This window comes from Archocentrus centrarchus, chromosome 14 (genome assembly GCF_007364275.1).
Source record: "Archocentrus centrarchus isolate MPI-CPG fArcCen1 chromosome 14, fArcCen1, whole genome shotgun sequence".
NCBI lineage: Eukaryota > Metazoa > Chordata > Actinopteri > Cichliformes > Cichlidae > Archocentrus > Archocentrus centrarchus.
Window position 1 is genome coordinate 31227895 of NC_044359.1, and position 129968 is coordinate 31357862.

General features: G+C 40.4%; 11 protein-coding genes and 1 non-coding gene across 17 annotated transcripts; 7 read left to right on the top strand and 5 right to left on the bottom strand.

Annotated features, from left to right (window-relative positions):
* The first annotated feature begins 3762 nt into the window (after positions 1 to 3762).
* unc119a2 (unc-119 lipid binding chaperone a2) lies at positions 3763 to 24559 on the top strand. The gene is made up of 5 exons (XM_030746705.1): positions 3763 to 4354; positions 19355 to 19468; positions 20302 to 20401; positions 20494 to 20666; positions 22482 to 24559. The coding sequence occupies exons 1-5, from the start codon at positions 4084 to 4086 to the stop codon at positions 22592 to 22594; spliced, it is 771 nt and encodes a 256-aa protein (XP_030602565.1). The 5' UTR covers positions 3763 to 4083; the 3' UTR covers positions 22595 to 24559.
* A 112-nt stretch (positions 24560 to 24671) lies between these two features.
* On the bottom strand, positions 24672 to 39118 carry slc13a2 (solute carrier family 13 member 2). 2 transcript variants are annotated; one of them, XM_030746643.1, is made up of 12 exons: positions 38827 to 39118; positions 36146 to 36274; positions 35225 to 35361; positions 34666 to 34904; positions 34409 to 34580; positions 34167 to 34289; positions 33880 to 33975; positions 33071 to 33168; positions 32791 to 32906; positions 30701 to 30862; positions 30479 to 30616; positions 24672 to 26501 (listed from the first exon to the last, which is right to left on the bottom strand). In XM_030746643.1, exons 1-12 carry the CDS (start codon positions 38935 to 38937, stop codon positions 26370 to 26372), a joined length of 1653 nt encoding a protein of 550 aa, XP_030602503.1. In that variant the 5' UTR covers positions 38938 to 39118; the 3' UTR covers positions 24672 to 26369. The 2 variants fall into 2 exon arrangements, with proteins under 2 accessions (XP_030602503.1, XP_030602502.1); XM_030746642.1 differs by having other exon boundaries at positions 33766 to 33975.
* Positions 39119 to 47894: 8776 nt separating this feature from the next.
* Positions 47895 to 52674, top strand: vtnb (vitronectin b). 3 transcript variants are annotated; one of them, XM_030746674.1, is made up of 8 exons: positions 47895 to 48121; positions 48472 to 48588; positions 48722 to 48967; positions 49562 to 49701; positions 51119 to 51275; positions 51723 to 51881; positions 51971 to 52285; positions 52403 to 52674. In XM_030746674.1, the coding sequence occupies exons 1-8, from the start codon at positions 48058 to 48060 to the stop codon at positions 52528 to 52530; spliced, it is 1326 nt and encodes a 441-aa protein (XP_030602534.1). In that variant the 5' UTR covers positions 47895 to 48057; the 3' UTR covers positions 52531 to 52674. The 3 variants fall into 3 exon arrangements, with proteins under 3 accessions (XP_030602534.1, XP_030602535.1, XP_030602532.1); XM_030746672.1 differs by having other exon boundaries at positions 47898 to 48121; positions 51968 to 52285; XM_030746675.1 differs by lacking the exon at positions 48472 to 48588 and having other exon boundaries at positions 47897 to 48121; positions 51968 to 52285.
* Positions 52675 to 53741: 1067 nt separating this feature from the next.
* On the bottom strand, positions 53742 to 53815 carry trnat-agu (transfer RNA threonine (anticodon AGU)). Its single transcript has one exon. It is a non-coding gene; the product is annotated as a tRNA-Thr (tRNA).
* A 541-nt stretch (positions 53816 to 54356) lies between these two features.
* On the bottom strand, positions 54357 to 55859 carry LOC115792240 (homeobox protein SEBOX-like). 2 transcript variants are annotated; one of them, XM_030746702.1, is made up of 4 exons: positions 55615 to 55859; positions 55246 to 55421; positions 54815 to 55161; positions 54357 to 54679 (listed from the first exon to the last, which is right to left on the bottom strand). In XM_030746702.1, exons 1-4 carry the CDS (start codon positions 55742 to 55744, stop codon positions 54586 to 54588), a joined length of 747 nt encoding a protein of 248 aa, XP_030602562.1. In that variant the 5' UTR covers positions 55745 to 55859; the 3' UTR covers positions 54357 to 54585. The 2 variants fall into 2 exon arrangements, with proteins under 2 accessions (XP_030602562.1, XP_030602561.1); XM_030746701.1 differs by having other exon boundaries at positions 54357 to 55161.
* A 6856-nt stretch (positions 55860 to 62715) lies between these two features.
* On the top strand, positions 62716 to 71527 carry aldh3a2b (aldehyde dehydrogenase 3 family, member A2b). The gene is made up of 11 exons (XM_030746661.1): positions 62716 to 62936; positions 64487 to 64662; positions 65163 to 65394; positions 67123 to 67208; positions 67586 to 67794; positions 68346 to 68463; positions 68667 to 68808; positions 69283 to 69449; positions 69557 to 69656; positions 69802 to 70040; positions 70788 to 71527. Exons 2-11 carry the CDS (start codon positions 64501 to 64503, stop codon positions 70800 to 70802), a joined length of 1470 nt encoding a protein of 489 aa, XP_030602521.1. The 5' UTR covers positions 62716 to 62936; positions 64487 to 64500; the 3' UTR covers positions 70803 to 71527.
* Positions 71528 to 73556: 2029 nt separating this feature from the next.
* LOC115792242 (carbonic anhydrase 4-like) lies at positions 73557 to 78558 on the top strand. The gene is made up of 8 exons (XM_030746704.1): positions 73557 to 73611; positions 76338 to 76385; positions 76856 to 77020; positions 77143 to 77288; positions 77544 to 77636; positions 77739 to 77805; positions 78081 to 78244; positions 78370 to 78558. Exons 1-8 carry the CDS (start codon positions 73557 to 73559, stop codon positions 78556 to 78558), a joined length of 927 nt encoding a protein of 308 aa, XP_030602564.1.
* Positions 78559 to 82173: 3615 nt separating this feature from the next.
* Positions 82174 to 90092, bottom strand: asl (argininosuccinate lyase). Its single transcript, XM_030746668.1, has 16 exons — positions 89892 to 90092; positions 89495 to 89689; positions 88964 to 89047; positions 87281 to 87337; positions 87083 to 87180; positions 86908 to 86985; positions 86739 to 86816; positions 86602 to 86654; positions 86411 to 86473; positions 86188 to 86302; positions 85059 to 85143; positions 84267 to 84326; positions 84078 to 84161; positions 83730 to 83810; positions 82488 to 82594; positions 82174 to 82318 (listed from the first exon to the last, which is right to left on the bottom strand). The coding sequence occupies exons 1-16, from the start codon at positions 89904 to 89906 to the stop codon at positions 82174 to 82176; spliced, it is 1398 nt and encodes a 465-aa protein (XP_030602528.1). The 5' UTR covers positions 89907 to 90092.
* A 146-nt stretch (positions 90093 to 90238) lies between these two features.
* On the bottom strand, positions 90239 to 92701 carry LOC115792218 (uncharacterized). The gene has a single exon (XM_030746667.1). It carries the CDS (start codon positions 92688 to 92690, stop codon positions 91287 to 91289), a length of 1404 nt encoding a protein of 467 aa, XP_030602527.1. The 5' UTR covers positions 92691 to 92701; the 3' UTR covers positions 90239 to 91286.
* An 8361-nt stretch (positions 92702 to 101062) lies between these two features.
* LOC115792197 (protein FAM111A-like) lies at positions 101063 to 105848 on the top strand. The gene is made up of 4 exons (XM_030746639.1): positions 101063 to 101196; positions 102556 to 102636; positions 103343 to 103405; positions 103645 to 105848. Exons 2-4 carry the CDS (start codon positions 102598 to 102600, stop codon positions 105433 to 105435), a joined length of 1893 nt encoding a protein of 630 aa, XP_030602499.1. The 5' UTR covers positions 101063 to 101196; positions 102556 to 102597; the 3' UTR covers positions 105436 to 105848.
* A 2019-nt stretch (positions 105849 to 107867) lies between these two features.
* LOC115792256 (claudin-4-like) lies at positions 107868 to 109081 on the top strand. Its single transcript, XM_030746726.1, has one exon. It carries the CDS (start codon positions 107916 to 107918, stop codon positions 108573 to 108575), a length of 660 nt encoding a protein of 219 aa, XP_030602586.1. The 5' UTR covers positions 107868 to 107915; the 3' UTR covers positions 108576 to 109081.
* A 4174-nt stretch (positions 109082 to 113255) lies between these two features.
* LOC115792223 (transcription factor 7-like 1) lies at positions 113256 to 117362 on the top strand. Of its 2 annotated transcripts, XM_030746676.1 has the most exons (9): positions 113256 to 113391; positions 113953 to 114299; positions 114746 to 114820; positions 115065 to 115126; positions 115209 to 115265; positions 115469 to 115628; positions 115762 to 115869; positions 115986 to 116028; positions 116487 to 117362. In XM_030746676.1, the coding sequence occupies exons 2-9, from the start codon at positions 113997 to 113999 to the stop codon at positions 116999 to 117001; spliced, it is 1323 nt and encodes a 440-aa protein (XP_030602536.1). In that variant the 5' UTR covers positions 113256 to 113391; positions 113953 to 113996; the 3' UTR covers positions 117002 to 117362. The 2 variants fall into 2 exon arrangements, with proteins under 2 accessions (XP_030602536.1, XP_030602537.1); XM_030746677.1 differs by lacking the exon at positions 115209 to 115265.
* Positions 117363 to 129968: the final 12606 nt, after the last annotated feature.

Consider the following 129968-nt stretch of genomic DNA (forward strand, 5'->3'; position numbering starts at 1 on the left):
AGAAAGGCCTATGTGAAAATGCAGTTCAGTGGTGAAATACTTTATGTAGCTGTTTTCATTGATTTTCAAAGTGATGATGCAAGTGTGGAGGATTATGAGAAGTCGTTTTCAGTTGTTATTTACACTCTTTTCTTAATGATACTGTAACACATATGTGATCAAACTTGCCAGCTGATAAAAGTGATTTTCAGACACAATTTGAAACGATAAATAATCTTCTGCACGCCGCAGTAACCTATCAGAAGCCAAGCGATATTTTCTTTGATATCAAACGATATCTCTGAGTCATTTCTTAATTGCCTTAATTGAACCAGTCTAGCTCTGTAATAGACTTGCAGCCTGCCCGGGGTGTACTTCGCCTCTTTCCCCTATAACAGCTGAAATAGGTTCCAGACTCACACTCCCACTTAGCTGAAGAAATTTGGGACACTAAAAGATAATACAATAACTGTACTTATACAATATTTTTCATCTGCTTTCCAACTCAATAAAGGTTTATCTATATATGTATTACTACTGTATGACTCATAGTTGCGTGTGTGAGTATTTCTACACTGTCATTATTATTACAAGTGCAACATGTTGATCAACGTTTCAACATTTTGTTGGTCAAGACTCAGATCAGTTGTTAGTCTTCACCCTGTGCTGGCTACATTGAAAGTGCTCTTCAGCAGTAATCTAACTGACCCTCTTTTGATGATGGACACAAACTGGATCAATGATACGATTGCTGGATTTGAAACAGGAAGGCGTTAGCCTCGCTGGAAAGCTAGAAATCACAGAAAAGGCTGCAGACCTTGAAGGTTGTTTGGGTACACGTGTTTACAAAGACTAAACAAGCTCTCCGGTTAACTGTTTCTACTTTGTGATTTTTGTGTAAGTCGTAAATGTCAGTACTGCTTTCTATTTTTAGAAAATCTGTAAGACTGAATAAATCAACAATAAAGGTTAGCCCAGGGCAGTGGCACCAGTTGAAAGGCCCGATTGGCAGGTGTGGCAGTGCTTTGGCATTGACTGGTAAGTTGGAACTGGAAGCATTGCTTCCAGATGGCTGTGTGCAGTTGGGTATTATAACACACGGAAAATATTGTGCGACTTGATCAAAAGAAGAAGCAGTCAGTCTGTTATTTCTAATACTTTTATTCTTTCCATTAATCAAAGCATACAAATGTTACTTAAACACATCTTCTTTTTTTTTACTCTATATTATTTATTCAAAGTGCCTGAATTAAAAGTTGTTTTTACATTATTTGTTGTTCATTGTGTCATTAAAAAAGAGAATAACACAGAGTGAAAACAGAGCGAGCAGCTGGTAGCGTTCACCCTCCTCTCTCCTCTTGCTGCACTGAACAATAAACATTTAGAAATGGCTTACTGAGGTCAGCACATTGCCCAGACTCTCTGTCTATGTGTGTGTGTGTGTGTGTGTGTGTGTGTGTGTGTGTGTGTGTATGCATTCATGTGGATGTCTATGTAATTTGCCTGATTAAGCCCACAACAGAACAAAAGCACAAGAGAGCGATACATGTGCACTTTTACACATAATATCCCAATAAGATCATTTCCGTGAGCACATTCCTGATCAGGATGGATTTATTGAGGACTGAATGTAAGACAGGACGCGCATGTATGAACATGTGTGCATGTGTTTCTGCTGATGATAGCAGCTGCAGCTCAGACTTGACAAAGAGACAAGCAAACTCAGCAGGCTGATGTGAAGAGCCCGCAGTGTCCATATAGTTGACTCTGTGCATACACACAGATATCAAAACCTCAGCTTCTTCTGTGCGTTCACTAGACTCGAAAACCACCTGCTGTCAGATGCCCTGCAGCACATGCAGCCTCCCTCAAAGATTCACACTTAAACAGCCCCACAAACACCCTGCATACTGAATGCTAACTATAACGAAGGAAGAAAACACCTAGAAATCTGCTTTGATGTCTCTTTAGTAAAAACCTGCACCTATAACATATTTATCTGAGCGGGGTTTTTGTAAATCCTGGATATTTTAAATTGGAAGTAATTTCATTCCACTCAGGTGAATCTTAAAACATAAAAATCTGTATTAGAAAATGGGTGTGCAGTGAATTCTGACTGCCTCTAGGGTGCAACATCTCCACATAAACCCTGAGTTTAAAGGTCTTTTATAATTATTATTAACTTTACACCATTAACAACCCATCACATTTGCATGTGTGAAAAACTGCTGCTCCTCCTCATGAATATGACATCTGTTATACTCTGAAAATGTGCAGGTCTCCGTACTGGCATTTTTATTGTTGGTGTTGTTACTGCCGTTACAGTTGGTTTGGCACTGTTATCATCACACACAGTGCCACTGCAGAGCTGTGATGGATAGTCATGTGTGACTGAGATCTCCAGAGAGTCACGCAGAGGCTTTACATGAATCAGTAGAGAGTGAAAGAGAGACAGAAATAGGATTAAACTTGCCCATTTCCATTCTGGTTTCCGCTCACCTTCTCCAGCTGCTTTTCAAACATCTCATTTAGCTGGTGGGGGGTTGTTTTGTTTTTAGCTGTAAAGTTCTGACAAATTGCAGCCCATTGGAGCCTCATTTGATGCTAAAACGTAATACACTTAATGCAGAGTGAGGTGAATTATTGGGGTCTAACTGCAAGACATGCACAAGTGGAAGAAGTATTTGCGCCATTTCTTAAATAAAACTATAAAAGGCACACTATTAAAACATTCTTGTAGTAGATCTTTGCCTACATAACACAAATGAAGTAGTGGCAAAAGCAGAATGTCATAAGCAGGTGCTTAATTTTCAGTGGCGAAAGGAGGACTAGTCAGCTAATGTACAGTAAAAACTACTGGAAGTAGCTGAGTATTCAGTAAACTCAGAAAAAAAATTAGGGAATCAAAGTGAAGAAAGAAGATGGAAAACTAGTTTAGGTTTTTTTTTTTTTTTCTGAGACCGGAGCTGTCTTCTGTGTTGCACTTATAAGTTCTCCTAGCTATTTGGGATTATGGACCTAATAAGCATAAAAACTAGTAACCAGTTTTTCTTTTTAAAGTGTGTTATCAAACGAGAAATTTTTTGTTTTGTTTTGTCTTTTAGATAATAAAGTAACCATTGTTTAATAAAGTCTAAAACACTTTGTTAAGAAAAGCGCAATATAAGATGCAGAAAAGCCTAAATATAATACCCTCGTATGAGGACAGTTTGTTTCAACTGCTGGTTTAATCTAAAGCGACCAATTTTGAAAGCAAAAATGTGCATCGAAAAGTTCACAGTCGTCGTGTCTCTGCTGCAAATGCAGACAAAGTGGGACAAAGAGCATAAAATGAAATGATTTGTTCTTAATCAGCCTGCTTTGCTGGAGGAAGCTTTTAGTTGATTTCCAGTTGGCATGCAAGCAAAAAAATAAAAATGCATTGTGTTGCACATTTATTAATTTTTATTGTTTATTAATGAATATTTAATATGAGCAAATTAAGTTACTAATTAGCCATTTTCCGCAAAACAGCAGCCAAACACAGGCCTGCTGCTCGGCTAATATTCCTCCTACGTCTTCAGCAGATATTTCAGCTCACGCGCTGCAAATATCGGGGGTGTTTTGTATTAATCAGCTGTTTGTCACGGTGATTGCTGCGCGCACTGCTCGGTTGTAGCGCAGACTGTGCGCAGAAGCACCAGCCCCTTTCTGCGCCACTGAAACTGCCCCCCCCCCCCCCCCCCCCCGCCCCCCCCAACGGTAACAGCCATCTGTCGCCTCTTTTAATTTCAAACCCAGCAGATTTTCCCACAAACGACTGCCTTCACTTGACACAACACAAACAGCGTTTCACTGAGGCGCTGTGGAGGAAAGCGGCAGAATCCACTCCGCTCGCTCTCCGCACATATTGCGCTCAGAGGACGAGAGCCGGGGCCGTTTGTATGCAATCCCGTCTGCGGCGACAGGCTGCAGGATCATAAAGACGAAGAGGATTTGAATTAAGCACCGGATAACAGACAGCAACTCTGCATCCCTTGGTGAGGGAGGGAGAGGAGGGAGGCAACTGTTTTGTAGCTATCTTGGAAGCCCTGGGTTTGGAGAGGGGGGGAGGAGGAGCGGAGAATGAGCTATTCTTGTACCAGCAGAGGCAACAGCCAGGACCCATCAAGCGCCAAGAAGCCTGCCGGTAGTAATCCAGGCAGAGACACCGGAGGTACCGACAGCGGCACAGACAGCACCAGTAACTGCAGCCCCAAGCAAACGGCGGCGATGAAAGTGAAGAAAGGCTGCAACTCGACCGACGTGGGGGTCCCGGTGACCACCGAGGAGCAACTGCTCGCCAGCGCGGTGATCACTCCGGAGGATGTTCTGGGCTTGCAGAAGATCACAGAGAGTAAGTTACCTGCTGTTGCTTGTGTTGGTAGGTGAGTGGGAAAGGGGGACAAAGGTGCGCTTGTATGAGTCATGTATCACGTCATTGCCCCTTATTTATGTAATCTATACAGGCCCTATAGAAAAGCGTTATTGATGAAGCATCACTGGAGCCCCCTCTCCACCGTGCTGTTGGTGTAGATTTTGCCAGCCTGTGTGCAGATGAGCACTCAGTTATCTCTGATGGCATCTTAGTGCTGCGACCTGTGGAGGTGCCAGCCTACCGCTATTATGTGGAGGTTAAGCTGTGGAGGTGGGTGAATGGTGTGTTAGAAAAAATGTGGTGAATACAAACAGCATGTGTGGCGTTTGAAGAAGTGCAGCCAGGATGGAAAGAAAGGCTCGATGAGCATCAATAACGTGCCCAAACACAGATGACCCAGGGCTCACTGTGCGTTTTAATCTCCATTAAATTAAACAGGTCGTCTTTGCTTCAACATTTGACTGGAAGTGAGAGTTTGTCTGCTTCCTTTGGTTCAGTAAACATGTAAATGAAAAAGGAAAAAAAAAAAAGAGCAAAAGGTCCCATGTTGTTCTTCAAGTTGTGAACTGTAAATACACTGTGGTAAGCAAGCACACAATGGACCTAAAGTAGCGTAAATGTATAAATACAGTTGTGATGCATCCTTATTGTTACTGCTGTGATCACCTTGTGCAAGCAGCGTTTTAACTACATTATATCCCATCAACAAACAAACACTGTATGAATGCAACAACTGTGAACTTTGATCTAAATGCGGTACTTGGATACATGTTGGTCACATTCCCCTAGTGTTAAATGTTGGTCTCTTTGGTTACCTTTAAACTCGCAAGCTTTTTCCTATTCGTAATATCCCGATGAGAAATCTACCTCTGACATTAGCCTCTTACTTAATGCATCAGTTTTTTTTTTTTAATTATGTCACACCTCTAAATCTCTGAGAAGCAGCTAGGAAGCTCTTATGTCCACAAGAACACCTACATCTCTCACTAACTCGGGTTTTAGTTAGCTAACAGGTGGCAGCAGGACATTTGACTATTTAAAGGCCACTGAAATACTTAAGTTACACAACACACTTGCATTACAATACCGAGTGTGATAACGTGCAGGTACGCTGTGGGATATTCTCGCTGCTATTTTAAAACGTGCACGGAGCTTTTTATGCTCACTGTTGCTTGTTCAGTTTATCCTTATTTCTGACAGCTTCTGTGAGCAGCCCACCATTTCCACATGTACCTGTGAGATGCCACAAGCAAGCGTACATACAATGAGCGCTTGTCTTTCTGCTCCCCTGGAAACTATTCCTACAGTGAAGAAACCTCCACCTGTCTTCTTTTTCTGTTTTACTTTCCCTTGTTTTATTGTTTGGCATGTGATTAATACAGGAGGATAAAGTTGTAATGATGAACAGGTCTTTGCTCGTCCAATCCAGCATAATCACAGCTTACTGAGCTTTGGGAACATCCTTTGGCTCAGCTCGCTCACAGCCACCGAAAAGTCTAGTAGTTCCTCTAACTGTCCATTAATCGGTCCATTATTAGACACACTGGGGTAATTTCAGCTTTGTTTTGACTTCATCATGAGCACGTGCGAGTGTCTTTGCATTTTTATGTGCAAGCCTGCGAGCCCATAAGTGAGTGTGTGATGTCCTGCTGCGCAGCGACACGTAGGCGAGCACCATAATGACTCTGACTCCCACGCTGGATCCCGTTATGGTCTTGGAAACTCTCACTTTCCTATCTCGCAGCGTCATAGCTGGAGGCAAGAGGAGGCATGTGTGAATCACCACAGCAACGTGGATACACGCTTGAATCACTACAGCAACGTGAAGCATCTCCCCTTGGATACAGCCGGCGGAGCGTGCATCATCTCTGTTCTCCCACACACTTCCTCGTTGCTCTCCTCTCCTCCTCTCCCATGTTAAACAGTGTAGGTGACGGATCGCGCGGACGGAAATGGATATGTGTACACTCGCACTTGCTTGGCCCTGTTTTTGGTGATCAAACCAAGCAGGAGACATCCTGTGCTCCCCTGAGATGTCACAGCCACCGAAGCCCTTCTGTTGTTTTGTGACTTGATTTATTTGTTTTTGCTGCTGCACATTCTTGAGCGACTAAAATTGATTCCCTCTCTACGTGGCATGAGGCACAACTGGTAATACTCAACAATACGCAGCCAGACTTAATAACAGTCTTGAGTTAAACAGTTTTTTTTTTGTTGTTGTTATTGTTATTGAGTGGTGTGAACTCACTAGAGGACACTTCAGTTTGTAGCTTTTTTTTTTGTAGCATAAAGATGTCACTAATCGTTTTGCCCTCCATCTATAATCAAAGCAAGCTGCTGAGATTGATTGGGATTTGCATAGACAGAACAGGCTTTGTACCCAGTTGACTGATTTGATCCCAATGTTCTTAACTGAATCTTAAACTTAATCCGTCGCGTCAGCATGGAGCCTCAGAGCAGCAAGAAAGGCTCCCCTGCCGACACTGTGATTGTGTTTTGTGTCTCGTGGGGTTGCAGCTAACTGCTGTTTCTGTTGTTTTGTTTCAGCGCTGAAACAGAAAAAACATTTTGCAGCAAAAATACTGAAAAACTCTCAAAATATTCAAAACTTCTCATATGAGAGGATTTGCTGCTGTTGTCGCTTAATGCATATTCAATTTGAAAATTGAATATGCTGGACGCGACTCATTCAAAAAGAAATAAACACAGTGAAACTGGACTTCTTGCATTGGCTGCACTTCACAGCAGGCTATTGTAATGTAACGATATTTCTGCTAAAAGTGCAGCAACACTTCAAACACAGCTTATTTCAGTGACTGTGAGGTGAGGCATTGCAACGGGCACACCTGTTGCTCAAAGTGGCCATATATGAAGCATTTTAAGCCTTAGCAAAATCCAAACAGGTCAGTTGTACAAGATCCCACATGTGGTTGTTCTGAAGGGGTGAATAGCTATAGATACCCACACTTTACCCACACCAGATTTTGCTGCTTCAAAACATACAGAACAGTTTATCGCAGTGTCCCAAAGCCCAAAGTAACAAAGAAAAGCAGCAAATTGTTATTCTATAGAAGCAACAACTGCACAACATCACATCAATTTATTAAATGTAGTACATGCCCATGCTACAGTATCATTTTATCAGTATTGTTATTGTCCTGAAATTAAAGTCGTGCTTTTATAATATGGTATGGGCACATAAACACTCAAAGTGGGTCATTTTAGCCTGTTAGTAGGTGGTTGCTCGGCAACATGATTATGCTCAAAAAAATGTAACACCTTTTTAATCAGAGTTTAGCATCAAGTCAATTAAACTTCGGGGATATTGATCTGGTCAGTTCAGCAGCAGAGGGGGTTGTTAATCGGTTCCAGCTGCTTTGGTGTTTATGAAATTAACAACAGGTGCGGTAGAGGGGCAACGATGAGACAACCCCCCCACACAAATTGTTTTGGCCAGAGTATTAAACTTATAATATTCATTATTTCTTAAGGACTTATTCAGTTTAGTTTTTAAGCATGCAGAGTGAGTGCAATGCTTCCTAAATAGCTCCAGAAAGAAATTTCTTGTTAGTTATTATACGGCGTACAGGATACTACAACATAAATCAGTCATGCCGACTGGACTGAGTATTTGCGTTGCGTATAGTAGTGGCAGCACGACCGTGTAGAGCAGAGTTCAGTGGAGATAAGCTTGTGTTTTGGCATCAGCTGTTTCACATTTGGGCAGCTGGACAGCACAGACATTAAACCACTGACACCATTATTACTCTGACAGTTTTACTCCTGTAAAAGCCGTCCGTTACTTTAATCCTCCACATCACCCCAACCTCCTCTGTATTTACTGGCATTTCATACAGTGGATTTAATGTTCATGTATGTGTTATTAAAGGGGGTTAGCACTGTCAGCAGAACCTCAGGTGCTGCTTGGATTCTTTGCGACCTTCCTCAAAGTCTTTTCTCCCCAAAAAACATTTTTGATGACAGCCACAAAAATATTATTTATTTGATGAATCTACAAATCTAAGAAAACATTTATAGAGTTAGCAATGACGTACATAATTAGTTGCTGCATCAGCCTCCACTAATGGGTGCCCAAAGGAGCAGCTATAGTTGTTAACGATTAGATTCACAAACAAATTTATTAAATGTGTAGTGCTCTGACGTGCTAAGGTTTCTCAAATTATGGTGAGTTTAGGATTTGGGGATTTGGGTCTGATGGTCAAACAAACTAAGAAGGTTGCTTTGATCAAACAGTTACTTAAGAAAGTAATCGTCACTTCATTTCGTGGGGAAGGAGCGGGTGATATGGGCGACTTGCAGTGAATCATTGTACTATAACAGCTGGGACAGGGTCCAGCCCACTCGTGACCCTGAATCAGATGAATGGAAGAAAATAAATGATAGTAATTTTTTTAAGTGAAATAAATAATAGATTTATAAAATTTGCCTCTTAATTTACCAAGTACTTTTCAACAGGTAACTGAGAGATATAAACTGTCGGGTCATCAGTATCTCTCTCATCCTGTCCATGACTGCAGCCAGTATTGGACGTCCTTTTTCTGTACCTCAGTGAAGTGGAATCGCGGCACATGAACCGCTTCCCCACTTGCTGCAAGAAGGAGATTGCCTACTAGAGAACTGATTGTGGATGATGAGTTGAATCTCGGGTTTCTAATATAGAATTTCAAGACAACTTGCAGCCACTGAGGAAAAAAAAAGCAGACTCTGTGTAGCCAAAGTGCTTTTACACTGTATTACATGTGAAATGAAATGGAAATAGGTATGGTCAGGTTCACGCTGTCATGTTGATTCAGCTTCATCAACAGCACTAAGGTTGTTTCACTTTTTAAGTATCGTTTCCGGAGCATCTTAAAGGGACTCAGCACTGACACCTGACAGAAATATGACAGCCTGTGACCTGTGATGTCTAATCAAGTGATGTTTTTAATAAACTGTTTCATAACCCACAAGGTCTGTTAAACACCCACATCTTAAGTAAGCGGTTCTTTTGGCTTGCGCTGCTTTAATAGTGTACTGGTGCAGATGTGATGCAGTTAAATCCAGTAAAGCTAAATGAGGTAGCAGGTGATGAAACCGGTCCAACTTCATTTGCCCGTTGAGCTTATTGTAGGATAAAGAAGATGGGCCATTTATATAGAAAACATAACACACGTCTGTTCATTCAAAGACAAGAAAGGGGCGACTTTCAGGGTTTATCTGGGTGAATATGACCCAATATTTTTTTCATGTAGCTATAAAGTTTGTATTTACCTAAACACTTATAGTAAGCAAATGTTAAAACTGCAAACTGTTTAATTTAGTCAGATGTTTATTTATTTTTTATTTTTCTTTATTTCTTTATTTAATTAATTACAATGTACAATATAGACCTGGTTTTCCATAAGCCATTGTTTGATATGTGCCATTACTAAGCTATTCCAATATTTACTTCCCTTTACTCACAGCACAGTTTATCCAAAGTCCCCTCTAATCTTGCCCTGCAGCCAATCCCACTGTCAGTCTGTTGTTTCATGACCAGCTTATATAAGCTCCCGCCATACTTGAAGTCCTACAAAGAACCTTTACCAAACCAATTTTATTCCCTCATCTTCCTGTTTTCGTTTCTTCTCCCTGTCCCTATAATTATGGCCATCATCTGGTGAAATCAGGTGAGTAAGGCAGGAACAAGATGCATCACACCTCTGCACCATCTTTGTGACAAATTGCTTATTGGAAAGTGTAGCAACGCTGGATTATACTGAGTTGAATTTTAGGAAATACTGCCACTAAAACACAAATATCACATACTTACAAGCTCCAATAATACAATATATAGTCAACTGTATGGAGGCCATATATCATCTATAGCTATCAAACTGCAGGTTACAGAATAATAATGCTTACACTGACACGCTAATATTATCACAGTAACGACATAATTGGTTTGGTAATAATGGGTCATAATAATTAGATCACAAAAAATAAACTATAGTCAGACCAGATTATATTTAAAATATGTTTATTTACATTATTATTGAGGATTTGAAAATTATATTTTACTTTTTCAGAGTAAGGTGGTTTAAACAATATGAACAGTACAGCTGACATATGTTTACTACAGTGTAGTTCTACTGTAAGTGCAATTTGGTATTACCACCTTTAAATACTGCATTTACAAAGTACATTTTATTTGCTATGATAAATGTGGGAAATGCTCATCAAGAATGAGCTCGAAAAATGGGAGCGATTTATTGAAACTTGTACAAACATCCATAGATATACAGGATATGAGGAAAAAAACAGAGTTTGTACAATTCTAATGTGCATGGAAGTCATTATTTGGTGTGACCCCCTTTATTCTTCAGCACAGCCTGAACTCTCTGAGGCAGCTTTCTGTAATTTCTTTAAGCAGTCTTCAGGAACAGTTCTCCAGGCTTCCTGAAGGACATTCAAAGCTCTTCTTTGGATGTTTCTGCCTTTTGTTCTGCTCTCTGTCGAGATGATCCCACACTGCTTGAATAATGTTGAGGTTCGGGTTCTGGGGAGGCCAATCCATGACTGATAGCGTTCCATTGTGTGTTTTTCTATCCAGGTATGCTTTTACTGCACTGGCAGCATGTTTGGGATCAGTGTCATGCTGAAAAATGAAGCTGCTGCAAATCAGATTCTTTCCACATGTTATTGCATGGTGGATCAAAATCTGATGGTACTTTTCTGTGTTCGTAATTCCATCAATTTTGACAAGATCTTCAACTCCACTTTGTGAAATGCTGCCCCGAACTATGACAGAGCCTCCACCGTGTTTTACAGATGGCTGTAGACACTCTCATGACCTCCTGATGATGATTTGAGCCAAAAGTTTTTGAATTTGGATTCATTACTCCATCAGCCCTGTTGCCACAGATTTTCAGTCCAATAATTTGGCATGTTTGGCTGTTTTCTCCCTGTTTCACTTCCATTAGAAGTGGCTTCTTGACAGCCGCCCTTCCACTGAGACCATTTCTGATGAGGCTTCAGTGAACAGTATGGATCAACTGAAGGTCCAGATCCATCTCTCAGGTCCTGTGCCAGGTCTTTGCTGGATTCCTTTTTCCTATTTATTAAGGACATGCCTTCCAGATATTGCTCAACTTCTGTAGATAGTTTTTAGGCCTGACACTTCTTCACCTTGTTGGTGCAAAAATATTTTATGACTGTCAAACTGTTTTATTTGGTATTTTTCATAGCTTCAACAATAGAAACGGGAACAGAGTATATATGTTTTAGTGACAGACTGACAGTAAGAAAGTGCCTAAAGATACAATTTAAAATTGGTTCTTTGCTAAGGTGATTTGGTGTTTAGTTTCAATGGTCAGTGTTAAGTGGCTTAATAAACAAAAAACATTCGTCTGAAAAAGGTCAGGTACAAGGACTGGACTGAACATGAGTGAAAAAGCAGCCAATGTCCAAAGAAAAACTTTGGAAGACCTTCAGAAAGCCCGGAGAACTGTTGCTCAAGACCACTTAAAAACATGAAAAAAAAAAAACAAGTCTGGCTCCTTGGAAGCAAAATACAAAGAAATGAGGGGTGGATCAAGACTTTTGCACAGTACTGTAGCTCTACATCAGAAACTTCCCCTGGTCTCAGTCCCTCAGATGCTCATAAACAGGTCAAGCAATGATGACATGTCATTTTTGTGTGTCTCCTTCCTTTAATTTGTCATCTTTAAACAGACTTTAGGCAATCACATTGGAGGTTCTGGTCATTTAAGACCTGTAGTCTCTTTAGTACACTTGTCTCTCCCTGCTTTTCTCTGCACTGTCCTCACAGCACACCTGCTTTGTCATCCCAGTCACTCTCTCACACACACACACACACACACACACACACACACACACACACACACACACACACACACACACACACACAGTTTTAGCCCTGCCCCCTCTCTCCACTGATTAGTTGGATTTGCCTTCATACGAGTAACTAAACCGGATTAGTCCATGTGAGCTGAGTTGGGCCTAAGTGTCTTCCTCATCCCACCTACGTAGCTGGCAGATCCTCCTCACTACCAAACAAAGTGGTTGTTTTAATTGCTGTCATACTTTTGCCATTCACTTTGATTGTTATGTCCTCTAAGTGCTGGAAGATGCTGGCTTTTTTTAAGGTGAAGACTGATAGATTTTTAGATCCTTTACAAGAAAATCAGATTTTTACAAATTTAAAAACTTAAGCATAAAAGATACATAAAATGTAGCCATTAAAACATTTATATCTCGCACGTCAGCCGCAAGGGCTAAAGAACGTGAGAGGTTAGTCTTTGTTTTCGTATCAAACTGTTCAAATGCTTTGTACAGTGAGTGAAAGCATCTCTGTTCGTGCAGTTTCTGTATTTAGAGCCGCGGCGTGTTCAGTGTGGTTCTGGTTCATACTGATACTTTAAGGTCAGGTCAGCTAGTTCACAAGTTTTTCCTTTTCATGTTTGTTTATGTGGTAACACATGATGAGAAAGTCTTTCTCCCTTTCTTTTGCGTGAAACATTCAGTCCCCTCCTCTTCTTCCTCCTCTGCTGCAGCTGTTGAACACTCGGCCTCAGAGAGATGACATGGCAGTTCTCACATGACCAACAATGACACATTAACCAGGCCTGTGTGCATATATATATATATATATATATATATATATATATATATATATATATGTATTTGTAGAGCTATTTGTAGAGCTTCTTCTTTATTGCTGATAAATATTGACATAGTTGTTTACCAAGTAACTTTCAGCTGTTTTCACAGAAACAAATATTTAAATTTGTGGGTGTGTGTCTCTTTGTTGTGACAGTTTTTACTATCATTTACAGCAAAGAATATTTCAGTATGATAGAAAGAGAAGAGACCAACAAGGGACAAAATACTCCTCCTTAATAAGCAAGGTTATTCTTTAAAAACATAAAATGGATCTACATCAGCATCTAAAGAGGGACACATTGAAATAGATACCGTTATCAGGTGCCTTTATATGTGCCACTGATACTGGAAGGTTCCTCAAATCTGTCCTGCCCCAGCGTTAACTGGGTGGATGGCTAAAACAAGCTCAGGACTGTGTATTTTGGTGTAACTGGGTCACATGCCGATGGATGTGTTGAACTGTGAACCTGATGCACTCCGACTCTGAACTGGTGATTTCTGCCATATCTGCAGTGAATGCGCAGGAATGAAGACATCTGAAGTAAAATGACTGAAAAAAAAAAAAAGTTTTGTTTATTTATTTATTTATTTTGGCTGGAAGTTTTTTGGTACTTTGTTGGAGATCAGCAGTATAATTTCATTATCAGTTCACAGTGCAGTCAAACAATTCATCTTGTTTTCGTGAAGATGCTGCTCATTAGGCCATCATTATGCCTGGCCATTGGAAGAGGATGGAAAACTCTCTATATGAAAGAACTCTTGTCATTCCCGGCTTTTCCAACTGCAGGTGCTGCATCTCCCTTTGTTTGCTCTACAGCAGCTTGCTTCCATCACTCACTTGAGGGCTGGATCTTTCCTGGAGCTATGGCTGCTCTCTGATGCAGCTATGTCCATCCCTCCTTGCTTCTTTTTTCATTTCTCTCTGATTTTTGGTGTCTTCTCATGTTGTCTGTGGTGCAAGTGGCTTGGTAGATGTTTAACTTAACCTTAACATACCTTAGCACAGCTTTAATTTTTGGCATTATAGGGAGGGATAGTAAAAGGGTTTTGGCCATTAAAATTAAGGAAGATAAAAAATTTAATGTGACTCAAATAGTAGGTAATATTTTAACAAATATTTACTTTAGACATATTATTCCAGTAGATTATTTCAAATTCAGAGGGCCACCTCAGGCTCGACTTCAGTTTTTTCTCTATAATGTCAGAGACCAAATATACCTAATTATGTATGAGCACAGAAGCCCCACCCATCTGTGGTCAGATCTAATGTTTGTGAGTGCTAGCCAATCAGAGGAAAGCTGGCTTGAGGAGAGGCAAAAAAGGAGCTAAATGGCTTGTTATGGATTGGGGCTGAACCAAGGTGCAGTATAGGATCAATGAGCTTTACTTCATTCAAAGCTACTCTACTAGAGTCCAAGAATAAAAATATGGAGCTGAAAATGAGCTTGATGATCCCCTTTAAACACACGATTCCCAAAGTGGGGGCTGCAGCCCCTGGTGGGTTGTGAAAGTACAGCAAGTGGACTATGAATACTTATTTATTTATTTTTTCAGCATAAAATATATATGATCATGTGGTTGCTTTTAAAAGTCATCATAACTGACATGGAAGAAATGTTTAATAAGATAGTTTGATTGCTTAATGTGACTGCATACAATTTCATTGTAGTTTTTATATAATGGCAAAAAAGATTCTGATTCTTATCTTGTGGCATCAGCCATGTGCATGGATATACAAGCAATTATTATAGGACACTGAATGCTCTAATCAGCACATTTGTTCTCTTGTGAAGGACATGAAGTGTGAAGCCACTGCAGGATTTTGTAAAAAACCAGCTGACATTTAAGTTTGAGAAGTGGTTTACAGATGGGTTTCCTGTTTTCAGCAGCAGAGCGAACAGTTAACGGTTAAACTTTTCGCAATAGCCTTCTTTAGTGTGCACCAGAATTCAGCTTTGACTGCAGTGACCACTTCACTTCACACTTTGAATTCACTTCAATTTGATCAGTCACAGAAACACAAAGACATACACACACACACACACACACACTCACACACACTGAACGCTTGGGACATGTTCTGTCTGGAGGTGTTCACAACCCAGAAGAAGTGCTGACAGTGATAAACTGAAGTCTGCTGGCAGCTTCAGTGGTTTCTGGGAGCAAGCTAACCTCAGATGGCTCAGTGTGTGTGCGTGTGTGTGTGTGAGAGATCACACCCTCACGAAAGGACACTGAAGCACACACAGTCTCACACAACAGAAATGTCTTGCTTTGAGCCTCATTGTCCTCGTGGGAGTTGATTAGGAGGCTCAAAGGTAACTATTAGCAGTAGGTTAGCAAAAGGATGAGGACAACACCAGCTGCGGCACAACAGGCTACATTATACACATGTGCAGTACACACACACTGACACACAAACGCAGATATGGTAATAACAATCCCACTCCTTGCAGCATAAATATTGAATGTTATTAATTAAAATTATGTGGTCGCTGGGAGTGTTTCTGTTAGTCTGCTTGTTTTGTGTGTGTTCAGGTGTTGTGTGGTATTAAATGGAGCCGTGTATGCAGAGTTGATGTGTTTAGAAAACCTCAGAGTTCAGGCTGACAGAGTAGCAAAGGCATCACAGTGTCACAGCGAATAACATCAGCTCTGTCAGGCACACTCACCACATGCAGTAAATACAGCTGACAACATGCTGCGACTTGGGGGTATGGTTCTTCTTTGGGGGATGCTTCATACATAAACATGAAGACTCACACATGGGGTGCATTGTGAATAATCCTCCATTTAGGATTAATGTAGAAATAAAAAGACTCTCAGACTCCGGCTTGGCAAAATTTTCTGCTCCAGACCAACATGTTAAATCAGATACATCTGACACAAACCAACACTGGTGACCTTCTATGAGGCTACTACTGAATATGTACATTATTTACATTGAAACTAATGTTCATTAATTTTTCTGATCATTGTTTGAGTTTTTACCAAGCAAACTAATTAGCAAAAGATGCTTATTTCCACGTCTATCCTTTTAAATCCTGTTAAATGTCCATTCAAAAATCACTTTCTTTTTGCGCTTTTTTAAAAAAAAAATAACACTACAGTGCAGTGCAAAATTCTTGAGCCACCCCTCATTTCTTAATATTTTTGATAAGAAAATGGGAAAAAGGTGCAACGACTGATTAAAACATTTGCAAACACGCATAGAAATACAGTATATAAGGCAAAACAGAGTAGTATAATTATCAGATCAAACAATATGAACGGTACACCTGACATATGTTTACTACAGTGTAATACTACTGCAAGTAATATTACAGATTAACCACGAAAATCACAGTAAATTTACATATATAAATAAATAAGTACATTTATATAAATATGGAAATTTTTTGTCATTACTGTGGCCCACCTGCAGTACCTTTGCGGTCCACCAGGGGCCCCCAGCCCATACTTTGGGAATCACTTAACTAAAATCTTTTGTGCCAAGTTTCGGAAGATATAAATATAAACTATATAAATATAAATATAATATATAAATATAAAATGAGTGTCTCTCGACAGTGGAGCTAAAAATGAGGGGTAACTCAAGACTTTTGCACAGTGCTATAAATTTTTTTACACACTTTAAGCCATTAAAGGCTCCACCATTTTTCAGTGTCTAAGACCTGAGACATGTTCAAACTGAAAATAATGTCCAGCAACTGGTTTTTGGGTATGTTTTTGCTCATCCAGTAGGCGTGCCAGAGGTATTACCCAAGAAGCAGCGTTGTTCAGAATACCTGCCCTTAAGACAGTGCACACAGTCGCTTACCTGGCACAGGTGTAACACTTGTGTTTAAAGAAATATTTTTGGTATCTTCTGTTGGGTCTGGACACGTCTTTGGTTTCCACTGACATTGTGCTGGTCCTGTTGCTGGTGTGACTCCTGTTCAGACTTCATGCTATGCACATTATCTGCACTTGCAAATCATTAGTAAATTTGGCAGCCTTTCCCACAACCACTGACATCAGACTAAGCATGGAACAGGTTCCACATTAGGCAGACGTACCATATTGGTGGCAAAGAGGTGCACCCCGTGTCTATCTGCTGTTTGTGACGGAGAAATACTGTCCTGCAGCTTCCTCAAGCAAGGAAAAACTGAGTTAAACCAAAAACACCACCTTGTTTCTGCAGCTTCCAGCGGGTTATTTAGCTGTGATGGTTGGGCTACATTGTTGAAAAATCTATCCTGATTTACATCTGCTGTTCTGTTCAAGTCATATTGCTTAAACTTTGAGTGGAAGCACACTGGCTTCACATGTGTTATTTGGAGTTGGAGATATCAGGCATTTCTAGCTGTCAGTGTGTTATAAAGAACAGCTGGCGGGCTGATTGGTCGCTGCCTCTGCAGCGATTAATCATCCCTGAGGCAGCAATGTCTCCACTGTTTCACTCCAGATTTGAGCAGGCAGATGTGGCTGGCTTATCGTCGGCTGACACAGCAGATGAGCCGTGTTTGTGTATGAAAAGTGCATGTCCATCAAGAGAAACTGCAGAACATACAACTGCCAATCTGTTAACAACAAAAGAGACAGAGACACAAACGCTGTGCAAACAGATGAGCATGATGTGACATCTCTTTAAACTTGCAGTGTAATTCTCAGTTTCTCTTCTGGCTGCTCAGACCTGCAGTGATCCATCAAAAAGAAGAAGTATGAAGCAACAGAGCATGTGTCTCATCCGCTCAGTGGAGACGATGGATAGATGTTACAGTTTTGCCTACCCGTGGTATCGGATCAGGCAGGAAACAGGAAGTGTCTGCTCTGCTGGGGAACTCTAATAAGCAGTGACACTGCCTGGTAAGGGCAGGAAGGATTAGGGGAATAAAAATAACTCACTTCTCTTTCTTACTGGATGCTCGTGGGTGTGTGCCTGCTATTGTACGTGTGAGGAAGTGGCTCCTCTAACAGTTTTTCCTTAGGATTTGTGCCAAAAATGCAAGATAGGAGATTTTTGAGGCACTAGTGAGTTCCCTCTAAGTTCTGTGTTCATGGAAAACTGGATCTAATAAAGCACTTGAGATTACACCTGCCTGACAGTGGCAGTCCTAGTATTAAAAGAATAAATGCTTAGTGTTTACAGTTTTTGTTTTTTCCCGTGTCAAACCAAGTTCAACTTCAATCCAGCCATCCATTATCTTAACCTAATGTGAATGTCTTTGGATTATGTTGGTAGGCTGGAGCACCTGAAGGGAACAGGCATATTGTCATAATAAAAGAGAAAAATGATTTATTTCTGGGATTTTGTATCTTGGGTCGACCTTTTGAACCAGCTTCCACCATGTACAGTAACCATATCCATGATTTCCAACCACCATTTGCTCTTCCTGCCATATGGAGCGCAGCTCGGCTGATCCTCAGAGGAGTTTTTTGTCTACTTTTGACTTACACATCACCAGTCAGCAGGACCAGTTTTCTTGCTGTGCTTGGTTGGCGGTTGTTGAAGAAGCTCCTTGTTAGGTACTAAAGCTGAGCCTCGCTCTCATATGTCTCGGCTTGTGTCATTATTGTGTGCTAGGGATCTAAACACATGGCATAGGTATATTGTGGACACAGCCCTCCTGCCATGTTAGATGAGAAAGTAGAGTGCAAAAGTAACAGCTAACACTAGCAAGCTTAGTTAGCAAGGTGCATCCGTAGACTATATGGATGATTCCCACAGACGGATACGTGCTAGTACTAAATAACAGAAAACAGAAATACAAGAATTTCAGTCGCAAGAAAACTGAAGCATAAACTAAAATGCTCCAAAAGGCACCAACACCACAAACAGTGGAGGTGATGCCTGACAAACACCTACCAGCTACAGTCACCTGTGTTGGTATACCTGTCAGTCAAACTGGCCGTGTTCCTTACTGCCTAACTTCAATCCTAAGTACTAAAATGAAGCCAAAGCTGTTTTTGTACCAGGCTGCAAACACGTGTCTCTGCTCTCAAGTTTAACAGTCTGTGGTGATTTGTAGACAGCCTGAAGTTGACATTTGAGGAACAGCAGACTGTTTTTTTTGCACTTCCACACTGACTTTGTTCTTTTCTGCCTTAAAGGTTTCCCTTTTTTCCCCTAAATGATGAGGATTAATATGATCTGTCCTCTCCTTTTATTGCCACATGTGACTTTTAAGTACTTTCTGCTTGTACTTTCTGTATTTTCAATACCCAGCCATACTTCTTTCCTTGACATCCATTTACCAGAGGACAAACTTACCTCAGACTGTATATTTTGCATCTAGTCTGTAACTCTTTCACCTCCTTTCTTCCCTCTCTCAGATTATTTGTGCAGCCCAGAGGAGAACATTTACAACATCGACTTCACCAGGTTCAAGATCAGAGACATGGAGACCGGCACAGTGCTGTTTGAAATCACCAAACCTCCATCCACAGGTGAGTCATTTGCCTTCTCTGTGGTTTTATTTACTTTAATTTATCATGAAAAAATTGCAGCAAATACATTACCAGTCAGAAGCACAGTGCATTTATTACTTTTGAGAATTTATTGTAAAGTATGTATTAAAAAAAGGACAAATTCCTATCATGCGGTGCTGTCCAGTAGATTTTTAAAGCTACACACACTAAAGTCCAGGGGCTTTTGACTGTAACTTGTGAACTAATTAACTAAATGAAAGTTAATATGAAATTAATGTTTCAGAATATTGTCTTCTGTATTCAAGATCTGTTTATTCGGCAGCTTCCATTTACTATGCAGGAGCCCACATATTATAGTTATTGACCAATCCATTATCAAACACTTAGACCAGGTTTTAACTGAAGTACAGCTTGTTTTAATCATTTAAAATATTTATATTACTGTTCATAAAAGTGGAAAATAAAGATTATTTAAATTAGGAGATTTCAAATTGAGAGCATTGCAGGATGGGTTGATAATGTGTGCTTATGCTGTCTGTAGTTTGAGTAATGATTTGGCCTATTTACCACTGAAAACAGTGTCAGCCACAACTCCTGGATGCTCCCTTTTAGAGGAACCAAGCTACAAAAGTAGGACTCAAGTCAAAGCCGGACAACTGTAATTATAAACTCTGTTATCTTTAGCAAGAAGTTAGGAAAGCAAACCTGTGCTTTTTTTTCACCAAATAGAAAATTTTTCCTACTCAGCAGCATACAGTGGAATATAACCCTGTTAGTTCAACTGGCCTTCCATGTGTAAAAGTCTTTTCTTACATTTTAATCTATTCCATACTCACTGGTCTTCACTTTAGATAAAGCAAGTGAGAAGAGGGATATTGACCCAAACGCCGGTCGGTTCGTCCGTTACCAGTTCACCCCTGCGTTTCTCCGACTGCGGCAAGTTGGAGCCACGTAAGTGAGAATGCGTGTGAATCTTTATTGACAAGGACACGGCGAACCAAAGAACGAACAAACTTTTGCTTTCTGTGTCTTTTTTCTTCCAGTGTTGAGTTCACAGTGGGAGATAGGCCGATAGAGAATTTCAGGATGATTGAGAGGCACTATTTCAGAGAGAAGTTGCTCAAGAGTTTTGACTTTGAGTTTGGCTTTTGCATGCCCAGCAGCAAGAACACCTGTGAACATATCTATGAATTCCCACCTCTGTCTGAAGACATCAGTAAGTCTGTACACACACTAAAATATTGCGTAGAAGTCTAGTAGAACAAACATGCACACATATGCAGTCATGTAAAAAGTACTTCATCTTTCAGCTCTGAGGCTTTTTGTATCATAGAATAAGCATCAGGTCTTGTAATTAGGTAAAACGCTGGTGAACAGCAACACATGATATACTTATACTATGTCAATATTTAACAATAACTTAGCCGAAATGCAGTTTGTGAAAAACTAAGTGCACCCTTACTGCTTCCATAGGAATTAAGAGGGTAAGTAGCAGCCAGGTTCTGCTAATCAAATGCACTTGATTAACTGATCATCTAAAAGTGTGAGGACCTCTATAAAAGCAGAGATTCTGGCAATTTGCAGGTCTGGAGCATTCAGGTGTGTTAACACAATGCCAAGGAGGAAAGACATCAGCAATGATCTTAGAGAAGAAATTGCTGCTGCCCATCGATCTGGGAAGGGTTATAAGGCCATTTTCAACCAATTTGAAGTCCATCATTCCACGGTGAGAAAGATTATTCACAAGTGGGAAACATTCGAGACAGATACCGGTCTTCCCAGAAGTGGGCATTCCAGCAATTTCACCCTGAGGTCAGGCCGTGCAATACTCAGAGAAACTGCAAAGAATGTGTCATGTGTCCAACAGTTAAAGCTGGGCAAAATTTGGGTCAATGATCCCAAGCACAAATAATCAAGGAGTTGCAATGGCTCAGTCAAAGTCCCGACCTCCAAATGATTAAAAAAAAACTGTGGTGGGGCTTTAAAAGACCTGTGCATAAACAAATACCTGCAAACCTCAATGAAGTGAAGCAACGTGTTAAAGAAGAGTGGGACAAAATTCCTCAACAACAATGTGAGAGATTGATAATGATTACTTTAAGTTATTGCTGCTGAAGGTATTTCTACAAACCACTAAATGATGAGATGTACTTAAGTCTTCACACACTACTTCTGCATTTCAGCTTAGTTCTTGTTAAATAAATGACACAGTGTAATTGTTTATCTGAGGTTGTCATTTTTTCTCATTATGTCGTAACACATAAAACCTCAGAATTGAAAGAGAGCGTGCGTTCTCTTTCTGCAGTCTCATTTCTGTGGGACTAATGCTGTGTCTGTGGTTGTAGTTAAAACTTTTATAACTCAGAAGAAGTTAATTGCTATTACAAGTTGTGCGCTGTGTGCATGCTACAGCAACTGCAAATAATGTAACTGTAGCTTGTCACAAAGCCATAAAAGTACTTTATGAACAGGTGCTTTCTGGGAAAACAGCAACGACTCTGCAACATCATGTTGCTACATAGATAAATGCCACTAAAACACATGTTCCCACCCACGTCGGTCACAGAGAAAAGCGAGGCTGCTAGTATGGATACTAACGTCAATATACACTTATGGTAAGATTAGCAGTGCTTACTTTATGATGCAAAGCAGGTACTGTTTACCATATTCACGATCCCAGTTTAACATGATAGCACATAAAGGGAACAACAAAGTGGTTCAAATTCTGTCAGTTCAGCCAAAATTTGTGAAGATTTCATCCAAAACTACAACTGGCAACCTCATGGTGGCAATAGAGGAAAAGCCACCTGCATCTCAATAGGTTTACAGATTTTTTTTCATGTTAAAACTGTATAATTTCGTTAAATGATATGCAGTTAAATGACAGAATAGGCTCTTTGAATTTGTTACCTTTATTTTTCTTTTCTTATTTCCTGCTCAGACTTATTGTGGGACCCCTTTTGGCAGTCCTGACCAGACTAGATTTGGAGCCGGTGCTCTAAAGGCAGTAACGTTTTGTGTCTGCTTGCAGTCAGAGAGATGGTCCTGCACCCGTATGAGACGCAGTCGGACAGCTTCTACTTTGTGGACAATAAGTTAGTGATGCACAACAAGGCAGACTACTCGTACAACGGCGGGACGTAGAGGTGGCACGCCAACACGAGAGACAGGCGGCGTTATGGACTAACCTGAGGGACGATCAAAGTACACCGGTGGGGATAACAGCCTGTCGACACTGCAGTCTCTCTCCCCCCTCCCTCTCTCTTTCTTTCTCGTTCTTTCTCGTTCTGAGAGGATGCCGTCAATAAAAGGCCCATACAGATGTGTCATTTACAGTCTGTGTGTGTGTGTGTGTGTGTGTGTGTGTGTGTGTGTGTGTGTGTGTGTGTGTGAGCACACCTGAGTTTATCAAAGCCTAGCAGGAAGTACACAAACACACACACACACACACACATTGATGCTCACAGTTCACAACTTGATGTGATGTCGCTGTAACAAAGTGTGTTTGTAACACGATAAACTTGCAAGTAAGTAACTTCTTAGGACTCATCAGATGGATTTTGCTCTCTAGCCACGTCATGAAGTGAAAATGAAAAAAAAAAATCTTTGATTATTGATAGAAATAATTTTTTTCATTCCTGTACATGTTAGGGATTAGAAACGCATCTGAAAACGTGTGTTTTTAGGACTTAAAAACAGTTTTTCGGAAATGTGTTCTCAGACTCAGTGAGTTTATGTGTGTGTCTTTGTATGTGTGTGTATGTGTGTGTGTGTGTGTGTGTGTGTCTTGGTTGCCTGTATGTCTGCGTGCGTCAGTTTGAAGCATGATTACTGGTCTGGTAAAAATATATTCATTTAAATGTCAATTACGTGATCATCTGGTTGGCAAGGTTCAAATAGATTTCCAAAGCCTGTTAGTGCATTTTCTACACAGTAGGCAGTACGTAGTTATTTTATCATTCCCTTCCCTGTCCCTTTGTTCCCTATTTATTTCTCCAGCTGTGTGATCTGTATTAACCGTAGGGCATTTGTGTTTATTGTATCTGCTCAAAGCACAACAGTTTCACAACAATCAGGAAGCGTATAAAGGTGAGCTGATCTGATATGAAATGTACTTTGTCATCTGTGCACCAACTGTACTTCCTGCCTCATGTTTCTTTAAGTGATGAAGAAAACTTTAGAGAGGTGCAAATCATGTCCAAGTTTCAAGAGAGAACTGAAGGAAAACTTGAGTTAGTGAATGTTTGTTTTCAATCAGAACTGTTCTGCAAAAAGAAAGAAAGAAAGAAAGAAAGGATGGATGGAGAATGTAGCATCATTTAAACACATCACCCTTAAATCCCTTCCCATGTTGTTTCTTTCTCCAGACGTCTCATCATGTCTTGTATGGTATGAATATTTTCTCTTCACTTTTTTCTCTCTTTGGTTCCGAGTCTTCTGTCACATTGTTTTCATTCAGAAACATTCCAGCGATTTGGACCCGAGTGTTATCTTTTTTTTTTTTTTTTTAAGGCATTTATTCACTCGGGATTCCTCCAAACTATAATATGCTCACTGTGCTTTTTTTGTCTGTTCGTGCTGAGACTCGAAAGCATCCAAATAGTTTCCTGCATTTTTTCCTCTAATTTGATGCACTTGAAATTCTATTTAGTTTATGTTACTGATCATTTTAAAGATTCTAAATTTAAACTGCAGTGCATTCAGACAGATACTGCAGATGCTCTTTGATCAAACATCTGTGAATAACAGCAGCTAACTGAAAGGAAATTACTCGAATGCACTTGCTGAGTGTTCAAATTAACAGGAAAAGTGTGGATATTGATTCAAACTGGCACTGCTTTGTTGTTTTTGGGCCTGCACAAGAGACATAGTATGAAACATTGTAAAAGTTGTGAAATGAACAGGAGGGGACTCAGATTTGACTTAATCAGATATTAAGCTGATTAACTTGAATGTTATTTTAAAAAAAAAGTAATACAGATATGTAGAACAGATTTATATATGACCGTGACTCGTACAAATTATTTTGAACTTGGGAAGTTTTTGATGATACAAATGTTGGTGTGACTGAAAAAAGTAAAATAAAGATTTAAAGGACTTTTTGAAATATCAAAGAGTCTTGGCTGCTATTTGTGTGTGTGTGTGTGTGTGTGTGTGTGTGTGTGTGTGTGTGTGTGTGTGTGTGTGTGTGTGTGTGTGTGTCGAATGACTGAAGGTGACACTTTGTTCAAGTGATGCTTTATTTCCACAGAATAGAAATGGGTCACATATCTTCTGTAATGCTGAAAACACACCTTTCTCTGCTGGGATGAAAACTGACCTCCACTACAGTTACATCCTCTTGGCAGCCTCTTATCTCTGTTATCCTTCAACCAACTTTTTTTTCTGTAGTCACTGTGCACAATCTTAGTAACACGTTCCTGCCATTTATTTGTGCGCTTTCTGTTTAATTTATTGTGGCGCTGAAAGACAATATTCAGAGTTTTTCTAATTATTGGAGTGAACCTTTCAAAGCGAAAGCGTTTAAAAATCTCATTTGCTTTGACTGATATCCTTCTGTTCAGTTTGAAGCTGGAGCCAGGAGACAGTTAGCTTAGCTTACAGACTGGAAACAGAGCTTGTCTCCTTTTGAAATTAAAGGGTTAGCCTCCCAGGCCCTGTACACTCGCTTATTAACATGTTATAGTATATTTAGCTTCTTAATTTAAATAAAAAAAAATAAAAAAAATTGCAATGAAATGTCATGCTTATTTCATGGGGTGTTTTTGGCAGGGCAGTAAAAAAAATTGGTTCAGCCAGGCAATAACCTGTTTAACATTTTATACTTTAGATCAAGGGTGGGCAATTAATTTTCAAAAGTGGCCACATAGAAAACTGTGACTGCTGTGGAGGACCACACAATAAGCTGAACTCAGTTATGCTTAATGTTACTTTAATCTCTGTATAAGCTTATCGGTGCAGCCCACAACAACATTTCCAATTTCTCATGTGACCCCTTGATTTATTGCCCACCTCTGCTTTAGATAGTTAAAACAAAAAAGGTGCAACATGTAATAAGTGAGCTTTACATTTGCTGTAAGGGGAATTTTGACATTCTGCCTCTAAGTCTTGCTGAGTTTCTGTTTTACCATTTGGCCATAACATATTTGGGGGTTAGGCCGGGATTTTCTCAGCAAGAAAAAAGAGCACTTTCATTATAAATTTTTGTTTGTTTGTTTTTTAACAATTATAAATACAACATTGGTATTTACAAATTATAAGAACTAAAATTTGTGCATATGAAAAAAAATGTGTGACAAAAACACTGATAAAAAAAAATTAAATACAGCAAAAAAACAAGGTTTCAACAAAATGACCACAGCAATAAGTTAAATTAACTGATACCATGAATTGAAATTCATTTACATTTTGCATTAAGCTACGAATAATCACAGAGTGCATCATCTGTAAATAATAAATAGACTGTTTTGATAATAAATTCAGGGAAATGTGGAAACAACCTTGGTTTAAACGTGTTCTTTGGTTCTGTCACTGAAATGGCATGAGGAAGTTTGTCTCAGTTGCAGGTAAACATCTTTCATTGTTCTTTTCTATAACCAAGTTTAAACTGACATTTAATCTTTAACTTATTTTGCTTCTTCAGTGAGAATGAAAAAGTGTTCTTTCTTTTAAAGGACCTGAATTTTTTTTTTCTTTTTCTTCTTCTTCAGCTTCCCGCTATGAGTGATGGTAACCCTGCAACAACAAACTGTTGTCTACCAAAGTTAGAAAAGTTTTGTGTATTTCACATAATGGATTCTGAGCTTTTCTCCCTGGTTTGAAGTGGGTTGAAGACCCAGTTGGAAAATGTGATATTTTGTTCGTTGTCTGCTTGTGCAGCATTAGAATCATATTTGACTTTTACAGGCTTTAAACAAATTCAAGGTTTGACAGTTGTAGTGTTGGCCCAATCTGGAAAGGTGCCCAAGTCAAACATGGCTTTCCCCCAGGTGTTGATGCCTAAATTAATGCACAGGATCCCAATGATGTTCAGCATGAAGCCAGCTTTCACCTGAAGGAACAAACAGTGATACTCTGATCATGATACAGAAAGAGTAAATGTTTTATCTTGTGTGTGTGTATGTGTATATATATATATATATATATATATATATATATATATATATATATATATATATATATATATATATATATATATATATATATATATATATAATTGTGTAACTGCTTTTAAATAAATAAACCAGAGGATTCACACTTACATATGCATTCAACCTGTCCCAGAGCACTGTATCCTTCCTCTAACAGGTTCGCAGAAATCGCATAAAACATACTAACAACAAAATGTACTCCATGCACTTTTTCATTAGCATGTAAAGCTATGGCATTTCTTTATCTAGCATAGTATGTAGATACAAAAAATGGTTTTCAGTTTCCTTGTGGGTTAGTGTACTTTAGCTACTTTTAGCTACTTTCTGTAGTTACTATGGATTTCCTTCATACATATTATTATAATTGGGGTTATGAAGATTTTATTGATGTATGGTGAGTTGAACTATTCCATATGTATAAATTAAAGATATGGTCGGGCGGACTTTTTCTATTATAGGTCATAAGGGGTTTAACACAACTGAACAGGATCTTGTTTGTATTTGCTATGAAAATTTCTGTTTTTGAAAATTATTTTTCCACTTGAGTCAATTGTCCTGATAGTCTTTAACATTCTTGCATGTTGTTATTATATTAGATTGTAGTTAAATTTAGTAAGTAATTTTTTTTAATCCTATGCTAAAGATATAAGACACAACGATGTGATGTAAGTCCTGTTGTTAACTTATATAATACACTTTTTTTTAACCAAATTTTTTTGTCTATAAGTTTTACTAAACAATGAAAAGGACAGTAAAGGTGAAAACTAGATGACTATCACAATAACTCAATACTGAAGATAACAAGAAAATGTAGCCGGGTCATGCCTGGTTACACGTGGTATTAAAGTATCCCAATCTTTATCCAGATAAACTAACCTGGATAAGTGAAAATGTATGGTAATGTAAAGTGTAAATGCACACAGAATGGATGAGCCAGTGCACAGGGAAGTTGTTTTAGGTTTCATGATACACATCAATAGTCAAGGTTTCCAAATGGAGAACTGATTATACTAGCAGCAGATAGCTCTGTTTTAACTAAGAAGTGACAAGAAGGACAATTTTCTTGCTTTCTCACTCGTCCCACAATCACTTCAACAAAGCCAAACTATCATTAACACAATATTTAGATTCTGTGCTCTTAAAATTAACGCAAATGTCACAGAGCACCTGTGCCTGTACTGTTTTCAAATCAAACCCAATAGTCATACTAGCTTATGAGATTATATTTATGTCAAAAGTCAGGCTTGAGAAAAAAACGATCCGAGCAAATAATTTAATTTCACAACCGCAGGTATTCATTCCTCACGCGTAGATTCAGCAACCCGCGCATGTACAACTCAGTACCAGGGTTATAATAGTTTTGGATTTTACATTATAGTTTAGTTTTAGTTAGTTTTTACTTTTTTTTCTCTAATTCAGTTAGTTTTAGTTAGTTTTCAGAGTGGTTTTGCTCGTTTTTATTAGTTTTTATTTTTGGTTTTATGCTTAGTTTTAGTTAGTTTCAGTATTAGTTTTAGTATTTTCATACTTAATCAGGTACGCTTTAAAGATACCCTTTAAAGAAATAAATTCAGCAACCAACTGTTCACAGACAGCAGAACTACATGCTAAATGTGTGTAATATTAAGGACACACATGAACATCAACAGGGAGAAACTGCTAACAATATGAACTCCAAAACTCGATAAATTCTACAATAAACTCCCAATAAAGTTCAGCCTCAGTGCAGCAGATTAACAACAGCTACATGTGGTGTTTGACAAAAACAAACTCCTTGAAGGAGTCAAAGCTCAAATCCAGCTGCATCCTGATGTTCTCTCCACCTGATGCTGCTTCTGTTTTGGAGCTAGCTTGGTTAGATGCTCGCTGATTAGACTTGCAGGGTCTTTGCGGCCTATGTAGCCTACGGAAGTGTCCGACCTCATGTCCGCATTTATGCATGTATAGCTGGATTGCGTGTGTTAATTACCTTGTGGTTGTGTGCTGGGGATTTTTTGGTCCTCGCTCTTTGTGCTCAGTTTTTAGGGTGCAAACATATTTGTCCCTGTTTTTTCACTTTCTTCATTCCTTCACGTCCATTCCCATAGTTTCAGCAGCTCCCTCCAGGAATTTGCTGACATTTGTGAGTCCTTATATTGATGCTTTGATTATTAGTCCTGATTGTTATTATCTGACTGATAAAGTAGCCGGAAACGCACAAGGACTAAACACAACGTTGTGGGCTGCGTTGACCCGACGAGTAGTCACGTTTCTCTGGAGGTGGAGGGTTGCCTTGTAGGATGAGAGCGGTTTCCGTAGCTGCCTTGTGTGCGCTTCTCAGGTCTACTTTGATGTTGGTGTTTTTTTTCCTGACTAAGAAGTGTTCCGTACATTTTTCATCATCCACAACATCATCCACAACAAGACACTCGCTGCTATCTGTGCTATCATAGTAAAAAAAAAAAAAAAAAAAAAACCACATGGGACTCTCTGAGGAGCAGCGCGGTGTGCGCACGCACGCACATGCGCACCCATTTGCCCGACGGCGTTCCGAGCTTAAACTCGGAGAGAGGAAAAAAATTATTTCATATCAATCCACAAGACTTTTGAAAAAATAACAATATCTATAATTTCAGTTAGTTTTAGTTAGTTTTGTAAACTCACAATTCAGTTTTAGTTAGTTGTCGTTTCTTCCTTTTAATTTTAGTTTTTATTTATTTCAGTTAACGACAATGTTTTTTCAATTTCAGTTTTCGTTATTTCGTTCGTTTTCGTTAACTATAATAACCCTGCTCAGTACATGTGTGTAGTTTGCATGAGCTGTGGTAGTTTCACACACAACTGACTTTTGACTGTTTGGGCAGAACTTAATGTGATTGGTCACTTTGATGGACACTTTAGGGTACTGTTAAACCGAGTTACACCGTGGCAGCAACATAAGAGCTGTTTTTAACCATATTTGTTTATAATTTGGAAAATAAAGTTTGCCAAATTAACTGTCAACAGTTACTGTTTTCTATTGAGATTTGTACATAAATATATGAACTAAAATAAAAAATTAAAGAAAATTGTACAAGAAATATTGTATAATGTAGTTATAAGAGCCTTTAGAATTACACAAAATGACAGCAACAACCTTCACTGTCACAGCCTCTTCTCCTGCCCACTCCACAGACTGCCTGCTCACAGAACCTGTAATATTATCTGGATGTACTATTATAGTGGAGCATGAACCGACAGTGAGTGGAGCTCTGCAACCAGATGTGTACAGCTGTTTCACTGACTGCAACATAAACACGTTTTATATTTGTTCACATTTTGGAAAGTTCTATTTACTCAAATGGCTATGAAACAATTTTTCCTTTTTCTTAGGAAAGATGTGTGCTCCTCATGATTTTTTTTAACATCATAAAAGGATTAATGGGACAGGAATGCAGAGCTTGTCTTGGAATCCTCTGTTTTTAAAGATTTATAGAAGTAATCCAGTGTCAGTATTTCCACCACTACACTGAAAATAATAACTGTTGACAGTTAATTTGGCAAACTTTATTTTCCAAATTGTAAACAAATAAGGTTTAAAACAGCGCTTATGTTGCTGCCACAGTGTATAACTCAGTTTAACACAGTAACCAATCACATTAGGCCATCAAAACCAGTTGCTTGAAGTGCGCAGGATCCAGCTCAGAGTGCAGAGAGTTACTCATGAGAGCGTGAAACTGCAGCAGTATGGGCAAACCACTTGCGTGAATGACAGCTTCTCCACGTCCGGGTTGTTGAATTTACACGCGAGGAATGAATACCGGCGCTTGCGAAATTAAATTATTTGCTCGGATTATGTCTTTTCTCATGTTTGACTTCTGGCATAAATATGACAGCATCATATGTATGTGAATCTTACCATGTCTATGACTTTGAGGTTTCCATAGGAGAAGGCAATGGCATTGGGTGGTGTGGCCACAGGTAGCATGAAGGCCAGAGAGGAAGCAATGGTGCAGGGCAGCATCACGTAGAGTGGGTGGATCTTAATATTTTGGGCCTAAAAGAACACAAAACACAGCACAGTTAGAATTTTGGAGAATATCTGTGTGCACACATATGTGGACCTATGAGCTCAGTTTACCATTGAGGCCAATATGGGCAGGAACAGGGTGGTGGTGGCTGTGTTACTGGAGCACTCGGTGAATGTGGCAATAAGTAGAGAGAGCACCATTGAGATGGCAAAGGGGGGAATTTTCTGAAGAGGTGACAAGCTTTCTCCCAACCATTCAGATAGATGAGATGCCTGCAAAGATAACAACAAAAATACATAAACAAATGTTTATTGCTTGAGAAAAGCTACCAGTGTGGCTCAGGGGATGTTTGCTTTTAGTCTACCAATTTGGCCTTAACTAAAATCTCTCCTCTACTGGACTGATTTGGATGATCTGCTAACTCCGAACCACCTCAACTGGCTCCTTTCAATGTAGAGTAGTGGCTCTACTCTGAGCCCCTTCCAGAAGGACACACTCCTCACCCTGTCTCTAAGGGAGAGGCCAGCCACACTTCAGAGGAAACTCATTTCTGCAGCTTGTATCCGCGTTCTTGTTCTTTTGGTCACTTACCAGAGTTCGTGACTACAGGTGAGGGTACGGACATAGATCGACCGGTAAATCAACACCTTCATTTTTACGCTCAGCTCTCTCTTTACCACAATGGATTGGTGCAGCGTCTTCATCACTGCAGCCACAGCCCCAATTCATCTGTCGATCTCCTGCTTCCTTCTCCCCTCACTCATGAACAAGACCCTGAGATACTTAAACGCCTCCACTTGGGGCAGCAACTAGACCCTGACCCGGAGTGGGCACACCAAAGCCTCAGACTTAGAGGTGTTTATTGTCATACCTGCCGTTTCACACTCGCCTGTGAACCGCTCCAGCTGGGGGCCACCATCTAATGAAGCCAACAGGACCACATCAAAGATGAGATTTTGAGGCCACCAAGGCAGAAGCCTTCCACCACTTAGCTATGCCTAGAAATTCTGTCCATAAAAATTCTGAACAGAATCAGTGGCAAAGGGCAGCCCGGGCAGACTACAAGACCTGCTGGAAACAAGTCCGACTTATTACTGGCAATACGGACCAAGCTCTTGCTGCAATTGTACAGGAACTGAAGGGCCAGTAACACTGGGCCACATACCCCATACTCCTGCAGCACCCGCCACAGGGTGGGTCCACAAAGCACATGTAGACTGGATGGGCAAACACCCCATGCACACTCAAATATCCTTGGGAGGATAAAGAGCTGGTCCAGTGTTCTGGGACCAGGACAAATACAGCATTGGTCCTCTTGAATCCAAGGTTGACTAACGGACAAACTCTATTCCAGCACCCTGGCATAGATCTTCCTGAGGAGGCTGAGGAATGTTGGAGCATGCCCTGCAGTCCCTTTTTTTAAAGATGGGAACCACCACCCCAGTCTGCCAATCCAGAGGCACTGCCCCAGATCTTCATGCAATGTTGCAAAGGCTTGTCAACCAAAACAGCCATACAACATCCAGAACCTTCTTGAACTCAGGATAAAAATTCGTCCACACCAGGGGCCCTACCACCAAAGAGTTGTTTAACTACCTCAGTGACCTCACCCCAGTGATGGCAGAGTCCCCTTTGTCTCCAAGACTCCGCTTCCTCTACAGAAGGTGTTTCAGTGGAATTAAAAAGAGGTCCTCGAAGTCCCACCACGTGACTATATCCTCAGTTGAAGTTAGCAGCACCCCACCCGCACTATACTGTGGTTTGCACAGAAGTCCAATAACAGAACATCGCTTAGGTTCAAATCGAGCAATCACACTCTTTCAGGTCTCACTGTCATTGCACACAAGAGTGCTGAAGTCTCCTAGTAGGATGATGGAGTCATCAGATGGGGCACCCTCAAGCATCCGCCCAACAACTCCAAGAAGGCTGGGTACTCTGAACTGCCATTTGGCTCATAAGCCCAAACAACAGTTTGTGGCCCGAAGTGCACTCTCATCCACCGCTGAAAACTCCAACATACAGGCAGCAAGTCGAGGGGAAACATGGATACCCAACAAAGTAAGGTGACAAGAGCCTAGTATTTATTTTCAAAAGTATTTAAATGTTTTAAATGGCATCCATTGCCAAAATCGTCTTAGGACAGTGTATAAGGAAGCATGAAATTTTAAAAGGTGAAGACATGGGGTTCATGGATGTTTACCTCACTCCCAGCAGCAAGCGCGAAGCCTCCTCCCAGCAGCAGGACTATATTCCAGGGCATTCGTTCATGGACCACCTGCCAGGTCAGTAGAGCTGGTGGAGCCTTTATCTTTTTACCTGTGGTACCCAGATGAAGTTTGAACATTAAAGAGTAATTAGTAATTAGTAATTAGTAATTCTACCAAGCAATCTCTACCCAGTGCTCCAGTGAGGTTAAAGTTAGGTCACATGATTATTATTAGAGGCAGTGTCTTATACTGAGGTTAAAATGAATACTTCACCTTCATCAGTGTATCCATAATTCCCAAATGGCAGCTGAGAGGGGATGACAAAGAAGAGCATTGACATTAAGATGGCAACCGTCCCATCTGTCACAAACCTGAGAGACACAAGAAAACATGACTTTACATACTGTGGTTTAAACATGACAAGGAGAAAATATGTAATATCATATTTACAGTCAACAAATTGGGTGAAAAGACCAGAACATCTAAACATCCATCCATCCATCTTATCCTGCCCAACCACTGCAGACCGGGAACACCCCACAAGACCTGCAGCTTTAGAGATGCTCTGACCCAGTTGTCTAGCCATCACAGTTTGGTCCTTGTCAAACTCGATCAAACACTTATGCTTGCCCATTTTTCCTGCTTCTAACACATCAACTTTGAGTTCAAAATGTTCACTTACTCCCTAATATATCCCGCCTACTAACATGTCAACCATATTAAATAACCATACATAATATTGTACCTGATTACACCTGATGGCACCTTACTTTATTTATAGGTAAAAGTCATATATATATATATATATATATATATATATATATATATATATATATATATATATATATATATATATATATATATATATATATATATTTATATATATATATATATATATATATATATATATATATATATATATATATATATATGACTTTGAACATTAAAGAGAGCAGCAAAAGACTCACGCAGCCTCCTTGTTGAACAGCACTGTGGCCCAGCCAGGTATGAAGCCTGGCTCCCTGGTAAACCACAGAAGCACGAGCACGACAAAGATGGTGAGGACTGCCACTTCTGCAAACCTCATGCTCCCCAGCTTCCTGTACTCCTCCTTCATCACTGCGTATGCCTCCCTGTCTCTGTCGTTTTTCTCACCACAGCCAAATGCCTTCTTCAGGCTGAGGAGAAAAGCACAAAGATGCTCCTGATTTCTTAATGTTTAAAAGTCAGTTTTATTACAGTGCAGAGGATAGTCCACAGAGTTCATTGTGGACAGTTTAGTGTGATTTTCTAACTCAGAGAGAAAATTCCTTATCTCTAAAACAATATTTGGGTTTATTTGTTGTTCTTTGTGGCTGACTGTATTTACTTGAAGCCCAGGAACGTTAACTGAAGCCAGAACCAGGCGAGCACTAGCATGAGCAGCATGTTTGGAAACGCAAATCCAAACCAGCTGGCAAAGTTGATCACATCAGGATTCTCAGGGAAGAGCCTTTAGAGAAAGAAAGATGAAGCGTTGACAGGAGGAGAAGACACAAACATTACAATTAGCAGTGATATTCCTTAAACAATAATCCTCTTTGCGTGTTGAGTTATTTATTGATGTGTTACCTGTCCATTTGGCCCTTGAGGATGAGATTAGGGGTGGTCCCAGTGAGCGTGGCCGTGCCCCCAATGCTGGCAGAGTAGCACACACTCAGACTCATTCCTTTGGTCAGAAGGTCATACTTCATCTCTATGGCTTTTCTTCTGGACTCCTCCAAATCTGTCTGCTCATGTTCATCTGGATCCCAACACAGTAAGAAACAGAGGTTATGGGAAGGGTTTTCTTCTAGAAATCCATCCACCTATGTAGCATTTTTACTTACACACAGTTTCCACTGTGCCTTTTTCATCTGTTGTGTCCTGCTTGGTTTGTCTATCTTCCAGCTCAAATGCATGGTTGTCCGCTGCTTGTGCCTGGATATCACGTTCATCTGCCTTCGTCTCTGTGGATTTCAGCTGCTGGAGCACAGCGTGGGCGATGGGCAGCATCATGGCTGTGGTGGCTGTGTTGCTGATCCACATAGACAAGAACGACGAGACGATCATGAAGCCTATCATTAACCTGTGTGAGTGAGAATGGTGAAGATTACAAAGAGTCATGAGTTAAACATGACGGTGAAATGATGAAGAAGGGAGCAGTATTTCTTCACATAGAACAGGTAGGTTTGGGCAGCTTTTTTCCCCTTAATAAATGAAATAAATAAATGAAATCATCATTTAAAAACTGCAATTTTTATCTTATCTTTGTCTAATATTAAAATTTGTTTAATGATCTGAAACATGTAAGTATGAATCAGGAAGGTGGCAAATACTTTTTCACAGCACTGTATGGAATATATTCTGAATGCTGCCGTATGCACAGATGTATCGAGGCTCTCTTACAGGGCTGGACGAACACCAACCAGCAGCAAAACTCGGAGTGCGATGCGTTTGTGTAGGTTCCAGTGTTCAACCGCGATGGCTACCAGCAGCCCTCCGACGAACAGCATGTTTGAGTCTTTCAGATACTCAATGCTGACCTGAAACAGATCACACAGTTGCTAACATAAGTACATGGATCAAAGGTAACCTGTGGACCCACACAGATGCCATATATCATCAAATATGCTTTATGAGCAATAAAAATGAGACGCTAGAATCAGCAGAATTAGCATGCCAGTAAAAGTATGTCCTAAAAAAAGTGACTGGGGGTCAGATTAACACTTTCAGTAAAGACCTCCTGGTCTCAAGTCCAATTAAAAAGTAATTTGGTCCTTAGCAGGTTCTAAAATGTTTTAAATACAACTTCAGAATAAAAACAACACACAGCATATTATATAAACTAAGCCAAAATGTAATCATTTTCTCCATGTCTTTATGAGTTTCTCACATTGTTGTGGAGGAATTGAGGCCCATTTGAAAATGATATTTTCAGATTGTTGGGCGGCAACAGCTGCTTCTTTAAGATCCTTGCTGACATCTTTCCTCTTTGGCATTGTGTTAACACACTTGCTGATGATCACTCAGCCAAGTGCATTTGATTAGCAGCACCCGGCTGTTACTTTCCCTCCTAATTCCTATGGAAGCAGTAAGGGCTTTACATAATTTTTCACACTCTGCTTCTACATTTTGGCTTAATTTTGTTAAATAATGATACAGTATAATATGTCGTGTGCTGTTGCATTTGCCTGATTAGATTTTTTTTTTTATTATTATTATGTCCTGATATATAAAAACTTAGAACTGAAATAAGGCACAATTTCTTTTTCACATGACTGTAAGTTGTCACATAATAAAGCACAGAAGTATAAATAAGGACTCTACATCTCCGCCTTTCATGATGCCCATCATAGGGAAGAGGACGACCGGCAGTAAGGCAGTCACAGCCAGCGGCATGCACTCTGTGCACCAGTACAGAGCCATGAGGATGATCGCGTAACCACATCGGGCTTCCTGTAAAAACACAAACACATGCCAGTAGCATAAAAATCATTATCATGCTGACATGCATTAATGTACTTTCAGACGGAGACGTTTGATCTGCTAACATTTTCTGCAGACGCACACAGAAGCAGAGATGCACAAAAACAGCAACGTGCATACACTTAAAGTTTCTGTTCTTTGTCTTATCTCTGGCTTCTCTTTAAAAGGCAATAAGACTTTACACACATGGATAGTAGCAACCCTTGATCATAAAAAAAAAAAAAAAAACAGCATGTTGTGTTCTCGTCTGACAAGATAACGCATTATGATTCCTCAGTAAAAGTTATAAAGACTATTTGAACTCCCCGACACAAAACTTTCCACTGCAGAAAAACCTTGACAAGCCTCATGCTTAAAAACATTTCTTAAAACACTGAAATAAAACATGCAATATTAATATTGCAATATGGGTATATTTTGCTCTTCCTATCTCTGATCTACTTTACAATTTTATTTCAGACAGCTATACTCTTCTCTGCAGTTTTGATGACATGAAATGCATCATATTTTAGAAGTTATTGTCAATTATTTAAAAGAAAGTCTTACATAATATCTCAAATATTTTTACAAAAATATGTAACAGGTAATAAAAACATTGTTAAAGCACACCTGTAGCTGATATCATGACTCAGTATGGTTCAAGTTATGGCTACTACAGGTCATAGACTGACTCCATCTTACAGTCTTTATTTTGCTAATAATTCATCCGTTAGCAGTAATAAGAGCCATGACTCAAAGTCATAAGGGGTAGTGTAGCTGCAGCCAAAGAACCCACCATCTTTATGTGTCTTTAATGGCAGTGTAAAGCACAAAGGTTCAGCTGTGCACCATGAAGCCACCTTTGTTTCACACAGTAACAGAGCACTTAAATGCATTAGGTAAAAAAAAATGAAGACGATGAAATAAATGTGATGATGAATTCAGTTTTCCTGTGACTGTGTTTAGTAATTGTGTTAGAAAACCAGCCCTTGATGTGTACTTTATCTTTAGTCTATCACAGTGAGAGACTTGGTGACAGAGATAAGTGCACTGAATGGTAAATGGACTAGTTCTATATATAGTGCTTTTCTACTCAGTCTAGCACTCAAAGCGCTTATACAGCATGTTTACATTTATCCACTCACACAAGCACATCCATGATTAACTAAGCTAAGTGCTTCAATGATCTAACATTCACACACATTCACACTCCAACGCTTGTGTCGGAGAGCAACTTGGGGTTAAGTATCTTGCCCAAGGACACATTGGCATGCAGCCTGGAGTAACCAGGAATCGAACCGCTGACCTTCCGATCAGTAGGTAACCTCCTGAGCTATAGCCACCCAAAAAGCCTGCAGACGTGTAATGTTACCATAACTTGTGTTTGACTTGTTTACACACAAAAATGCAGTCTGCTAGAGTAAATCTCCAAAATGACATCAGAATATTATTTATGTTACCCTCCCGAGACCCTGTGTCGTCATATGGGGACATTATATTTTAGCTTTTCTGCACCTTATACTTCATTCTGCTCAATAGTGTTTTATACTTTGTTATGCAACGTCTTTATTTTGCTATAAATAAACCTGTTTTCCCCAGATGAGGATGAGCTTTAAAAAAAATAGCTAGGAGAAATTCAAAATGACCCCTGCAGTGAAAGTATTTTCGACTTACAAAAAGTGTCATTGGATTCATTAACTGCAGCAAGTCTTTCTTTAAAAATTCTTTGGAATTGGAGGTTTTTTTGTTGGCAGGAGTAAACGGAAAATGAGAGAGCTGCTAAGCATCAATGCTCTAAGGCTTAGTGATTAAGAACAGCCCATGGCCAGACTCCTGACTCTCTCGGGGCGGCTGAGGCCGTTAACAGAGAAACCTGCTGTTGTTGGTTGTAATTTCTTTGACAGTTTGGGGATTTTGTGGCTTTTCTGGTTTAATTTGTGTCATTTGTGTGCTAGTGCCAATGTTTGTTTTTATTTCAACATCATTCTGGAGGCTTTCTGATGAAATGTGTGGGTCAGCCGCCTGACTTTAAAGCTTTGTAGCCCTTGATAACTTAAAAACATTTGAAGGCTCATGTTGTCCTCTTAGCCTGTTTAACTGTGGTTGACTGCACTGCACATAAATCTACTCAGGAATGATTTTGTATTTCTAAAGATGTAAGTCAGTAAGCAAGGACTTAAATCGTGTTACAAAAAAAAAAGAAAATTGGACTTTCTATTATAATTTTTAGCTTTCAGCTTCACTTTTGTGGTTTCAATTCAAAGACCTGAAAGGTTAATGTTACATGTAGCATCTTTTCAGTTAAGGTTCCCATTTAAAACATTTATTTTTTATTCATGAAACAAAATACCAGATTAACTGAATCATTCGTGTACAAAATGAGCACTACAAATATCGGTCCACAGTCAGTGAATACAAATCTTTAGCTATAATTCAACCTTTTTTTTTTTTTGATGTTGCTGTTGTTTTTTGTTTTTTATTATTACTATTATTCAGGACCAACACAAATTAAAATTTACCTCCATGCACAAACACACACTCACCGATGTAGGAGAGATGAGAGGCAGAGGAAGGAATGCAATCGGAGTGACGACGATGATGATGTAATTTCTGTGGTACCACAGACACTGCAGCACTTTCTTCCAGTTATTCATGATGCTCTCAAAATCTAACTCGCAACCTAGAGTGGCAAAACTCTTCTGAGGTGTTGCAGGTAAGTCCAAACAGACGAACACGAGTTCGATATGAAGAAGAGGCGCAGGCCAGGCAGGAGCTAAAAACCCGGTCCACGTGGGTTAAGAGTAGAGGTCTGCTCCACAGAAAGCCACTGCAGTAAAGGGACTAAAATGAGTACAATTTTCTGTCTTTATCTCTGATAGCATATCAAACATTAACTCAGCACCACAGAGACCAACATCCTTGACAGAGAAGCAGATGACGCTATTGGGAAAGAGCAAAAAGTAGCAGTAAAAGTAGAAAAAGGGGAGGGATTGGAGACAGATAGCCAAACAATAGACAGAGGGGTTTATCTTGTGAAGGAGTACAGTTCCAGTTACTCAACCAAAGGTCAAAGGCTGAACACATTCCTGCTGAGATTAAATCTGCTTGGGTCCACAATGACTGAAATTCTACTGTCCATTTATATTTCATGTAGCCCAGACACAGGTGAGCCATTTTAACTTGAAGTGCATCACATTTTTATAGAAAATGAAACTTTTCCTCAAATTAAAAGTTGATTTTACAATCATTAAACAAATGTATTTATTTCATAAATCACTGCAGCCATAATTAGGTAATATGACCATTATCTCCTGCTTCCTGTCATTAATGTGTCAAATTTTATTTCTCATCTCTGCATTTCCCATCAGGCCCGCGACATTACTTTAAAGCATGGATTCATGCAGTTAGCAGGTTGGCTGACCCCGGCTCTGCTCTGTAAAAAAGAAAGAGTTGAGAAAACTAAAAATATCAAGGCAACGTGATTGAATTTTTTTTTTTTTTTTTTTGCAACTTGTGACTGTTGTTGACTTTACTTTGCAAGAGTTCTGGCAACTTTAATTGTCTTGTTCACTTAATTACAATATTCCAGTAAAATTAAAAACACAAATTTTGGTTTGGCACAAAGCCTTCCTGCTTCTCCAGGCTTGCAATCAGCAGTGTGAGGAAATAAAGGAGCAGCTGAAAGTTGTGAAGGTGAAGTCTTATGGTAATGATGCTGGTTGGGAAAATTTAAAAAATGTATTGCATCATGTTTCCCTGATATTTTCGATTTTTCTCAAAATCTACCTATATAAACCCAAAAAAGAAGAGGAGAAAGAACTGGACCCATCATGGAAAGACAGGCCTCTGCACGACTTGTACCACTGACTGACAGAAGAAGTGGCTGATATAGAAAAATCCTACCAATGGCTGCACACCGCACAGAGGCAATCATGGCAGCACAGGAACAACATTGATAGAGGCTGGGATCTACCACACCAGGCAAGACCCCAGGTGTAGGCTGCGCAGAGATGCCCCTGAGACAATCCAGTACATAACAGCAGGGTGCAAGATGTTAGCAGGCAGGGCATCCATGGAACTCCATAACCAAGTGGCTGGCAAAACATACAGGAACATCTGTGCCGAGTATCACCTGGAAGTCCCGAGGACACGCCCCAAAGGGTGGCCAAGAATAACAGAGCTAAGATCCTGTGGGACTTCCAGATACAGACACACAAACTTGTGATGGCTAAACAACTGGACATAGGTGGACAAGAAGAGAAAGAAAACTGTAGTGATAGATGTTGCAATACCAAGTGATGGCAACATCAAGAAGAAAAACTATGAGAAGCTCAAAAAATACAAAGGGCTCAGAGCAGACCTAGAAGGTGAAAGTAACAGTGGTCCCTGTGGTAATCAGAACACCCGGGGCAGTGACCGCCAAACTGGAAGAGTGGCTCCAGCAGATTCCTGGAACAACATCTGAGATCTTTGTCCAGAAGAGCGCAGTCCCAGGAAGAGCTAAGATACTGTGCAGGACCCTCAAGCTCCCAGGCCTCTGGTGCTGGATTTTATGTAAAATTATTATTTATTTACTTTTGTTTATTTTTCTATTTGCATTATTTTAAGAAAAAGTTCCATAGTGTAGCTCCCCCATTTGCTCCCTGGAGGTTGCGCCAGGAGAGGCATCCAGTGTATATATCTGCCAATTCAAAACGCGTGCTAGCTCCAGCGGCCTTTTGTGAATAAGAGCGCGGCTGAAAAAGAAAACGGTCTGAAACAAACACGTGACAGTTTTAGATTTGAGAACTTATGCACAGCCAGCTGGTTTCTTCCACTTTTTGTGCTCAGTTTCATTTCCCCCATTTTTTCAATGAAAAAAAGACAAAAAACTGGGAAGTGTGTTGTTTGTAGGATTCCTGTGATGAAAATAATTATTTAAACCTAAAGAAGACGTTTAAATTGTGAACCATGTCATCTTAAAATGGTGCACACCTTTCATTGTGAGGATTTGTGTTTTCAGTCGCAGCAACTGGTGAGTTTCGAGGAGTGAAGCAAATCCTGACGAATCCTTGTGATGACTTTATTGGAACAGCGTTTTGTCTATAATGGAGATAAAAGTCTCCTGTGACTCAGAGGCACTTTAAACACAGATTATGTGCTTGGTCTAAAATCCAGTGATCATATCATATGATCAATACTCATATCAATGCAGACATTTATGGTCCTGCGCGGCACATTGAAATCACCACAGCACCACAGCAGTTTTATAAATTATTTATTGCTACAGTCCATATAGGAGATAAGAGATTGTTTCAATGGAGTCATAAAACATGACCATATTAAAGATGAACACTTTGCTCAAACAAATCACGCTGCTCTAATCTGACCAAATGTTACTGAGGATGAAATGTTCTGGCATAATAAGCATACAGAGTGTACTTAACACTGTTGCTTAAGCATGGCAAAGACAAAAAAAAAAAAAAAAAGGGGAGGGGGGGGGGGGGCAAAACAACAAAAAGCAACCTAAGCACCTGGGATCCTGGAAAACGGTGATCTCTGGGTGGCCTGTCTGTGTTTGTGTGCAGCTTAGGCCTTTTAGTAACAAAGTCAGTAAATCATGAAAACACTGGGTGGGATATTGCATCAGTACAGATGAGTGGTTTGTTTATTCATTGGATTTATTGAATGATTTATGAAGAGAGTAATGCGGTTAGAAAGTACAGACACAGAAAATCATTGTTCAGTTTTTCCACATCCTGCTTAAAGTGTATTTTAAATATATTCAAGCATTTTGGACTTTCAGTTAAATGCCAATGAAACTAAAATGTACATGCATCTGTATAAGTTTAATCAAACAAAATAACTATCCAAATTTTAGAATTTTTTTATTTTTCTAGGCGTTATACTGTACACTCACTGACCACTTTATTAGGTACACCTCACCGAGCATAGGTTGGACTGCCTTCATTGGTGCCTTAATTCTTCACTGCACAGATTCAACAAGGTGCTGGAAACAGTTTTCAGAGATTTTGGTCCATATTGGCATGACAGCATCACACAGTTGGTGAAAATGTGTCAGCTGCACATCCATGATATGACTTTCCTCTTCCTATTGGATTGAGATCTGGTGACTGTGGAGGGCGTTTGAGTGCGGTGTGACACGGTGTGTTAAGAAAATGTCCTTCCAATCTTCTGAGCCCGTGCAAATTAGAGCCTCAGCTTCCTGTTCTTAGCTGACAGGAGCAGCACCCAGTGAGGTCTCCTCATGAACTTCACAGTTGTGTATTCAGAGATGCTCGTCGTTTCAAGAAAATTAAAGATGAAGACTGGATTTCTATACGGAAACAAATCTTGTTTCTCATTCACAAGTTTACGATGATTGTACAATCCACAGTTTTATCTGCTCCTGATAGTGTATGTAGCATACTTCTATATCCACCTTGAAGCCTCTTGATTCTGTGCATCACAGTGCACTGTGATTTATGACAGGTGATTCTTTTCATACTCAGCATTGTATCTAAAAGGTGGGATGGTCCTTCCCAGGAAATCCAAGAGAGCAGCATGTATGATGTTTATTTAGAAAGGCTCTGCTCTCAGCAAACACATTTAGTTATTTTTCACATTTGCTTCTGAAATACATGAATTGTCATTTTTGGGAATGATTTCCAGTAAATATTACTGTTGTACAGCTGTTCTGACTGGAGAGTTGGGATGTTTCAGGAAAGAGGGGCAAACCAAGCAGACTACTTGGCGGCTGTTCTTTAATTATTACTTTGTTTTATTAACTGCCTGAAATTAAAGAATAAAACTGAGCTGGACATTGTGTTTGTACTGTTTTTATGACTGGCCTACAATGAAAAGCTCAAAGGTTTGCTGTTCATTGTGTTTTAAAGAGCCAGCTAGCTTGTCCACTGACTGGATTAATATTTGACATAAAAATAATAAACGTAAGATTTTATGTAGAGTTAGATGTTCTAAAAAAAAAAAAGACTCCTATAAAATCTTTATTTGCCAGTTAAGTGGATCTTACTCCTTACAGGTTGTAATAATTAATCACTCATTAAAGGTGCAGTTAGGTTGAGAGTAATTTCGAACATGGAGAAAAACCACTGTAAAGACATCATAATCAATCAGCATCCACTGTTATGGATCGAGTGTCTCCAGCCATAATAAAGGTGTTCTGTCAGAGAAAGAAGTTAGTCATACATGCTGTCAAGATAACAACATACATCCTGAAATCAGCACCAATATTACACATAAAGCGCAAAAAGTAAGGAAATCTGTGTTTGGTCAGTTGTTTCTTTGTTGTAACAATAAATCTTATTGCAACAGGTCTGTTACACACATGCGCTGCGACACAACGTTCGTGTTCACATTTGTATGACTTTATTTGTACAACACAACTTTTGGGACTGCTTTCCCAGGTTTGCCAGCCAGCTCCAATTTACTCATGCTGCTCTGTTGCTGCCAGCTCCAGTCTCCTTCTCTCACAATTACACAAAGCTGGCTGAGAAGATTTGACAAGTTTTATATGGACGCAGCCCAGATACTCAGCTCTGCCGCTCAACCCACAAATGCATTTTCCTTACAAATGTGGCTTCATTTAAGGGGAAATAAACAGGCTTTCCAGTAGTACAAGATTTACTGCCGAGAAGCATTGTTGCAACAAAGAAATAATTGTGTTAAGTTAAATTTACAAACAAAAATTCAGTTCACCTATATCCACTATTAGTACTTCAAAAAAGAGAAGCTTTTAAAGGTTGATCCTATCATCAACGTGATCTTGGACACATCACTACATTATACTTTGATATTACATTGATATTACAGTGCCCTTCTTCCAGTAAGTATAATAATGATCTAGCCTTAAAATGTTACTGTGATTCTAACTTCTCTCCAGCAGTTACTGCACAGACCAGAGAGCATTTGACACCTTCTTTTATTTCATTTATGGTTTGCAAAAATTACTATGAGAAGCATCTGGTAGTTTTTCCTGTATTAGATCAGATTAGATTTAATTTATTGTCACTGTACAAAGCAAGTACAAGCATACAGCAACAAAATGCAGATTGCATCTAACCAAAAGTGCTTAAGCAGTGATAAAAAAAGGCACATGATACAGTATCTACAAAGGTTATGTAATAGTGTCTACAGGAATATATGTACAGGTTATGACTATTACTATTGCTACAGATATGCACAGGTTATGACCATTTATATAGACTACGAAAAAATTACAGTATGTACATCAGGACAATAACCACTATTACACATTTTAGACAATAAATAAACAATTTGCACTGATTACAATTATAAACCGCATTACTAATTTCCTTTGTATTGTCACCTCTGTGGTGTCTGTGTACCTGTTCATTTCTTGCTGTTTTGTAATGTTCATGCTTCATTATTTACTAGTACAGGCATCAGAATTTAATATCCCTGGGATTCAGTGCTCTTGAAGGGGACTTTACATCTTGGTTGAACACATTTCCCATCTTTGGGTGTTTAGCATCAACAGGAACATAAAGAGGCAGCTTCCTTTAGCAGTTAGCCTCACAGGCCTTCTAGCAGCAAGTCTTGCCACTCTGAAGCCACCTTGAAACAAATCTGGACTTTAAATTGGGTAGTTACTTTGAAACATTATCAAAATTTACTTTAATTTCAACATCACTGCAACATAAATTGCTTAAAAGTTTACTTGATGTTCTATTTCACTGTGTCTGTCATGTTTCTTTGGGTTAGTTACTTGTTTTTTGTTAGTTATTCTTAATTGCTTTGAAGCACAGCTTTCTCATGTCACCTATTCTAGTTATATTTCCTGTCCTTTTCTCTCCTTTGCAATTGTCTGCACAGCCCTCCTCAGTTTTATATATGTTTTTGATTACTTTCACCTGTGTCTTGTTCCCACCTGTGTCCAGTCACCAGTCACTATACACACCTGTTCACAGTGTGTAGCTCGTCACACCTTTGTCAGTTTGTCTTCCTTTATTGGCTAACCTCTTTCATCCCACGCGGCTCTGTTATTTCCTTGAGTTTATTTATTAAATTTTTCTGTTGTTCATTTCTGGAGTTCTGCCAGCTTTGTGCAGAGCCTTTCTGTTTATATTTGTGACAAATAATGTTCTTTTTTTTTTTTCTTCTTTGTATTTCAGGCAACTCAAAAGTTCTACTTCTATAACCATTAGCTAGTAAATTCAGGATAATGTCTCTGCTTTAGCTAACCACAGTAGCTTGCTAGCATATAGCTAACTAGACACAGTGTGCTAAAATGTTCCTTTGACATAATGAACGCTGCCCTTACTCCTGTCCCATGGGCACCAGTTTGAATCAGGCTGGGTAAAATAGCAGGCAGGTAGACATACAGAGATTTCTTTGTAATTGTAATGAGAGACTTATTTTTCTGCGCTACAGAATCTTTTCCCTCCTAGAGGCTGAACTTTAGTATATTTGGGGACATTTTGACCAATCTTTGTTCTTTTGGGGGTTTTGTTGTTGTTGTTGTTTTTTTGTTGTTTTTTTTTGGGGGGGGGGGTTCAGTATCACGATACTGAAATGCAATGATGAATTCCTTTAATGCCCCTTTGAAAACAATATGAAAATCACATTTATGTGTGGGCTGTATTGCTAAAATTGCCTCAAGTCCTTGGTTATCATTTCCCCAACTGAACAAACAAATTCAGCCAGTAAAAGCTTCATTGTGCCAAAATTAATAGCCTTGGGCTGTTTGGATGGAAAACACAACTGAATACGAAAACATTTTTTGTCACCATCACAGCCCAGAAAATCTCCAGCATAAAATAGATTTTATGTCTCCACCTAATCTAAAACTTTAAATTTGTAAACACTGATGTTAATACAGGTTTTATTTTAACAGTTGCGGGCTGTTCCAGGGATCTGCAGAGTTTAGGGATAACTCAAATTTATTTTGTCAGAGAGGAAGGTCTGTGTCTTCGTTTATGTCTGTTAGATATGGTGTTCCGCAAGGGTCAGTCTTAGGTCTGATCTTGTTTTCCTTATATTTGCTCCCCTTATCTTCTCTATTATCATTTCAATTTCATGCTGATCACACACTTGTCACTTAGACCATCTGATCCTCCCTAGTACACTGAGCTCTCTTTACTTTTATAAGGTTCAAAACCGGTTGTCAGATAATTTCCTCCAGCTAAATTCTGACTGAATTGAAATCCTTGCCATTGGGTCTTGGCTCACGGCAGAATAGACTGAGTTGGTTCCTTCCAGGTAAATTTCAAGCTGGATGTTAAAAAAAAAAAAAAAATCTTAGACCATATCACAAAACTAATGCAGTTATATTTGTATCATCTTAGAAGCTCAGATATGCTTGTAACAAAGATTTTGAAAAATGCTATACAAATAAAGTTAATATATTTTAACAAAACTAAATAATGATTTTTACTTAAGAACTTTGTTGCAAAAAACACTGCATTCACAAACAACACTATGTGTTCAGTTCTGCACTGTATGTTTGAGTTTACCTCCATTCTTGCTTCTTAAACCTACATTTGCTGTCACGATAAACTCCAGGAGGCTGTTTTCTGTCAGAACTGCTGCAGGCTTTTCAATCAGGCTCCTGGAGTTGCGCTACATCAGAGGGAGTAGAAAAATCAGCAGGCACTCCTGCACTTTGCTACTAGATCCCAAAATAGATCTTCACAGATTAGATTTGGCACACTTTCTGTGGTTTTCAGCTTTCTTAGTGAGCTTGTTAATTGGAGGCTATTAGAGATAAGGGAGCAACATAAGAACTGACTGACTGAACGGCTTTACTGATAGTCAAAGTTCACTTGTGTCCTCAGCAGGTTTGTGGACAGTTTTTGCTGCACAGCATGTAGGATGTGTTTATTCCTAAATGCCGTGGATTCCTTTAACGTTTTGGCTTGTCTTGGGCTCCTGCTACAGTTTAAATGCTAAATTAAAATCTCTTCAACTGCAACTTTGTCCCTTATAAAACCATCTTTCAATGTTTAACAAATACCTGGAAATCACAAGGTTAGTGATAAGGAAGCACTAATAATGCTCTAATCTGTCTGCAAGCTGACTGCATCACTCCACGATGTTGAATCTAGTCATCAGCTCCTGTCAGACAATTTTCTCTTTGATCAGAATTCAAACTGCAAACCGCAGGCACTCCACAGGTTTTAAGAATCACCTACATTTTCTCTTTTAAGGGGCTAAATTGGGATAAAAGACCTTGTGTTCAATTTAGGATTAACAGAGAACAACGACAGCTCTGGTGTTACAGTGTTTCAGCTCAGATGTTGTCCTAAATTGGCCCAGAAATTACAAATACAGTACATACAATTAATTTATAACACAAAGACAGACATCTTCAGTTTTTGGTTTGGTTTGTAATTTTTGTGTTTTCACCATTTTCACACCAGGAGGCATGCGGCTAATCTGATAACCAATAACATTTATTATAAAAGTAAAAGAAAATTATTATAAAATGATATTGGGTGGTAAGTGTACTAAATAACACAAACTTGATGCCAAAAAAAAGTGATCATGTTTGTGCTGTAGCATGTTTCTAGGACAGACGGGACAGAGATCAGCCTGCACAGTTTAATGATTATCACAGTATTGACCAGTCAGGACAGCAGAAGCCTGGGGGTCAACAGCTTCTGACAAATATCTATTGATCATCTGCACACAGTATTAGACCCCAAAGTGGGACACCCGGATCAAACCCAGCTAGTGGTTTAGGGTTGTAAGCAGGGTTTTAGAAAAACGCAGCTCCACAGTTTTAATTTTGGGGATATTTGCTGTGAGTCGACATGAAGCCGGTGGTGGTTCTGCTGGGCCTCGTCCTCCTGCTGGACACCACCATCGCTGCAGAAGGTAAAACTTCCAAACTAACTTTGTGTACACACAGCTCAGTCAGCTACCTCATGACACTATCAAACATGCACACTGCAGTTAAATTTTTGACGTGTGAATTGTATTTTAATTAGCAGAATGCTACTTAGAGGCACGAATCAAAGAATCTAATCCTAATTCTAGTGTGAATCGTGTCAAAGATCATTTTTGAGACATGAGGTTTATTATCCTGATAATTCGTCTGGCCTGTTTTACAGTCCCGTGCTGACAGGTTTAAGTCAGTACTTCTTGTTTCACTGAGAACTGAATGGTAAAGTCATACCAGGACTGCACTCTGCATGCTATCTCACGCTCAAACTGCTTCCCCACAGAGTCCTGTGCAGGTCGCTGCGGCTCCTTCAGCCCACAGAGCAAATGTCAGTGTGACTCCATGTGTGTGTATTATGGGAGCTGCTGTGGGGACTTTTTCACCCTCTGCCCCAGAAAAAGTCAGTAGAGCTGTGGTGTATTACAGTTTCACTAAATGAACAGTTTGAATGTGAACGCGTGTTTGTAAACGAGGATTTTTTTTCTCTCTATTGAAACTTCATCATCTGACAAAACCTCATGTTCTGCCTTCAGTTTCTAGAGGCGATGTCTTTGATGTGCCGCAGAAAGAAGGAACAAGCCCGAGCCCGAGCCCGAAGCCGTACACAACAACTTTTATGCCAACCTCAGACACAGCTGCACCGACCATGCCTTCCTCTTTCCCATCAAACGTCACACAAGGGTCCACAACACCTGTAGACCGTGATGCAGCACCCTGCAGTGGGCAGGCTTTTGATGCCTTTCTGCAGCTGAAAAATGGGTCAATCTATGCATTTAGAGGTAAACCTTGGCATGTAAAAGGATTTCTGTCATATAAAATGTCCATTTTCAGAATTCCCTAACCAGGAGTGTTTGAAAAGGTTCTCACAGAGTCCCGTTTGTTGCTTTATCATCATTGATTTCACAGCTATATATCTTTCTGATTTCCTTAATTATCCTTATATATCCAGCAATGTTACACAGACCTAAAAAAGGAGAACAGTTACAATCAGAAGACATCAAAAATTCACAGAGTGGATACCACATAGTATACAGCATGTTAAAAATAATGTCAACAATGTCTCGCACCTTAAAAGATCCAAACATGAAAGGGAAAGAAAAGCCTTTTAATTTAATACATGGCTAAAATTAAAATCTTATTGATTGTTCTTTGAAGAGTAATTCAGACATTAATAATGATGTCTATGTCTATAACGACTACATGGATTTCTGAAAAAATATTTTGCATCCAGAAAATTTTAAATAAATAAACAGATATGTTTGCATGCAGCCCTATAACTGGACTTGAATACACCTTTGTGGATTATCCCGGTTCAATCATTTGAACTCTTACACTGACTTAAACACTGATCCAGAGCCTGTTCCTTCTAATAGGTAAATACTTTTTTGAGATGGATGACAAGTCCATCCTTCCTGGTTATCCCAAACTCATCGAGGATGTGTGGGGAATCTCTGGACCCATCAGCGCCGCATTCACACGCATCAACTGCCAGGGAAAGACCTACATCTTTAAGGTAGAGGCTGCTATATTTCTGAAGGCTGGAAACAGCCGATGCATTATTACTCATGCAGATTATTAGCAGTGTTTCAGAGCCAGTGACATCAGGGATCGGCTCTGTGCCCCTTCTTGTTTGCAATTTTTGATGACGGATGAGGTCAGGCAGGAGTCTCTGTGGACACTGGTGTTTGCAGATGATACTGTGATCTGTAGTGAGAGTAGGGAGCAGCTGGAACAGAGCCTGGAGAGCTGGAGGTATGCTCAAAAGTGAAGAGGAATGAAATGCAGTTGGACCAAAACAGAATACATGTGTGTGTGAATGAGACAGAGGTGTAAAAGTGGGGATGTAAGGAGTAGAGACAGTAAAGGTGGATGAGCTTAAATACCTGGGGGTCAACCATCCAAAGCAACAGCCGGAGCACATAAGTCAAATCAAATCAATTAAACTTTATTGGGAAATTTGTCTTGGACAAACGATGTTACTCAGCTGCAATTTGCATAATAAAAACAGAGAGAAGGGTCAAGTAATAATACGGGAAATTAAAATAATATAAATAATTAAATAAATAAAAATTCATAGAAGTTCATCTCTAACACTCAAATGCATATTGGTTTGGCTTGAGGTGTTTTAAACAGTGCTGAGTCTTTGTTCAATAGTCCAATAGATGTTGGGAGGAACGAGAGCTTACAGCGGTTTGTTTTACAGCTACTAGCTCTATAACGTCTTCCTGAAGGTAGCAGCTCATATTCTGTATAGAGGATATGGGAAGAATCCTTAATAATTCTGTAAGCCTGCTGTACAACAGTTGTTTCATACTTTCATTGGAGAGACTGATACTCCTTATTTCCAACAATTTTCATGGCAATTTTTACAAGTTTCTCAATTTTCGAGATTTTGCCCAAGTATTTATATGTGCCGACCTGTTCTACTGTACATCCATCGATTACAACAGGATCATGTGCACATATTCCTCTAGGGTCAAATATCATTTCTTTCATTTTTTCAATGTTCAAAATCAGATAATGATCTCCACACCACACTTTGATAAGAGGTGAAGAAGACAGTCCAGGCAGGGTGGAGTATCGAGTATCAGGGGGTGATTTGTGACAGAGGAATAGCAGCAAGAGTGAAAGGGAAGGTTTACAAGGTGGTATTGAGACCTGCCATGATGTATGGTTTGGAGATGGTGACACTGACAAAAAGATGGAGTTGGAGATGCTCAGATTTTCATTCTTCAGTGACCAGAAGAGGATGCTAGGGATAGGGTGAGATAGAGGCAGCCACCCCTAAAGGGAGCAGCCAAAAGAAGATGATGATTAGCAGTGTTTCAGTCTTCAAACCTTCAGTAGGGAAAATTGTCTGTGGCTCTCACAAACACTGCCTTAAAACAGTCTCCTCAAACCTCACTGCTCTGGGCTTCATTCTCTCTCAGGGGAACCAGTACTGGAGATTTGAGGGCAACGTTCTGGATGAGGACTATCCACGGCTTATTTCACAGGGCTTCGATGGCATTCCAGATGAGATTGATGCTGCATTTGCCTTACCTGCACCGAGTCACCGTGGCAAGGAGAAAGCCTACTTTTTCAAAGGTATTTGCACTAATGAGTAATAGTGTGCTGTTGGGATTTTTTTATCATACATGAGCCTGCAATACAAACCTAATGGTAACTAAAGCAGTGGCGTCTGAGTGTTGCTCAGGACCTTTGTAAATGAAGGAGGACTGCTAATTTTTTTCCTTGTCTCATTATTTCATACCGGGTTGCAAAGATAAACAAGTTAAAATGAGTCGTCTGAAGCCCCCCAGCCTTTCTGAGGTGGAGCAAAGATGTTAAAGTTTTAAGAAGCAGCAGTCAGAGCAGCCTCGGAGGAAGCGCAGAGAGTTACAGTTACAAAATCTGATGAAAAGAAATACACAAGTTTTTATCTGTATGTCTGTTTTAATTAAAATGGCATCATCCTGAAACTGTTGCAACTCCACCGCCCGTTTTATCGTCTTACTTTGCCTTAATAAAAATCTGTTTGGTTTCTTTCTTCAGGGGACAAGTATTACCAGTATGGGTTCAAGCACCAGCCTTCCCATGAGGAGTGTTTCCAGATGAGCAGGTCCTCCCCATCAGTGCTGTTCACACAATACACAGACCTCTTCTGTGATAACACATGGGAGGATCTCTTCGCTGAGCTCTTTGGAGGATCCTGTAAGGACTTATTAGTTTTTTATATGTGTATTTCTAGTGATTTTTTTTCCCCTTATTCTCCATCTACATTATTTTTTATCTTTTAGCAGTTAGCAGTCTCCAAACAGGCCCGCATTTCACCAGCAGGGACTGGCGGGGCATTAGGCCCCCCGTAGACGCTGCCATAGTGGGACGAGTCTACATCAGTCCCAAGCCGACGTCAGCTCCAACAGCGAAGAAGTGGAAGAGTTGGAGGAAGAGGCCCAGCAAGAGGCGGGGACAGAAAAGAAGGCAGAGTGGCCACTTGGATGATTTTTGGTTTTATGATTTGTTCGACCTCAGTGACTACAGTGAGAGCTCTGAAGAGCACAACGTGCAGGAGTACCAAAGCACCCCTGTTCAAAATGTGTACTTCTTCCAAAGAGGTAAATTAGACTTAAGCAGAACAGAAAACTAAGACATAATTCTCCCAAAACAGCTCTTCGTGCTTCCTCCCTTAACGCCTTTTGGTTTGTATGTTTCCTTTCTGTTTATAATGGCAGATAAGTACTACAGAGTGGCTCTGCAGACAAAACGGGTGGACGCTGGTTACCCTCGATCTATTGGTAAATATTGGCTTGGCTGCGAGCGTGAAGACGTACCCGATACATCAAGGGCAGAAAAGAGATAAATGCTTGTTTTGACTATTGCAACATGGGGCTGATGAGAACACCTTTTACCCTTGCATTTAGTTCAGAATAAACATCTCTCCAGTGCCCCTTTATATGGATATGCTGAAATAATACAAGATTTAATAAAGCATTTCAGTGCTCAAGTGTTTTAATATTCTTGTCCACATGGTAGAGCAAAGACACCCCTCATGTAATCTGTAATCATCTAATCACATCTACACATCTAACCTTAACATTGATCCTTGACCAGCAGCAGATTCTGCCCCCAGAAAGTTGATTGTTCATCTGCACGCAGCTTTTTCAGTATGAGAAACAGTTCACTCATCCAAGTGACTTCAGCTGACTCCAGATTTCCCTGGTCTGATAAAGAGTACAGCTCTGATTTAAATTAGCACTAGAGCGTTCTTATTAAGGTAAAGGCAAATTGCCACGACCCCTGACTGGGGTTTACAAGTACCATTCACAGAGAGTTGGGGAATGGCTCTTCTCACAGCAGTATGGTGAAAGATGTACTCTTAGGCACCTTCCTCTGTTCAGTGATGGTTGTGACTGTCACATAAATTGGGACACCTCTACGGTTCATTAGGTTGGGGAAACCTGCAATCAACTTAGACTGAAGTAGTCACTTCAATAAGTGATGAAACATTTCTCCCACTGACAACGCTGTGTCCAGATGAACAGAATCAACTTTCTGGGATCTTACCTGCATTACTGATCAAGACCATAAATTCTGACCTCAATCTTAAGGTCTAAAGCTCAATTTTATTTTTATAGAAGGCAATTCTACTTTGAATGCTGCCAACTCTTTGAATTGAAGTCATAGCCACCCCGATCAATGGTCATGACAATTTGCATACCAGCTTGAACCTTGTGCTTAAGAGCCTACTGACCTCTTCAGCTGAATTAAGGTGAGGCTCAGAAATGAGCGCCCTCTGCTGGATAAAGTAAAATACACGTATTTTAGATGTCAAAATACATACATTAAAAGCTGTGTTACGGAGTTTGTTAAAGAGTATTTACAAATTTGGTCGATTTATAAGCAGTTACAGAGGCTTGTTCTGACATAAATATCCTGTTAGCAGCACAAGACCCACACAGTCATTCAGGGAGGGGGAAAAACACACTTCTGACTGCTAAGAGAGCAGTCTTGCGTTAGTGCACCACCATCTTCCTTCAGCAGAAGTTTAAAAAGCAGCACTGTTCTCTCAAAAGGCACCGCTGGGATTCGAACCCAGGATCTCCTGTTTACTAGACAGGCGCTTTAACCAACTAAGCCACGGCGCCGCCACGTGGTGGTGGGCTTATAAAAGACCTGATGAATTACAAATACAGGAGACAAGAGTTACTTAAAATAGATTTATTTCTTAAAAATATTCTTCCGTTTGTACACATTATCTAATTAGTAATATGCATTTATTTACATTACAGTTTTTCAAGGCCTAGCATGAAAAAAAAAAAAAAAAAAAAATTGCCCCAAAATGCAATCTGGACACTAGGGTAGATGTACGCATATTGTCCCTTTTCCCCGTCACAATATCTATCGTAAGTACTCAGTTTTATTTGAAAAAAAATGTTTTCATGCCAATACCACGCTTTTTTTTGCCCTCCCGGGACGCCACTGACGGCAACTCAGCTTTGAAACAAGTGCTAAACGTCATCTGTGCTAACCCATGCTTAAACGCAACCAAAATGTATAGAACAAAGTGGGAAAAAAAAAAAAAAAAAAAACAGTGAAGACATTTATCACGTGTCAAACTCGCGTTTAAGATAATAGCCTACGTCACTGCCACCGCCTCCCTGATTAGGACTCAGCGCTTTTTTCAAACTTGGATGAGAACAGATGGAAGAGCAACGTTTTAAGACCACAGTACCTGTGAACGGGCACAGGGGAGACCAACTGGCGACACAGCATGGACGTAAAAAGGTGCGAGAACGGATACACTGATCTAGCAGTTTTCCTGCTACAGGCTGGCGGCTGTTACACAAACTGGCACGGTGTTGCACATGTACCCATTCACAGCGTGGCCTTAAATATGCAGCTCTGGTTTTGTCAGTCATCCCAAAAGAGAATCAATCATTGCGACGTCTAAATTGGGCAGACTGGGGTTCACCATCAGGTCCTGGAAGCACAGATCTGACAGGTCATCCAGGGTCTCTATAGAGCTGGTGAGAACCTGGATGTCCTGCCGACTTTGAACGCCTTTATTGGGGCCAGGGTGACTAACTTGTGCTGGCTCTGGCCCCTGTGCATGAAGAAAGGCTTCAAAGTCCTCTGGTAAATCCCACTCATCGAGCCCACTGTATGGAAACGGGTCTCGGCAATAGTCGGTGAAGTCCGGGGATTGGTGGTAATGGTTTGGGGGAACTCCTGGATGATCAGATCCATAAGCGGATGAGGATTGGTCAGGCAGCAACTTTGCCCGACTGTCCAGGATTGAGGAGAGCCTGGTGGACTGAGGTAGACTGGGCGCACGGTAGCCTGTTGGGGACGGGAGGCTGGGACTAGGAGGTAAAGAAGCCGCCACCTGAGGACTGAACGGTGCAGTGTGGGTGACCTGCGGGGGTTTGGAGGCTCCTCTGGCTGGTTTCTTGGTCTTGAAGAAGCGGGCTCGCCGATTTTGAAACCAAACCTGATGAAGATAATTATATTAATCTTCTGATTAATGAAACACTCGTGCGTTGCCCAAGTTACGCTTCAGGTGTGCGTGTCCTACCTGAATTTTAGACTCCGGTAGTCCAGTTACAGAGGAGAGAGTCTTCCTCATACTGATGTCCGGGTAGGGTGTCACACAGAAGGCCCTCTCCAGCTGGCTCAGCTGCGCCTTGCTGAATGTGGTGCGTTTCCGGCGGCACTTTGTCTTGGAGCTGATCGTGTACGGAACATGGTGCACTTCAGGGAGAGGGCCAAAAACAAAAAAAAACAAAAAAAGTTTAGAGTTATAATTTAATGCAGCCTTAGTGCAGAAATTAACCCACAGTGATCTACAAGGATGTTTGTGTAGCCTTAACCTGTTACAGCTTTTTTTTAAATGCATGATTTCTTGTCTTCTTACGCTGCAGTAGCCTACAAGCTGTTCACATACCTGTGCTGGAGGAGTTTTGTGCACAGCCGTTGTTGTTTCCGTCCGTGAGTGCGTCAGGCCAGCACTGCTCCGTTAAAAACGTGATGATCTCAGACACGTTACCGCCGGTAAAATCCAACCCGCATGCCATTTTATTCTAAACACAACGCTAAAAGGGGATCAGTTGTATGTAAGTGAGTCCCAGACGCCTCTCCGGTGAGCAGGCATGATGTCAGAGGGGGTTTTATACCTGTGCTCGGCAAACACGACGCGACCCCCTGCGTGGCATCCTCTTGCACATCACAGACGCGACCAGGCCTTGCAAACGCGTGGCTTTGATGTGATGCTCACCTGTTTGTGGCTGTCTGGATAATAGGTGTCTGTTTGATCCCCGATGGGCCGTTAATGGGCCTAGTTTAGACCAGACAGCTTGTCTTCACCTGCTGACACGGAGATGTTGTGGAAACCCTAAAACGGTTTAGAAAGATGTTCAAAGACAGTCGCACCAGCCGAATGAAGACCTAAAACTCCCATGAGCAATTTTCTATCATTTTTAATATTTATAAATTAAAAAAAAAAATCACCTTTGGCCCGTTGAATGTGAGAAGCAAGGGGCTTTGAGTTTATGGCATTTTTATAAGCCGCATGAACTGATAAACACAGGTGTTACCAATGAACACTGGCTGGAAACCCTAATTAAAACGATTAGAAACACCTTGAGTTTCCACTAAATATTAATGCCAGAATGGCTGCTGTGATCCGGGTCTAGTCTTTTATAATGTTCTTCATCATAATTATGAAAGTATACAGTATAAGGCTTATGCTGCGACAAGCAAAGCAACAATGGCACTCTTTCGACACATCAGTCTGCGGCACATCCTCTGCAGCATGCCGCCTCCTGGCGCGCATGAAAGCGCACAGTAGAAGCGTATTGGAGAAGCTGTGGAAGTGTGAGGCCTCTGTCAGCTGTAATGTGTGAAGGTGACAAATCGGGCTACTTTTCCCCTTCTTCCTGGTCGGTTACGTTTCCTCCGATCGAGACATCAAAACACCGGATAACTTGCAGTGCTGTGCAGCAAGTTCCCAGGTGAGTGCCAGACTCTCAGCTCCGTTACAAACCTCCAGCAGAAAGAGGCAAAATGTATTAAATCAAACCACGTCCCTTGATTTTGTTTATCGGTGGATTTTATGTTGCAGTATATTTGGCGGGGCCACGTGAAATAAAATGAGCTTGCTTTAACCTTGATGACTGGGTCAAATTAGCAGTGAAGTACTCCACGTTCACCCCCCTCTCCTGAGAACAATAGGCCATAAAGATCACAAGCCACGTGACTCGGATGAAGACAGTAACATATCGACAGCGCAGCCGAACCCGGGTCACCTGTAGGGTGAACAGATCCCAACAAACTGTGCAGTACGAAGAGTGGCCCGTGTTTGTGTGGGGCACATTATTAACGCTGGGAGGTGGTCTGCACACAAGGAACCCAATGAACGACCGACTGCAGAAAAGGTTTGTCAAAGAACCACCCCTGAGTTTCTTTTAGTTTATTTGAGGAACAGTTTTCAAGAAAGTTCAGACTGGTTTAATAAAAGCTCTTTAAATGGTTCTTTTTCAAAGTAGTTCTTAAAGTATTTAAATCTGATTATCATACCTCGGTTTAAGTGTAATTTAAGACCAGTTACTCACGTCAATCATTGCAGGAAAGCTTAATGTTATATATTATTGTTGTGATGGTGTTTTAAAAATAAAATACTACACAAAACTGATTAAACAGCTTCCTGCGAACTCTAACCACTGTCAGAAGCAGTTCTGGGTTTAGGTCATAACCTAAAACTAAATGGCTACACACAAACTATGGAGGTTACAGTAAAATACAGTAAAAACTGTAAAATAAATTACAGTATCGTGGGAGTACATTTTACAGTAAAGTGCTGGCAACCGGGCTGCCAGTATTTTATTGTAAAATTTACAGTGTTTTTTTTTTTCCTCACAGTAAATGCAACTTTTAGAAATGTTCTGTGTAAACAATGACATTAAAGAAAGCTGAACGTTTGCCTCTTTCTATTCAAATATTCATTTGTATTTAAGCTGCTGTTCTGCAGCTAATCCTCTTTTACGTGGTGATGCATGTAGATCAGCACATCTCTTCCTGGGCCACATGTTTCTTGTAAGTATCACATACTGTGTCACGTCATGTCATTATTCTCTCAAATGATTTAATAAATTAATAACAAAGTGGAAAACAATATGAAAATTGCCTTTTACTGACTTCACCCACAGTTTTTGGTAGATCATCACATTGCCTTTGATTTGTGTCAGTTTGTCTCAGTAGTTTGTGACTTTGTGGTGACTGAATTTTTGCTGTTGCGCATAGACAGTAAAATGTGACATGTAAACCTGTTTGTCACCCGCAGTGGCAGCGTTCCCACCGCTCTTCACAGCCAGACTTGAGAAACGTGCCCTGCAGTGTTGACCTTTTGAATGCTACAGCCAATCAAAATGTGGGACATGGTCTCTAAACGTGGAGAAGCAGGAGGCTGGATTTCAATACATAAACTGGGACACCCAGTCACATCCCAGCCAGAACAGTTTGATTCCAGCTTCTGCAGAGGATTCAAATACATGTTTACAACAAATGTGAGGGGACAGCTGTAAAGACTGTATTTTCTAAAGTCCCATAGAGACATAGGGAGGATTAGATAATCCACTAGATGGCAGCATTTACTCGCGTCTAACTACCCATTTAAGTAATATTAAAATGTTCCTGTTCATTAAACTGTTACAAATATTGCTGACCTTAACCCAGCAGGATCAACAATTTTCCTTATCTCAGTTCATTTAAACTACACCGCTGGGTTAATTATACAAGCAAAATTGGCTTAATGTTCTATCCAAGTGTTTGTTCATAATAAGTGGGATGCTGGGTTCATTATATGGCACAAATGATTTTATAACATCTTTATATTGTATATCTATAGTATCTACAACAGTATGACAGCTCACACAGAAGTTAAAGGCAAAAAAGATGGAGGAATAATGATGGACTCAGCCACCATTATGGTTACCAGATTACAGCCAAACTGAAGATAGAAGATAATTTATCTTAAAGTGACATTTCTGGTGGATGACCTTCATCCCTCCAGTAGAACTCAGATCATCCAGGGAATGATGGATGCTGGTTGAGATCTTGCAGTTTTTTGTTTTATCGTCTGTCCACCTACAAATGTGTGACTTACAAAAGAAGTTTCTTTTTGCATTTTAACTTATTTTTCACTTTCGTATTAAAAAAAAAATCTACAATCACAAACAGGCAGGATGATCTGTTTCAGACACATCACCTTTTCCTCTCTTCTCAGTACTTGCTCACCAGCTTCTGACTGCCTTGCCTGCCCTGCTGCCCAGACTGTGTTCCTGACCTCACCATGGAACACACACAATACACAAATTGTACTTTTCCCTGCGTGTGTGAATGCCTCAGTGTATACCTCTCAAACTCAGGTGTGCACACAGAGAAACGCTGCACTCCTGTGTCCACACTCCCCTCTAAGAAATCAGGATCGACACTCAGGTGTGAATGACGCTCTGACCTTCTTTGCGTCACCTCCCTCCTCGCTCCTTTCTTCACAATACACAAACGCTGCTCCTCAGCCCTCTATTTGATGTGGAAACTCTGTCCACATTTCCTGTCAGCCTGAGAGATTTGGGGGGACCGGTCTTGAGTGCTGCATGGCAGAGGCGAGGGGGTTACTCCTCACTCATGTCCCGTGCTTGTAAAGGCCCCTCTGGACCTGAGAAGTAGAAACGGAGTGTGATTCCAGCTTGGCTGCAGATAAAGGAACAGCAGGCTGTGCAGCAAAAGCAGCAGACGTGATTTAATGCAGCTGGAGATGCAAAATAAATGGGTATTGTAGCTCAGATGGAAGGGAAAGTGAAATATTCTGTTAGCGTTACAATCCAGCAGGTTGGTGTGACTTCAGCTTGACATTGGTTAAGTGTGCAAACAGTAAAGTCTATGAAGAAGAGAACTGTAGCTGTAGATCTTGTTCAGTGTATTTCATAAATTGCATGAAATTAAACAAAAGAATGTATAACATGCAACTAATCCTTATTATTCACATAGCTTAATTACTTTTTTTTTTTTACTATATTTGTGCAACTAGGAACTGAAACAGCTTACTACTTTTTCACAATAAGATTGAAGGAACAATTTTATTTTTATAATTTCATCTTAAATAAACTCCATTTGAAAAGCCCCACTTCCTTTTTCTCTCACAATCCTGACAAAAGGCACACCCAGGCATTGTATACAAAACTGAAATCGACTGTTTTTTGTAGACTCTTACAGTGCTTAATAAATTAGATCACCTGTCATAAAAACAAGAGAATATTGGTGCTTCCTTACCAGTCTGATCTTTTAACCCTGCACGCTTCCACTACATCACTGAGCTCTGAGCAAATCTTCCTAGCTGTGCCGAGCTTCTGATTAAAACAAAGAGGAGACCGGGCCTTTGTGGAACGAACTGCCTCTTCATTTTTAAAACCTGTATTTCAGATGCCAGCAGTCACACTTCTGCTTTAACTCCCAGTGCCCTGTAATTCCTGGAAATGCAGGAATAATATCCTTGTCTGTGAATGATATCCAGTCTTCCATTCAGGCTTCTGCAGCCCCTGAAAAGCACTGTGACAACCCAACAAGAGACTGCTTCATTCATTTATTTATTCATTCATTCATTCAATATATTGTCAAGTTAAAGCAGATAAATGTCAAGAGTTAAAGCAGAAGTGTGACTGCTGGCATCTGATAAAAGATAGATTCAAGCTCAGCTGAAAATACATTTGGATATAGAGAGGTACTATGTTTCAGTGAATTGTCACTAATATACTATGACATCATTTGTTATTGCTTGTACATCATTTTAAATGCTGACTATCCAAGGTAAATACAGTCCACAAAAACAAAAAACAAAAACCCAGCAACTTTAATGAACATTCACTGGTCACTTTATTAGGTACACATATTCAACTGTTTCTTAGCACAAATATCAAATCAGCCAATCGTACAACAAAAACTCAGTGCATTTAGGAATAGTCCAGACAACCTGCTGAAGTTCAAACTGAGCATCAGAATGGGGAAGACAGGTGATTTAAGTGACTCTGAATGTGGCATGGTTGTTGGTAACACACAGGTTGGTCTGAGTATTTCTGAAACTGTTGATCTCCTGGGATTTTTCCACACAACCATCTCTTAGGTTTACATAAAATGGCCTGAAAAATGAAAAAAAATATCCAGTTAGTGGCACCTCTCTGAGTGAAAACACCTAGTTGATGCCAGAGGTCAGAATGGTCAGACTGCTTTGAGCTGATAGGAAGGCAACAGTAACTCAACCAAGGTATACAGAAGAGCATCTCTGAACGTACAACACATCAACCTAAGCAGATGGGCAACAGCAGCAGAAGAGCACACCAAGAGGCTACAGTTCACATGGACTCACTATAAATGAACAATAGAGGGTTGGGGAAATGTTGCCTGGTCTTATGAGTCTTAATTTCTGCTATTCAGATGAGTTTTAGATGGTAGGGTCAGAATTTGGCATTAACAACATGAAACATATGGCTACATCCTGCCTTTTATCAGTGGACTTTTGCCCCCCTTAGTAACAACTGAATATTATTTAAACACCACAGCCTGCCTGAGTATTGTTGATGACCATGTCCATTCCTTTGTGGCCTCAGCCATACTGATGGCTGCTTCCAGCAGGATAATGCATCATATCACAAAGACCAAATCATCTCAAACTCATTTCTTGAACATATGTACTCAAATGGGCAAAAATCACCAGATCTCAAACCAGCAGAGCATATTTGGGATGTGGTGGAACAGCCGTGGGTGTGCAGCAACTGTGTGACGCTATCATGTCAACATGGACCAAAATCTCTGAGGAATGTTTCCAGCACCTTGTTGAATCTGTGCCAGAAAGAATTAAGAGGAGGGGAAAGGGGGTCCAACCTGGTGGCAGTAAGGTGGTCAGTGAGTGTATGCAGTTATTAAAGGTAGTATTTCTGACACTGTGACATCTTATTTACAGAATTTCTAAAACTTTGTGTTACTCATTATTTAAAGGAACTGTTACTTTACAAAAATCACATTTTTCATGCAAAACGCAGAAAGACCGTGTCACTGTTGCCGGCGTTGTGCCAAAAAATGATCATCTGCGAAAAAGTCATTTCCAGTATTTGCCAAATAATAATTGCCCAGCTGTTGTAAATGACTTGTTGGCCTATGTCAAACATATCTCGCATGAATGATATCAAGTCATTTTGAGCCAGAAACAACATTCTTGTCACAAGGTAGAAGCTGCAATCAGTTTTTGGCAAAATGACTTTTACATGTCCTTTATTTATCTGGCTAAAAAGTGTACTTCATATTAAAATGTCTTTTTCAAGAGAGATTTGGCTAAGAGGGCAGTAGGACTTGCAACAAACATAATGTTGGGTTCTGACCCGTTTAGAAGAGACCTATTAACAAAACACACAAGAGACGTGAGTATCTTTTTTACCAGCTGGGAGATCAAGGCCCAAGTCTGCACAGTACAGAGTTGTCTATGCTCTAAGGAAGGGATGTCTCCCAGCTACTTTTATTAGGAAGGTTACATAAGCGTGTGCAGCTGGTGTCACTCAAAGCAAGGAAACCCTCACCCACAGTGCTCCTTGCTTGTTTCACACACTGTGTGAGGTACAGTATGATTTATACAGTACATTCTGTGCTCAAGTGAAGGAAATACATAGAGTGCTGTTTGATGGTCATTTATAATCCAACACATAACTTCATGGCTACTGCAGGCTGCGTGCCAATGTATCCTTGGGCAAGATACTTAACCCCAAGTTGCTCTCCGACCGTTCCGTCGGAGTATGAATGTGAGTGAATGTTAGACGATTAAAGCACTTAGCTTAATTAATTAATGATGGAAGTGCTTGTATGAATGCGTGTGCATGGGGTAAATGTGAACGTGTTGTGTAAGCGCTTTGAGTGCTCATATCTGAGTAGAAAAGCGCTATATAAGAACTAGTCCATTTACCATTTTACCATCACAGTTCTACAAAGATATTTTAAGTGGCCAAAAAGCACTGGATTGATAAGCGAAGATGGCACACACCGGTGAGGCTGAAAACTAACCCCAGCGGAGACAGTGTGGCCCTCCCCCCCTGCTGGGGGTGGGATCTAACGGGGAAGGAGAGCGCTGTTTCTCCGCCAGTGTGCTGTCCAGCTCCTCTGCAGCCGGTTCCCTTACCATCGAGACGGTGAAGGCTCTTAGAAATTTAGCCGCAACTGAAAGTTATAAAGGTAGGACTGAACAAAACCAGTGTATTCCCTTTATAGCTCATGTGTGTGTGTGTGTGTGTGTGTGTGTGTGTGTGTGTCTGCTGGACGCACAGAGCGACCTGCGGAACTATGAAAACGATTTGTAAAGACGGAGGGTGAATAATAATAAGAAGAAAATCAGACTAACAATAAAAACAAGTTTAATCAGCCAGACGGACGCATTAAGAAGATAATGTGTCCTAAAAAAGTTTTTACAGAATAACATCGAGCAGCCGTGAAACAGGATACCGGATGTTGTACTGCGCTTTCTCATTACTGTACCTTTAACTGGGAGCCAGCGGCTGCAGCCTAATGTTTCCCTTTGCTGCCGTATCACAATCCCAGACAGCGCCAGGCTTCCATAAAAAGAGTTATGTTATCTGGATCACTACATTTCTGCACTGCACTTTATTTAAAAGTTTAGAAAAAGGCTTTTATGCAAAACGCTCTTAGTATCAAAGTAGTAAGCACCAAAAGTACTGTTATGCAGAAGGACTGTGTGTTGTATCAATGCTGTCATTCTTATTTTATAGCAGGTTGAGCTAATTTTGCGCACCGACTTTGCGCGCTGTCGCTTCATCTGTGGCTGTTGTTCATTATGTATAATTCACTGCATACCTATATGAGACACGTGGATTTAAAGGTCGAGACCAATTCAGACCCAAAACTCGAACTACTGAAACAAATATTTCTGCAGTGAAATGTTCAATATGTTAGTTTTGCATAAAAAAACAAAAACCCTCTTGGTTATACTATATGTATACTCTATGTGTTATAGCTAACAACTGTAAAAAAAAAATATATATATATATATATATATATAATAATTTTGCTTCAACGATTAGTAGACTCGACCTGCAATATTCAAATTTTTTTTTTAAGTGTTAACTAATCCTTCCAGTTAAGACTGCGATTGGCCACATGTGGATGGAAGAAAACAAACTTTATTAAATCAGTGTCAGCTCTTTCAATTACAGAAACTTTGGGATGCCTTGATAGCATAGATCTGTACTAAACATTATAACATAAGTATAAAACTAGTGTATTTTCTTAGCCAAAATTACATTACATAATTCAATGTAGAGAGATAAATAAAACTGGGATAGTTATGGATATATAGCTGACATGTTTTTAGCTTCACCTGACAAAAACCCCCCAGAATAACTCAAGTTCCCTCAGAGGAAAGTAGACTACTGTACTTCATCTGGGCTTTGTGTTTGGTATTTGGAAAGTCTAGCCTGTAATGGGAGACTTTAGCCAATCACAGGTGAGTTGTACAAGTTGGTGAATAGTGAAAGGGTTTATATAGGAAGTAGGACCTTCTGGTATGATGGGTTAATTAAAGGGCTCCACCTGAGAGAGACAGGTGAGGGCTGGAATCTTGCACGAGGCCAAAAGTCAGGCTTATTTTTAAAGCATATGAAGCACTCACTCATGCTTTTCTGGTGGGAGGGACTTGGCCCAGTGAGGGGAGAGCTGCAGAAGGAGAGAGTTACAATCATCCACCTTTTCTTGATTTCTGCCTTCTGCAGCTTGGAAGGAAAGGATGTCCCGGGAGCAGCAGGCAGTGGCTCGTGCCAGGAAAGCCTTTGAAACAGGCAGGTCCAAATCTGTAGAGTACCGGATCAGCCAGCTGAAGAACCTGCAGCGCTTATTCACCGAGAGACAGAAAGAGATCGCGGCTGCTATTAAGAAAGATCTCAATAAAGTGAGTACCTAGACTCCTGCCTGTGTTTACACAAATTAAAATCAGTATGAAGACGGGCTTCCAGTGTTTGCCATTTTATTTCTTAGATAAGTACATGGGCACTCAGAGTGCACATCCTCCGACAAACCCAACCCCATCTCACTATTCTAAAGAATTCCACCTGGATCCAAATATAATTTTTTATTTTGGCTGTGGGTTTGGTAGTTTTTGCAGATTTTTGCTGACACACAAACAGGCAGTCTGATAAAGGGGAGAGAGCTGGGAGGTGGAAATATGATTGCTATCATTATGACTTTATATACATTAGGAATATGTGATTGCTCTATTAAGAAATATGAATGTAAGTATTAAGGTAGTCAAAGGCAGTTCATAAAATCTCAAAATTAAAATATGAGATTGAGTCAAGAAAGTCTGAAATCCTACTTTAGCCTCTAAATAGTTTCTTCATACAGAAACGAAACTGAGCTTTAAGGAGATCCCACATTCATGCTCTCCCACAGACCGAGGCTGGGACGCAGTTCTATGAGATTCTGAGTCTGGAGGGTGAGCTCAGCCTCTTCATTAAGAATCTGAAGGAGTGGGCAGCCCCTCAGCATGTGAAGAAGAACCTGCTGACCCTGTCTGACACCGTCTACATCCATCCGGAGCCGCTGGGGGTGGTGCTGATCATCGGGGCCTGGAACTACCCGTGGGCTGTAACCATCCGGCCTCTCATTGGAGCAATTGCTGCTGGTATTGTACCATGTTGCGAGTGTGTGGGGTGGGTGAAAGGGCAGTGTGTGATGTAATGAGGTCAGCAGTCATATTTCTGCATTCACACTTCTTGTTCATAAAAACGTAGACACCGCTGGTCAATCTATGTCCTTCATCCACTTAAGTGCAAAATTGCATTAAAAAATGTTTATTTATAATAAAACTGATTATTTTTGGACATGTTATGTAATAAATAAAGACAAAATAACCAAGAAAATTAAGCATCAGAGTCAACTTAGAGAACAACAGATTTTCAATTTAAAATATACAATATGCAGGTGCAGCCTAAAAGCTTCAAACTGGAGCCTGTGCAGATCTCTCTGGATAAGTTAGCAACAGAGAGCAAAGACCACAACATTTCTGCCTCAGCTTTGGAGATCACAGCCTGTATTAAGTTCTTTTCTGTTCTTCTGTTTCTCAGCCCAGCTGGTTCCCATTGTCTTGTGATCACAACCACTCAAGTTCCCCTTTTAATCCAGCCATTGCCAAGTATTCTCTTTCAGCTTCTGATAATTAGGTCAAAGGCCACTCAGTGAACTCTATACTGCGATTATGGGAGCAGAAGTTTTAAGATCAGCAAAAGATTCATAGTGTGTGTCCTCTTATGTGGGTATGTACCCATTACATGCTGCGTTTTTTTTTTTTTTTCTGTTCTGGGACGATGTGTGTGCACATTCTCATAGTCTCAACTGTCTGAGGGAGTGATCCAGTTCCAATAAGTGAGCTTATGAAACACTGTGTTCTGTGTAAAAAGTTCACCCTGAGTGGTCACACTGTGTGACTCAGCTTTCCATCACATTGTGATGGAAAGTTTTCTTGTCATAGCATGACACTGCAGTATTTGTAACATGTGGTCCATGTGGAGTCCAGTGCATTCCTGCCGCACTTTCACAACATGGACTTTGTCCATATCATATCAACTCGTATCAGCTCAGTGGGTCAGAAGTCTTTTCTTTTGATTATGTTTAGGCCAAAGGCAACTGGCAGAGCCACAAATCTGTTATAAAGAATTATGCATACATTTACACCTTTGCAATTCAATTCAATTTTATTTACATGGTGCCAAATCACAACAGTCGCCTCAACACACTTTATATTATAAGGTAAAGACCCTGCAATAATTACAATACAATTTAAAATAATTTTAATAATTTACAGTCGCATTTGCAGTTTAAAATAGAGATTTACTGAATTTCCCTTCCCATTTATTTCCAAGTAAATTGATCACAGTAAAACAGAGAGCCGTAATGCACTCATGTAGTATATTTAATAAGCAGGTAATACATGATTATATACAATCATACAAAAACCCTGATATATGTAAGAATACCTGTTCAACCTAATCAAGTGTGCACTTCAAGTGTCAGGGATAATTAATACAAAGGGTGAGGCTGCCAGCAGAGACCAGGGTGAACATCTGAGAGCAGATGTGTGACTCGGAGGAGTGGACTGTCTGAGCTGTCTCAGTGGAGAAGGAGATAATGAGCCATAAATGTTAGATAATGATGCCAAATGCATGCACACGGGGTGAACTGAAAATTTTGGACTTTAAGCATTGATCTGCATTCTGCTGAAGAGCTTTCCTTCCACAGTTTGTGTTTTCAGATTTTCATAAAAACTGGACGAACAGCATTAGAAGAAAGTGACTGAGTGTCTCTAATATTTCTGCCTTGTCATATGTGCTGCCTTCCTCCTTTACCTGTCCAGGTAATGCAGCTGTGGTGAAGCCCTCCGAGGTCTGCGTTCACACCTCAAAAGTCATGGAGGACCTTCTGCCAATTTACATCGACAAAGTAAGGACGGGTTACATCACAGCAGCGTAGCATCCATCCAGACAAGATGCTATTATTAGTCGCTCGTTCTTCACAGCAACACAATTACATGTGCACTCACAGCTATAGCGTCGTGCTGTGCTAAACGGTGTCACATTAAAGCAAACTGTGAAACGTTTCTCCCAAAAACACAACACATCAGGGAAACCGTGTTTACTATATAAACATGAAGGGGGACAGTTGTGCATACAAAGGCTCCTGACTCGTGCTGTATTTTATAACAGGAAGCCTTCAAAAACTGCTGTGCATATTAAATCAGCTGAATCACAGCCGACATTTAACATGTTGTTTCAGGACCTTTTGTGATGCCTGAATGTGTGTCTTTCCGTGTGTGTCAGGAGCTTTACCCCGTAGTAACTGGAGGAGTGCCAGAGACCCAGGAGCTGCTACGCCAGAAGTTTGATCACATCTTCTACACCGGCAACAGCATGGTGGGAAAAGTGATCATGGAGGCTGCCGCCAAGCACCTGACACCAGTCACCCTGGAGCTCGGCGGCAAGAGCCCCTGCTACATCGACAAGAACTGTGACATAAGCACAGCCTGCAGGTGAGAGTAATGCTCAGGATTCTTTGTTTTCCTGTTTAATATCTCACTTCTTTTTATTTCTTACACACAATCACTCAGAAGCTTAATATTTCCACTAAGGGGGTCCAAATATGCCGAGTAGCTTAGCGGTGATTCACAGCTTAAGGCAGTCCTTGTGTAGGTCTTGTGGATACTGGTGTAGCCCCTCAGTTCATTATCTGTCTGAGCCATTCAGTTTAAGCTTCTCCTGTTTCAAAGCCACCCTGCCGTTAAGCACGCCTTCCTGTGGTTGCTACACCTCATAAACAAACAGCAGGTGGGTGGGGCTCTCTGTGACGGTAAGAGAAGTCTAAAGTATGGGTTTTAGAACACTTTCCTGTGTGCTGGCAGCACTTTTTCCACCATTGTAATAGATATAGATCTTTAATGACAGGAGTTGGTTCAGAAGTTTGAATTTATTTTGGATTTTCTCCAATCCACACAAAAGTATACATACGGGTTCAAGTATATACATATACCCCACTAATATTTGGTCAAATGTTAACCCTGTTAACTCTTCCTGTGCTGTGTAGGCGTATCACTTGGGGAAAGTACAGTAACTGTGGTCAGACCTGCATTGCCCCAGATTACATCCTTTGTGAGCCCAGCATCCAGGACCGGGTCATTCAAGAGGTCAAGAAGTGCATTAAGGTACCCAAGACCTGAAAACATAGCTCTCATTGGAGAACTGCAAACCTGGGAAAAATATGATCCATTTATTTCAGTGTACACCTCAGAGACATGTTTCTGTCCCAGAGGTTCGTCATCAGAGCAGCAACTTGCCCCATCAGAAAGTGATGAAGGCTTCATGTGTTCCTCCATTAATTCACCCGTCTTTGATGTAACTTTTATAGGAGTTCTACACGGACAGCCCAAAGACATGCCCCGACTACGGTCGCATCATCAACCAGCGCCATTTCAAGAGGGTCATGGCCATGTTGGAAGACAGCACCATCGCTGAAGGAGGGGACAATGATGAGTCAGACTGCTACATAGGTAACACCCACAAACTTTTCTCATTAATGCAAATAATTAAAAAAAATAAAAGTCATCGATGCATTTATTTTCTCAAGGCTTGACCGCTGCAACTTCTTCCTTTGTGGCATTAATGTAAAGTCACTCTCTCGACTCCATATACTCAAGAATACTCAAGCAGGAAGGCTTCTTACTGGATTTAGCTCATAGCATCCCGACCCTGGTTTCTCTCCTTTGACTCCCTTTATGTTTGAGTGTAAACAAGTAATCCAGGACTTGTTGTGACAATAAAACAAGTTCATTTTTAAACTGCGCTGTCATATCATCTTAGCGAGGGCTCGTAAATAACTACACATAAGAAATGTTAGTGAAATCTATTTATAATTCACATGTTTGGAAGAAGAAAACATATCAGCTGAAATAAACTGAAATAAAGAAAAAAAAAAACGTTCAGGAATAAGGCGACGCCATGCAGTGTTTCTGCGATGTGCTTAGCTCCAACAGTTCTACGGGACGTGAAGCCGGAGGCTAAAGTAATGCAGGAGGAGATTTTTGGACCTCTGCTTCCAGTCTTACCAGTCAGCGGGCTGGATGAAGCCATCAAGTTTATCAATAAGGGAGAGAAACCTCTGGCTCTCTACGTGTTCTCACATGATAACAAGGTACCTTACTGCTGTCACAGCAAAGCAGTTAACGCATGGAAACCAGCATTTAAATCGAGGCTTACGGTCGATGTGATTTTATTTACTTTTTTGTCTTCTCTATAAAGGTGATAGAGAGAATAAGAGACGAGACTTCGAGTGGTGGATTCCTGGCCAACGACTGCCTCGTACACTATTCTGTCAGCGCGCTGCCTTTCGGAGGAGTGGGTGAGTCTTACGGGGGAACTACAGAAGTCCCATCTTCTTTCTCTTCGCTAATGGAGCATTTTTTTATCCAGTCAGTGACTTTATTCTTATATCGATTGAAAGTGACCCAAACTGAGGCCAGCATCTGTCTGTATTTCATGTGCAGGAAACAGTGGAATAGGCTGCTACCACGGCAAGTTCAGCTTTGAACGACTGAGCCACCGGCGCGGTTGTCTCATCAAAAAGCTGAACATGGAGGGAGTGAACGACATGCGCTACCCACCGCACACATTAAAGAAACTGGGCTGGGCGCGCTTCTTCATCCTCAACACTGCAGACCTGGGCTGGGTGGGCCGGATGGCGCTCCTGGCTGTGCTGGCTGTGGTGGCTGCTGTTGTGATTCAGGTGAGTTGCGGAGGAATGGGAAGAAGTGTGTGTGTGTGTGTGTGTGTGTGTGTGTGTGTGTGTGTGTGTGTGTAGGTTCTCAGTCGTCCAGGTCACGGTAGTCTCAAGAGCTTAAAAAAAAACCCATCCAAGTGCCGGTGTTAGAGCCCCATCCAGACATACACGAGTGTTTTTAAAAGTTTAACTTTCACCTTTCCGTCCACATTTAAATGCCTTATGAAAAACTCCTTCCAGGGTGAAGACAAGATTTAGGGTTAGGGGTTGTATAACCACCTGTTGGTTTGGCATGCTCTTCAGTTGTGTTTTAGTGCTTCCATGTGGACTGAATTTATTCATGTTTGTGGGCTGTTTGGTGGCCGGTCGTTACCTCACAGGGAGAAGCTTCTGGTTTGAATCCTGTGGGTTAACTGGGGGCTTTCTTTCTTCCCACAGTCCATAAATTGTTATAAAGCTTGGATTTTTTTTTTCTCCACTGTTGTTTTTTTAATATTTGCATAGGTAAATGTTGAATGCATGGCATTTACTCTTTTTTTTTTCATACTTTGGTGTTTTCCTGCTTGTGCACGTTTGCTCCGTACTGACTCACAACACAGGATTCAAATAGGATGTTGAAACTCCTCCTCACAGCTGCAGCAGCTGGCAAAAACATCCCAGCTGACCTCTGAAATACTTGTCAGTTGTTTTAAAAGCATTTTTAATACAGAGCAAAATGTAAAGACAAGTTTCTAATTCATTTTTGTTTTGCAGAATTACGTCCTTTGAAGACGTTCTGCTGTTTCCTTTCTCGCCTGGACCACAGACGAGGACAGAGGAGCGTTGATTTGTTTATTCACAAACAATTCAGCAATATTTTGCTGTTTCAGGGTTGCCGTGATCCATTTTACATTTCAGTGAATTTTATGATGTTCGCTGCAAGCAGTTTCTTTTAATGAAGGTAATTATTTATTCTCATCAATGAAAGAATCACTACGTTCCATTATTTTACATTAACTGATTTTTAAAAAAAATATTTTAAATACTTTTCTTTTATGAGTGATTGTTTAATGAAGTAATAATGTGTGTAGAGCTACTGCTTGATTTATAATGTGATGTTGGGTTATTTTGCTCTACATTTAAAACCAAAACATCTTTGTATGAAGGGCCGTAAGAGGAAGTTTATTTTCATAATGAAGGATGAATCTTTATTATTATTATGTAGGAGCTACCTGCACGTTATTCTGAGCTTGTTGTTTCAGCCGGAGTGCAGGTGATTTTTGCCTGCTGACGGCAGAGATGAAGACGAGTCCGTGAGATTTCAGTGTTTTTAGTCAAAGCTGGAAACAGGATCATGTGAAACAAAGTTTTTAATGAATTTTTCTGACCAAATGTGAAACATTTAAGTAAGCATGTAAGTGCAGTGTATATCACAGCATTGAAATGTAAACAACAATTAAATATATATGTGTTTCTATATTAATATTCAGGTAAATAAATTACTACATGTATCACTTTGGGATTTATATTTTTATTCTCTATTATTATATGTGTTACAGTATATATTATAGAGTTGATTTTCATCAGCTTTTCTCTCCGAGTTAGAAATAAAAAATAAATCAAGGCTGAGACTTTCAGAAAGAAAGATGGAGGGGTCAACGCAACTGCCTCTGGCGGTCAACAACTTAACATGTTTCTTAATGGCAAATTTCAACAAATTTGGAGAGTTTATCATCTGCGATACATCATCTCATTTAAAAGCTTCAGAGAATCCAGAGAAATGTCCGCATGCAAAGTGTGATAAAACACAAACACAAAGCGGACACAAAGCGGAAAGTTGTTCTTTACTCTGAGCAAAAGTTATTTTAGAGAAAGTGTATCAGTAACTTCCATATACACTCACTGGACACTTTATTAGGTACACTTTCCTAGTACTGGGTTGGACCCCCTTTTTGCCCTCAGAGCTGTCTTAATTCTTCCTGTCACAGATTTAACAAAGTGCTGGAAACATTTTTCATTCTGGTCCACGTCGACACGACAGCATCACACAGTTGCTGCATGTTTGCCAGCTGCTCATCCATGACGTGAATCTCCCATTCCTCCACATCCCAAACGTGCTCTATGGGATTGCGATCTGGTGACTGTGGAGGCCATTTGTCACTGATTGTCATGTTCAAGAAACCATCTTGAGATGATCTGAGCTTTGTGACGTGTACACAGTGTACATGGTCAACAATACTCAGGTAGGCTGTGGAGTTTTAACAATGCTCAGCTGGTATTAAGGGGCCCAAAATGTGCCAGGATTCCCCACATTATTACACCCCCGGTAACCACTGATACAAGGCAGACGGGTTCCATGCTTCCATGTTGTTGGAGAAAGGAAGCAAACACAAGGGGAGACTGCGTAACACTGATGCTCGGTTTGAACTTCAGCTGATCATCTTCACCATATCTGCATGCCTAAATGCCCCGAGCTACTGCCCTGTGATTGGCTGATTAGATATTGAAAAGGTGAACGTAATAAAGTGACTGTATGTGAAGGCCCCATTAATGCTAAACTGTATGTACAGGATATGGAGCAACATATACTGCCATCTTTTTCCCTTAATTTTTTGCTTATTTGAGTAATACAATACCAAACCAAATTTTTACAAGTATTACAGCAGCACACAGCCACAGTAAATTAGCCCAGGTGCTAAGACCTGTCACCCACTGAGAACATGAGGTGCATTGTAAAATGAAAAATATAACTACAGAGGCCCCCAACCTGTTGATAAGCTAAAAACCTATAACTGTAAAGAATGGGAAAAGATTTCACTTTCAAAAGTACAGCAGCTGATCTCCCAAACATATTTACAGAGTGTGTGAAAGAAGAGGTGAAGAGGTGTGGCACACTGGTAAACTTATACTAACTTACTGCTGTGACAAAAAAAAAAAAGCAAAAACAAGAGCAAACTTTTAACATTTGATCTGCTAATTGTGTGTTTTGACTCATGGATGGCAACAAATGTATCTCTTTTTTCAGTGGCAGAAACAAGCTTCCATAATTTTAGGAAGGCAATGATAGAAGATATGCAAGCGTGCAGTTTGGAAACGGTGCTGCAAACTTTACATTTAGAAAACTAATGAAGAAAATACTCCAAGCTCACTTTTAAAGATTTTTTTAATGTTGTCTAAGCTCCTCCAAATAAACACCTCCACTTTATCATGCTGGCTAACTTATGTTAAAAGGCACACTGATGTGAATAATAACATCAATAATTCTTCAGTCCCAGAGGGCCTTTCCTCTGAGCTGCAATATTTGTTAATTGATGAACCGGAAAAATTGGAATCGTTTTCTGATTTAGCCACCAGGTGTCTGTCTCCCTCATTTCACACAACTTACAATTAGGAGTGTTTGCTCCAAGATCCCCCCTCAGACTAACACTCACACACACACTCACATACACCAATCACCTCCCTCCCATATTCAAAGTGCTTCTCTGAGTCAGTACGTGAAGGCAGCTGAAATTTAGTCTATGAGGAGTTTCTCTCGTCTTCGTCATGGGTTTTTCTCTCTACCTCCTGACTCTGCTTCTTCTCCTTTCCCGCTGCACAGGTAGGAGACTCACACACATAATGCACAGTATTAGAGCATTTAAAACTGCATGCAGAATCTATGGTGGGGTTCAGTTTTCTGTGTGTATTTTTCAGTTTTAAAGTATGCTTATTTAATTCAAAATGGTAAATATTGCAATAATACTTTGTCATAAGCATTCACAGCAACACCTGCTGAAACATGTTGAAAACTGTTGGAAGGCGAGTGGCACGAGATTATTAACAGTCATAACTGCAACACAAAGATCTACATTTTTTATTGAGTTTCTTCTATTTTTCTCTAGGTTTTACTGGCCGATGCTACTTCTTCAGAAGTGTTTAACCCTTTTTAGGCCAACCATTGAAATACAATTTCAACTTCAGTGTTACTGGAGGACTTAATGTTACTTTTGTAACATTTTTCAAAAACTTTCAGTCAGTGAAGTTACTACATTTGGGTCCTCGCCTGTAAAAATTCCAAGAAGTATACAAGAAAAGCACATATATGATGAAAGGAACATGTATTTTAGGACATTACAACATACACATTATAACTTTAAGCAACATTAGGCCACTTCTGCAGGATGGGTGTGATATAGAAAGTGTGTGTGTCACCTGCCCTATAAAGGGTTAAATATTAACAGGAAAGAACTGCTGACAGCAGTGATTTTCATTACTAATTAATGATCTCATCATTTTCTTTATGTGATTAACTTGTGGTCAGAGGTCAAGGTAACATCATCAGATGTCTTGTTTTATCAGAGCTAAACATATTTAACCTTCATCATGAAAGTGGTAGAAAAGCAACCAAGTGTCCCATTTAAGGAGATCCAAATCTCACATCTGTCAGTTCTTTCTTAAAGTTTACTGAAGAAAATTAAGTGACATTTTTTTTTTTTCTTTTCTGTGATTTTTTTTTTTTAGTTTTTTCAGTTAGATGACCTTTTATTTTTCAGATAGGAAACAGGAATGTCTTTGTTCTGATTGTTTGTTGAGGAGCAGCCTTTTTGGTTACAGTTCACAAGAGTCACAAGAACAGAGCCATAAATGTATCTGCTGCACAGCAATCTCTGTCTTCAGTTTAAGAACGCCCACTGCAAGAAACTGGTTGCTACAAACCAGTTTACAAAAAGAAGATGTAGCAGGAAAAATGATCAGTGTACGCAACTGAGCTACAGTCCTGTGAAAAAGAAAGTTTTGAGAAGTTGAGGTCTGGACTTTGACCGGGTCACTGCAGCACCTTCATTTCTTTTTCAGCCATTCTGTTGTAGATTTGCTGCCATGCTGTCCTGTTACATAACCCAGTTTCAGCCAAGCTTTAGCTGTCAGACAGATGGCTTCACAGATGACTCTAGATTACTCTGGTATACAGAGGAGTTCATGGTCGACTCAATGATTGCAAGGAGCCCAGGTCCTGTGGCTGCAAACCAATTCTCACCCCTCCACCTCATACCAACTGTGCTTGACAGCTGGTATAAGGTGTTTGTGCTAATTTGCTATATGTATTTAATACTTTAAAATTTAACACACAAACTGAGGCCTGTAGAGTCTGAGATGCGGCGCTTGTATTTTCTTGCAGTTTCTCTGAGCATTGCACGGTCTGACCCTGGGGGCGAGGTTGTCGGGACGTCCACTCCTGGGAAAATTGCGGCATTGTGTTAACACACACACACCTGAACAAATTGTTAAGACATGTGCTTTTATAGCGGTGCTCACACTTGCTGATGATCAGTTAATCAAGTGCATTTAATCAGCACCTACTGTTACTTACCTTCTGTTGGTGAGAACTGCTGTCCCCTTTCAAAGAACGGCATTGTGGGAGGCAGCGAGGTTAATCTGTGTTCCTATATTAGCTAAATGGTTCTTTCATTCCCACCACAGAGACTTTCATTCACAGCCGAAACACAATACACAACCACAGCACAACACTAATAACATCATCTCCACCTTGAATGAACATGTTTATGCTGCCGTGCAGAGGCAGTCAAGGAGTCAGATGAAGCCACTTTACACTGAAGGCAATCAGTGTAATAACAACCAGCTGACCTGTGTGAAAGGCTAAAATCAGCCCGCATCTTTTCCACTCACTGACACAGACCAGCACATTTGCCAAGATCTAAACTGAGCAAAGCAGCTTTAAAAAGTTAATGTAAGCTGGTAATTTATTTTAATACAAGTATGCTGTAAGTCAGTATGTACTGCAGTCTGATCATCACACATCGTTCAGTCACAGCTGTTGTTGTTACTGTAAGAAGAGTAAATCGGTGTGGGAGGGTCTATGAATTTGATTGCAATCAGGTTATTGGATGTCTTTTTGAATCTCTGTACTTTTTACAGAAGTAATCACCCAGAAAAGACGTTTCAAAGGTTTTGTGTATGTAGGGAGGGTGGGGGGTGATTGATTGTAATAAACGAATTTGTGATCATAGATAATTTTACCATGTTCTGTTTGTGTTTTTCAGATGTTTAATGGATGAGCGTGTGTCATGTGAAAATTAATAATTACCTCAGCTTGTATATGTGTGTGTCAGCTGCAGAGGACAAACACATTAGTGGATCAGGTCTTTGCTGAATAAGAAAAAAAATAAACACTGTGTCTAATGGAGCGATTACATGAGATTAATTAATATTCATTTATTAACTGCAGGAAGACTGTTGGTCTGACACTGCGCACAGCTGTCCAGCACTGTGGGTTGTGTCTGTGTGTGAGTTTTTGGATCTAAACTGAGCGCTTTATTTTTTCTCCAGCTAACTGGTGTTATCAAAACCAGAACGCCTGTGATGACACGTGCAGAGGTAAGACACGAAGGAAAGGCACGCCAAAAATCTTAGAGAAAAATCCAAAAAAGCGTCAAAGAGACTGCAACTCAAACTCGTTAACCACTTCGACAGAAACATTTATCTTGATGATGGTCAAGCTTTAGTTCAGAAGCAGTTAATGAAACTATTTATTATATCATTGGGCTTACCCACAGAGATTATGACGCCACTGTTTGGCTCAACCTCACCAATCTCAGAACAAGCTTACTGTATTTAACTAAAACTGGACTTAAAAAAATAAATAACAATAATCTAAATGAGTTACCAGAGACTAAAATAGGGGGAGGATATTTGATGAAAAGAACTGAATGCTGATGTTGCTCTGTGTGAGTAATTGTGAGACTTGGTTTTTGACTTTCGTGGCCTCTCTTAGACGCAGCACTCTGTGCAGTCAGTGAAGCCTAAAATCTGACGATGCTGTTGCTTTTGCTGTGTGTGTCATTTAGACCCCAACCAGTGGGCTACTCAGTTTCCTAAATGTGGAGGGTTACGTCAGTCACCAATTAACATTGTGACCAGCAAAGTGCACGTCAACGTCGCCCTGCCACCCTTCGACTTCATTGGCCACACCAACACAATCAACATCACAGTGGAAAACAAAGGACACTCTGGTAATAAAGAGCAGATTTGTTTTCCATCCCAGCAGACAGACAGAGCCAAGTGTTGTTTCCATAAAAATAACTGTTAAAATAGTATGACGCCTGTGCTCAGAGACAGTCTCTCACCCCTGCAGCCCACTTTGCCCTGCCGCCGTCTGTTAGACTGAGTGAAGGAGGTCTGCCGGGCCACTACAGAGCCGCCCAGTTTCACTTCCACTGGGGAGGGAATGGGAGACCCGGATCAGAGCACACCATTGATGGAGAGAGATTCCCCATGGAGGTACGGGTTTTCTGACTGGTCAAAAAGAGGGCCAATATTTTCAAGGCTGGTGATAATGTAAGTGTCCTGTATGATTTCATGTTTTATTCCCTGACATCACCTCAGTAAGGCTAACGGATGTCCCAGCAGTTCAACACAATGACACGGGGGTGTAACGATTAATTTTATACAAACCCTTACAAAAGTTCAAAGGACAGCTGATGTTTTAACACAGTTTAAAGTACACTGGATCTTTTTCCTCTTTTCTCTAAACAGATGCACATAGTCCACATTAAGGAGCCGTACAGCTCTCTGGCAGAGGCCGAACATGACACAGCAGGTATAGCTCTGCTAGCCTTCCTGTTTGAGGTAACACACTGTAATGTTTTCATCTTCATAACCTTAATTTCTCCATAAAATGTTAAGAAATGGTTTGTGTCATAACATTGATGGTATCTTCGGTATCTCCAGGAAACAACGGATGATCATCCTCATTTGGATGCAGTAATAGATGCACTGGGCCGAGTACAAAACAATGGTATAAATACTGTTACTTCTGCTGAAATCCACCTTAACTCCTGTGGTTCACCCTTCTGTGTGCTACACTTGTTCCCCCACCAAACGTGCAAACGCATGTGCTTCAAATTGGTCCTCAAAGCCGTTGCCCCATCTGAAAAGTCCTCTGTTAAATCCACCATACCAAAGTTTCCATGCAGACATCATCATGTCCAGCTTTATATGTTAAAGACATCACAGTGAGCTTCATTCAATCCTGCCTTTGTTTCCTCATGTTTCTTTCTTTGTCACATTAAGGCAGCATCACAGTGATCCCAAACTTTCGGCTCAGTGATCTTATCCCAGCTGCAAAGGACCTACAGAGTTACTATCGCTATGTGGGCTCCATGACAACTCCAGGATGCGAGCAGGCGGTCGCCTGGACAGTGTTTCACAGGAAGCTGGCCATCAGTAGTCGCCAGGTAAGCAAGAACAGAATAATAAATGAACTAACTAGTGCTGAAAGTTTAAGATCTAGAAATCTGTGGACCTCCAAGCAGAAAAATCTTCAGCTCCTCAGATACAGTTTTTCTTCTCTACTTCACAGCTGGATGCAGTCGTTAAGCAGTGTCGCTTTTGGACAGGACAGCCTATGACAGACATCTTCCGACCTACACAGCCGCTGGATGGCAGAACTGTGTACTCCTCTAAGTCGGGTACAGCTCAGAGTAGAGCAACACACTTTTGGTTTTTGGTTTTTTCAGTTGTGACTGTTACAGTGGATCTGGCACACTGACTGAGCAGCAAATAGTGTATGTGAAAGATGGACATAGCCTTCAGGTCTGAACAGTGACCCCAATGCACAAGTGTCTTAAGTCCTTCTAATAGCCAGCAGAGGGTGCTGTTCTGCTATCAACGTCTGATTGTACAGTATAAATGCAGTGCTGTGAAAAACTATTTGCCCCCTTCCTGATTTTTTTTTTTTGGGCTCATTTTTTGTTTGTTTGTTTTTTGCATATTTGTCACACTTACATGTTTCAGAACAAACACATTTTAACATTAGACCAAGATAACAAAGAACCGCAGGCCTCACTTGCCTCAGTTAAGGTCAGCATTCATGATTCAGCAGTAAGAAAGGGACTGAACAAAAATGACATCCATGGGAAAGCTCCAAGGAGAAAACCACTGCTGACCACAAACAACACAAAGGCTCGTCTCACATTTGCCAACAAACCATCTTGATGACACCTGAGACTTTAGGGAAAATATTCTGTGGACTGATTAGACAAAAGCTGAAATTTTTTTGGAAGGTTTGAGTCCCGTTACACAGCATTTCATAAAAAGAACATCAGACCAACAGTCAAACATGGTGCTGGTAGTGTGAGGGTCTGGGGCTGCATTGCTGCTTCAGGATGACTTCTTGTGACTGATGGAATCATGAATTCTGCTCTCTACCACAAAATCCTGAAGGCCATTAGTTCGTATTGTATTTACTCGGGTTATCTTTGTCCAATATTAAAATTTGTTTGATGATCTGAAACATATTAGTCTGACAAATGCGCAAAAAACTAATAAACTGGGAAGAGGCCAAATCCCTTTTCACAGCACTATAAGTGCATGACAGAGTAACCCTGCTTCTGACTTGGGTTATAAGTTCAGTAAATATTTTCCTAATGAGTCTCAATCACTGGCTACAATAATCAAGTCTGAAGTATCTTTAGTAACGGTCCCATTTTGAGTTAAACAGAAGATAAAGCAGGCTGTACTTTAGGTCTTGGCTACTTTGACCCTTGGTTTCAGTCACATCTACCTCTTCATCGTGTTCAGTTACACAAAAAAAGACGGCAAGAACAAAAATGCCGAACTTAAGACTTCAAAGCAGGTCCCAAACAGTGATGTCACCATGCTATGTCCATCTTTTATATACAGTCTTTTCCGAGCACAATGAAATGGCTGAATGAACGTTACTGTGTGTATTAGAGCATCTTTTACTTCTGTGAAAGGAAATTTGTGCTGTATTGACCACCTTGTGCCGCAAAAATATAGCACAAAATGCCACTTTAATAATACAGCTCAGCCTTCCTCTGTGGATCAGAGGAAGTTATCATTTGAATGGAAATTCAAAAAAAATGCCACTGCTACCCTTAAAAGGGGCAGCTGTTTTGTTTAAGTATTGGTACGTTAGTCACACTTTTTAAGTTGATCCATTTTTTCCTGATAAATCAGCATAAATGAAAACGGTATTTTTGTGACCACATTAGCAGCAATGTTATGGGCTTGGCAATGTTTGTAAGTCAATCCACACTTTGGCAATCATGGTTCCCAGACAGTGTCTCCTACTGCCCTGTTGGGTGTGATCGCCTCAGTTTTCTCCCAGAACTACTTGGAGGCCCACTGATTTAGAGCTTTTTATGTTTAAAAGATATTGGATTGTTTGTCATTAAATGTGTATAGACATGCATACTGTACTGAGAAGAATGTTAACAGCTTGATCTCTTTCCTTTAAGGGTTTATTTACACCTGTAATTTGTAGTCTGGTTTAACTATGGTTAGTTTACCCCCCCCGGTGTGATTCATTTGATCAGGTGTGAACACAAAGTGGTCTCAGTCTGGTTCCAAACAAACTGGAGTGGTGTGAACCTGACCTAACCAAGCTTTGACTAAAACACCAGGTGTACTCTGCTCCTGTGGCAGAGCATGCAAAGACAGCAGCTATCTGGGTGTGTTTCACAAATGCATACATATATGTGCTATTCAAGAAGGCAGTCCCTTTACTTTCTTGCTCCCCAACTCTTGGATTGTTCTCTGTGTGAACAGAAACTGAAACAAAGGGAAAACCTCAGAGTTTACAAACTGGTCAACTGATCAGGAGCAGAGCAGAACCATCTTCATGTCAAATATCAATTTGTCTGATGAATGAATATCACACCAACGTACTATGATGGAGGACAGAGGGAGAAGTTGCCATCTCGTGCATGTAAGCATGAGCTCAGCTAAAGTCGCACAGCTGCTAGCATGGCTATAGACTTGAATTTTCAATAAATACTGACTGTAATTATTTCATTATTTCTGAACTAGGAAATAGATGGTGTAACAGTTTGTGTGTGAGCTTTAGTACTCTGCAGCACTTAGGGCTTAGACATCTTTACTTAAATAGGAATTTATGTTTTTATGGACGCAAGTAATAAACAGATCTGTAGAATTAGAGGTTTAAAATATTTTTTTCCTTCCTTTTTTTTTTTTTTCCAAAGATGAGATTGTTAATGTTAACCTTTATTCTACTAATTCGTCTTTGCTTCTCATGTATATTTTTCTCTTTGTTGTTCAGACAGTTTAACAAAGTATCTGGTATTTAAGGCATTTTTTTTATCTGTGGGAAAAACAAACTAAGTTCAAAACTCCAGTAATCCTCTTCCAGAGTAATAACTTGTCCTCGACTTCTTATGATCTGCTAAAGCTCTGTGCATGATCAACGTTCATTAAATATAAACTGGGTGAAAATATGAAGCCAAAACTTCACTGACAAACCGACAGCACACGTCGGTGGATTTATCTGAACCTTGAAGGTATTTTGATTGAGATTGGCTTTACATTAAGTAAGCTCCAATTTGGATTTTTTCAATAATATCAGTTTAAAATGAATGAAACTGATCACTGCCTGTTTTAAGCACTATGGAAATAAATTTGCCATACCTTACATTCTGCTCTGGTCCAGTGTGTTTATCACAGCTGCAGTAACTTTTGTTCATATAAGACGGGTTGAGCAACTTTTCCTTCATTTTGATACCAAACTGAACAGGAAACCACATTTGCATAACGTCATTTCTTTGGCTAACAGCCACACTGGAGCATTTAATACCTGCACTGGCACTTCAGTAGTTGAGTTTCTATCAACTAAAGGCACAAACAGCACAAACACAGCAAAGCAACACATCCATAATTCAGTTCAGCAACGCAGGACGTCACCCAAAGTGAATGAGAAGCACATCTGTGTGAATCCTGAATTAAAGCTGCAGCTCTAGACAAAATAATGTTAGATCTATTTATGTGACATGAATAAATACACACATGCTCTCTGTGTCATTATGCAGCATCATCTTAAGCCTGTTTAGACAGAAAGATCAATCACATCAGATGTTTTTGTAAAGAAAATCAATCAATCAGTCTTTATCGACCTGTAACTGCACCATTTATTTATTTTTTGTCAGCTACTTAATACTAGTTAGGTCATGGAGAATCTATGACAATATTTCAAGTTTGCACACCATTCAAATGGCATTTCATATTTAAAGAGAACGAAATGTTTGAAAGGCAATGTGGTTTTCAAAGTATAAAGACTTTGACCTCGCTCTGACATTTTATATTTGGCAGTAAACCTGATTCTAAAGGCTACAGTGACACCAAGTGGAGGTCACTGTGCCTGTTTCTTCAGCCAGTTCCTCAGGTGTTCCACCTGTGCAGCGACGCTACTCTTAGCTGTGCCTCCGGGGGCGCTATACTGCTCCACACTGCTCCTGTAGTCCCACACTGAGGACACGTCACTTTCAAACAGAGGGCTGAAATGACAGAGAAAAGAGACAGAAGGAGTTTAAAACTTATGATGTGAAGCAGCTCGAGGAAAAACACTCTCTGCGTGGTAGAAATCAGAGGGAAAGAACACAATCGGTTTGCAAGATTTTAGGTTTTCAGTTTGAAAGTATGTGTGTGTGAGGAGAAGACAGCCACCTTATAGCAGCCAGGTCTTCCACAGTGAGCTGATTCAGGGAAGTACTTTTGGATTCAGCTGTAAACACAGCTTTGCCAGAGATACCGTGGGCATCTCTGAATGGTACCTGCAACACACAATAACACACAGCTACACTGTAACACACACGTAAATGCAGAAATGTATTTTGCAATGACAAATTCTTAAAAATATACTGACATAATAAAAGAATGCAAGTATATTATGTTATTATGTCAGTATATAACTCTTATCCAGTACAGGATCAGCAGGTAGACCCACATGTTTGCCCTTCCTGATGCAACCCCAAAGGGTTTATGCCTCCTTCTGGGGTCAAACTGGGGAGCTTTTGCTTGTTAAGTGAATGTGAAAACCACTGCAGAGCCACTAATGTATTTATGAGTTACTAGGACTAAATAAACATCCTAATACAGCCTCTGAAGAGTGTTTGCATTGCTGGAAAAAACACAGGCTTCTGTTGAAATAATTTCTATGTAACTAGTTTCTTGAAAATTAGACAATTGCGTTACATCAAGTATGGCTGCTCAAATTAAAAATTATTTTGGTCGATACAGAGATCACAAATATTTAACAGGAGTTGACTGTGAATTTATTGAAGTTTAAAGAAAGAAGAAACAAAATAACTTAATACATTTGAAATTAACTGAACCTGCCACAGCTGGGAGGAGGTTAGTTAACTGGAGTGCAAAACTGATTCTCAGTAATCGTTTTATATCGATTATCTTGTTCTAAAAATGTCTGTAAGTATGGAAGTTTGTTTCTGTCACTGCAAAAACAAATTGCCATCCACAACTCGAGTAAGGATCTCAAATGTTTGAGTTAATGAGTCGAAGTTTCGAGAAAATAAAAAAAATTTGAATTAGCTCCGACAATCAGGAAGCTCTGAAGGTTCATCATTTCCTTGTTACATGGAAGCAGAAAGCATCAGCTGTCCAACAGTTCCACATGAGCACACCGATTTCATACCTTTTACGCAGTTATCATTCAGTAGGAGGCAGTCAAAGCTGAAGAACCTGGGCTCAATTTGTTCACGTTCGTTATACACCATTTTCTCAAAATTTCAACCTATTAACTCAAAATTTCGAGTTATGGATGCCCCGCCCCCCTCTTTCAGTGGTGGAAACGAGCTTCTATTCTGCAAGCTAAAATCGTAATTGAAATAAAAATTTGACTAATTGCAGAGCCTTACCATCTATATGACAATACATCTATGATCTACTCACCCCCTTCCTCACAAGGTAGTAGGCTAAATCAGTAGCCAACATGTCAGGACTGAGGGCAGCTTCCATCACACTCTGGTTGATCTAAAACACATAAGCAAAAAAAAAAAGAACATCCTGAAAGTCTACAACTGCGTTTTTACAAGATTTGCACAGCGCAAAAAAACAAGAGCTCAGCATTTTGGAAACCTGTCTCAACATATTGAACTTCCAGCCTTCACTGAATGGAGCCAGTATTAAAATATATATTTTTATATAAAAATATAGTCTTAATGTAAATCAATTAACATGTACCAATGCAACTAAGCAATGCAGTCAATTAATTTTTCAACAGTGAACTTGATCTCTGACCTTGAGCGTCGACATGACTCCAGTTGTCACCTGCAGCACAGCCTGAGCATTGTCATAGCAGTCAAACATGGCCTCCTTATCCTCCTGAAGGGTAATCACAGGGACAATGAAAGTTGAACGATAAGACAGAAATCTCCACAGAAGGTTGACTTCCTGTGAAGTGAACGCACACGACACAGATTTTCATACCTGCAGGTCTTTGTTGTAGGTGCTCGGCAGGCCCTTCAGTGTCATCATGAAGCCCGCACACTGCAATACAAAAAAAAACAAACAAAACAAAAAAAACAGGAAGGGTTTTGTGAACGAAAAACCTGCAGTCGTCCAAATAAAAGCAGTAAAGTGTATGGGAGCACAGCAAGTTTGAATGCTGCTGGAATATAAAACAGGTTCATGTCAGAACAATCTTATGTCTTAAGTTCACTGAAGGCAGCGGGAACTGTAGCTGAGAGGCGCTGCAGTAAACTAATTATGACTCTCAGCACTGATGAGCCTCTCCCCCGTTTCCAGGTTTCACCATGCAGAGCTCTGTTGATGGTTTATTGTGGAGGATCTGTAGTCTTACTGTGATAACATATTAAACAAATTACAAAATAGATTATTGATTAATACACTGGTTTTCCCTTCCAGTCAGTCACCGATACTTTTTATAGTGAGTCGTGCAAGTTCTGTAGGAAAACGAGTGACAGCTTTATGACACATGAGGGCGCTGGTTCTGCAAAGACAAACCTCTGGCAGCCGGTGTCCAGAGAAAATGCACTAAACATATCAACCCTCTTTAAAGAGGTTTTTACAAAAGCAAAGAATCAACTGTGGCATTGTTCTCATTCAGTATGTCACAATTACGCCAAGATACTTAAAAAGTTGTTGCATCATTTGTGTTTCTACATTGTGTATTTTTTTATTTTTTAATTATCTGCCAAAAAAAAAAAAATTGCGAGTGGGAGCTACTGATTTGTATAGAAAGAGCAACTTCAGTCTTACTCTGCCAAAGACACGACCTGCTTTACTCCTGATCAGCTCCAAACTGTCAGCATTTTTCTTCTGGGGCATCAGACTGCTGCCTGTGCTACACACACACACACACACACACACACACACACACACACACACACACACACACACACACACACACACACACACACACACACACACACACACACACACACACAAATTTACATGAAAAGACAGGAAATGCAGAAGAGAAGCAGATTAATTCCAGCAGGTCATGGCAGGGAAACCAGCGCTAACATTTATAATGGGCTGACAGCTAAGAACGGACACAATTACAGAGACAAAGACTTAAACATGTTTTCATTTCACTCTGTGACTGCGGCCTTTGCAGATTGGGCGCTGCAGGTGCTGAATGTCAAGATGTACAGTTTTAGCATCAATTTTGTGTAGGTTAAATATAACATTCATAGAAATCCAACGTAGGCAACTTGCAAACTTCTAAAGTGTGTTGGACTTACTTTCCCTCATATTTTAGAAGATGGAAATGAATTAAACAGTAATGCAATGATCTATGACTTAAAACAAATAATTTAAGACCGGGTGCAAAGTGGGGGGGCAAAGACCTCATGGAAAGTCTCGGACTCAAACAATCAGACACACTTGAACTAAGAGGCCTGGGTCATTTTTTCCCCCTCAGTGCTTTTACTTTGTTTTCTGCAGCAACTTCTCTATATTATGTTCCCCATTTCCTGAGCTGACTGTGCACTGAATGCATACATCATCATTATTATTGCTGTTTCTTTGTTTAATGCTGAATTAGACTTATTAGTGTCACACTGATTTTTTTTTTCTTTTTATTTAATTTGCTTTGAAACTAACAGTAAACTATGTGAGGGGAAACTTTTGTAGAGTCATCAAACTGCTGAACAGCTCTCCTCTGATGTGCCAGCATCAAACTAATTATTTTCCAGTATATTCCAGGTCTTTACAAGCATTAATTTCATGAGAAGCTACCGTTTTATCTATAGCAGTTATGTTTTTCCTCATCTTTGTATTAATAATTCACATGAAGCTTTCTCCAAATTTTATCCAAGTCATGCAGCCTGAACAACACTACAAAAACGTACTTGAGAAGCACAAACTAAAAACATGAACTGACCTGTAGGCATCAGAAAGCGTGACGAAGGAGAACTCTTTGGTGCTGTACAGCATCAGGTCCTCAGCCATCTTACTGAGATGGGTCAAACACAGCGAAGCCCAGAACAAGAACTCAGCTAAATAAACGGGTAAGTGAAGGTGAACGGACTCAGTAGAGTTTGTGTATTTTCACAGCTCTGGTCCATTTTGGTTTGACAGCTGACCGGTGTGTATAGTTTACATACCAACAAAGTCTCTCTGGCCTGTGGCATCCATGCTGTTCAGACTGATGCCATCAAAACCCAACTCTACAGATCCAGAGGAGGAGGAAAGGAGTCATTTCTTTTCATTTTTAAATTAACATTTTCTTTCTTTCAAAAAAAAAAAAAAGTTAATGATTTAAAGATGGTAATAACAAGAAGCCAACTGGCCTGACCTCTCTGCAGTAGCTCTCTGTCGATGTCAAATGGAGTCCCAGCAATGGCACCACTTAAAACAACAGGATTCATTTTTATCACTTGATCATATTTGAGAGAAAAATCAAAGTCGCACATGAGCGTGTTCAGCGCGTACCTGCCAAGAGGTAAAACGTTAACTCTTTTCTTGAGCTCCTGAAGCCGGTCCACGTCTCTGCTCAGGGCAACAGCGTGACTGGAAACAGAAGCACGAGACTGGCGTGAACGCCACGCTGTCTCACATGAAAGATGAGAAAAGCGCAAAGATCTCACTACAGGAAGATCACCTCAGAATCCAGTGGCTCCATCTGATTGGCTGAGCCCTCTGCATGTGGGTGTAACCAGGAAAAAGGACATCAATTTCTCTGAGTTTCAGAAAGATGCAACAGAAGAGACTATTTTTAAACTGCAAGGTCACAGCAGGAACACGTGTTTACGTATGCGAGTGTTAGTTTGTCTCACACTGCTGCCCGCTCCACCATGGTAGTTATCAGCTGTAGCGCATTGTCCCTAAGGGTGGAGATAGCGTCTCGCAGCCACAGCCTCATGTCAGTCACCACCTGATCAGCCAAAACACACACAGCATTAATATTTTATCAGCTAGCCTTTCCTATTGTGTAATGATCAAATCATTAAAGTTTTAATATCACAGAGACAGACCTGGTCATTTCTGCTCCTGCCAGTGTGCAGCTTCCCTGCAGGTGCACCAATCAGCTCCTGAGAAAACATGCAGCCAAATGACTATGACATCTGTCAGCACAGCGATCACCAAGCCCTCAAGGCAGGAGGAGATCAGTGTTTTACAGCCCATAACTGTAATAATAAAAAAAACACTAAAATTATCCCTTAGTGCTGGCACTTTTTTCCCCTCTCATAAATGGTCCCACCATCGGGATAAGACTGGTGTTATTCTACTGTCAACAAATCTCTCAGGGAAAAAAGAAAAAAAAAAAAAAAGTGGAATTTGTGGGGACTAATTGGCTTTTTCAGGGCTGATACCAATACTCATTAGGAGACAATACCCAATATTTGAGACCAATATGTGTAAATTACAATTAAAAAATAAATAAATGAATTTTAAAAACCTTGGTGTCATGTTATGGTCAGAAACCCATCATTCATAATTACATATCATTTACATATATTTTAATGTGTATACGCCATCAAGCATGGAGAAAAAGTAGAAGAAAGATATAAGCATTACACCAAATTATTTTTATGTCAAAGCTTTTTTTTTTTTTTTTTTTAGCTCATTGGAGTCAATTCAGACTGATGTTAGCGTGTCAGCTCAGCGCTGAATGGCTTTTATTAGTGATCTATAACCAATTCGATCTTTCTGCAGGATATTGCAGCAAGACATGTGGCTGCTTCAGAATCAAAGATCAGTCCATTTTTAAATTAATTTATTTTACAGGAAATCTTGTTTACTTTGGTTTTGTTTTTTTTAAATAAAGATGCTAAAAATCGGAAAAATGCTAAGTATTGGCCCCAATAATCGGCCAGGTGGATAACTGGCCACTGCCTACTGTGTCATTCTGCCTTGTAAAAGTTTTACAACTCACCTACTTTGACTGCGGTTCCTCAGAAATATGCAAGTTGCTGTTAAAATTAATTTCCATGCATGTAACTCAAATAGAAGTAAATAGTTCATTTGTTGGGGGTCTATTTTCAGCAGCAGAATAACACACATTTGGTGTTCCTCTGAAGACTCAAGCAGCATGACTGCATGTGTGCGGTAAAGTGAAAAAATGAGCATGACATGTTTTTTCAAAAGAATACGTCACTAAAATCAACAGTAGGACTGTCATGTAATTTTGGTTGTTTCTGGAAAATAATGGTGAAGAATAATATCTATCAAGCTTTTGCTACAACATGTAGCACTTGTTGGTCAGATCGGTTTTTTGTCGGTTTTTGACAGTTCATGGGATTTGTTAACATAAGAAAATATAGCGTATCAGTCATCTACCTGCATGTAGCTACATAATACAGTTAGACACTGTGCAAAAGATAACCTGTACATTTGGCTATATCTTGTATGAAAGATTATACAGAGACAGAATATCACAGAGTATTGGAGCTAGACACAAAAGAAGCAGAGTGAAACCCCAACCAGTCGTGTCAAAAGGCTGCCCCTCCCTGGACCTGGTTCAGCTGAAAGTCTCTTCCTGTTAAAGGGGAGTTCTTCCTCCCCACTGTCACCAGGTGCCAGCCCATAGGGGAAAATCTGATCACTGGGATTCTCTCTTTAATGTTTTAGGGTAGTTACCTTATGATATAAAGCACACTGAGAAGAGTGTCGTTGTGGGGAAAAATAATAAATCAGTCCTGCAAGCTATAACTCACCTTTAGCCTGCGCTCATTGGCAGTATGAATATCTTCATCTCCGGGTCTGATCACAAAAACACCTTTAGACCACTCATCAGAAATCTGCAGAAACAAATGGGGGCAATTTCACTACAGTGTTAATTTTGTAGACAAAAACTTTTAAAATGAAAATAAATTAATACACAGGAACTTTTAAATAACTGTTCATCAATGTTGAATTGGTTACCTAGTATCACTTATACTGATAAAGCAAAACCTCAGGACAGAGAGGGCACCCTGAAAAGTGACCTGAATGAAAGAATAACTGAGGCTGCTTGGCAGCTGACACCTGTCACATGATGAGACCATTGTTCAGCTGACACTCAGCAGAGGAATCCTGCACCATGGCACATTTTCAGCTGTCATCTATTAACCAGCCAAAGGGCAGGCAGTGATACACATGGCCACAATGCAAGCAAGTGTACTATAATCATACAACCGGTCTCCTGCAAGTGTCAGCCTGGACCTGTGGTTCTTTCTGGACTGGCTGCTTTAGTGCTGTGACTTCACCTGATCCATCCCGTGTAAGATTTGCTCCATTTCATCCGTGCTGACCAGCTTTGCCCTCTCCAGAGCTTTAACATAAGCCTTGCTCCCACGGATGTCTGCATCCCACATCCTCTGGTCATACGCGATGGACGCATTGAACTTCTCCATGACAGGGTCGGTGTCTCCCACAAATCGACCTCCCCAGAGTTTACTTCCCTGAAAGGCAAATAAATAAATAAGGGGTTTTAAAAAAAACCCATTAACTTTACAAGCTAAAAACACAGGGGTTTGGGCTGGTTTTGGCTTTGGAGAAGAAACCACCCAGCCTGACAGCTTGTTGTTGTTGTTAAGCGTCCAGCTGGGCATTAAAACAACAAACGCGCCAATGCCGGCGGCTGTACGTAGTCTGTAGACTTACCTCTGTGCTGGCCATGCTAACCGACGGTAGGTCTCTGTAACAGTTGAGATTGGTGTTGTGACTTGGCTGATTAAACGCTGAAAGACTCAGGCATGTGATGAGAGTGAGGATGTGGCCACCGGAGTGGTTGGTGTCGCTTTAAAAAACGTCAGAGGACACGTCGCGACGTCTTGCTGCGTAGAGGCTCCGTTCCTACGTAACAGGGAGTCTGTGAACGAGTTTCTTCTGCGTAATTTGTAGATCTATCTATCTATCTATCTATCTATCTATCTATCTATCTATCTATCTATCTATCTATCTATCTATCCTCTTCCACTTATCCTCTTCAGGGTCGGGGGGGTACCAGAGTACGGTGGCCCAGAGGTGTCAGGTCAAATACAAAAGCCGCAACATAAATACAAAAGCCACAACAGAAACAGAAAACCACAACGCAAGTGACGCAACCTGCAAACAGTGCCTGTTGAATGAAACAATGCCAAGAGAAGCTTTGCTTGCTGGCAGAGACGATAGAGTCGAGAGACGCAGCAGCTAGAGCACGTGTGTCAGACTCAAGGTCCGCGGCCGCAGGGCTAACACAAAGAGACAGACCACCATTCACCCCTGTGAGAAATTTAGAATCACCAATAAACCTAACCCCAGTAGCTGCATGTCTTTGGACTGTGGGAGGAGACGGAGCACCCAGAGAAAACCCACACTTAATAATTTATTCTTGTATTATCATTTTGCACTCAGTATTTCATACATGGTATCTTGGAAATTGTCAATAATAATTTAAACACACAGATACACACAAAGAGACCAATCTCCAAAACTGCATATTTATCTAAATGGGACTAATTATGAGCAGCAAATGCACAACCAGACATAAGCAGAAAATAACACCTTTTATTCACTAAATACCTGCTTTTAGATACTGTATCACAAATAAAGCTTAAAAAGCTAATAAATGTATTTGTGCTGTCCTCGCTTTTGAGTTTCCTGTTTTTCACCAGCTAGACAGCCAGATAACGATGCTCCAATAAAGAAACTTCTCTTTCCGTTTTTTTGCTGCTTTATTGAAGAATGGCCTCTGACCATTGTCCACTTTCGACCATCGTAAAAGAACAAATCTTGTCCAAAACAACAACGTTTCACGATTGATATTAGCCTAATTCACGAACATTCGGCATTACATTCCGCCATCTTGAATCTGTCTACTTCCTGTATTTTTGTAACCACAAACAATGCTACAAAACAACCACTGGAGGGAGTTCTAGGGCAATTTTACAAAAAGTGCACACGGTGTAACTTATAACTTACAAAAGCCAGAACACTCCCCGCCTGGTACAATACAATTGTGCCACTACAATTAACATTTCTAATAAACATTTTACACTGTTTACAGTTATAGCACTCTTAATTTTCCTCTGACAAAAGCAAAACTATGTCAGCAATGGGTCTTAAAAACACTTTTTCATTTCCATCTTTCACAGTTTTTACTTCTGCTTTTCGAACCTTATTATCCTTACTCTCAAATGTTCTTACAACCTTTCCCATGGACCAGTTGTTTCTGTGTGTGAGAGCATCTTTCAATAACACAATGTCACCAACTTTAATGTTCGGTTTATCATCAGTCCATTTTCTCCGTTGCTGTAGAGTCGATAGGTATTCACTTTTCCATTGTTTCCAAAAACAGTCTGCCAGACACTGTACTTGTTTCCATTGCTTTGAGTAAAGGTCTGGTGGTGCAAAGCTTCCTGTTGGTGCAGATAATGCATTGGTCTTCTGGGTGAGAAGCATTGCCGGTGTGAGAAGGTTTGGTTTGTCTGGATCTGTTGAGATTGGTACAAGTGGTCTTGCATTCATTATTGCCATTACTTCTGCCATGAATGTACTCAACACTTCATGTGTGAATTGGATATGTGCGGCCTTCAAAAGAATCCCATCCAGGATGCGCCTCGCAACTCCAATGAGTCGCTCCCATGATCCTCCCATGTGTGAAGAGTGTGGGGAGTTGAACAGCCATGTGCATCCTTTCTCCAGCAGGTAAGCATTCAGTTCTGTGTCCTTGTGATCAATTTGCAGCTCATTACATGCTCCAATAAAATTAGTCCCTCTATCAGAGCGAAGCATTTGAGCAGGACCACGGATGCAAAAGAATCTTCTTAGAGCATTGATGAAACTTGACGTCGACATTGATTCAATGAGCTCAATGTGCACTGCTCTTGTGGACATGCAGGAGAAAAGTACAGCCCAGCGTTTACTGTCTGCACTCCCTCCTCTGGTGCGACGTGTGGTGACTGTCCAGGGCCCAAAGACGTCCAGTCCAACACTAGTGAATGGTGGCATGGGTGTCAGCCTATCAATGGGTAAATCTGCCATCTTTTGAGTCTGCACTTGTCCTCTGAGTTTTCGACAAAGAATACATTTGTGAATGACAGAAGAAATGAGCCGTTTACTGCCAATAATCCAAAAGCCAGCTCCTCTGAGTGCTCCTTCTGTTATGAGGCGCCCTTGATGCGCTACTTTTTCATGATAGTATCTAATAAGAAGGACAGCTATATGATGAGCCTTTGGAATAATGAGTGGGTGTTTCTCCTCTTTTGTTAGGTCAGCAGGTGCCAAGCGTCCTCCTATTCTGAGGAGTTCATCTTCATCAATGACAGGGTTCAACTTTTGGAGACAACTTTGTTTTGGAAGTGGCTGATTTGCTTTCATGCACCTGTACTCCTCTTTGAATGTTTCACTCTGTACTGCGCGAATGATAAACTTGGCTGCTTTGGACACTTCCTCTGCAGTGTTACTATCACGAAAACACATCCAGCCTTTACTTTCTGTGTCTGTTTTCTTGAATGATGCTGCCACACGTTTTAGTAATGTGACAGTGCAACACAATCTCATCCAATGAGGAAATCTTTCAAAACGACATGGCTCTAGCTGTGCTACTGAGGTTTTGGTAACGAGGGTTTTTACATCAGGTCTGATCTCTGCATCTGCGTCAGGGTTGATGAGAGTAAAACTATCACAATGTGATGGCTCTATGTCATGTTGTGCCAAAAAAGAAGGACCACAAAACCAGTTTGTGGAAGCTAATGTGGAAGCTGCAATTGGTCTAGTGGCTATGTCTGCCGGATTGTCACTAGTGGATATGTGAAACCACTGTGTTGGATGTGTGGTCTTCCTGATTCTAATCACTCGGTTAGCCACGTAAGTGTAGAATCTCTTTGTGTTGTTATGTATGTAACCAAGAACGATTTTGCTATCTGTGAAAAATCTGATAGTGTTTACTTCAATGTCCATCTCATCTTTAATGAGTTCGTACATCTCCACAGCTAAAACTGCTGCACATAACTCCAATCTAGGAACAGTATGAGCTGGTTGGGGGGCTACTTTGGACTTGCCCATGATGAACCCTGTGTGCCACTGACCTTTGCTATCTAGAGCTCTTAGATAGGCTACTGCTCCTATGGCCATGGTTGAGGCATCTGAAAATATGCACAATTCTTTCTTCACAGCAGCGGCCTGAGAGAACGGTAGGTAAGCCCTTGGTATTTGTAGCTGCTCAAGATCTTTCAGTGAATTTCTCCATTTATTCCATCCATCTTCTCTTTCTGCGGGAAGTGGTTCATCCCAATCCTTCTGCTCTGTGGATAGGTCACGAAGAAGAGCTTTTCCCTGCATTGTGATGGGTGAAACAAAACCTAGTGGGTCATATAAACTGTTAACGATGGCCAAGACACCTCTCCTGGTGAATGGCTTTTGCTCAGTGGTTACATGAAAAGTAAAACAGTCACTTTTAAGATTCCACAGCACCCCCAAGCTCCTTTGCAGGGGTATGTTGTCCAGCTTCAAATCCAGGTCTTTTAGATCCTTGGCTCTTGCAACAGCAGGGAATGCTTCCACTACCTTGTGGTCATTACAAGCTATTTTGTGTAGCTTTATATTTGACTGAGCCAGCATGTTTTGTGCATTCGTGAGTATCTCAACAGCTTCTTCTCCTGTTGCTGTGGATGCAAGGCCGTCATCAACATAAAAATGTCTCATTATGAATTGCTTTGCCTCATGTCCATACTCTTCTTCTCCCTCGACTGCAGCACGCCTCATACAGTAAATAGCCACAGCTGGGGACGGACTGTTCCCAAAGACATGAACCTTCATTCTGTAGTCACAAATGCCTTTGCTAGTATCGTTATTCTCATACCAAAGGAATCTCAAATAATCCCTATGATCTTCTCTCACTTCAAAACAATAAAACATTTGTTGCACATCAGCTGAAAATGCTACAGGCTCTTTTCTAAAACGCATAAGGACACCTAGTAAAGTGTTGTTTAGGTCGGGTCCACTTAATAAGACTTTGTTAAGGGACAGTCCTTCGAACTCTGCACTTGAGTCAAAAACTACTCTCAGTTGGTCAGGTTTTTGTGGGTGGTACACACCAAAGGATGGTAAGTACCAGTGTTCTTTGTCTGAGTCCAAAGGTGGAGCGACCTCTGCGTGGTCATTGTCCAGCATGTTTGGATAAACTCTGTGTATTGTCTTTTCATCCTGGGGTTCCTGTCCAGTGTTTTTCTGAGGGACTGGAGGCGTTTGAGCGCTTGCTCTCTGTTACTTGGAAGCTCTGGTCTAGGAGAGCGGAATGGCAAAGGTGCCACCCAGCTATTCCTCTCATTTTGATACACTTCCTTTTCCATAATGTCAATAAAGTTTTTATCCTCTGCTGACAGTGCTGGTTTGTCATCATCTTTTGTCCTATTAAACACTGTTTCTCCCAGCTGAATGTTATTCATGTTTTCACTGTCCTTTTGGGGGGCAGGTATGGTGTTAAGCTGGTAGTTGCAACCACTTGACTCTTTGATTTGAAACATGTTAGGGCATGGGCAGAGGTAAGAAGCACATCCATTCTGAAGAACATGTGTTTTGAGCACATTCACATTAAGCGGTTTATGCGTCTTCCCCATGCAAGCTTCCCCAACTATAACCCAGCCTAAGTCTAATCGCTGTGCATAGGGTGCACCATATGGCCCATTGATTCTCGCTCTGACTTTATGGACTTGTATAATGTCTCTCCCCAAGAGCAAAAGAATAGGTACTCGTTTTTCCACAGGTGGCACCTTCTCAGCTATCTTCTGTAAGTGTGGGAACTTCATAGCAACTTGTGGAGATGGAATCTCTCTTCTGTCATCCGGAATCATGTCACACTCAATCAGGTTTGGGAGTGGGAGCTTTACTCTACCATCTGTTGACTCAATCATAAAGTTTAATGCTGTTCTGCCAACGTTATCTGACAGTCCTGAGCATGTCCTGAGCTTGTAAGTGTCTGAGTGTGTCTTAATCTTAAAAAGCTCAAAAAACTGAGACTTAGCTAGTGACTTGTTACTTTGTTCGTCAAGCACTGCGTACATCTTCCTTGCCTGTTCTCTTTTCCCATCTGGATAGACTAATACAGGACTTATTTTTGAACATGAATATGGGATGTCTACATCGCCACACACTTCTGTGCATTTAGAAACGACTGAGACGCTTTCACTAGTTTGCGTCTCCCCGCCATTCTCTTTCTCAGCTTCAGAGCTTTCAGCTGGTGCAAGAGGTGGACCTGGATGTAGCGCTGCTAAATGTCTGTCGCTGCCACAGTCCATACACTTTATTTGCACACTGCAGTCCCTTGCTAGATGCTGAGTAGAGCCACAGCATTTAAAACAGATTCTGTTCTCTTTTAAAAAAGACTTGCGCTCATCTATGGGTTTCGCTCTGAAACTTTTGCACTTCTTAAGTGGATGAGGTTTCTTATGTATAGGACAAAGCTTATCAGGGCTTTCTATAGGTTTACTGTAACTAGTTTGAGCTGGACTGGTATCTGTTTTGTGTACACTAATCACTTGCCTGTTGTTGCCTTTGAAGCTCTTCTCTTTTTTGATGCTTGCGTTGGCAGGAGGTGTGATGACAAAACTTGGGTCATTTTTTATTTTGGCTTGTTGTCTTACAAACCCCGAAAAGACACTGAAAGGGGGAAAGGTAACTTTGTGTTCTTCTTTGTACTTTGCCCCTGTTGCAATCCATTTTTCCTGTAGTCCATAGGGCAACTTCTCCACGATGGGATTGACTCCACGAGCTGTGTCCAAATATGAGAGGCCTGGTAGGTATCCTCCATCTTTTGCACATTCAATTTCCTGCAGAATGTCACCCAGCTCTCTTAACTTTGCGTTATCTCTGTTGTTGAGTTTGGGAAACTGTTCAGTCTTTTTTAACAGTGCATTTTCCACTACTTCAGGAGAACCATAACACTCCTCGAGTCTTTGCCACACAAGCTCCAGTGCTGCAGTTGGATTAAAGACGTGGACTGAGCGGATTCTCTGTGCCTGCTGACCAGACTCAGCTCCAAGCCATTTGACTATTAAATCTAGCTCTTCTTGGGCTGTAACATGCAAGTCTTTAATAGCATTTTGAAATGATGCCTTCCAAGCCCAGTAGTTCTCTGGCTGGTCGTCAAACTGCAAAAGTCCTGTACTTAACATTTCCCTCCGTGTGAGGTACTTCGCAATCTCCTGTACACCCTGTGTCTCTATAGCTGCTTGAGGAGTGCCAAATGGATACAGTTTGGGTGGACTCAGTCTTTCTCTGTGTTGTGCTAGGTGCTCCACTTTAACCTTATTCTCTTCTGCACTGTGTGAGCTGTGATAATCTATTTCTGCATTCATGGCCTTTTCACATTGTTCACGTGCAGCCTTGTGACAGGCGAGAGGATCTACTTGCAATGTGAATCCTTCAACACAAATATCTGAGTGTTTTTGTACATACTCTGCAGTACGCTGTTCCGGGCTGGTGGATGGTCCCACTAATGGATAGTCCTGTTCAATTTTTGAGAGTCCCTCCTCCTCTTCATAAACTGCAACTTCTGCTTCTGCAGCCGCAACAGCCTTCTGAGAACTCAAAATATGCAAATTAGCCTCAAGTTCAGTTTTCTGCTTCATTATGGCTGCCTCCTTTTCCGAATAAGCCAGTTGTGCACGTGCAGCCTCCACTTTTGCTCGTGCTTTTAATGCTGCAGAACTTGTCGATGAACGTTTGAATGAATGTGAGCGTGCAGACATACAGCGTGTGTCTGTGTTGCTTGCATTGTCCTTGTTCTCCATGTCATCTGCTTTACCTGACTGTAGACTCATGGTTGCTGCGCTATATATCTCCTTGTGGTTGTTGCCTGCTGCGCTGATGTTCTTTTACTGTGCTGTCCTCGCTTTTGAGTTTCCTGTTTTTCACCAGCTAGACAGCCAGATAACGATGCTCCAATAAAGAAACTTCTCTTTCCGTTTTTTTGCTGCTTTATTGAAGAATGGCCTCTGACCATTGTCCACTTTCGACCATCGTAAAAGAACAAATCTTGTCCAAAACAACAACGTTTCACGATTGATATTAGCCTAATTCACGAACATTCGGCATTACATTCCGCCATCTTGAATCTGTCTACTTCCTGTATTTTTGTAACCACAAACAATGCTACAAAACAACCACTGGAGGGAGTTCTAGGGCAATTTTACAAAAAGTGCACACGGTGTAACTTATAACTTACAAAAGCCAGAACAGTATTTATTATTTGTGGGTCGGACTATTGTAATTCATTATCAGGATGTCCTAAAGCCTCCCTGAAAAGCCTTCAGCTGATCAAAAATGCTGCAACTAGAACTAGGGACTAGAAAGAGAGAGCTTATTTCTCCCATATTGACTTCTCTTAATTAGCTAGAAAATAGTTAATGAAGGCCTCCTGTCTTTTTGTCAGTGCCTCTATCTCCATACATTTTCTTAACCACTTGTTCAATTCAGGGTTGTGGGGGTGGGAGGGCTGTCCCAGGTATCAGGCAAAAGACAGAATACTTTTTTTTATTTTGAAAAGCTGATCCCTAAACTAAACCTACATATAGATTTCTTGTGAGGTTTATGTGTCCTGTTTCCCCTCCTAGAGTCAGTATCTACTGTACAATTATGGTATGATTATAAACGTGTGTTTACCATAATGAATGTGACAACAGGTAGCCTGGTTCTGAGTTCCTGACTGAGGTTTGGGACCAGGAAGAAACCAATTCTGAAAGTCTGCCTTTAACTGAGGTTCAGCCCAGAGAGGAAACCCCTTCTCAAACTCTGCTGAGGTTCAGCAGAGTTTGAGAAGGGGACTGGGAGGACGGCACGCCCTCAGCCCGGGCCTAGAGGGGGCCCAGATGGGAGTGAGGATAAGATTTCAGGTAGCCAGGCCTCTATCACGTCCAAGGAGACCTGGAGAAGGCCAGCCCTCTCCTGAGCGAATCCAGATGAGTGCTGTGATTGGCCAAAGGCATAGCCTATACATCACCCATCATTTGTGTTGTACACAGGGGTTTTAAAGGTTGCCACAGTCAGGACTGAGTCACGGTTGCTTAAAACTTTACAAGACTGACTGACTCCAGTGATGTAGTAGGTGTAAAATATTGAATAAAATGTTGTGCTGCATGACTGGCTTTATTTTCACCCTTTCATTTAACTTAATGACACCAAATTTTCAAGTGGATCACCGATATTTTCTCCAAGTGTATTTTGGGTAAAACTCGTCACCAACCATCCACCAACGTCATCATCAGTCACTTGGCAACAGATTGTAAACTAAGTGGAGCATTTTTACGGACTAACATGAGTGGCACTTAATATAAGCATAAAAGTGGAGCGGCAAAGCGAAAAGAAAAGGAAAAAAGCGGGCAAGGAAAAGCCAAGTTACAAAAACTGGACACATATTTTGTTCGTTGTGATGTTATGATGAGCTTTATTATTTGGGTATATAGGGCCCGGTCATTTGCCCCGCCCTGGCTCTGATTTGTTCCGCTAGTGATTAGGACTTAAGAACATGAGTAAAAGCAGCATTTACACTCTGCAAAGCTGAGAACCATAAACATCTTCCAGCATTTCCAGATGTGTGTTTTACAGTCAAGTTTGCACGATGTTTGTCTAGTGATCAAATCCTCAGCGTTTATTTATGGACAAAGCTGTATCAGCCTAACTTAAAACTATCAGCATGAAGGGATGCGTGGAAAAAAAAAATGTCCATTTAGATAAAGACCCTTGTTTTACAACTTAAAAGTTTCACTGATTGTTACTTATAGTACAACATGTGTGAAACAGATGCCTGTTATGGAGTCACAATATCATTTGGTGAATTTATTATTTAATCCAAAGTTGAAAACACAAATTTAATCCTTCACAATCAAAGTCTTCAAATCAGAAAGCGTAACCATTTGAGTAGTTGAAAATATGCAGAACTGTGTGAATCGGGAAAGAAACACAAGTTCCAAAAAATTGGATTTTCAGATAAATTGTTTTAAGAGTCACTCCATGGAAATGTCAGGTTTTCTGCCTATAGCCTTTACAGAAATGTTAAATTTGAATAAGACGTTAAAGGTACAATTTGCTGAAAAACAAAACAAAATGTTATTACTGAAACATTAATTTGACAGTTTTTTTTTTAGAAAGAAAATGATAAAGAATGATTGTCAGCATATCAGTATGCTTCCCATGTTTGAATGCATAGAGGATGTATGAGTGAGAATGTACCAAAACACTTTGCCAATCAATCAGCCTCCAAGAGGATCAAAAAGGAGTCTCCTGTAGGTTCAGGCAGGGCTGCTTTATAGAGTACCTGAGCTTGACATGCTCAGGTGTGCTGTGTCTGAAATTGGGTCAGCTCCACCCAGTGGTTACCTGAAAAAAGGTAGACACCAGCAATAAGAAAACAAGGCCATTATTCATTATTTTAACATTTTTTTCAGTTTACATTTTATCATGTGTATTGTGCGTTTTTGTAAAGCATTTTTAACACTGATTTTTGTGATATAAATACAAACCTGATTACTGTAATTCATATCATTATGAGCCATCTTATGATTAAGATTAACTTAAGTATCCTAGGAACCACAAGTAAGCCAGCAGTCTGAGAGAGAAGTGATCTGTTGGGCTGATACGGTACTATGAGGTCTTTGAGATAAGATGGAGCCTGATTATTCAAGACCTTGTATGTGAGGAGAAGGATTTTAAATCCTATTCTAGATTTAACAGGGAGCCAATGAAGAGAAGCCAATATGGGAGAAATCTGCTCTCTCTTTCTAGTCCCTGTCAGTACTCTAGCTGCAGCATTTTGAATCAGCTGAAGGCTTTTCAGGGAGCTTTTAGGACAGCCTGATAATAATGAATTACAATAGTCCACCCTAGAAGTAATAAATGCATGAATTAGCTTTTCAGCATCACTCTGAGACAGAAATATTAGAGTGTAGCCTACTCATTAAATTAGTGTTGCTACAAGCGTACAAATCTGGACAGTTAGAATAGTCTCTTCTTTCTTTTAGGAAATTGGCATAAGAAATTAAAACAAACCAAAAACATTTCATGACAAATGTGGGCGAACTTGGGGGCCCCCTGGTGGTCAGCGGGCCCTATGCAGCCGCATATGTCGCCTATGCTTCGGGCCGGCTCTGCCTACAGCTGCTGTTGTTGGAGCATTGCTGTTACATGATACATTTATTTTGTAACTGCTCTCTTGCTTCTAGGTTTTGGAGGGACATGGAGGAATTTGTTAAAGATAAAACTAAACACACTATCCAAATCAGACCTAAGGATATTATAGTCAAGTTTGAATGTAGAGATAAAAATTTGAGCTTCATTATTAATTTAATGCTCCTCTTAGGGAAATTTCATATACATAAGGCAAGGTCCTCGAGATCCCTCCCAAACTTTTATGTTTTCTTAGTAGACTTCCATTCATATGTAAACACTTTAAAGTTAACCACAAATAAGAAAGCAGAGCTCACATTGCTGCATCTTCAAAATTTATCTTTGATTGATGCTGACTGATAATAATCATAATATGCCTTTGATTACTGTATAATTTTTTTTTTTTTTACTTGCCATGTTTTGTATTTTGTTGTCATTTATGTTCATGCTGATGTCTGTTTCTACTTTGTTCTATTTGTGTTTGTAACCAAAGCATAAATACGGAAGCCGAGAGCGGCCATGGTACGTATAAACTTTTTCTGATGGTTTTCTTGAGATAACAAGATAAATAACTCGTTATCTCGAGAAAAGATAACGAGTTATTTATCTCGTTATCACGAGAAAACGGTAATCGTCTACCATCGTCTACCATCAGAAAAAAGTTTATACGTACCATGGCCGCGCTCGGCTTCCGTACATAAATAAAGTTTCTTGGGGAAAAAAAAAAAAAAAGTTGGCAACTGGCGCTAAATTTGTGTTAGCCGTACCTAGTTCCGTTCAACACGCCGTTGCGTGCGGCTGGGGGCGATTGTTTCTCCCATTCTAGGTAAGTTAAAGCTGAAAATATTAACTCAAACTCGTCTTTGCAGTGTTACCAACTTAACGACAATATAGCGATTTTCCCCCGCTGACGTCGGCGACTTTTGGAGAGTTTTGTAAATATGCCGGACACCCGAAAACTTATGCTGTCACCACCGGTTTTGCTTACCATAACATACAGCCTTCGACCTAGCTTCGGCACCGAGGGGAGCCGATTTACCTCCCGATTCAACCTGTTTGGCATTCAGAGGAGGGTTTTTTTTTAATCTTTAGTCCGTCGGCGTTGTTTTAAAAGTGTCGAATAGTTTGAATATGTATTAATAATTGCATTAATACTCCTTTAAGTACCTCAACGCGTGCACTTCTTGCTAACGATAGGCTAACCATGTCGACGAGTGCTGCCCGTTTTTGTGCTTTTTCGCAGGAAATTACCGTAAACATTGCAGCCAGGTGTCGCACCGCAGTCTACTTCACCAGATATGGTGCCATTATTAATATCCTGCTGTGTGGTGGAGACTTACAATTCTGCATGTTTTCTTTAAATCTTTAATTTTTAGAGCACATTTTTTTCTGTTCAGCTTGTCCTTTTAAATAGGTTTAATTTTATATCATTTTCATTATTGGCTACTTCAAATGTTATAACAATACAAACACAATATCCTAGATATCATATAGACATCAGCATTGTCTCTGTTATACTGATATATTTGAGGATTTTGGCTGTAACGGCCCTCTGTGGGGCTCCTGTGACTTCTGCCTGTGTTTTGCTCTGTTTTGTGGTTTAGGTACCACCTTTCCAGCCTGAGGGAGAGAAGAGCCCCAAACAGGGGGTGTTTATTTTTGTTTTTTGTTTTGTTTGTTTTGTTTTTAACCCTCTTAGTGTTTGGTGTGTGGTTCTTTACTCCTGCCCTTTGTTTTGATTATCTGACTCACAGGTTTTGTTGTTTCTATGCTTTTAGATGGTGAGCTAGCTCGACAGTTTTAGTTATTTTGATCATTTTTCCTCCTCCTTTTTCCACTCCCAACATTTTTGTTACTTCCTCAAATCCTCTAGACTCCCTGGAGCGTGTAACATTGGAAAACACTTGTTTAATGCATGCAATTTATTTAAGTGCACAGTTTCATTTTTTTCATTTTAACTGAAGATCTCTATAAACTGGGTTTTCAACTCTTGTAGTGTCACATTTGAGAACTCTGTGATGAAATGCAACCCAATTTTTGAAACCCCTCTAACCTGGAAAATGGCATTGGATATCTGCTTTTGTAGTGTTGTGAAATACATCTTAATATATTCCTTGTTTATATGAGTGCACACGCAGTATGTAGTGTAATTAATTAGAAATTAATCACTTATCCTTTCCTTCAGGCAACAAACTGCAGTACCCGTTTGTCAAATTCAACCGGAAAGATGACGAGCAGAAATGATGTGCTGAGAGAAAAATCTAAGGTGCTGATTTTCTTCTATAATCAGATCTATACTTGCTTCAGTTAAGCTGTTATAGATTAATTTATGTACAGGTATGTTTTGATTTGTGCAGCCACAGTGTACAAACAGTACGCTGCTCAAAAAGTCCCAAGGGCACACTTGATCATCATAGTATAATGTAAAGTGAGTTAACCCTGTCCAATTGGGAAGCATAAACCATTGCAAATAAGTGACAACAGGGTCACTGGAGAGGCAACAAGACAACCCCCAAAAAGGAATGTGGATGCACCATCCTGGAGGAGCTCAACTAGCTGTGCATCCTAAATGGGCTGCAAGTATTGTCTCATGATACCAGCAGTCACAAGGATATCAACAAAATGCAAAACTGGAGAAAACGAGTCTGGAGGAATAAGAGTGGTGGTCTGTGGCTACCATCTGCAGACCATTCTATTTTGGGGGTTGTCTTGTTGTTGCTTGTCCAGTGCTTCTGATTTGCACCAAAGCAGGTGAAATGGATTCACAATGCTTTATGGTTCATAACTGGACAGGCTTCAACTTAATATCCCTAAAGTTAAACAGACTTTGTGTTATACTGTTATGACTGAGTGTTCTGAGTGGTGTCTTATCAGTTTGGCAATTTCACCTAGCCCCTTACTGCTTATCAATGATATATAAATAAAACACTGTATAATACATTGGTGTTAATATTTCTCTCTGTTACTTCAAGGAAACGACAGATTCCCAGGATAAGGAAAACGTTCCACCTCCCAATCGAAAACCTGTTGCAAAGGTTTCATTTATTCGTTCTTTATTTTCTGTGTTGGCAATAAAAGAAATGATGAAACACTTGCACATTTTCAGACATTTAAATTGAATAGTTGATTTATAGGTGCATGTTTTTAGATTTGTCTTAGTAATGCAAGTTAATTTAAGATGATGTTTAAAGTAGTAATTGCTTGAATAGAAAGAAGTTCTCCTGCAGGTTTTTTAAGCAAGTCCTAATTGTTTTTTTTTTTGTTTTTTTTGTAGGAAAAGGAGGTTCATCAGACTCATTCTTTTGAGTGGCGCTGGAGCCACAAGAAGCAGTTCACTAAAAGTACCTGCAATCGGACACAAACCATTGAAGACTGTCTGGAAAAAAGTCCACAGTTCAGAGAAGTTGCAGAAAAACAAAAGGACAAAGAGCTTGTTATTATAAGAGATGGGAAAGTGATCACTTCACACTTTCCTTGCAGTTTGATTAAAAATGAACGTCTAATTCTGAAGTTTGTGAAAGCTGTAGACAAGCCAAAGAAACAGTTTAGTGGCTCTGGTTATCTCAGACCATCCAGCAAGCTTGTGATGTTTCATGTGTTGGCGAGGGGAGGAAAAAACATCGTCATGATCTTGAAAAATCCAGCACTAAGAAAATTGCGTGAAATTACTGTTTATGCATTCAAGGGGGAAAAACTGAAGCAAGCTCTGCGAAGAGATGGTCGTTTTCTCAATACCGTATTTAAAAAGAACTGCGCGCTTTCTCACACCAACACTGACGTAAACACAGAGATGAGCAATCTGGTCGACGATCTCGATGGTAAAACGTTTGAGATCAAATTGCTCAACAAGTCTGATCCACCAGAAAGTCAGCCGGGCAGTCTTGATGATTACGTGCCGCTGAGTGAATCTCCGGCAAGTGATGCTGGTAGGAATGAGGTGCTTTTACAGCAGCCAAACACAGCTGAGCCAGAGAACGACAACAAACCAGAAAAGAATCTCGAGCTGTGTGGAAATACGGCTCCAGAAATAATACCTGGTTCAAAACAGTTGTGGAATGATTTAGATTCACAGTTGAAAGATTCAATAAAAGGCAGGAAAACTCAAGTTCCTAAGCTTTCTCGTATCCAGAATCTTTTGCGTCTGGAGTTTGGGAGCAATGCTCAAAGATGCCAAGATGTGAAAACGATGAAGAAACTCATGGTGCTCAGTAACTCTGTTTGTCAGGTGAGAATAAATGGGAAACCACGTGGAAGTGGTTTCCTCCTGTTTGGCAGATTTGTCCTCACAAATGCCCATGTTATCAGAAATGATAACGGTTGGCTTTCTGAGGGGATTGCTGTAATTTTCTCATATGAAAGTCTGGAGCAGAATGATGGCCTTGTAGACGTGGAAGAGGTTGTTGGCTATGATTACTGTCCTGGGGCTGACTGGGCTTTGTTACGGCTCAGTGCTGAGCCCACATTGCCTGATGGTCTTTTAATACACTGTGGATTCGATTGTCACAGTGGTGGAATTTGCATTATCGGGCATCCGAATGGCGGAGTGAAAAAAATCGATCCCTGTTTGATTGTTTCAGCTGAGAACCGCAGTCAGGCTGTGGAGAGACACCGTAGGGATAATCCAGAGGCCGTTCAGTTCGTTACTCATCGTTTCTTTGAAAGCAGACACATTCTGACTTATCAGTGTTCTTCGTATTCTGGCTCCTCCGGCTCTCCTGTCTTTAACGAGGACGGTAATGTTGTTGCAGTGCATACAGCGGGGTTTCCCTACAACAGTGCGAAGGGTCAAACCCAGAGTGTCATAGAGTATGGTTGGCCTTTTTCTGACATCATTAAACGCGTCATTATCCAGATGGTGGAGAGGGAAAAGTTTGACGTATTGAAGGAATACCTCGCGTGCGAATACGTTCGACGGGAAGACATTTTGGTTGGTGTGAAAAAGCTCGTTGAGTGCAAAAATCTCACAGCATTTAAAAATGCAGTCAACAATTCAGAGGCTGTAGATGACAAGAGTTTGAAGGCTTTCTTTAAATTCTTCTCTCCTGAGCCGATGGAAACTGACTGAGCATGTGCAGAAGGCTAACTGCTCACAGAAGATAAAGTGAGAGCTGTCTGAGCAGTAAAAGCAGCCGCCTGTTTTAAGAAATCGCTTAAAACAAAGTTTTCTCTATACTTTTTGCTTACATAAAATTATAGATAAGTTTTTGTTAATCAACTGATCCATCATGTACCATAAGTACTGCATGTATTCTGAATTCTGTGCTTTTAAAGTGCAAATATACCAACTTTCCAAATCTGTCCTGTTAAATATGAAGAAACTAATGATATGGATGTGATCATGTAAGATGTTACTGCTACTATTGCATTGCTATTGCTTGCTTTGTTTTTTCTTTGTTACATTTACACAGTAAATGTTGAGAATCTTGAATTTCAACTTCCTGCTTTTTTTTGCATGTTTGCTTTTATACTTAAACTCAAGTGAGACTGAACATATATGAAATATTGATTAAAGGTTTTGAAATACAGGACCTTATCAGTTTTTTCATTGTGATCATTTTATATTGAATAAAAATTTTTAATCTGAACAAGTGTGATCAATTGTATCATTATATGATCATTATGTGATTAAAAGTGCAGCATTCGCTTTAATTCAAGGGGTCTAACAAAGAATTGCATTAACTTTACATTTTTATGCAGTCCCCCATTTTCAGAGGCTCAAAAGTAATTGGACAGTTTTTTTGTTTTGTTTTTTTTTTTAAGTATAAGGCTTGGTTTTTGACGCTTGGATGAAAGTAATTGTTACTGTCTGGAGTCTACTACCTATAACCTCCCATGAGATGCTCTGCCAGGCCATTACTGCAGCCAGCTTCAGCTGCTGCTCACATGTTGGTGTCTGCATTCAGCTTTGTCTTTGGGAATTGAAAACCACGAACTGTAGGGTTGGCATAAAGGTCACTGAGTTCACCATAGAAGAATATTCAGTTTCTTTGCTTTGAGCTGTAGTATGTTTTGGGTCATTATCCATTTACACTGTGAAGTGCTGTCCAATCGGTTTTGGTGAATTTGGCTGAGCAGAGAGTACAGCGCTGTACACGTCACAATTCACCCTGCTCATCATGGGCTTTGTCTCTCCTTCAAACTTTGCCCATCATTTAGGCACAAGTTTATTTTGTTCTTTTCTTTAGTGCAGTGTTTTCTTTGTGCTGGCTCTTTTCCATACTTTGTACCAAAGTCTAATTTAGTCATTTGTAACCAGTGCTTTGCACCTTGGCGTAAACCCTCTATTTATATAGAGGAGTGTGAAGGCAGGATGACACTCCTTCCTCCGCGAGAGTTTCCTTGACTTGGTTAGATGTGGTGAAATTGGTTTTCTATTGTGTCATCATTTGGCCATGAAACTGCCTTTCAGTCAAGTGTCAAATTATTTTTGAGCTTCTAAAATTCGAAAAAACAAATACAATACTTTTGTTAAACCCTTGAATTAAAATGGTAAATTTACATTTCAGTAACAAATTTGGGTCACCTACAGCAGCTCTCAGATTTATTCTCAGTAAATATCTGCAATACACACAATGAACAGAATACTGAGCAAATCTAAAGATGCAGATTTAATGCAGTATAAGATTTTAATATATATATTTAAAATTTGTTGTAGAATTGTCTTCCCAGACCCTGCATATGCCATGAATTATAATCATGACATACACTGAACCCCAAGTTACTACTGATGACAAGCTAGTATTTTGCAGGGCAGCTCCATGGCCACTGAAGTGTGAGTGATAAGGTTAAAAATGTGTGTTCTGGGAGTAAAAGAGCATTTATCAAGAACAGGGAGTTCAGTCGCTGAAAGCTGCTTCATATGCGTTCAAACTCCTGCATGTCACTAATCCATATCAGGCGGTAGTGCGGTCACTCTGAAAGTCGTGTGTTCTCCTTGGGAACGCTACATTAGTATCTGCTGTGAATAAAGCTCACACATTTCAGTGACACTGAAGGAGTCCATGATGTACACTGAAACTCGCTGATTCAACTTGTATTTAGTCCCAAAGTTCTGAATAAATAAAGAGCTGATACTGAAACTAAGATTCTCACAGAGTACTCTCACAACCAGAGTGTTTCAGCACTGCTCACAAGTCCCTGATACTTTGTATCATCCAAGCTAAACCTACATGTGTTTATTTGAATTTTTTTGTTTTCTAAATTTCCAGAACAACACATGACAGTGTTTTTTTTGGGAGAGGGGGGGGGGGGGGGTGTTTCATATCACTCTTTGTATACATATGTGAAACTCAACCGTCATTTCCACAGGTGTTTTGAAGCAAGCTGGTTGGGTGACATTTCTTCACACACCTATTTCAGCTCATGCTAGAAAATTCCTCCTCTGTCACCTCCTTTAACAATATAACCAATGAGCAGGAGACCACGGTCGACTCCTCCTCTGTGTGGGCAACAACTACCTGCTGCACCCTTCTCTCTCGGTGAAATTCCTGCAGCTCTCCAGGACACACTATCGTTCCTCTTTGATGAGATCAACAGGGCTTCATCATGGCGGCTAGCTGTAGACAGATTCTTGGGTTGGTCTTGGCCATCATTGGCTTTTTAGGGACAATCATCATCTGTGCTCTTCCACTGTGGAAAGTCTCTGTCATTGGTACCACCATTGCCACTTCTCAGATCATCTTTGAGGGTTTGTGGATGAACTGTGTGATGCAGAGCACAGGCCAGATGCAGTGCAAACCCTATGATTCTACGCTGACCTTACTTCAAGACTTGCAGACTGCTAGAAAGCTCATTGTCATCGCCATCATCGTTGAGTTCTTTGGGATTCTGCTTGGTGTGGTTGGGGGCAAGTGCACTAACTTTATGCCAGACGAAAGGCAAAAGACCAAAGTGGCTATAGCTTCTGGAGTTCTTTTTCTCATTGCAGCCACCTTGGTGGTCCTACCAGTTAGCTGGACCGCAAACACCATCACAGCTGATATGTTCAACCCTGACCTGACCAGTAATCAGAGGATAGATCTGGGTGCTGCGCTCTACATGGGATGGGCCTCCACAGGACTGTTATTCCTCGGAGGGAGCCTCCTCTGCTGCTCCTTTTCCTGCAGGAATGAGACTGACAATGATCTTAGATACTCCAAGGTTCACACTAAACGCCAACGTTTATGTAGCCGGAATTCTGTTAGAAACAAGTTAAAGGTTTCATGAAGATTTCCCTGTCTGTTTGACAGTATTAACATAATTAATAGTGTTAAACCTAATTAAAATAAGTGGGAATGTTTGCATTGTATCTAACTTAATTTTTTTCTGTTTTCAAAACAGACTGTAGGAACACACATACAGTATGTGGAATCTGTTTGTGAGGGCATACCAGTCAAAAGTAAAAATGTTTCTTAATTCTTTATTTTCAGACAACAGTTTATGTTTACAAGGCAAATAACAGAATCGGTACAATGTCATATCTTCTGCTGTGCGTGGATTTTTCCAGAATATGGGAACTTTGTTCAGCAAGACTGTTTTCTGAATAGATTTTATGGATGAACCTTCATGAGGCATTGAAGCTTTTCATTTAATCGGTGAACCCATGGGTCGAAGCTTCATTTGCTCTACTGCGCCATCAAGTGGACGATCAATGTAAAACAGGCAGAGTGATTATAATCACAAAGTGGCTTTGGTGCACGAAACTTTGAACAGAATAAATGAATTATTTTTGTGATGGCAATAAATAACTCCTGAATTAATTAACATGGTGTCTGTATTTATGATACAATGGTGGGGTCAAGAGGGAAAGTGGAAGTAAATTGGGAAGGGGTAGTAATGTGAATCTGATTGTGTTACTCGGTTTGTAACTGTGCTCATATCACTAGTGACACTTTATTATTTTTTTTTTAGATATAACAGCTTTGCCACAGTGCTGAGCTTCAGGCGGTTTCTTTTATTTGAAATGATTTTGCCTGTTTTAGAAAATACCCTTTCAAAGGGCACAGATGAAGCTGGGGTAATAATTTATTACTATGAGCCCACCTTATTAGGAGAGATCGGCTCAAAATGTTCCCAGACAGGGAAAATCTCCTCTTTCTTGGCTGGTTCCATCACCTAAAAAGAAACAGCTCAAATAGACAGCAAACACACACTAGTCCCCAATACCACAAAATGTGAGGGTGGGCAGGATCCATTGTGTTTCGCTGTCCCTTACATTTCGAATCGCACCGCCGAACCCGCAAATCTTTTCCTGAATCAGTCACGTGGACCTCTTGAAGACCGGTTGAAATGACTAGTAACAGCAGTTGCAAAGCAAGCTGGATCGCATTCTCTTTGTCCACAACATTTAACACATTCATTTTGTAATAAGTTAGGCTCTGTCTGCTTGCTTAATAAAGGTGAGCTTGAGAACTCCATGCCATGGGGTTGTTTTCGTAGGTGCAAAATCGTTACTTTCGACGAAATTCTGCGGTATGAATGCAAAATATGGCATTTCTCTGATTCGTGCAAATCTGCAATTAAAATATTTATTTATTTTTCCCAGAATGAAGACATCAGTGTGAGGCGTGATTGTGTGCGGAGTTGTCTGAGCAGCTACCTCAATGATAACCTGGATACACTGGTTAAAGAAAACGTGGTATGTCAGCCTACTGTCCTTTGTGCCAGATGTAATTTCCATCCAGATGTGCCTGATAACTTGTGCCATTCATGGGAATGTCATAGACATGAGGACACATTGACCTTGACCACCAATAGTTCATCATTGAGTCGAATGGGTTGTTTGTTTAGAATGAGAAATTCCCATAAGGCAAATGGTGGTAGTGCTGTCACTTTGTAGGAAGTAAATCCACTTGGTCCAGAGGAACCTGAGGATAACGTGGGCCGTGTTGGGGCACCTAAACGCCTTCACTATGCCAGGGACGACAATTCTCGCCAAAACAACAAGGTGAGGACACAGGCACTTCATAGTTCTTATGACCCAGCAGCATGTTTTGGAAGTGTTAAGTAGGAAATGCCTTTCAAATAATGTCAGGTCATTTTGATTCTCGATCAGCTGGATTCTAATGTTTCTTGTTTGTTTGTTTTGGGGGGGGGGTCTCACTAGGATGCATGTCATGGACTGTCTGCTTACAAACTCCAGCGCCTTGAAAACATCCTACAGAACGAAGCCTTGTCATCTTCTTTGAAGATACGGCAAGTACGTGGACATGTTAACTGAAACTATAACCAATACAAGCCTGATTATCTGTTCTCCAGGTCACACTCTCTCCCTCTCATACTTTGTGTCTTCATCTACTCTCCTCTCAGTCTCTTTTTCTATCCATCCTGCTCTTTTCACTGTTGTCCCCTACTGTCCTCTCTGTATCTTTCTTTCTCTCATACCCACTTCTCTCCCACCAGTGTAATTTCACACACACACCTTTTAAAAAGGTGTCTTTATCTCTTGGTCTTAATGAGTTGTTCTCAATTCTTTTCTTCTACAATGTAATTTACAAAGATGTCATTCCTGTCTTCCTCCATTAGCATATCTTGTAGTATGTTTAGGATTGCTGTCCATGGATAGAAACAATGGGATAATTATTGTTTTTCTCTGTGAAAAGGCAGCTGAGGATCTGAGGCAGTCAGTAAAGCCAAAGTCGGATGTCAAGGGGTCAGTCATAAAGCAGTATAGTTGGAAGCATGAATTGTTTTTGCTGATGGGGCTGAATATTGACTAGAAGGGGGTGTTTCCAACAGCCGAAGGGTAAAGGGAGAGACGAGGTTAGGTTAGGAAAAGTTGGCCCTTTCTCATCCCTATCGTCCTCCCTCTAACCTTCCTCTTACTCCTACTGTCCTCTCTTAGGCCAATGCAAGACAGCTCACTTCTTCACAGGTGCTGAAAAGTTGAATCATTTCAGCTTGTCAATACTGCCCAGCACCTCCCCTGTTGACTACATCACAAGGTCAAGTTTTGTCACCAATTTGCAAAAAACTGGGCAAAACACAATGTGAGTCAGCTTCAGACTTAACGGGCTTGATGCACACAGTCCACCACTTCCATACACGAAGACTGCATCTTTATTTCCTGCACCATACTATTGTTTTAAGTGATTTATCAGGTGCCCAGGCTCAGAGAACAAAACTACTCCTTCAAAGGATAATTGTCAGATTTTTAATTGTCACCTTAGCGAAAAGTGCACAATATTCACGAGTAGTACTGCACACCTGATTATTCACTTAAACTTATAGTATATACAGGAAATAAAGGTCTTCCTGTCAGGAAGTAGTGGAGCTACTGCATCAAGTCTATTATTCCAGTGAAGAGTGCAAGAAGGAGAATAAACCTTACCCCTACAAGATCTTAGGAGAGAGAAGAGGTGAGTAGAGAAGGCGGAGGGTAGAAGAGAGGGAGAGGTGGTTGGAGAGGTTTTCCTCCTTTTCTTCAATTTGTTTTCCCTGCACCATCTTATTTGGCTCTTACAGCTACTGGCTATGTATTTACATCACTGATCTCTGAATCAAATCAGTGGGGGGTTCCTGGTTCTGTATTGTTAGATGTCTGTGTATTTTTAGTTGGCGTTTTGTTAACTGCATTTTTTTCTGGCAGGTCAAAGGCTTCATTGGGAAAAGTGCCGGCTCTGCAGTGTCCCCAGAAATCCCTCTGTCTTAAAGAAGCACAAACATTACCCTCAGTGGTGGATCAACCCATCAACAAGTGAGAACAAGACGACTGCTGTAAAGGATGATTGTCAAAGTTTTTAATTGTTGTTGTCATCTTGATTGAAAAGTCCACGGTTTGAGAGTAGACTGTGTATAATCTCATGTTAACAAGAACACAAAATGCATCCTTATGACTTTTTCTTTTTTTTCCAGGCTTTTAGGAGGTCATCAAAGGTCTTAAGGTCATTGTTATCTTGAACATGCATCCATCTCATTCTCATGAACGCATATATGCAGCGCTTTAAAGAAATACCTTCAAATTAACATTCAGTTGGCCTGAGGATGAGCTGCTTAGATTTTGGTGTTCGAGGTTAGGGTCACACAGCTCATCATTCTGTCCTCTTTCTGTTCCAGGACATTGAATCCAGAGAGGCTGAGGCAGATGCAGCAGAGAAGAGCATGGGCATCTACACTGTCCGAGCAGAGGGTCATGGTCCTGATGGTCCAGGTAATGGATGCTTTGCTGATGTTGGTGTTGTGCTGGAAGGCGTGGAAGTTCTCCATAACCTGCAGAGTCTCAGCCATGCCTGTGTGATGCTTTATGGGCTGATCTACGCACTCAACCTGAGCTGTCCAAAAAACCTGAAGCGTACATTCGAGGTGTACCAGAAAATCCTGGTAAATTCTGGAAAAGTACAGCTCAGACTACATTTGTCTTTGTTTCCAGATTTAGTAGGAGCTAGTTATGTGTTTAAAAGATATTTAATCTACACAAAGTACCTCAGATGGTGTAATTTCATGTCTTTAAGGTTTAATGTTAATAAAGCTGTTGAATCAACAAGGTGGTCTGATTGTTCTTATGCATCATTAAGATTGTACTGCATGGAAAGGAACTGCATTAATGTGATGCATTTTTGATTAATCTGGTTTATTACTTAAACATAAATAACATGTAATTCAATGAAATATATGCTATTTATTTTGTAACCTGATTAATACGCAATTCAAACAATATACTTTATCTCTTTGAAATAAATACACTTGTTATTATTAATCAAATTTAATTATACTTTAGTAATAGTAAATACATAAACCTGAGGATTATGCATATGAAAGAAAAAGGCTTTATTACACTAGGAGGTTGATCCGGCCATGATGAAGATAGTGGATGAGGAGATGCTGGAAACAGACAGGAGTGGAATGTAATGTTCAGAAGTGATGTTACCATAGCTGCTCTGCAGTGTTCTAGAACCTGAAACGTAAACACAGAATCTTTAAACTGACAAGATTCACTTCTCCAATGAACTTCACTGTGTGAGCACAAACTTCTTGGAGCAGCAGACGCCAACATTTTCCAAACAAATCTTTACAAGAAAGAAGAAATTTTCACTGAACATCTTTGGTGAGTACTTACATGGATGGTTTAAGGTCATTTAGGTTCATACAGTGGAACTTCTAAATGATACACGACTTGTTTAAGCCACAATTTGTGTTTGTGCTTAAATATTATCCCAAAATCTTGTGGCTAGCTGTTAGCTGTGTCCTTCAACCTGAACACAAAGTGTAGAAAGTTCAGGTTGAGTCACTGAGATGTTGTGTGATCGAGCACTGAATGAAGTTAAATGCATTATTTTAACAAATTAAAAGAAAAAATACAAGTATAACTGGGTACCTGCATGTGTAACAGTGCATTACATTTGACTCTGATCCTGTTACATAACAAAGTACACAGTAAGAACTGTGACTTGGTTTCAGTTAGTTTATGAATACAACACTTTTAAAGGGATTTGACTTCTTTATTTAAATACTTAAAGTTTTAGTTAAATCCTCTAAAACTAACTGATGTAGCTGGTACGTACACCTCGTTCCTACGTAATACTAGTCTGTAGTTTAGTCTGTGTGATGTACAAGATGTCAGTCCCATTTTAAGAGGATCAAAACATCCTATGAATGTGTGCCACAGGATCCCAGACAGACTTTGTATTTTTCTACACAAAGAGCACTGAGATGTACATCAGGCAAGAAACTGAACAGCATGTGGAGTGGATGGAGAGGGAAGGGTGTCACTCCAACCTTGAGGATATTTTACTCAACCTGTTGGAGCAATCACCAAATCCTCCACCTGCACCTTCTTCCCCTGCTGGGCCACCTCAGCCAGCAGCAGTCAGTCTGCCTGGAGGTTTTGGTGGTTGGACCATCCTGGGAGTAGGCCCTCCAGTAACTGAGCAGCAAGTTCCCCCAATAGCTGCTCCCTACACCATGGTGCCAGCTCACCTAAGCACTCAGCCAGGGACTGTTAGCCAGGGACAGGTAAGACATGCAGAGGTAGTGACAGGTGTGATTAGAGTTTTATTGATAGAGGTACTTAAAAGTGTTGGATGCTTCAGGCCGGATAAAAGAAAAAAGTCTGCTGTCACCTTCCTTGTATTTTACTGGTGTATAACTGTGGTGTGAAGCTTTGCTGATCATTAAATGTAATCACCGCCAGTGAGTCATAATTCAAAAGGAATAATTCAGGAGAGCAAAGTGAAGCTTTCAAGAACATTAAAAACTATGGATGAATGTAGTTTTATGCAGATGTTCTCCTCACACTGATCTCTGTACTTTGTGTTGTTCATGCAATCTTCTCTGAATCTGGTGAGGATTAGATCTCTCTGCACAGGCTGTTTGTTTCTGTGGTGTTCATCATGTGGTCTTTGAAATGCTGTACTTAGTGTCAGTATTATGGATTTTGAACCTTCTCCTTCCCTCCACAGAACCTGCTGAATCAGTGGCCTGCAAACGGCGTCCTCACAGCAGCCGCTGTTCCTCCTGCTGCTCCTTCAGACCCAGTAAGCTCCTGTTCTCACACTGTGCTCTTCCACATATTACTGACCTCTGTGAGCCTCAGCACAGACATTCAGGCACATTATGGTTATTCACCTGAATATTTCAGTCCTCCAGATGTGTTTTCATCTCACAGATGTCACATGTTCAGTTTCAGTGTCTTAAAAAGAGGATAAATTCTGCCATGTGATGGATAAATGATACTATTGCAGCTTGTCTCATCACCTGTTCTGTGCTTTGTGTTTCCAGTGTTCCCGTGTCCTCCAGATTCCTGATTCCATGACCCAGTACCTGCATCCTATTGGAGTACTGTAAGTAAAACACACGTGTAAACACAGCTGCTGAACATCTGTACCTTCATTATCTCATATCTGTCTCTCTGTATCTGTGTAGAAACGGTGTGTTGGTGTGTGATTTTGCTGCTCCTCCAATCAACACACCCTCTCCAAAGTAAGTTTGCTCTGCTGCTTTTAGACTTTTTTTTTGAGTTTGACTGTCATTTATCTGCAGATGCCTGCATGAATTATTGTAATCAGCCTCCTTTAATCGAGCTTTGATTCAGCTTCACAGCTTTACTTGTGTTTTTAAAATACTTTCCTCACAGTTGTACACAGTGGTAACTTGTGCTCTTACTCTGTGTTTTACTCCTGTAGAAAGAGGAAGCGTCATGAGCATCAGGATGATGAGGACCGGGTGTATGTGAAGAAGCCACCCAATGCCTTCATGCTGTTTTTGAATGAGGAGAGGCCAAAGGTCAAGGCTGAACTGATTAACAGCAGTAGTGCAGCAGTCAATGCCGTTGTGGGAGAGAGGGTAAGTGTGTAACTCTGCATAGATTTATGCATCTGTTAATGTTTGATGCTCATGTTTGTGCATGTGTACCAGCTGTCCTGTAGTTATGTGTAGTAGCAGTGTGGATGCTGACAGTGTGTTCTTCTGTCCACAGTGGAAGTCGCTGCCAAAGGCCCAACAGGCAAAATACTACGAGCAGGCAGAGGAGGAAAGGATGCTCCACGCCCAACAACATCCGCAGTGGTCCAGCAAAGATAACTATGTAAGTCCAAAGTGAAAGCATACAAGTCACACATGTCCACATCACTGCATTGAAGCACTGTCACTGCACAGTTTGAATCAGCTCACGGCTCACATGTCTAATGTGTTTGTTTTCAGGCCAAAAAGAGGAGGAGAATCCGAAGGTCCGCCTGCAGCACAGGTAAGAGAAGATTTCTGGAAACCACAGTGATTTTTTTTTCATGTGAAATGTGATGAAAACCAGTCAAAAATGGAATCTCACTGGATCAGATCGAAGACAGTAAATTCTGTGCATTGCAACAGATGACAAATATATTTGTGAAATATTTGTAAGCCTTACTGAAACTTGTTGAGCAGTTTGAATGCTACTGAACATTCAAATTAAAACAAGAGAAACCTGCTCACTCAGACCTTCAGGTGAAGGTCAGGGTTATTACAGATGTTCAAAACACTAAATTTTACTACCAGAACTGCCTGATGTCCAGAAGACCTGAAGTCACTGTGACTTTCATATCAAATGTCAATTTAATCAATATTTCTATTAAATGCTTCTTACTGCAGGTTTAGGAATCAAAGGTTTGTCTTGGAGGTGTATTTAAAAGTCTCAGAAGACTCACTGCATTTTTGTTTGTGTTGCAGCATCTGCACCGACACCTGTGCAGGAGGTTCAACAGGCCAGTGTGCCTGTGTGTGGCACGCTCCACGTGCCGCAAGAAAATCAGACCCTCCCTGCTTCTCAGGCTTCCTCCCCGCCACAGCAGCTCAGGAGTCCTTCCTTCATCACCGAGACTCCTGCAATAGGTTTGAGCTCAGCCCCTTCATCTACATCATCGGCTGCCTTTGCTGAACCCATTGAACCTGAAAGTGAGGCAACCTCACTCAGCAAGGCAGGAGTAGAACTATTGTCTCTCAGTGAAGACCTTGATGCCTGCCTTCCTGCCATGCAGCCTCAGGAGCCTTTCTTTCTTCTCTCTGACTGTCACACTGAGCATGAGATCAGCTCCAATACTCTTGTGGATGCCTCTCTATCCACATTAGCGTCCGCTGAAGCTGCACCAGTTCAACCCACGGCCACTTTGTTCAGCAATCCTGAAGAGGATCTCTTATCTTTTCTGAGCCAGTCTGAAGTAGACTTTCTCTACTCTAGACTTTAGTCACTTCTGGCTTTTGGCTTTCTAAAGGAAAGTCAATTCAAATTCAACTACTTTCCACAATCTCTCTGCACTATACAAGTTTCACTGGTGTTAGCTATGTTTCCTGAAGACAGATCCCTGCTATTCTTGACTCCTTTCTCTCTATTCTATCTTTTTCTTTATTGTACCTTCCATATTTTAGTTGTTAAATTTCCATATTTTTACTTGTTAAGTTTCCTGTCTTTGTTGCTAAATTTTCCATATTTTACTTGCTAAATATCCATATTTTTAGTTGTTAAATTTCCATATTTTTACTTGTTAAGTTTCCTTTATTTGTTGCTAAGTTTTCCATATTTTTAGTTGTTAAATTTCCATATTTTTAGTTGTTAAATTTCCACATTTTACTTGTTAAATTTCCATATTTTTACTTGTTAAGTTTCCTTTCATTGTTGCTAAGTTTTCCATATTTTTAGTTGTTAAATTTCCACATTTTACTTGTTAAGTTTCCATATTTGTAATTGTTAAGATCCTTGTTTAGTTGCTAAGTTTTCCATATTTTTAGTTGGTAAATTTCCATATTTGTAGTTGTTAAATTTCTATATTTTACTTGTTAAATTTCCATATTTTTAGTTGTTAAGTTTCCTTTCTTTGTTGCTAAGTTTTCCATATTTTTAGATGTTAAATTTCCACATTTTACTTGTTAAGTTTCCATATTTGTAATTGTTAAATTTCCATATTTTTAGTTGTTAAGTTTCCTTTCTTGGTTGCTAAGTTTTACATATTTGTGGTTGTTAAATTTCCATATTTTTAGTTGTTAAATTTCCATATTGTTAGTTGTTAAGTTTCTTTTCTTTGTTGCTAAGTTTTCCATATTTTTAGCTGTTAAATTTCCATATTTCTAGTTGTTAAGATCCTTGTTCAGTTGCTAAGTTTTCCATATTTTTTAGTTGTTAAGTTTCCTTCATTCTTTTGATGGAAAAATAAACGCAACTGAAAATGAATTGAGCGCCTCCTGCAATTTTCATTAAAAGAAAGCACGAGTTTCATTTTAGAAATTCAACATGGACCAGCTCTTTATCCTCTCCAGGATATTCGAGTGTGCGTGGGAGTTTGCCCAACCAGTCTACATGTGCTTTGTGGACTTGTAGAAGGCATTCGACTGCAAACAGTGTGACTGGCCTCTCTCTTGGAGAGAGGGTGAGGAGTGCGGCCATTCGGGAGGGGCTCAGAGTAGAGCCGCTGTTCCTCCACATGGAGAGGAGCCAGTTGAGGTGGCTCGGGCATCTGACCAGTGATGGGAATTCCGGCTCTTTTCAGAGAGCTGGCTCTTTAGGCTCGGCTCCCAAAGAAGAGCTGGCTCTTTCAGCTCCCAAGTGGCTCCTCAGATTTTACTTTAAAAAAGGTGTCAAATGAAGTACTAATGTAAAAACATACATTATGTCAAATGTTTCTTTATATACTCAACATAGAATAGAGTGCTCCAAATACAAATTATAAAACAAAAGACTGACACTCAGAAAAACCAAGAGCCTTTGAGGGGTTGATCCTGTTTTTCCTACCTGATATAACCTGCCCTGTTTTGTTCTTCTAATTGCTATACACAAACAGCAGCAGAAACATACCGGTCGGTTGGTTTTAGTTAAATGTTAAAGAGTAAAGGAGCTTTAAGTTAATAGTAACTCTGCTGTGGCTGTCAGTGAAGGCTGATTTTAGATGAGACTATACATATTAAATAATAACCGCGGTGGCGTGGTGGTTAGCACTGCTGCCTCACAGTAAGAATAACATCTAGAAGCTCTGGGTTTGATTCCACCTTGGCCCAGGTCTCTCTCCCTCTCTCTGTGTGGAGTTTGCATGTTCTCCCCGTGTCTGCGTGACATGCACTTACTGGGGTTAGGTTCACTGGCAACTCTAAATTGCCCATAGGTGTGAGTGTGGATGTTGTCTGTCTCTCTATGTTTGCCCTGCGACAGGCTGGCGACCTGTACAGGGTGTACCCTGCCTCTCGCACTATGTCAGCTGGGATAGGCTCCTTGTTTTCATTTGTAGGTGTGTTGTTATTTTTAGCTCTGGAGAAAATTAAAAGAAAAAAAATATATAAAAAAATACACTTTCACAATTTGAGAATAGATCTTGAAAACAGATTTTTTAGGATCAATTTACCATATATGGCAGTCCTTTCTATTTCCTTTTAAGTGAATTTACTTTTGCATCCATATTACCCCATTGAGTAGTAAAAGTAATCCAAACAACAATTAAGGCAACTTAATAGCATAATAAGAGCTGTTCCAGTTCACCAAAAACTAAGGAAAGGAGCTTCAGCACTTTCTTTAGCACAGGATACACTGGGAGCATCCTTTATGAAAGGAGAGAAGAAAGGATTGTCCCATCAGTCATTCTGATGAACTATCCGGCCCCTCATGAAAACAATCGACATAATAAGCAAAGAGTTGCAGATCATGCAAATGATCTGATGACAGACCACCTCCTTGCCAAAACGCCCTCTTTATGAGCAATGAAGCCAAATCTGAAAAGGATGTAAAATGATTTGAAAGAAGCCCAGAGGATGAAGAATGCACTGAGGTTAACTTCACTGAGGTGAAAGTTAGTGGCACGTCGCACATCAAGCACTTCCTCTTACGGACTGATGTCACTGATGCGAGGTCATAGCCTCGGGGAGCTGACTGCAAATATTCCAGCCCCTTTAGTTTAGAACAGACAAAACGACCTCTGTCCAGGAGTGTCAAGGTATAGGTGCATGCAGTACTAAGAGGACAGAGATGTAGCCTTTAGCCATGAAAGGCCTTAAAAGTAATCAATACTATCTTATTGTTGAATCATTTCTAGCTGCCCACATGGCAGCTGTATCCCAGTTCAGCCTCAGCTTCTGATGATGCAGCATCTGAAAGTGTTGTTTGGTATCAGATCAATACAATTCAATTCAAACACATTTTATTGACTTGACAGTTTTTAAAATCAGTATTGGAAAATCATCAAAAACAAAACCAATTTAGTGACATGTCACAAAAACAGAAAAAAGAACAAGATTATAACACACAGAATAATACATATGATTAATTCAGTTTTGTTTGTTCCAATTTAATGAAATATTAATCTAAATAAATTACACACAATATATTGTCAAGAGTATTCTGCCTTCACACACATGACAATGAGTGAATTCCCATTGTTAATGCATAATGTTTAATATGAAGCTGGCCCACCCTTTGCAGCTACAACAGCTTCAACTCTTCTGGGAAGGCTTTCCACATGGTTTAGGAGTGTGTTTATGGGAATTTTTGACCATTCTTTCAGAAGTGCATTTGTGAGGTCAGACACTGACTTTGGATGAGAAGGCCTGGCTCACAGTCTCCGCTCTAATTCATCCCATTTGCTATTGGGTTGAGGTCAAGTTCTTCCACACCAAACTTCCACATCTGTATCTTTATGGACCTGCTTTATGCACTGGTGTGCAGTCATATTGGAACAGGAAACTGTTCCCACAAACTTGGGAGCATGAAATTGTCCAAAATGTCTTGGTATGCTGAAGCATTAAGGGTTCCTTTCACTGGAACTAAGGGACCGAGCCCAACTCCTGAAAAACAACTCCACACACACTTTGTCACTCCGGAGAACACGTCTCCGCTGCTCTAGAGTCCAGTAGCAGCGTGCTTTACACCACTGCATTGCACTTGGTGATGTGAGACTTGGATGCAGCTGCTCGGCCATCAAAACCCATTCCATGAAGCTCTTTATACTCCGTTATTTCACATGGCCTACCACTTCATGGCTCAGCTGCTGTCATTCCCAATCACGTCCACCTTGTTATAATACTACTAACAGTTGACTCTTGAATATTTAGTAACGAAGAAATTTCACGACTGGACTTGTTGCACAGGTGGCATCCTATCACGGTACCACGCTGGAATTCACTGAGCTCCTGAGAGCGACCCATTCTTTCACACGTTTGTAGAAGCAGTCTGCATGCCTAAGTGCTTGATTTATACACCTGTGGCTGTAAGTTCCAAGGCAACCAGTCACATATGTTGTACACCTTATAAGTTACTTTTAATTTAAAGCTCACAAATAACTCTTTCTTTTGATAATGACCATTTAACCTTTGTACATGTATATTTTCATCATTTCTTTTTCATCATGTTTCTCCTCCTCCTCTTCATCTTCCTCCTCCACAGCTGCTCTCTCCTCCCTCATTTCCACCTTATCCTCTTCGTCCTCACCTCAAGTCACATATCCTGAGCTGAAGTCAGGGCTCTAATACATGAAAGCTTGAATAAACATGTATTTATTCCCAATATTGTTGCAATAACCTATTGTCAGCAGGTTAGACTCTCCTGTCTCTGGACAGGTGTCAGTGATCCAGCTCAACAACAACAGCTGTTTATAAGCTAACATGCCAGCTGATGCTAGGCGTGAGTTTCTGAAAAATCACACTTTCCCTCTGATGAACAGCATGATTATATTCTCACATTGTATGAGTTTATTAGCTAAGTGTCCAATTCCAACACTTCAAAAACGTTTCACTAGCTACTGAAGGACATGAGTTTTTATGAAGCTTCAAGTACATTCATGGTATATGTTTGCCCTTACCATCACACATTTATTTGCCTGAGGAACTTTGTCTTAGACTGGAAAATAAACTGATTAAAAATATACAAGTAAATATTGTTTGGTTTCAGCCAAGAACTGTTGGTTCTGGGCATGTCTCTAACTAACAGATTATCCCTAACAGACGCAAGCACTCTGTCTCGGCAACGGTCAGCCACTGATGGAGACTACACAAACGATAAAGGGAGACTCCGAGGTCATCTCAGGAAGCAGCTGCTGAACTTCTCTGTTTTCCACATTTTGTTTTGTATAACGATGTAACCAAGATTAATAAGCTTTGACTATATGAAACTGAGTTCTTCATGTCATGTTCAGTAACACACTGGGCATGCCATGCGGTTCTGACCCAGATTAATCTGTAAACTGTATGAAAATGGTTAATTAAATTTAATAATTGGACTCCTTATTCCGTTGTTTTATCTCGATAAACGATAAACGAACACACAGAAACCTAAAAGGCTTAAGCAGCAGCTCGTATTTTTTTTAAATTTCTTCAGACGGTGAAGCCATTAGATACTTTGATCCCATTATTGTGTTTAACAGCAGAAAGAAAAAATACAACACACAGTTATTAAACATCAAAGTGAGAGTGCCAACGATGAACGAAACGATACGTATAGAAACAAACATAGATAACATATAAAACCATAGGCAAGGAAGAGTTATATTAAGGCTGACATTGTACAAGAGAGTACAGCAAATTGCATTAATAAATAATATGTTTACACTATAAATCAGAATATGTACACAAAGAATCCAGAAGACAGCAGCAAGAGGATATATTACAAAAGTTTGTGTGTGGGATCTAATGTCCTGACAGGTGTGTTCACCTGTCACAGAAAGAAGAGTTCTTACACAGTTTTAGGGAGAACGGTAGGAATGATTTCCTGAAGCGTTCTGTATGGCAGCAAGGTTAAATCAGTCTGAAGGGGAAGGGACACTGCTGCATCATTAGTGTGGGGTGGAGTGGGTGAGATGGATTGTCCATAATAGAGAGCAGTTTGTTCAGTGACCTCCTGTCCCTCACTGACTCAAACAACAACAAATTCTGACCTCTGATGGTTCCAGGCTTGTGAATCAGTTTGTTGATCCTGCTGGCATCCCTGGCACTGATGCTGCTCCCCCAGCAGACAACAACAAAGTAGATATCACAGATTTGTAGAAGATCTCCAACATCTTTCTGCATACATCAAAGGATCTGAGCTTCCTTAGAAAGTATTCTCATCCCCTTCCTATACACAGCATCACTGTTGGTCCTCCAGTCCAGTCATTCAGGTGAACGCCCAGGTACCTGTAGCTGTCCACCATTTCCACGTCCTCCCCCAGGATGTTAATGGGCTTAGTCGCAGTTTTATTCCTCCGGAAGTCAACCACCCTCTCTTTTGTCTTACTGAAATTGAGAAGGAGGTGATTTCTGCTAGACCACTCCACAAAACTCCTCACCAGCTCGCTTTACTCCGACTCCTGCCCACACTTAATACACCCTATCATTGCAGTGTCATCAGAGAACTTGTGCAGGTGTCATGTTTCACTGTTGTACTGGAAATCTGAGGTGTACAAGGTAAACAGGAATGGAGATAGAACTGTCCCCTGTGGTGCCCCAGTATTGCTAACCACCACATCAGACAGAGTCCTCCCCACCCCCCAAGCCGTACAAACTGAAGCCTCTCTGATAGATAGTCAGCAATCCAGGAGACAGCAGAAGTGGTGACACCATCCTGAGCAGCAGTGGTTGTTGGATGGTATTAAAGGCACTAGAAAGAAAAAAACAAACATGATTCTCACCACTATTGCCACTAGCACTATCCAGGTGAGAGTGAGCACTCTGCAGCAGGTAACTAACTGCATCATCCACCCCAACACGAGGCTGGTAAGTAACCTGAAGAGGGTTGAGAGCATGTTTTACTGTACCTACAAGCTCTCTCCAGCATCTTCATGACATGCAATGTCAAGGCAACTGTCCTGAAATCATTAAGGCCAGAAGGAGTGACTTTCATTGGTATCAGCACTAAACACGATGTCTACTATAACACAGTACCTTTTCCTGCAGCACACTCAGGTTGAAGAGATACTGGGACTGATGCTCTCCGGGCCTGTAGCTTTGCAGTGGAAGCAACAACAATCTGAGTGGGTGAAGGTTTGTAGAGGGAGCAGAGCTTAGTATTACCGCTGCTGATACAGCAATCTGGCACTGGCTTGACGGAAGTTTCCATCTTTTATTGCCAGGATCTTAATCAGCATAACAGGTCAGTAAAGGACCACAGGTGTTCAATTACAGGGGTGGAGACCAATCATCTGATCCCGCCTCTGGAGCAAAAGCGTGGACTCTGTACACACACACACAGGTTCAATCTTCAAAAAAAAAAAAGAGATTTTAATGAGGTTTCTCATGTTAGAAAGTTTTCATGTAGCATGTGTATGTATTCATTACATGAGAAAGTCACTGAAATTAAAAGTTTCATATGAGGGAAAATTATTGGAAGGAGTAACAGGATGAGAGGACTGTGGCTGATGATTGCCACAGATTGGACAGGTAGCTGGGAACTTTTACATTTCAGGAAAAAGCGTTGAGTCAAGATAAATTCAACACAGCATCGACAGGCCTAGGGCTGAAATTCTACCTGAGACAGATCCCATATAAACATCTCTCTCTACTTTCCACAATCTCTCTGCACTATACAAGTTTCTTTGGTGTTAGCTATGTTTCCTGAAGACAGATCCCTGCTATTCTTGACTCCTTTCTCTCTGTTCTATCTTTATGTTTATTGTACCTCCACTCCAGCCTATTATGTCAATTTTATTGGTTACAATAAGGTGATTTGAATTTGAATGTGTGTGGTAGACCACAGCACAGGACTCCATGGAGCTGCAATGCATGTAAGCAAGATTTACATGCCACCGCACTCTACACAGTGGCAGTAGAGCAATTCACCATCTGAATAGCTGGCTGCTAATCACCAGATACAACACAAATGTACGGGCCAGCATAGATGAAAACATGCCAGGAACATGTAGAATTAATATAAATATCTTCTGAATAAAATCAATTTCCTTAATTCCATTATTAAATAATTTTTCCATTTTGAAAATGCATTCATGCTGTTGGTTGATGCTGCTGTGTTTTTCTTATCTTATCTGGACTGAATTTGAATATTGAAACAGATTCTTTTTTGGCTTGGTATTGTTACCCTTTTATTATTTTGCATCTGCCTGTTTTTAGAACATCCCTCCTATTCAGGGTGCACCCTACTGTAGGTGGAAGCTTGCTATTGGTGTAACACCACTAGAAAAGATCCAGTGTGTTCATGGACTCTGTTTCAGTCCCTGATGAAGGCTTGTGTGCTGACATGTGTTTTTTAGGTTAAACTTTACTGTGCCATGAGTATAAAGGCATTTTCATTTTTATTTGAAAAGACAGTTCCTTGGTGCTTTTTAATATTTCAACCTCAGTGATGACTGAAAATATAAGTTGAAGTAATTTTGTTGCCCCTGATACACATTTTTAAAAGAGGCCATGTTTAGAAAGAGATCATTGCTAGTTATGTGTTTAAAAGATATGTAATCTACACAAAGTGCTTCAGATGGTGTAATTTCATGTCTTTAAGGTTTAATGTTAATAAAGCTGTTGAATCAACAAGGTGGTCTGATTGTTCTTATGCATCATTAAGATTGTACTGCATAGAAAGGAACTGTGATGCATTTTTGATTAATCTGGTTTATTACTTAAGCATAAATGACATGTAATTCTATGAAATATATGCTATTCATTTTGTAACCTGATTATTATGCAATTCAAACAATATACTTTATCTCTTTGAAATAAATACACTTGTTATTATTAATCTAATTTAATTATACTTTAGTAATAGTAATACATAAACCTGAGGATTATACATATGAAAGAAAAAGGCTTTATTACACTAGGAGGTTGATCCGGCCATGATGAAGGTAGTGGATGAGGAGATGCTGGAAACAGACAGGAGTGGAATGTAATGTTCAGAAGTGATGTTACCATAGCTGCTCTGCAGTGTTCTAGAACCTGAAACGTAAACACAGAATCTTTAAACTGACAAGATTCACTTCTCCAATGACCTTCACTGTGTGAGCACAAACTTCTTGGAGCAGCAGACGCCAACATTTTCCAAACAAATCTTTACAAGAAAGAAGAAATTTTCACTGAACATCTTTGGTGAGTACTTACATGGATGGTTTAAGGTCATTTAGGTTCATACAGTGGAACTTCTAAATGATACACGACTTGTTTAAGCCACAATTTGTGTTTGTGCATAAATATTATCCCAAAATCTTGTGGCTAGCTGTTAGCTGTGTCCTTCAACCTGAACACAAAGTGTAGAAAGTTCAGTTTGAGTCACTGAGATGTTGTGTGATCGAGCACTGAATGAAGTTAAATGCATTATTTTAACAAATTAAAAGAAAAAATACAAGTATAACTGGGTACCTGCATGTGTAACAGTGCATTACATTTGACTCTGATCCTGTTACATAACAAAGTACACAGTAAGAACTGTGACTTGGTTTCAGTTAGTTTATGAATACAACACTTTTAAAGGGATTTGACTTCTTTATTTAAATACTTAAAGTTTTAGTTAAATCCTCTAAAACTAACTGATGTAGCTGGTACGTACACCTCGTTCCTACGTAATACTAGTCTGTAGTTTAGTCTGTGTGATGTACAAGATGTCAGTCCCATTTTAAGAGGATCAAAACATCCTATGAATGTGTGCCACAGGATCCCAGACAGACTTTGTATTTTTCTACACAAAGAGCACTGAGATGTACATCAGGCAAGAAACTGAACAGCATGTGGAGTGGATGGAGAGGGAAGGGTGTCACTCCAACCTTGAGGATATTTTACTCAACCTGTTGGAGCAATCACCAAATCCTCCACCTGCACCTTCTTCCCCTGCTGGGCCACCTCAGCCAGCAGCAGTCAGTCTGCCTGGAGGTTTTGGTGGTTGGACCATCCTGGGAGTAGGCCCTCCAGTAACTGAGCAGCAAGTTCCCCCAATAGCTGCTCCCTACACCATGGTGCCAGCTCACCTAAGCACTCAGCCAGGGACTGTTAGCCAGGGACAGGTAAGACATGCAGAGGTAGTGACAGGTGTGATTAGAGTTTTATTGATAGAGGTACTTAAAAGTGTTGGATGCTTCAGGCCGGATAAAAGAAAAAGTCTGCTGTCACCTTCCTTGTATTTTACTGGTGTATAACTGTGGTGTGAAGCTTTGCTGATCATTAAATGTAATCACCGCCAGTGAGTTCATAATTCAAAAGGAATAATTCAGGAGAGCAAAGTGAAGCTTTCAAGAACAATAAAAACTATGGATGAATGTAGTTTTATGCAGATGTTCTCCTCACACTGATCTCTGTACTTTGTGTTGTTCATGCAATCTTCTCTGAATCTGGTGAGGATTAGATCTCTCTGCACAGGCTGTTTGTTTCTGTGGTGTTCATCATGTGGTCTTTGAAATGCTGTAACTTAGTGTCAGTATTATGGATTTTGAACCTTCTCCTTCCCTCCACAGAACCTGCTGAATCAGTGGCCTGCAAACGGCGTCCTCAACAGCAGCCGCTGTTCCTCCTGCTGCTCCTTCAGACCCAGTAAGCTCCTGTTCTCACACTGTGCTCTTCCACATATTACTGACCTCTGTGAGCCTCAGCACAGACATTCAGGCACATTATGGTTATTCACCTGAATATTTCAGTCCTCCAGATGTGTTTTCATCTCACAGATGTCACATGTTCAGTTTCAGTGTCTTAAAAAGAGGATAAATTCTGCCATGTGATGGATAAATGATACTATTGCAGCTTGTCTCATCACCTGTTCTGTGCTTTGTGTTTCCAGTGTTCCCGTGTCCTCCAGATTCCTGATTCCATGACCCAGTACCTGCATCCTATTGGAGTACTGTAAGTAAAACACACGTGTAAACACAGCTGCTGAACATCTGTACCTTACATTATCTCATATCTGTCTCTCTGTATCTGGTAGAAACGGTGTGTTGGTGTGTGATTTTGCTGCTCCTCCAATCAACACACCCTCTCCAAGTAAGTTTGCTCTGCTGCTTTTAGACTTTTTTTTTTGAGTTTGACTGTCATTTATCTGCAGATGCCTGCATGAATTATGTAATCAGCCTCCTTTAATCGAGCTTTGATTCAGCTTCACAGCTTTACTTGTGTTTTTAAAATACTTTCCTCACAGTTGTACACAGTGGTAACTTGTGCTCTTACTCTGTGTTTTACTCCTGTAGAAAGAGGAAGCGTCATGAGCATCAGGATGATGAGGACCGGGTGTATGTGAAGAAGCCACCCAATGCCTTCATGCTGTTTTGAATGAGGAGAGGCCAAAGGTCAAGGCTGAACTGATTAACAGCAGTAGTGCAGCAGTCAATGCCGTTGTGGGAGAGAGGGTAAGTGTGTAACTCTGCATAGATTTATGCATCTGTTAATGTTTGATGCTCATGTTTGTGCATGTGTACCAGCTGTCCTGTAGTTATGTGTAGTAGCAGTGTGGATGCTGACAGTGTGTTCTTCTGTCCACAGTGGAAGTCGCTGCCAAAGGCCCAACAGGCAAAATACTACGAGCAGGCAGAGGAGGAAAGGATGCTCCACGCCCAACAAACATCCGCAGTGGTCCAGCAAAGATAACTATGTAAGTCCAAAGTGAAAGCATACAAGTCACACATGTCCACATCACTGCATTGAAGCACTGTCACTGCACAGTTTGAATCAGCTCACGGCTCACATGTCTAATGTGTTTGTTTTCAGGCCAAAAAGAGGAGGAGAATCCGAAGGTCCGCCTGCAGCACAGGTAAGAGAAGATTTCTGGAAACCACAGTGATTTTTTTTTCATGTGAAATTTGATTGAAAACCAGTCAAAAATGGAATCTCACTGGATCAGATCGAAGACAGTAAATTCTGTGCATTGCAACAGATGACAAATATATTTGTGAAATATTTGTAAGCCTTACTGAAACTTGTTGAGCAGTTTGAATGCTACTGAACATTCAAATTAAAACAAGAGAAACCTGCTCACTCAGACCTTCAGGTGAAGGTCAGGGTTATTACAGATGTTCAAACACTAAATTTTACTACCAGAACTGCTGATGTCCAGAAGACCTGAAGTCACTGTGACTTTCATATCAAATGTCAATTTAATCAATATTTTCTATTAAATGCTTCTTACTGCAGGTTTAGGAATCAAAGGTTTTGTCTTGGAGGTGTATTTAAAAGTCTCAGAAGACTCACTGCATTTTTGTTTGTGTTGCAGCATCTGCACCGACACCTGTGCAGGAGGTTCAACAGGCCAGTGTGCCTGTGTGTGGCACGCTCCACGTGCCGCAAGAAAATCAGACCCCTCCTGCTTCTCAGGCTTCCTCCCCGCCACAGCAGCTCAGGAGTCCTTCCTTCATCACCGAGACTCCTGCAATGGGTTTGAGCTCAGCCCCTTCATCTACATCATCGGCTGCCTTTGCTGAACCCATTGAACCTGAAAGTGAGGCAACCTCACTCAGCAAGGCAGGAGTAGAACTATTGTCTCTCAGTGAAGACCTTGATGCCTGCCTTCCTGCCATGCAGCCTCAGGAGCCTTTCTTTCTTCTCTCTGACTGTCACACTGAGGCATGAGATCAGCTCCAATACTCTTGTGGATGCCTCTCTATCCACATTAGGTCCGCTGAAGCTGCACCAGTCAACCCACGGCCACTTGTGTTCAGCAATCCTGAAGAGGATCTCTTATCTTTTTCTGAGCCAGTCTGAAGTAGACTTCTCTACTCTAGACTTTAGTCACTTCTGGCTTTTGGCTTTCTAAAGGAAAGTCAATTCAACTTCAACTACTTTCCACAATCTCTCTGCACTATACAAGTTTCACTGGTGTTAGCTATGTTTCCTGAAGACAGATCCCTGCTATTCTTGACTCCTTTCTCTCTATTCTATCTTTTCTTTATTGTACCTTCCATATTTTAGTTGTTAAATTTCCATATTTTTACTTGTTAAGTTTCCTGTCTTTGTTGCTAAATTTTCCATATTTTACTTGCTAAATATCCATATTTTTAGTTGTTAAATTTCCATATTTTACTTGTTAAGTTTCCTTTATTTGTTGCTAAGTTTCCATATTTTTAGTTGTTAAATTTCCATATTTTTAGTTGTTAAATTTCCACATTTTACTTGTTAAATTTCCACATTTTACTTGTAAGTTTCCATATTTGTAATTGTTAAATTTCCATATTTTTAGTTGTTAAGTTTTCCTTTCTTGGTTGCTAAGTTTACATATTTGTGGTTGTTAAATTTCCATATTTTTAGTTGTTAAATTTCATAATTGTTAGTTGTTAAGTTTCTTTTCTTTGT

Excerpts from the sequence above, each read along its gene's own strand:
- LOC115792197 (XM_030746639.1), top strand. The coding sequence starts at position 102,598 with ATGACGAGCAGAAATGATGTGCTGAGAGAAAAATCTAAG. Across the intron at positions 102,637-103,342 it reads TGCTGAGAGAAAAATCTAAG|GAAACGACAGATTCCCAGGA; the intron begins GTGCTGATTTTC and ends TGTTACTTCAAG. Across the intron at positions 103,406-103,644 it reads ATCGAAAACCTGTTGCAAAG|GAAAAGGAGGTTCATCAGAC; the intron begins GTTTCATTTATT and ends TTTTTTTTGTAG.
- LOC115792240 (XM_030746701.1), bottom strand. The coding sequence starts at position 55,744 with ATGGCATGCGGGTTGGATTTTACCGGCGGTAACGTGTCTGAGATCATC. Across the intron at positions 55,422-55,614 it reads ACAAAACTCCTCCAGCACAG|TGCACCATGTTCCGTACACG; the intron begins GTATGTGAACAG and ends CTCTCCCTGAAG. Across the intron at positions 55,162-55,245 it reads TACCGGAGTCTAAAATTCAG|GTTTGGTTTCAAAATCGGCG; the intron begins GTAGGACACGCA and ends TATCTTCATCAG.
- asl (XM_030746668.1), bottom strand. Across the intron at positions 86,474-86,601 it reads CAGAGAGCTACTGCAGAGAG|AGTTGGGTTTTGATGGCATC; the intron begins GTCAGGCCAGTT and ends CTGGATCTGTAG. Across the intron at positions 84,327-85,058 it reads CAGGTCGTGTCTTTGGCAGA|TGTGCGGGCTTCATGATGAC; the intron begins GTAAGACTGAAG and ends TTTGTATTGCAG.
- aldh3a2b (XM_030746661.1), top strand. The coding sequence starts at position 64,501 with ATGTCCCGGGAGCAGCAGGCAGTGGCTCGTGCCAGGAAAGCCTTTGAA. Across the intron at positions 64,663-65,162 it reads TTAAGAAAGATCTCAATAAA|ACCGAGGCTGGGACGCAGTT; the intron begins GTGAGTACCTAG and ends GCTCTCCCACAG. Across the intron at positions 67,209-67,585 it reads TGCCAATTTACATCGACAAA|GAGCTTTACCCCGTAGTAAC; the intron begins GTAAGGACGGGT and ends CGTGTGTGTCAG.
- vtnb (XM_030746672.1), top strand. The coding sequence starts at position 48,058 with ATGAAGCCGGTGGTGGTTCTGCTGGGCCTCGTCCTCCTGCTGGACACC. Across the intron at positions 49,702-51,118 it reads GAAAGACCTACATCTTTAAG|GGGAACCAGTACTGGAGATT; the intron begins GTAGAGGCTGCT and ends ATTCTCTCTCAG. Across the intron at positions 51,276-51,722 it reads GAAAGCCTACTTTTTCAAAG|GGGACAAGTATTACCAGTAT; the intron begins GTATTTGCACTA and ends TTCTTTCTTCAG.
- slc13a2 (XM_030746642.1), bottom strand. The coding sequence starts at position 38,937 with ATGAATAACTGGAAGAAAGTGCTGCAGTGTCTGTGGTACCACAGAAAT. Across the intron at positions 33,976-34,166 it reads TTAACGTTCCTGGGCTTCAA|CCTGAAGAAGGCATTTGGCT; the intron begins GTAAATACAGTC and ends TTTTCTCCTCAG. Across the intron at positions 26,502-30,478 it reads ACCTCAAAGTCATAGACATG|GTGAAAGCTGGCTTCATGCT; the intron begins GTAAGATTCACA and ends TTGTTCCTTCAG.
- LOC115792223 (XM_030746676.1), top strand. The coding sequence starts at position 113,997 with ATGTACATCAGGCAAGAAACTGAACAGCATGTGGAGTGGATGGAGAGG. Across the intron at positions 114,821-115,064 it reads CTGCTGCTCCTTCAGACCCA|TGTTCCCGTGTCCTCCAGAT; the intron begins GTAAGCTCCTGT and ends TTGTGTTTCCAG. Across the intron at positions 115,266-115,468 it reads ATCAACACACCCTCTCCAAA|AAAGAGGAAGCGTCATGAGC; the intron begins GTAAGTTTGCTC and ends TTACTCCTGTAG.
- LOC115792242 (XM_030746704.1), top strand. The coding sequence starts at position 73,557 with ATGGGTTTTTCTCTCTACCTCCTGACTCTGCTTCTTCTCCTTTCCCGC. Across the intron at positions 77,637-77,738 it reads TGCTAGCCTTCCTGTTTGAG|GAAACAACGGATGATCATCC; the intron begins GTAACACACTGT and ends CGGTATCTCCAG. Across the intron at positions 78,245-78,369 it reads TGGCCATCAGTAGTCGCCAG|CTGGATGCAGTCGTTAAGCA; the intron begins GTAAGCAAGAAC and ends TCTACTTCACAG.
- LOC115792256 (XM_030746726.1), top strand. The coding sequence starts at position 107,916 with ATGGCGGCTAGCTGTAGACAGATTCTTGGGTTGGTCTTGGCCATCATT.
- LOC115792218 (XM_030746667.1), bottom strand. The coding sequence starts at position 92,690 with ATGTGTTTTCGTGATAGTAACACTGCAGAGGAAGTGTCCAAAGCAGCC.
- unc119a2 (XM_030746705.1), top strand. The coding sequence starts at position 4,084 with ATGAGCTATTCTTGTACCAGCAGAGGCAACAGCCAGGACCCATCAAGC. Across the intron at positions 19,469-20,301 it reads CACCAAACCTCCATCCACAG|ATAAAGCAAGTGAGAAGAGG; the intron begins GTGAGTCATTTG and ends TCTTCACTTTAG. Across the intron at positions 20,667-22,481 it reads ACCTCTGTCTGAAGACATCA|TCAGAGAGATGGTCCTGCAC; the intron begins GTAAGTCTGTAC and ends GTCTGCTTGCAG.